The sequence below is a fragment of the Manacus candei genome, unplaced genomic scaffold, assembly GCF_025592945.1.
Source record: "Manacus candei isolate 608988 ecotype Guabito, Panama unplaced genomic scaffold, ASM2559294v1 h1tg000050l, whole genome shotgun sequence".
Classification (NCBI taxonomy): Eukaryota; Metazoa; Chordata; class Aves; order Passeriformes; family Pipridae; genus Manacus; species Manacus candei.
The window spans coordinates 28078068-28220899 of record NW_026138098.1 but is presented as its reverse complement, the minus strand read 5'-3'; the positions used below and the strand labels follow the sequence as shown (position 1 = coordinate 28220899).

At 40.5% G+C, this 142832-nt stretch overlaps 6 protein-coding genes and 1 long non-coding RNA gene across 20 annotated transcripts in view; 5 read left to right on the top strand and 2 right to left on the bottom strand.

The window, feature by feature from the left end:
* SNCG (synuclein gamma) overlaps nucleotides 1-8972 on the top strand; it is a 16565-nt gene extending 7593 nt beyond the window's left edge. The window contains exons 4-5 of one of the 2 annotated variants that reach the window (XM_051799854.1): nucleotides 7434-7495; nucleotides 8590-8972. In XM_051799854.1, the coding sequence (XP_051655814.1) occupies nucleotides 7434-7495; nucleotides 8590-8619 (92 nt within the window). In that variant the 3' untranslated portion in view covers nucleotides 8620-8972. Of the gene's footprint in view, nucleotides 1-7420; nucleotides 7496-8589 lie in introns of both variants that reach the window. The other variant, XM_051799855.1, reaches the window with a different exon arrangement.
* Nucleotides 8973-11508: 2536 nt separating this feature from the next.
* Nucleotides 11509-12875, top strand: LOC127476684 (uncharacterized). The gene is made up of 3 exons (XR_007906710.1): nucleotides 11509-11613; nucleotides 12313-12440; nucleotides 12754-12875. It is a non-coding gene; the product is annotated as an uncharacterized LOC127476684 (long non-coding RNA).
* A 2641-nt stretch (nucleotides 12876-15516) lies between these two features.
* ADIRF (adipogenesis regulatory factor) lies at nucleotides 15517-18767 on the top strand. The gene is made up of 3 exons (XM_051799856.1): nucleotides 15517-15687; nucleotides 17301-17363; nucleotides 18210-18767. The coding sequence occupies exons 1-3, from the start codon at nucleotides 15627-15629 to the stop codon at nucleotides 18314-18316; spliced, it is 231 nt and encodes a 76-aa protein (XP_051655816.1). The 5' UTR covers nucleotides 15517-15626; the 3' UTR covers nucleotides 18317-18767.
* A 13168-nt stretch (nucleotides 18768-31935) lies between these two features.
* GLUD1 (glutamate dehydrogenase 1) lies at nucleotides 31936-61335 on the bottom strand. Of its 2 annotated transcripts, XM_051799842.1 has the most exons (13): nucleotides 60854-61335; nucleotides 49250-49330; nucleotides 48364-48419; nucleotides 47420-47483; nucleotides 45668-45762; nucleotides 41292-41471; nucleotides 39403-39540; nucleotides 38262-38399; nucleotides 38055-38135; nucleotides 37248-37371; nucleotides 35929-36020; nucleotides 33933-33995; nucleotides 31936-33297 (listed from the first exon to the last, which is right to left on the bottom strand). In XM_051799842.1, the coding sequence occupies exons 1-13, from the start codon at nucleotides 61284-61286 to the stop codon at nucleotides 33178-33180; spliced, it is 1665 nt and encodes a 554-aa protein (XP_051655802.1). In that variant the 5' UTR covers nucleotides 61287-61335; the 3' UTR covers nucleotides 31936-33177. The 2 variants fall into 2 exon arrangements, with proteins under 2 accessions (XP_051655802.1, XP_051655803.1); XM_051799843.1 differs by lacking the exons at nucleotides 47420-47483; nucleotides 48364-48419.
* On the top strand, nucleotides 60445-96639 carry SHLD2 (shieldin complex subunit 2). 9 transcript variants are annotated; one of them, XM_051799812.1, is made up of 11 exons: nucleotides 61451-61748; nucleotides 63286-63429; nucleotides 77341-77409; nucleotides 83203-85696; nucleotides 86854-86961; nucleotides 87754-87948; nucleotides 88800-88934; nucleotides 91048-91254; nucleotides 92128-92362; nucleotides 94079-94194; nucleotides 94779-96639. In XM_051799812.1, the coding sequence occupies exons 4-11, from the start codon at nucleotides 84184-84186 to the stop codon at nucleotides 94949-94951; spliced, it is 2682 nt and encodes an 893-aa protein (XP_051655772.1). In that variant the 5' UTR covers nucleotides 61451-61748; nucleotides 63286-63429; nucleotides 77341-77409; nucleotides 83203-84183; the 3' UTR covers nucleotides 94952-96639. The 9 variants fall into 9 exon arrangements, with proteins under 9 accessions (XP_051655777.1, XP_051655772.1, XP_051655771.1 ...); XM_051799811.1 differs by lacking the exon at nucleotides 77341-77409 and adding an exon at nucleotides 69575-69692; XM_051799817.1 differs by lacking the exons at nucleotides 61451-61748; nucleotides 77341-77409 and adding an exon at nucleotides 60445-60690 and having other exon boundaries at nucleotides 63335-63429.
* Nucleotides 96640-96768: 129 nt separating this feature from the next.
* Nucleotides 96769-108493, bottom strand: SYT15 (synaptotagmin 15). Its single transcript, XM_051799848.1, has 8 exons — nucleotides 108116-108493; nucleotides 104692-104890; nucleotides 103856-103998; nucleotides 102977-103272; nucleotides 102002-102172; nucleotides 101357-101477; nucleotides 99910-100089; nucleotides 96769-98680 (listed from the first exon to the last, which is right to left on the bottom strand). The coding sequence occupies exons 1-8, from the start codon at nucleotides 108120-108122 to the stop codon at nucleotides 98544-98546; spliced, it is 1254 nt and encodes a 417-aa protein (XP_051655808.1). The 5' UTR covers nucleotides 108123-108493; the 3' UTR covers nucleotides 96769-98543.
* Nucleotides 103940-141907, top strand: GPRIN2 (G protein regulated inducer of neurite outgrowth 2). Of its 4 annotated transcripts, XM_051799832.1 has the most exons (6): nucleotides 103940-104056; nucleotides 105001-105114; nucleotides 107514-107607; nucleotides 109426-109511; nucleotides 110510-111234; nucleotides 137456-141907. In XM_051799832.1, the coding sequence occupies exons 5-6, from the start codon at nucleotides 111218-111220 to the stop codon at nucleotides 139269-139271; spliced, it is 1833 nt and encodes a 610-aa protein (XP_051655792.1). In that variant the 5' UTR covers nucleotides 103940-104056; nucleotides 105001-105114; nucleotides 107514-107607; nucleotides 109426-109511; nucleotides 110510-111217; the 3' UTR covers nucleotides 139272-141907. The 4 variants fall into 4 exon arrangements, 2 of the variants coding, with proteins under 2 accessions (XP_051655792.1, XP_051655794.1); XR_007906705.1 differs by lacking the exons at nucleotides 110510-111234; nucleotides 137456-141907 and adding an exon at nucleotides 110426-110509; XM_051799834.1 differs by lacking the exon at nucleotides 107514-107607.
* The last annotated feature ends 925 nt before the right edge of the window (nucleotides 141908-142832 follow it).

Here is a 142832-nt window from a genome sequence, read left to right as displayed (position 1 = left end):
ACGAGGCTAATACTTGGCAGCTCTTTGGTAAGCCCAGCTCTTTCCCCTCTTCGGAGGGCTGTGATCACTGCTGTTGACAGCCACATGAGCTAGATGAGTCACAACAAACCCAAACCCTGAATCAAAGCAAAGCCAGGCTGGCCAAAATTGTTTTAATTGTTCAGATAGTCGGCTGATTAATTTCCTGACCTGCACGTAAACACATTGTGATGTGAAACAAAACTTCTACACAGCATATAAATCCTGGGAGAATAGCCTAACAAAAGAGGGGAACAGCAGCTACGAGTGACGCAAAATGTCCTCCTGCAAGCATGTGAAAAGGGCAGATACAGGAGTTCTGCTAAGCCCTTGGGATAAGATTAATCTCTATTCCCACAGCATTTGGGCTGTAGGAGCAAACAGTGATTCCTAATTCCATGGGGCCAGAATACCCCCTTCAACCTTTCAGCTGACCTGGTGCGGGGTGATTGACCCAGGAGAGTGAGGAATGTGCTGACTGTAGGAATCCATCCTGCAGGTGTTGGACTGTCTTCCCTCTAGCAAGGACTGAGCAGCAGCAATCTTGTTCCTCTTTCCTCCGAAGTGAGAGCCCCACCTCAAAGACTGACAACTACAGTTTACAGCTGATTTCAGAGCTCAAATCAGTCAATGTTATCTGTTTCCATCTTTGTGAACATAGTCCCTCAGAAAATCAGTGATTCCTTCACCCTAGTAGAGGTTCTGGCTTATGCAGACTGCAGGCAATATGCAGAGCTGTGAGGTTTGGGAGGGTTAAAGCATTAAGCATCTGAACTGTCATTTTGGCATCTTCCATTGATTGGAGTGCTGATCTGACTGCTTAGAGTTAAAATGGAGATCATTCAAGAAATAAAAAGTTAGGATGTGTCACATGCCAAAGGGCAGACTAAATGGAACCAGGAGACTGTTTTGGACACAGCATCGGGGTGTCATGCCAAACAGCAGAGGTGGGCAGCAGAATGAAAACAGGAGGAGAAAAACAAGACAAAGTCACAGGAGAAAGGAATTCAGGAAAAAATGTTTGTTTCTGTGAAAGAGGGGTCATCTATTCTGCTGGTTTAGCTCAGCTTAGTAGTGCAAATCTTTTATTCATGCTCGCTCACCATACTTTATCATAGAGCTAGACACGGAAGATTGAGCTCCATGAGCAGACCGAGCACCTCCCAACTGCTAATGGTTGATTGCCTTGGAGCCAAAGCTGCTCCTGAGGGAGGGTCCTGAAAGGAATATAAGGAGTTGTGCTGGGCTTTTGTGCACCAACTGCTTTTTCTCCAGATCTGCTCCTATTGTGCTGCAGAGTTTGCTAATGGAAATACATCCAGAGTCTGCCAAGAGCAGCACCAGGCACTATAATGCCTGTGGGAGACCCATTGAAGATACACTAAGAGTGATAAGTTAAAGCTTTTAGATATTTAAGCAGTGAATAGCTACTGTTATCATCTTGCAATCCTGGATACACAAGGCTTTCAGCCCCTGAAGTTTGAGGGAGGTGTTATATCCAGTGCTGAGACTTGTTTGTGTTCCATCCTGTCCTCCTCCTTTCTAATTGCACAGAGCAGTTGCTAATGCCTTATTTTGGTTTTCAGCTGTCTCCAGTGCTGTTCCCTGCTGACTTTATAGAGGGGTTGTTCAAAGTACCAGGGATCTGTGTGAATGCCTGGCACTGAGCAGTGCAGGAGAGTGACTTGGGTCTGGAGGAGGCAAGTGGCCTAGGAGGCATGTCTCCAGCTGAGCTTTCCCACTATTAATATCAATTATGGAGAGCTTGTTGACATTTAATCTGTGCATTTGACAGCTGGCATGGGTGGCAGGAGAGGGGAACTCTGAGGATTCTGAGTTAAGTTTTGCTCATGACAGCAGCCATGGGTTGGTTCAGTTCTGTGGGTGTATCACATGGTCACTTGGGTCATGGGAAAGAATTCAGCCTGCTATTGGATCATGGCAGGCACTGAAATGTGCACACCCATGGGGCAGTTGGCAACCTGCTGCTCCTTGCTGTCCTTGGTGGGAGCACTCAGAGCCATGCAGAAGGAAATGAGGCTGGAGTAACTCTGTGCCTGTGAGGGGGTGCCAAGTACCAGATGAGAACAACCTTACGTAGTGTTGGCATCGCCTGATAGGGCTTTGGCAGTGGCCTGGTCACTGCTCACTGAGTACAGGAAAGTATCGACTGATTTGGGGGAGTTTTTAGGTATTAACTAAAAAATGTGTAAATTAAGAGATTATAAACTTGCCACAATTTTTCTGATCCACAAAGGAATGAAACCCATCAGTGATATGTTCTGTCTGTGGCTCTGCACCCATCCCCATCCCTGGGGTGGACATCAAGAGATTCCAGTGAGATAACCACCCACTACATATCCCTGTCTTAGGAGAGGATTAATTCTTCGTCTGCATGACGCAGCACAGAGCTTGCTGCAATGCAGACACCACGTGGCTGGGAACGAGGGCACGTACATACACTCACAAAATGTCCTTCAGGCAGTGGAACAACTTCCCCAGTATGATGCTTCCCTGCACCCTCCACCTAGATCTTCCCCTTAGATCTATTTGTCCTGTCAGTTTTCATGATTTAGCTGCCAGCTCATGACTCTGTCACTTTGAATTGGGTTTGATCCCTTTTTTGTTTCGCTCCATTAATTATTGGAGCAGTTGTCAGTTATGTGCATCCGCTGGGCGCGTTCGCTGTGTGCCTGATCTCGTGTGCCTGAGCCGCACCCAGGCCGGGGCTCATCGCTTTCATAACAGCTGCACACTCTGGAGGTGAACATTTGTGGTCTTGATTCTGCTCACTCACACCCTGCAACACCACCGAGGCCAAGGCAGTCGCACCGAAGGAATCGGAAGCAGAAACTGAGTGACCTCCGTGTTCAAGTTAGTCTGGGCAGGGCAACCAAGGGCATTTGAGAGGCCAAGGAGGGCAGAGCTGCTGAGCAAGAGGAGCAGGGAAATCAGCAGCTAGACTGCCTTACAACTAAGTAGAATAAATAGTTGCAACTCTTCCTCTTGGCATTCAAGCTTCTCTGTACGTGGTTGATGCAGTGGTGCACCCCAGTAGTATCCGTCCACATCTGATGGAGCAGGAGAGACTACAAAAGCAGTGTGGAACAGGGTATTCTGCCTACAGGCACTTTTTTTATGCTTCCTTCTCAGTCTCATTAGTGCATCCAGGCATAGATTTTCTCATGAAAAATAGCTGAGTTAGTGGCACTGGTGAAGCCTTAAAGTCTGCAAGACCATGTGTTTGCTTCATGGCTCAAAGCTGTGCCGCAACAATCCTGTAGGATACATTGTTAAATATGTATTATTTCTATAAGCAGTCTCAGGAAAGTGAGAGAGTCTGGCTGTGGGCTGGATGAAAACAAAGCCACCCCAGGAGTCCATCTGGATTTGCAGGGTAAGACGGGGCTCCTGTGTGCCCATCTGTCTGTCCTGTTGGTAGGTCCATTCACTTTAGGCACGAGTTGACCTCTTAGAGCTGTCAGCATCACTCCAAGCACGTTCAGCCTGAAACATATACAGCACAGCCTGTCCATAGGACCTGTCAGGTTGCCTGAGGATTTACGAGGGAGTGGAGTGGGGATACTGCCAAGTACTGTTGTGTTTGCTCCAACGCCCAAGGTCAAGAGCACTACAGGAGGCTGAACCTCTCTGCCTTATGCAATTGATGTCCCATTGAGGGCTGTTAAATTTGTAGCAGATGAGGCTGCCAGTGAACCTCTCTGGCTTTACAGCCTAATAATAATAATAATAATAATAATAACAACAATAACAATAATAATAATGAACTCTTGCTCGCCACTGAATTTTTTGAGATTCTGGTGAGTCATATGCCAGCATCCAATATTGGATTGCTTTCTCTGTTATATAAGGAAGATAATACCAATAAGGTTATTTTTGTCTGAATTTTTGGGAAAAGCAAAAAAGCCCTACGGGCTTATAACATAATATAGATAAAAACATAAATTCCATTTTGTATATGGACTCAGAACATACAACTCAGTTGGTAAGCTGGAAAAGGGAATTTCATAGAACCTGAGGGGAAAAAAGAAGTCTGAGAAATGAAATTATAATTAATTATTTTTCAATATTTCTGGGGTTTCAAATCAGTTTAAAAAAATATTAAAATATCTGAACCCAGGAGCCTATAGTATGGTCTATTTAAGATCTCAACATTACACAGGAATATCTTTATAAATGGCAGATCCTAATTTGTCAAGTTCTTCATTTTTGATAGCTGAACATGTACCTATGTTTCATAACCTTAGTTAAATATTGTTTTTTATATATATAAATCTTCTATAGTGTATATATTTTATATGGGAATGTATTTTTTATTCATAAAATATTTAAAAACTTGTATGGTATTCCTTTAAGAAATTCTAAGGTCTTGTGTTTCACTTAACTATTATGTTAAAGTCCTTAATTCTCTCTTCATTAGCAAAAAAAGATTCAGCTTCTCCCCCAAAAATAGAAGAAAATAGCCCATAGCAAACTGATTTTTTTTTTCATTTAAAATACTTATTCTAAGGCAATGCATGACTTCTGAGGGGACAAAATCTTGTTTCACTTCAAGAGCAGGAGGACCATTACTAATTGCTTCGTGGTTTCAACATGCCTCTCCCTTAGAAAATCTTGTCCCTTTTAATGAGCAGATGAACAGTGAAAGGAATGGCAGAACTCTTGCTGTCCCCCAGAGAAGCTGGATTTTCACCTTTGCTTTCTTGCCCAGCGTTGTGCTGTGGGTCAGTGCTACAGCTGGAGCTCGTACCTGGGGGTCTCTGGCTCTTCATCCAAAGTGAAGACCCTTCCATCACGTGGTCCTGCTCTGTTTTCCTGAGCAGTTACTGCAATCCTCAGCCAGCTAACACCCAGCTGAAGAATGCAGCCCTTCCTCATCTCGGGATCACTATTCTGGGCAGGGTGGGAAGCGCGTGAGAAAAAGGCTGTGAGGCGACATCCCTAACACAGCCTGACACCTCTTCATCCTGCAATTGTGCTGTTCCTCCACCAAAGTTTAGAAATACTATCCAGAAACACGGTTGCTTCCCTTTCTAAAAATAGATGGTTGATTTTTATCCTTCTGGAGCAGAGTCTTGGCAAGGAGAGCACGATTTAAGGGATCTAACAGGCAGCACAATAGCTGAACAGGGATTCTTCAGCCCATCTGTTGCTCTGGGATGCAGTGTCCTGAGGGTGGTCCTGAGGAAGGTATCCCTTTTCCATGATTCTTTCCACATCAACCACAGCTGAGCTCCCTGCCCACAGGAGCAGGAGGTGGTTGTACGCTGCAGAAGGACAGAGTGCACCTCACCTCTCCTCGTGTTCCTGTGAGCTGTCTGCAGGTTCCCAGTGCAGCTCAGCACCTTCGGCAGTCGCCTTTGATTGACCTTCACCATTTCACACAGCAGCTGGGATCTCCACCTGCAAAACACCTACGAGACACCTGCTGTTGCAGCTACTGTGAGCAGCTTGCACTGCAGATTTCTTTCCACCTAACAGCCGAAAAACCTGCTTGTAAAGCTTGAAAATACAATTTGAGGCTATTTTTACCCGCTTTGGCCTAGCTCGTGCTGTTGAGTTATAAGGCGTAGTCCTTTTTATATGCATCTGAAGTCTTTTCAAGCCACAGGCTGGATCCTGAGGCTGGATCCTGAGGCTGGATGAGCCTCCATAAATTCAGAGCAGTGAGCTGTTTGCTGCCTGCAGGGGAGTTGCCTTTCTGAAAGGCTGTGGCTGAGTGGCTCCATCAGAGCAGTGGCCTCTCCACAACAGCCGCGATCCCTGCTGTGCTGGGAGAAACTGTCTTCCATGATGTGCACAATTTGATGTCATTAAGTTACTTGGGCTTACTTAAAACGGCTCAGGCCAACAATGCAGTGCAAATTAAGGGCGTGTTCCTTGGGAAAAGGTGGTCACACTGTGCTTCTCATCTGGAGACACCCCAGTGCGTGGTGCTCTCCATAAACAAACTAATCAACTCTAGTCTCAGCAGGGAGACGAAGGGAATGCCTGCAGCTGTGACAGACATCAGTACTGGGCTGCAGCTCATATTTTGGCTGTTTTCTGGTTTTGGTGGATTGATCCCTTGGTAGCTTATATGGAGAGCAGAAAGCCTATAGGTAGGACAGGCAGGTTACAGTGCTTCCATCTCCTGGCTCCCCTTCCTGCCACAAAAGGACCTGAAGTCCAATTTTCAACTTAAATTTTCATGGGCTCCACCTTATATCTATATAACTCTGTGTATTTTTCCCTTTTTATTTTGTATCCCCTCTTCTTCCATGATTCAGTCCCAAAAGCAGCAGGAGTGCTCTCCTACTGATAAGAACACTTATGACTGAACAGGAAAATAAAGACACGTGTCAAAATTAAGAGTGGAGTTCCCCAAACACAAGGGAGCATGAAGTTCTGTTTACAGGAGGCTTGGCAGGGACATTTGATCTGTACTGCATCAACAGCAGCACCAGGGAAAGTGGTGACCCTGTGTTTCAAAATGTTAAAATTCAAATGATAACTCTGTCCTCCATGCAAAATTGACTTTCCCTTTACATAATATGTGTGTCTCTGGTTCCCTCTGTGTTAGCCCTGACTTCACCTGGGAAAAGAGTAATTCAGGGAAACTGCTGGGCATGTGTGCTCAAAGGAGACAGAGAAGCTTAGTAATTTTGAGTTGCCTGGTTATTTGGGGCTGGGCTATAGAAGTCCCGCTATTTCTGCTTCCTCCTGCTCTCACTGACTGATTCCACACAGGGGTATTTGTTCTTTCTGTCCAGTACAGTGAGGGTTTTGTCTTCTCTGGCTAAATTGTGCTTAAAGTAACTGCCTGGTAATACAACCTTTTCTCTTCCTTTTGGGCTAGAAAGGAAGCTGAAAGATGCAGGCAGGTAGCTAAAAGAGCCAAAAATGCTTATGTAAATACTTGGACTCAAACACAAAACCTTTGATAATGACACTTTATCTGAAGCATGACATTAACACCACCACAGTACTGCTGTATCGTAAATTAGTTTTAGTCTATGCAATAAGTGCTTAGGGTAAGTAAGATAATGTGGGGAAAGGCTTGGTGTAGTCTTATTGTAGGTAACTTTATTTGTTCCTCCCAAATTTCTTCACGCTGAAAGAGTCAAAACTCTGGTCTCAGTAACAGAAAAAGAACTGATTTTCTGTATGAAAAAGACCCTAAAGCAGGTGGTAGGAAAATGAATTGCTTTTTCACAGATATCTGCTCCAACGAGCTGCACAACAAAAGTGGATCTCAAGCAATATTAAAGCTGGTGTTTTATTTGGGTGCGTAATGCTCAGTCACTGTCGCGCAGTCTGCTCGAATGGTCTGTCTAAGATTAGGGCGATGACTCTGCATGTGGCAGCAAGGACAAACATTTTGCACATTGTGCCTTGGCAGGAGGACCTGGCAGCGCCGGAGCAGCCGCGGGTGGCCGGAGAGGGGGCCCCAGCGCCGGGCCCGGGCGGGGCAGAGGTAAGGGGGTGCCGGGGCCCTGGGGCCACACACGGGCTCTTTTGGGTTACTGCTTCCCCCCCTCCCCGGGAGAATGCCCCTTTGCACCCTGCGGTTGTGGATCTGCCCTGTGAGGTTCCCATCAGTATTCCCACCTTCCTGAGTTATTTGACAAAAACCTGAGCTCGTCAGTTCTCGCTTTTGCCACTTCCTTTTTTTGGGGGGACCAACAATTTTCTAGTAGAGACAGACTGGACAGAGTGTAAACTGCTGCCCGGTGTGGGCTGATTTTGTGGGTGCACATATAATAGTTAATGCTTTCTTTTGGTTTTGTCACCACATGAAACAGCTCTTTCCTGGTTGCAGCCATGCTTTAGAAGAGCTTTAGATAAAAAGTTAGATTTTTCTATAGATTTTTCTACATTTAAATTAGCTCTTTTAATTTTTGATCTGTTCTACCTGCAATGTCCTTTTGAAGCCCTGGGTCAGATGTCAGTCTTTGGGCCACTTTCAGCTCTTGAACAAGAATAACTTATTGTCCAACAAGGATGCTTTAAAGGGGCAAATGCTTCTCACACGGTATTTCCTTTATGGTTTCAGTCCTAAGGCCTTTGTCTACCCACTCCACAGGTACTGCATGTACCCAAACCCCACATTTTTCAGCTTTTCCAAAGCTCAGACTGTTTTTGTGGTCTCAGCTTGCACCTACCACTCTCTGCCAGCCATCACCCCCGCTGCCAGTCCCCGAAATGAGCCCCACTAATGTGACTGACTCCGTGGCTGCCCCAGTGCTCATGTCAGGCTGCAGGAGCAGACCCAGCAGCAGAAAGCAGGACACTCCTGCTGGTGGCAGCCCGGCCCCACATTAGCTCAACTTCCACCATCTGTGAACTCACACCCTCATTTTCCCTGGAGGTCAGTGGGAGTGTGTCTGGTTTCCAGAAGAAATGGATATTTCATTTATTTTCTCTGCCACTTATGGTCCTCATTGTTTTGTAGCTGTTTATGATTTTTTTTATGTGGTGACTATTAACATTGATTTTTCTCTTAATTTTATTTACATATGTTTTCCACTGGAAATATTTAACTGTTTTCCTGTCTCTCTCCTCTCACAGGGTGAAACTGAAGGCGATCCATCAAGTTAGGGAATCCTAGGTCGAAAGAGACCATTCCAAGAGCATACATGGAAATATTAGCTGACACTACAACGGGAAAATCCCACTGTCCATAGACTAACTACATTCAGCTCTGTAGTCTTTCACTTGCCTCAAAAAGAGTTGTACAATACATGTAAGCCAGACTCCTCTGATTGTAAGTAAAGTTCAGGTGTGTACCAGGGGGTCTGTCCTTCCCCACCTCCCTCCTGGCTTCCCAACCCACTTGCTTTGCATCTTTTGGTTGGACTCACTGGTCTGTGTGTCGCCTCCATCTGCACTGGCACTTGGGATCTCTAGGTATTGTGGAAATATTTTTTTTTTAACTAATAAAAAAGTGTTTGAACACATTTTTTGTTTTGTCAGTTTTATTTGCACGTTTTAGATGTGGATGCTTCCAAACTGATGCACTCTTCCTGTAAAAGTGCAGTATCAAGCTACAAGGATCTCAAAACTGTAAGGGCCTTAAAAAGATGGAGAATTGTGAAAAATTGTATTGCTGAAGTCAGTACTGTAGGTAGGCCAACTTCCAGTCTGTCAGGGCTGAGAAGCAGATATTTCACTATTTAAATACTTGCCATGTTTAAGGTGCAGGGGGGAATACTGGACAAGAGGAGGCTTTTTAAAGGAATGTGAAAGTGATGTTGAGCTCAATTTATTCTGCTTACTACAGAGCTTGAAAACTCTATGCTGACATCTGGGTGCAACAAGCTGCTAGAAGGTAATTACCAAAATGTGATGGGTACCAGCTGACCTGTGAGATCAGAACTGCATTGCTGCTGGCAGGGGCAGGGAGGCTGTGCAATGCATCAGTGTGAGAGCAGCTGCCAAAGGAGAATTTACTGGTGCACCACAAACACAGGGCTGGTATCTGTTACAGCAGTCTGCAGGTTAAGCTACAGAGTGAGAGCAGCAGAGACTTTCCACGTTAAAGACGTAGAGAACAGGAAAATGTTGCTACAAAGCTCATTGCTGTAAATCATGAGGATGAGTTTAAAGCACATCAGTAGGTATGGGTCTAAAAGTGGGTTCTTTTATTTACCTACAGATAGAACACCCACAAATCCAGGAGAAGACAGTGTAAACTGCTGAGATTTCAACTGCTTCAAAATCAGACCATTACTCCTCCTTAAGCTGCATAATGATGATGACTGTGGAAGATATTACAGGAGAGACTTGCTGTAGTATGGAAGGATCTGGCAGGTGTGCTAGCAGCCTCTCTCATGCATTAATACATGTAAGGCATTGCATTGCAGAGAACACAGGATTTCCATCCAAGAGGCTGTTTGATCTCAACACTGAAAGGGAACAGAAGAGCCCTAGCAGAGGTAACAAGACCCCTCAAAGGAAACTACATCTGATATGTGTATGCTCTTTTCTGGTGTCCTGCAAAACATCTGCCAATTAAACAGAATAACCAAAACTGAGGCCAAGGTAAGAGGGCTTAAAGAGATGCTCATGCCCAGCAGAGGAGGCTGGAGTCTGTTGTTAGTGCTCGCTAGAGAGAGACAGAAAAAGGAAAAACCCTTTGTTCCAAAGCTTTGCTTTATGGAGGTACAAAAAAAAAAAGTGTTTTGCCAACCAGGGGGAAAAAGGAGGTGAGTGCCTTCACCAGCTCCAGCATGTGTGGGGAGCAGGAGTGGGTAGCAGCTGGGCTGGGCTGTAGCTCAAAGGAGGAGTAAGCTGCTCCCCAAATGCCCATCTCTCAAGCAGGCTCCACCTCTGTTCCAAGGGCTTAAACCAGGAGAGACCAATAATTGCTGAGTTTAGAGGGCTGGGACACTGCTCTGCCATACTGAGCTCCCTAGCTGCTTGGGAGTGTGTGAGCACTGCCCTGAGCCTGGGCTGGACAGGCACTTCCCTGCAGTAGCCCCTGCCCAGGCCTGGTCTAGTCCTTTTGCAGAGCCCAGAGGAGTGTTTGTGCACCTTGCACAGGCAATCACAAGTCTTGAAGACAGAGACCAGGACATGCAGTTTCCTCCCACGAGTACCCTGCAACAGTGAGTGGGAACAGAGTAGTGCTGTGCCCATGCAATGGCTCAGTGAGCCTCTGTTCCCTTCCCCAGACCAGCTGTCACCCAGCCAAGGGGAGCAGATGTACCAGTCTGAGCCACCTTTGTCAGAGGTGAAACAAAGGTGAACACTTGTTTGTTCTGAGGCAGAAGAGTCTGTGATAAAAGAGACAAAAGATTATCTACTAATTATTCAACTAAACTTTGCTGTATATCTGTTTGTTTGGCTGCATGGAAAAGAAGTCTGTGCTTTTAAGGAATATTCCAGCAAATGTAATGAGAGGTGATGGAAAGAAAGTGAAAGGTGAAAGAATGGAGGAGATGCATCAGAAAACATCCCACGGGAGAAGCTGCTTTCACTGAGGAAGTGCTGGGAATCCTCTTGCCCCAGATAAAAGCTGAGGGAGGCAGATACTAGCAAAATAATTTTTTGCTGACAGATCATGATCTAGGCAATCAAGAGTTTCTCTTACTCATCTCACCCTGTGAATTATTTAAGTGGACTTTGTCCATGTGACACCGCTCTCCCACAAGCTGTTGACTCTATCCCTCTGTGCCCAGACAGCTCTTGGTGCCAGGCACGGTGGGGCCACAGTCTGTCCCCAGTGACGTGACTCTGGGTGCTCACACTCCCACCTCTCTGGTGATCCAACCAGCCAGGAACAGTCCCTGCCAAGTGTTGCGTCAACTTCACCATACGAGTGACCAACAAAGTGCTGAAAACCACTTTTTTTCCCCCTTGTAACAGCAAAACTTACTTACCATGTAAAACTGCAGCTAAGCTTTATTAAGTGATTTGTTCTGATGGAGTTCACAGCCTCTGAGTGCTCCCCCCAGTTATGTTGTAGCCGAGGGCTGAAGGGCGTTGCAGGGCCTGAGTTCTCGAAGGTGTCTGTCTGGGGTGCAGAAGAGGAAGCAGTGGCTCTCTATAGAATATCCCAAGCAGCGTTCCACTAATTTAAATGCAAATCAGGTAATAATACACTTAAAACTCCACTTTATCTGAAAGTCCTGGTTTCGTGTCTGCATAATGCGTGTCCTAAAACTGAACTCAAAGAGCACCTGATTAAAATATTGAAGGGCTGTTTTTTTAATACTGTTCTCTATAAAATTCACACATTCTCACCTCTTTGGCACTTTTTTTCTATATTGAAACACAGCTTCACTGTCTCATAAAAGCATCAAAACCCTACCCAATCACAAGAAGATGCTCCATACTGTTAATAGCACATCAGAAAAAGCTCCGATTAAAACTGAGCTTTCTGAATATCAGACAAACCCCTGCCCAGATGAGCTTGCAGCAGTGCAAAGTTTCTCTGTCAGTCTTTGGCACTGCTTTTTTTTTGTGTGGATCCCAGCATGGGAGCCAGGCAAGCTTGGCAGCTCTGCTTCTCCACTTTTCCTCTCCCCCTGGGCCCCTGGGCACAGCCATGTGCCAGAAGGGCAGAGCCACAGGGCTCCTTCGTCTCAGTGTGCCTAGAGAAATATGTACAGCTCTCCTGTAGACTTTACATCCCAGCTTGCATCCTCAGCTTTCCTAGCCAGCTGCTCCTGAGACAGGACCAGTTATTTAATTCCCCAGTCCCCTGCCAGATCTTAGGGTGGCAGTCAAGCCTTTCTCACCTTTCCCCTTCTAAGTTAAAGACCAGACAATTTTTTTTGCCTTTCCTAGTCCTGAAGCTGAGGGATATCATGAGACTCCACAACAATCCCTGTATTTAAGCATGGTTTCAGGTGCTCCAGAAGGAGGTAGAAACATGACACCACCTGGATGCTGCCTCAAGATTGAGAAAGCAGAAGGTAAAGAACTCCATGTGCACTGCCCTTATGTTGATCTCATGTTTTGAAGCAGAGCTGACTAATGGTTCCTGGAGGATGTTTAAAGGGAGAATAAATTAGACCACTTTTCTCCCAGAACTCTATATCAGTATCTGCACTGAAAGGCAAATTTAGCTTAATTAGAGCAACTTTAGTTTGATCCTTTAAATGACTAACATATGACTTAAATAATTATATCTTTCTATGAGCAAACCATTCTATTTCTGATAACAATTCTGTTTCATTGACATAAACACCACCTCCCTTCCACACTAATGTCAGTCTCTTTTCACAGCTGCAGGTGCTGAACACGGCACACTTTGTTAACTTCTGGAGTGATCTGTGTAAAACTTTCAGCCCTGACACGTGGTTGCATTTGCCTTGCTGATGGAAACCATACCTGTCTGTAAATCCCAACCCTGGTAAAATTAAAATTTAAGAGAACCCAAATAAATGTCAACACTTCTCATTAATTAGCCTCATTTGCCTATTTTCATGTGTAAAACATAAGCTCTAGCTCTGATCAATTACTTCTCACCTCCATCAGGCAGTAAAAGAGAAGGGTTCATGTTACTGATGTATGAGAGGGTGGTGCTCAAAGATGCCACAGAAGATGTGTGAAAGGAAACCAGAACAATTTCTAATTTCCCTGTGGTGTCTTAGATTCAACTCAGAGATACTTGGACTGCATGTTTGAAGTTACCCACTATTTCCAGTGCCCAATGAACCTGTTTGTATCTGAGCACTCTAATCGATATCTAACATCAGTTCAAAGGGTTTATCATTATTTTTAGGCAAGTAATGCTAACTCACAGAGTGAATAAATATTATGCAATATATTCCATTAATTTTCTATTGTGGTTTTGTAACTCTGCAAGCCACCTGATGCACAGACTATTTGTCCCATCATATGGAAATAAGTACTTACTGTACCAAAGGTCCCTCTTCCCTCTGCTCTGGGCTGCATTATAATGATCACACCATGTCATTACCAGGCAAGGGTAATTTGCTTTCTTTTCCCTTTTTAGTGTTTGGAATCAGGATAATATTAATGCTAACACTACCTTAGATAAGGAATTCATTCTGCTATGCTGTCAGCAGTGTAGGTTTTACTCAGAAATTTGTGCTTCCTAATGTTTTGAGCAGGACATAAAGCAGGCAGCAGCACAGATCAAACATCCATATTGAGTCTGAAACGCTGAGATTTACACTTGGAAGAATAGTTGTTGGAGCTGGGGAAATCTAGGGAGGTGTCAGAGGAGAATTGGAGAGCGATATTTACCTGAACTCGTTAGGAGTCTTTAAAATATTGCTGTAATGTGGTGCATGTTTAACACTTGATGTAAACATACACCAGCTGTAAATGCTCTCCCAAACTCCTGTTGTCCCTTTCAGACAGTCCACCCCAGCCAGCACCTGCAGGGCCCTTGCACTGAAAATCCAGCAGTTTGGAAAAGAGCTGGGAGGGCAGCTGGAAGGTATTTGCTGCTGGAGCCTGGGCATGTCCTCTCTTGAGCTGTGACAAGCTGCCTGATGGATACCAGAGAGCCTCCTCCTTCCTTCACTAACACTCCACACAGAGTAACTCTAGGCAGCAGTGACCTGACAGAGGGGCTGAGAACAGCTGAAATCCTCCCATTTGGTGTGGGCTGTGCTGTGGCTGCCTTCTCAGCTTTGGGTGAGAAAGGTAAGTAGGTCCATGTTAGTGGCTTTGTTAAAAAAATGCCAGAGCCCCACAGTACTGGGTGTCTTTTATCTGAGTTTTTGAAAATCCAAGTGAGAAAATCATTCCAAAAAAGAAATCAGCAAGGAATTGAAAAAGATACCTGATGTGCATATATAATTAGAATTCTAATTGACCCGTCGAGGGGGAAAGAGGACTGCTGTTTGAAATAACAAAGGAGTGGTGCCAAAGTTGAGAGGAGCTCTCTGAAATGACAGGCGGAGCAGGAGCGGCAGAGGAATGCAGGGAACCTTGTTTTCTGCCGCTCTTCCTCACTTGGGTACTAATGAAGTACTAAACTTATGAGAACTGTCAGTGCCCACACTGGTTTATCCATGGCATCTTGTTCTCATGCCTATTTCCCAACACAGATCTTTACTCAGGAAGACAAATATGTGGCCATCTGAACAGAGACACTTTGTACGCCGGAAAATGGCAACGAGGAACCCAAACCCCTCAAAACCAGCGAGCCATTTGGCTCCCAACTCTGCCAATAGTTCACTTGTACAAAGCACCTTTGTACTGGGGATTGATGGCAGGAAATATTAATTCCAAAGGCTAGAGGAAACCTGGGAAGTGCCAGAGGTTAAAGCCAGAAACTTTTATTCATGTGGTGATGCTAGGAAAGGAAGTGATTTTAAGCATAATTTCTGTACTAACAAAGTCAGTACCACAAAGCCATATTAGGAAAAGGTAGGTTTGCTAATTTGGCTTCTTTTTTTTTCCCTTCCCCTGAGAACTGCTAGTGCTGGCACTGGTTACCTGCCTCACCCAGGCAAGGCCTTCAATGGTGATGGGATTTGCAATCCACCTTGAGCAGCCAACTGGAAAGATGACCAGATTAGCATTTCCTTATAAAAGTACACATAAGTGACAACCCTCACCATCTAAGAGTATCCCACCTGACAAGAAAAGGGGATTATGATTAAAACTGCTAGAAACTACAACAAGTTTGGGCTGGTTTCTGTTCTCATGAGGTTCTTCTCAGGAAGGAAAGAGAAGGAAATCAGCCTGGCGGGGACGAAAGTTGGCCATGCCCAGGCACTACCACTTCAGTAGTATTCCAGCATTCTTTATAAAGCTCAGTTCAGTGGCTTTTCTCTGTCTTGTGATGGTGGAACAGGTTTTTTTCAGTTTTGATTAAAAAAAAAACCCAAACAACCACAATTTAACAAACAAAGACAGTGCTATGAAGCAGAAGTCTCTATCTGGGCACACCCTCTCATCAGGGAGGGTAAATAAACAACTTTTCTCTATTTTCAGCTCTCATTCCTCAGATTCGAACTCCACCCATTGTACCAATCACCCCCAAAAGAATCAGCAGGTCTGGTAGCAGACGTATAAAAACCAGGACAAGTCAGGACACTATCACATAGTGTGCTATACATCACCTGGTGCTTAGTTTTACCAAAGCAGAGGACTTTTAACAGGCATCAGAAGCCACAATGTCGGGAAGAAGCTTTCAGGGACTGAAGGAACAGGCTGAATCTGCAGCAAAAGATGCTGGTAAGAAAGATAAAATATTATTGTATGTTTGGATAGGGTTTAGTTGCTACTTTCGCTCAGAAAACCCACGATCTGAAGTGACACTATTAGCTGCATCAATGCTAGCAGGACACAGCTTCCTCTTTTTCCTTCCCTTCTCGGGAAGCAAGTCTTGGCCATCACCTAGGGAAGAGCCCAGGCTGGCCATGGCTCTCCAATTGCTGTGGGCAGCTGCTTTCACCTGCCCACCCACTGCTCCCTCTGTGGCTGCTGAGCGTTGTCCAACATCTATCACTCCTCAAAACATTCATGTTTTTAGGGCAGTGAAGCAGCTTTTGGTAATAATAACCTTCTGTATTTAGCTTTTGCATTATGCAGGGTGGTCTTTTCTCATGCTCTGTAGTGGTTTTTAACCTGCTCTCCTTCTAATAAGTTGCAGTTAACTTTTGATTAATGTTTGCCCCTTGGCCTGTCAGTGCCTTCTGGTTATAACTACATTGATTGCAATGCACAGTTAGTAATATGTAGTACAAGTATGTTTTTGTTGTGTTCTTCAGCAGTAATCACCAGGCTGTGCAGGGTTTAAAAAACCCCATATGAACATTTCTGTAATAGTTATGCCCATGTTGTAGGGCCAAGTTTTTATCATTAGTGCTGTGCATTGGAAATCAACTTTTCAATGCAAAGCATAATAGCCTGTCCTTTAAATGAAAGATTGAAAAATGTGTATAGCTTACTCCAGCATTTTATAGTGTATTTCCTACAGTATTTGTGTGCAGCATATTCCTAGCAGTGTGTAATTTTATCAGGTATGGTCCTGGACTCTCATCCTGCAAACACTGTGTTGTATAGCTGAAATATGTGAGAAACCTTACTAGTTTCTTCAAAGTTAGAGCAAGTTTCCATACATCTGGGGACAAGTGTACAGTAGATCCACAAACATGATAGTATCCCTTTCTGAAGAATAAAATAGTCTTTGCCATTTGCCATGGTATGAATATATTCATGCCACTGAGAGGGCACCTTGCTCTTTCATAAACTATCAGATATCTTACAACTGCATCTCAATTTTTTAATGCTTTATATTCTGGAGTTGATCTGTTATGTTTCTAGCTTCTTCTCCTCTTCTTCTATTTATATCTTGTTTATAAAATCTCCCTTCTCCTGTCTTGCATTTGATGCATTTGCTTCCATTTTGGAAGAGGCCCTATTCCCAAATGGCCCACAGAGAAAATGCATGCTACATGGCCAACCTTCCCCAAGCACAATAAGCTAGAAATCAATAAAAGCAAGTGTAGTGTAAAATAAGCAGCTTGCAGCTAAATGTCATCATTCCAACTCACCGCTAATCTTTGCTTCTTTATCTCCTGCTTATCTGTCATTGGTTTGCTCAGCTGACCATAGGTGCTAGGTGAACACTAATCTCATAGCAAGCTGCTCTGGCAACACACAGTTCCCAGGGTGCCCACAGACAAAGGGCACAGCCTCAGCCTGCTCTGTACCAGCCTGGTCACTCATGGGGGGCATAGCCTGCTGTGGGCGTGCAGAAAAGGGAACTGACTCTGGGAATTGCTGTAACCATAAAGGGGAACAGCTGGAAATGTTTTTTTTTTTCTTTTTTACCTTAATTACAGCAAACAGCCTGGGACAGGCCACTCAGGATTCAGTCAACCAGATTACAGATGCAAGCCAGAAAGGTAGGAGCAATGATCAAATCAAGAAGTGACGGAGCAGCTCGACACAAGGTGGCAGTGGGCAGTGCTCATTCTCCACTGCCCCACGGGTGTTCTCAGCATGAAAGGCCTTGGTTTCAGTGACAATTTGGGGCTTTTAGAAATCTCATGGGGAAGGGTTTCAGGATCTGTTGCTTAGTACATCCACAGGTACTGGCAGGCAGTAGCTGACGCCCCCTGGACACTGAGTCTCCTGCACAGCGTTCAGACATTGACTTCCTCTTTAGAAAACTTGTGGGAACAACATGAACAAAACTTTGCTCTTCTTTCTTGAGCATTAGGTAGCCCTGTGTCACATCTTGCTCCCACCCCCCTCTCAGCCCTGAGTGCAGGGCTCCATCCAGGTCCAGCCAGCACCTGCTGAGGCAGCAGCTGGGGTTGATCCAAGCTGATCCTGCAGCTGGAAAGGTGCCGTCAGGAAAATGTTGGCATCTTGTTGCTGGGGATGGGGAACAAGTCAAACTAAAAACTAAGCTCAATTTTCTTTTTTTTTCAAACAATTTAATAACTTTCTAAGAATGAGGGGAGGCTTATCAATTTCAGGCTCTAAAATGCTTGATGAAACTAAAATGCATTGGCAGTATCTCCTTAGAGCTGACACCCTCTACGGCCCCATGGGTGTGATGAGAAGGGTGGGCTTGGGCACTTGGTGACATTAGGTGGGAAGGCAGCAAAATTGCCAAAATCTTTTTTAAAGATGTATCTCTACATTTCTGTAGTCTAATCATCCTTGCACCTCTCTTCCATCATAAATATTAAACAACATTGCATTTTCCCAACTTCCTGCTTCTCTTTTTCCCTCTCTTGCAGCTATTGACAAGGCTGCCAAGATGGCACAAGATGGAGTGGAAAAAGCGACTGGACAAGCTGCAGAAGCAATGTCTGGCTTTGGGAAAAAATGTGGCTTTAAAAAATGATGCTAATTTAAGTTAACAGTATTGTATGTATAAATCTCTCTTTGGTTTGCAATTCCCTCCTCCTTTGTGTAGAAAAATGAAAGCTGTTTGATATCTGGATAATTTTTCTCTCTTCAAATACAAAATTCTAAGATGGAAGGTCCCCCTCATCCTTCACACAGAAAAAATGTATCTTTTAGCACATCTGCTCACGATCATCAACATGGCTCAAAGGGATTCAGCAATGTTGTTGCCCTGCTCTTACAACAGCACGATTATTGCCACATTTGCTGAGTGTATGTACAAAGCCAGTGAAACTGTTCATACTTCAGGACAACAGAACATTCATATGATGAAACTGAGTTTTCTTCCAGTAATCAAAAGTTAAGCTGGGGTTGTATTTCTTGTCAGCTGTTTGTTTGTTCCCATCTTCTGTATTTTTAGATTAAGATAAATAAAGAGTACTGTAAGATTTTCACCACTCAGAAATACATTGCCTTGTTATTTAATCTCGTTATTTTACCCCGGCTTTCAGTGAAGGATCAGACAACGACTTGCAAATCTGTTTGATCCCAGTGCGGTCAGTGACCATCCTGCAAGGATGCAGAGGAGCCCTGTGGTGCCTGTGAGTGAATGGGAGTTGTGATGTCCACCCCATTGTCCCTTCTCCTACCCATCTGTTGCCCATCTAAATTTCTTGTTACCATTGTCCACAACGCATCTCCTGTTAAATCTCCTGGGGACAAAACCCAGCCCCTTTATCCCAGCGCTCGCTCGCAGCTCTAAGGACGGCTGGCAGCTCTGAGCGAGGGAGCCCCCGAGGGGTGCTCGGCTCGGCTCCTCCAAGGCATCCCCGGCGGGCTGCGCTGCACAGAGGGGCCTGCTCAGGGACGGAGAGCCGCCAGAGAGGCAAGGGGGCAATCTTCTTGCCTGGGAGATGGAAATATTTATTTTAGATTGCTGGGCAATCAGAGGCTGCTGCAGCCAGACAGGATGCCCACTTAGTGCTGCCTCTGTCAACAGAAGGCACTAATACCCACTTATTCACAGTAAGTGCTCTTACCTCGGCCTCTGGGAGTTTCTCATTGCTAGGCAGTATTTCCTCTGGGAATTTTTTTTCCTTTTTTTTTTTTTCCTCCCGGTTTGAAGCCTTACCAGCCTGATTTCAGTAAAAATCTAATTTATGTCTTACAAAAAAATCCAAAGCAAGACCAAAGCCATCTGGCTGCAATGAAATAGGGCAATCCAGGCCTGTTTGAGGTATTGCTGCCTCGCCTCTCTTGACCAAAGGCTGTGGTTGACCAGGGCTTTTTGGAAGCTGGTCTTTGTGAATGCAGTCCTAGGAGAGACTGGCTCATCCCCGAACCCAAAGACCACCCCTGTCTGCAATCTGCACAAGGATGCACAGACCAAAAGGCCTTTACAGGACCCTATAAATAACAGACCATCTGTGAGTAAACATAGTCCAGGTCTTTGCACCAAGTGTCCTTATGCAATGTCTCCTGTCATTTAAAGCTTTAAAAGCCTAAATATTTACCCAAGTACAAGCTCACAGAAAAAGCATTAGACTATTGCACTCTCAGTTACTGGGCAACCCTCAATAGTACTTTATTATTTAGTACTTTTCATGGTTGCCTCCCTGATGGTGAAATCTTGGGAGACTGAGCTCTTTAGGCTCAGCATTTCAGACACCAGTGCTGTGTTTGTGGGTGACAGTGGCCCATACACCATTTTCCACTGCACCTTTCTTTTGCTGCAAACCACTTCTTAGCTAATATTACAAAAAGAAACCTTGAAACAGAGCATTTTCACCAGTAAAACCAGTTATCCCCTCACACTACTGGCCCTATTCCTGCTGCTTTGTTCATGGAGACCACAGCCCTGACTCCTGGTGTGCAGCTTAATATGCCCTCATTCCAGTTGCCTTCAGTGTAACTAACAGTTTGTCACTTCCCGCTGCTCTGGCCCAGTGTTGGCAGCAGCTCTGGCAGGGTAGAGACTGGACTGCCTGGCTGGAGGGACCACTGGAGGTCACCTACTGACTCGAGAGAGAAGACACTTCTTCCATCCAGCCAACAAGCACCTGGAGGCAGCTCCTGACTCCTGGTCTCCAGCACAGGGATGTCTTTGCTTCATCGGGAGCCTGATCAGAGTATTTCACATCTCTTTTGTTCCAAGAGTGAATGCTGTGCCACAGGCACCCATGAGTCTGAGTCACTTGCTGGCAAGTGTTTCTAGGTCTAAACTTAAGCACTTTGCTCCACAAATAAGGTCCCTGCCTTAGTCACAGTATTTGGGGCTCTCTGTTCCTTGTGCATCACACAAGGACCCATGTCCCAACACAGGACTGTGCCTTCCCATCCCACCTGAAGGCTCCAGATGTTGTGTAAAAGCGAAGCAGACATCCCTAAAGCTCCTACCAGCTCCTGTACCATCAACACTGTGCTTGTGAAGTTGTCTAACACCTGAGTTCTCAAATTTCCCAAAATTTGCTTCTGGGTGTGCCTGCAGCTGCCCGAGCTATGAAATGCTGAGCAAAGGGGATTCATGTTTCAGCCTGGCTAGGCTGCCCAGTGTGAGCACCTCCTGCTCTGTGCCCCACTCCAATGCTCCAGAGAAGTTCCCAGGACACTGGAGGGCATGCAGTCCCTGCCATCCCTCCTTCACAGATCAGCAGGGCAGGGGAACAAGGGGCACAGATTTTACCAGACTGCTCAAAATCCACCTTCAGCTCTTTCCTTTGCCCAAGAAAACAGGAATACTCATCTCAGGTGAATGCTTTGATTGATGTTCCAAGGGTTAACAAGAATCCAAGCTCTCTGAAATCTGTCTTTGCAGCCATAGTTTCCTGCCATGTGGCAAAACGTAAAGGTGATTTTTTTTTTTTTAATCCCTGTCCTCTCCCCCCAACCCTGGTGCCTTTTTGAGGTTACTGTGCACATTTCAGCCACAGCAGATAGCCCAACCTGTGTCCCTGTGGAGCACTGCTGGGGTTCTGGCTGGGTTGGAATCCACATCCACACACCCCTGGGGCCAAGACCCTCAAAAGATACGTACATAAGCCATTTTCACTGTGCTCCTAAGCCTTGCTTCATAGATGCTTCTCCTGCTTCATATCAGCCCCTCAGCTGCTGTTGGTAGTGCACAGTACTAGTGTACACACACACACACACACGTGGTGCTTGCTCAGTCTCTCTTTTGCCTTCACGTAGGAAATCACCAGGAATTTCATGCAAATAAACCCTTTTTATGCATAGCTCTTTCTTCCTATTTAGTAACACTTCTGGGTTTTTTCCTTTCTTTACAGCTCCCAGCCCAGGCACCTTGTGAGGGCCCTTTGAGCATTTCTTGCCCTCGTGGTTAATTGTAAAGCTGGGAGAACAGAGCAGATGTAAAAGCTGGACCATAGGGAGCGCAGCTGTTGAGCACAGCAGCTGACTCACTGCCTGTGCAGGGAGATGTGCTGTGGGAAATACTAACCAAGCCCTTGGTAAGGAAGGCCCTTCTTGCTGCTTTTGTGTTGGCTTTGGCATGAGCAGCCCCCAGGGCCTGCCTGCATCACCTCACTCTGCCTCAGTTTCCCTGATCCCGCTCTCAAATCTCGCTCCCTTAGCTGCCATTTTGCTTCCCATGTCTAGCTTACAATCTCCTTTGTTTTTATGACTAACCCTCCTGCTTTTATACCTTTTCCCAAATCACCCTTTTGGCAGTTGATCAGGTTCTCACATCCCTCTGTGGCACCTCCCATGTCCCTATCCCAGACCCACAGGTCATGTGGACAAGACACAGGTGGGACATGGGGGGCTGGCTGCTATGAGAGGCTGCTTTTTTCTGCAAAGGAGCCACAGACAAAGTGGTGCTGGTGCCTGTGGGGTGTGAGTGAGGGAACAGCTTGCTGTTTTGTGAGGATATCATGGAGAAGCTGCTTGGCACAAGTTGGAATGGCAGGTCCACAAGGAGAAACTTGCCTTCCTAGGAGTCAGACGAAGAAACCTGAAGATGAATAAGCTGGTGGTGTGTTGGGTGTTGTTGCCCACATGCCATTGGCACATGCTGGAGCTGCTGTGCAGGCTGCACACTCTGCCTGTGTTATACCGTTTCACCACGACCTGAAAAAATGCCAGATGGCCACCCCCAGCAGCAGCAAACAGCAGTGATGGGACAGGTGACTTGTGGACCCCTGCAAACCGGTCCCCTCTTGGCACCACTTCCTTCATGCTCCCAAATAATCATGATTGCTGGATTAACAATGTTGGAGAACACATCCCAGCACCCCCTGGAGTCTCTGTTTATGAACAAAGTTGTCCAGCTCCTTTTTAGGCCTGCCAGCATTGTCTGCTTCCAGAGCCCATGGGAACAGCGGGGTTTGCTGTCCACAGGACAAAGGTGACCTTCCTTTCATGTTTGAAGTTCATCTCCTACCCATTGCACGCATTGACCCCTCACTCAAAACCCCACAAGGTTTGACAAATAAGGGCCCTGCTGCAGGAAGGGGCCCTTCCCAAAACCTACTGCACTTGAGCTGGGGCAGAGGGGCCCTTCCCCAAAACTTTCTGCACCTGGGCTGGGTCTGCCCAGCTGAGCCGGGCAGGGGCTGGGGAGGCTTTAAAGGGGCTGCGGGAGGGGCCCAGGAAAGCTCCTGACTGTGGACGTGGTGGGCAGGTATGAGCCGGGCATGCGAGGTGTCGGTGCGGGCGGGGTGAGGGCGGGCGGGTGCGTGTTGGTGCTGTGATTTCTGCCTCCGGGTGCTGTGATTTCTGCCTCCGGGTGCTGTGATTTCTGCTTCTGGGTGCTGTGATTTCTGCCTCCGGGTGCTGTGGCTGCGCTGTGGTGGGATGTGACCCTGTGGGAGAGGCTGAGATGGCTCCAGGCGGGGGGTGCTGGCAGTGCTGGTGCCCAGCCAGCCTGGGGGACGCGCGTCCCGCAGCCCGTGGTCGTGGCAAAGGGGGACGGGTTTTGCCTCTGCTCTCCAGCTCGGTGTGTTCGCCCGTGCTGGCTGGTGGCTGAGCCCAGGGAGCCTCTGTGTTTGTGCCTTGGCAGCTCTGCCCCGTGCTCTCAGCAGGCTGCCCTGGCTCTGCTCACTCTGGGCGCTGTCCTGGGCTTTGTCTGTGTGTTCGGGAGCGGAGCCAGATCTGTGCACAGAGATGAGCCCTGCACTGAGTGCAGCCTAATGTTGGTTTAAATGCATTCCTGGTGGAAGTCCTGGTGTCTGCAAAGATCTGCACCTCTTCATAGGTCTTCTATGGCTTTATGTAGTGACATAAGGAAGGTCCTTTATATATTTGAGAACTGTGCTGTGTTTTATTGCTGTGTTTTCGCTCCTGTGATGCAAACATCACCTTCACCTGTCTGCAAGGCAGTATTGCAATGGCACCTTCTCCCATGTTACAACTCAGTATGTACCTGCAGTGCGTCGATGTAATATAATTAGGATTGGCTCTGTAATTTTATTTCTGCACTGATGTTCACTGGGAAGCCAAAGCATCAGTGCTGATGCTGTACCAATCTGCCTTCAAGGAAGTTGCTTGTGAACTAGTGATGATGTGGATTTTTAAAAAAGGAGGCGTATTTGCAGTAGTGGAGTGTGTGAGAACAGGAACTGTCATACACCTTGTAGTAAGGAAGGGATGAAGAGGGGTATTTCCAGTGTCTCGTGACAATATAAATACTTGCCTCAACAAATATACAAACCTGTTGCTGACTCTGAGTCTTGCTGTCTTCACGTATCTGTCCCTCTCAGTAACTGGAGCAGCAGCAGAGTAGGACCAGGAAATTGCAGTTTCCGTGAACAAGGCCAGCCATGAGCTATTGAGGATGTCACAGGGAACAACGTGTGCATTCTACTTCTTGGCTGCTGTGCCAAGAATTTCCATTGGTCAGATGCTGGTCTGAGTTATCTGAAATATTTCAGAAGGTTTTTTTCCTGCGTTGTAGGTCTGTTTTGAACTTGGTTAACAACCCTTGACCTGATGACACAACCCTTGACTTCTTTTTTATTGTGAGCATTTTCTGATAGAATTTACGTTTAGATATGGTGAGCAATCCCTTCCTTGCCATTAGAAGATAAAATGGAGAAGCTCCTCCCTAGAAACCCCTCCCCAGAAACCCCTCTACGTCACATTTAATTGACATTAAGTAGGACTTTGTGGTCTGTAATAAACTGTGATGGTGGTAATAAAACAGAACTTTTGCTGTAATGCTGGAAGGGACATTGCAGAGGAACAGTTGTTCATGAAGTGCCATGCCTGGGATCAAGATTTCTAAAACCTGCTGTGGTAGAAGATCAGTTTGATGAATAAACCCTTGTTCTAAGGTAGGTTAGGCTTTTTCCCCTGCCATTTCCAGCAACAATTATTTGATCAACAGAGTGAAACCTCCTGTCCCGTGTGAAAGGGCATAAAAGCAGTTTTGCCAGAGGGCAGGTGATCCCAGAAAAAACTAAGCCTAGTCTTTTGGTGTGAGATCAGCTCCTGGGTGGCTGGTGTCCTGTGAGATGAACCAAGATGCTGTGGGTATGTATGTATGTATCTCCCACTGCCCCCCTGCCACATCCCATCTCATTGGCTCCGTCTCAGGGAACAAGGTTGGGCAGCTCAACTTTTTGTCACCTGGGTGGGTGATGTGAGCCTGGTGAGGGCAGGCTGAGGTTGTGGGACTGCACCCCACTGACCTTTGCTGATGCCCAAGGCCCTGGAGCCCGTGCTAGGTCCTGCAAAGTACTTGCTGTGGGGAAGGACACAAACCTATTCTGCTGAGCCAGACCTCGGAAATAAGAGGTTAAAGTATTAATTATGACACACCACAAAATTATGAGCTTTGTGCAACGCAATAAAGATTTCATCAGATGCTTTAAAAAGCAGGGTTGGCTCCTCCCATTCCTTTTTATAACCATGAATTTGAAGTCCTACTGAGAGGCAAAGGAACGCAGGCAAGAATCATCCGAAACTGGATACTTTTCTATGTAAGGTTTTGAAACGCCGAAGCTGATTTAAGCAATCCTCCAGCTGAGTGTTCTGCAATGCCATGTTTTTCTGCCCGGTTCACCACGGGCTGTGCCAGCCTGTGTATCCCCCTGCGGCACTGGCTCGGGAGCCTTTGCTTGGGACAGCTGTGGCATGCCTGCTGTTTACCAACTCCTCGACATGGAAAAACAAAGCTTTCATTCCTGGGCTATGGAAAACTTCTGCTGATGAATCCACGCCCTCTCCCCGGGGAGGAAAACATAACAAGCATAAATGTCCCTTCACCCTTTTATGCCTGATATATTAATCACCCAGCAAGGGCTCATGACTTTTCCCTGTTCCAGTTTGCATTTGCCCTCTAACTACTGGGAGGAGTCCTGCTTTGTCTATAAAAAGCTGCACTTTGCCAAACAGTGTAACAGAACCGAACTTAGGGATAAACTCGCCCATCTCATCCGGGGAGAGAGGACTGAGCAGCCATGTTCGGGATTGGGAAGAAGCTTGCCGAGGAAGCTGTGCAACAAGCTGAAAGTGCTGCACAGGCAGCAGGTAAATACAAATTGCTGCTTTCCCTCCTCCTTTGCCTTGGGTGTTAAACTATCTGCCCGCTCCTGCCCCTGCTGCTGGGAGCAAATCTGCCCCTGGGGCATGAACTCTCTAGATGTTGCCCTGAAGGGTGGGGTCAGCACAGCCTGTAATCTCCAAACCCCCTAACACTATAGTAAATGTAGGTCCCATATTAACTATTGGTTTTCCAACAACTTGTCCCATGCTGGCTCACACTGCAGGGGTGACTCGATGACGCACTGTTGACAGGACTGCAAAAAGCTGAGAGGGGAGGCAAGGCTGCTTATTTAGGACTTTGCTTCCTGGCAGGAACAGCCACGATAAATACAAGCTGCGTAGTAGCACAGTGTATTATTTTCCTGAACTCTGAGGGCTCTGATCTGCTTGGTGCTGCACAGATAGGCACAGTTAAGTCATCTGCTGTCAGTGTTGCAGTCACACAGCCCACCAAAGCACAAGTGCAGTTGCAGGGGTTCAGGCAGGGCACCCAAGACAAGTTCACTCCTGCAGAGAGGTTTGCTGAACTGGCCCCAAAGTGAAATGTGCCACTTAAATAAGCCATTGTTAGTGGAGCCTTAACACAGACCTGCACTGCTGAGATTCCTGAAATGTTTGTCTTCAGTACATGAGCAGTGGAAACTGTTTCATATTTCTTTACATGACGTTTTGGGTAAACTCCTGAAACCAGTTATTTTGTCTGTGACTTCAAATGCAGTGGAGATACCACTTGCAGGGGTATGTGCTCAAAGAAGCAAGTGGGAAGCCCGTGTCTTACTTACCAATACTTAGTTTTAGTTTGCTAAGGAGATGCAAATCCCACACCCACTGCCCCCTTTTCCAGAAAATGTTTACGCTTAATTCAGATATTTTTATGCTGAAGCATGAAAGAAAAACATGAGGATGTGGGCAATTGGAGAGTAACCATGAGTTTTTCAAATGAAGATATCTTTCTGATTTTGCAGTACAGTAGCCCTAGAAAAGCATGTTCCTGTGGGGTTTTTTGATATTCCTAACTTCTATAACATCGGGGAAACATCTATGGTTTCCTATGCTGGAAGATAAGAAGGATATTTTAGGAATGATATTTGTCATCTTGAAGAAGCTGAGTAGTAATCTCAATCAGCTGATGGAATTAAGTGTTTAGGAGTCGACAAACTCCAAGAGCAAAGTTTTTGAACAGTAGCTGCAGTCCTTTCCCCTCTGTCCCAACTACTTGAAGCTGAACCAGTTCTTCGGACATCTTCAGTCAGAAGCCCTTTGCCTGAACCCTGCACAAATCTTCCCAGCAAGTCCTGTGCTGCAGATGGCTCTTCCAGCTGGAGTTGGATCCTGGAACAACAGTGGGAGGTTCCAGGCACTGGCCTGACTTTGGCCACTTCTGTGCAATCTGCATGTACCTTGATGACAGGCAGTAAATACACAGCAGGTGATGCTGAATTTGCCAGTACTGTACCAACTCCTGGAAGTATTCTAGAGGAACCCTCTAAATCCCCATTTAAATGAAAATACAGGGGGGTTAATGCCAGATTTCAGCTAAAACAAGTCTGTCCAACTGCTGGTTCTGCAACTATTAATTACCTTGTCTCTGAACTACTTCTGCTGTCCCTGTGTGTGCCCTGAAGGAACAGTCCCATGAGCTATTGCCAAGTGCAGAGTGGCACAACTGGGCTTTGCAAGTATCTAAAATTAGCTCCTATCCTGTAGGTCCTGAAAGGAGTCATGAACTCTGCTATGACCCAAGATTGCTGTGGGAAGCATTTTCCTTTAGCTGCACCTTATGAGCCATGAACAGCATCCACGCTAGGAAACTGCAGCAAAAGTTGATGTGTGATGATAATTAGCATGTCTTTTGAGCAGTAGAAAATGTCTTACAAGCTCAAGGTGAAATAGGCCACTGGGTTTTACGAGATACTTAAAACAACCACTGTTGAGGAGCCATTCAGTGCAAGCCTGGAGACCTTTGAAGTTTTTAGGCACTCCCAGTCCACTTAAATGTTCTTATTCACCTCAGTATTTCTCCCTTCTCCCGTGTCCATGAGGAATCTGGCTTGCTCAGTCAGCCCCCACTTCAGTATATGTTGTGCAGAGTGTGTCTAGTGTTTTTAAAGAGGTAGTATTTGAAGCCAGGGTAATAAAACAAATACAGGTTCAACTGAAGGCCATTTGCCCCAAACTTCTGACTCAAGAGCAAGACTTTCCTCATCATAGATACTGGAGGCTGATCATCCAAACATTTACTACTAGTTTTTAGGCTGTAGGCCTTTAAGACAATATCTTCTCTTGCTCTTCATGTCACAGTATGTCTCTTCTATTGAACATTTCCATGCCTTTAGTCTGGTCTCTTACAGAATACATTTTTTTTTCCTAGCTACAAGAGAAAGTGTTAGACTATTCACTACATCTTTGAGGTGCTGCTCTTACAGCAGTTAAGACAATGAGCATCAGGCTTTATGTAGTTAGTGAGAGAATCTTTACCAACCAAACTGCCCCAGCCTGTTCTCAGCAGATCTGAGCCAGGCTCAGTTAAAGGAAGGTTTCATCACACCCAATTCTCTACTAGGGTTTATTTCTTGACACTGTAGGTAACACACATTAACATCTATAATTTTCATCTATACCTAGACACATGGATACTGCGGGGAGATAGGGACAGAGTTCTAATAGCACCACTACTGGATCAGAGTGCCCATCCTTATGGAGTAATTCTTCATCCTCTAGCCCTGAAACATTTAGGGGAACCCTTTTAAAACATGATTACTGAACTAAGGGTAAGGACTGCTTAATTGACACTTTTTTCCTCCTACTTCCAGTGGACACGGTGAGCCAGACCGTGCAGCAAGCAGCAGAACAGGCTAAGGATGCTGGTCAGAAAGGTACGGGAATGTTTGTGTTTACTTTGGTAATATCAAGGCAGTGAAACCCCACATAGAGCCCCCAACCCTTCCTTGCTCCTTGTCCCACACCTGGTGGGAAAGGGAAAGCTACTGCAGTGATGCTACAGTTACCTTTGTTCTTCTCTTTGAAAAGCACTGGATGAAGTCTACAAAGTTGCTGAAACCGGTGAAAAAGCTGTAAAAAATGTAGCAAACCAAGCAACTTCGTGGGGGAAAAGCTTTGGACAATGAAGATAAAAATGTATCACCACTGAAATTTTTGTAAACAACTTTCTACTACCTGTACTCTTAAATAAAGAAAATACTTATACTCTGCCTGGCTTGTGTGTATTCCTTTGGTTACATACGTTAAAAAAAAGATTTAAAATCACTGGTCTAGAAAGACTGGATTATTTCACAGAGCAGACAGCTAGAGTTGTGCTGTGCTACTAATGCAAACACTTTTATTTTTTTTTGGGTGGGGTTTAAATGATGGCTCAGAGTGGGCACCATGTAAAGTCAAGCACTTGAGAGCTGGTCTCTGCCATTCTGTCTCTGAGCCTAAATCACTTGTGTGTGTACAAGTCTCACCAGCTGAGCACCCAACAGCCCCCTCCAGACACGGTAAGCACCTGTCTGCTTCCATGACTGTGTTAGTGCTTCTGGTCTTATCAGTAAAATCACAATTAGCTACTGTGTTGAGGAAGACTCAAGTGTGCTTAAGGTATATGTAACCACTGTACAACTGCACTCTGATACTCAAAGTAATGCCAGCAGCAGAATGCTGCCTTGCTGGCAGCAGAGTGCTCAGCTCCACTACGTCCTTAGTGCTGTCTGAGCCTGGTCATTGGTACAACTCCAACAACTCTGGAAAAGGGAAGGGAAGGATGAGCAATGCAGATCACACAGCGGGGCACTGGAGGCATTCACAACATTCTGTCAAACACTGATGGACAGTAATCATACAGCAGCTGAAAGAATCAAAACTGAGCAGGTATGTTTAAAAGATAACATGAACAAACCTAACTCATCAACAACCCAAAAAGCCCCCAAATAACAGAAACAATTTGTGTGCACATGAACTTAGAATCTGAAACTACAAACTTGTCAATTACTAACAGAGTAATTCAGAGGTTACTTACTTGGCATCTTGGAAACACAGCAAGAATTTCCATTGCTCTGATTTCTGATGGCGACAGTTGCCATCAATGAAAAGAGGTGTAGCACTGAGTTCTTTTCTGGGATAGAACAATGATTGTTCTGCTTGCTCTTCTGCATAATAGAAATATTTTGCTTTTAGTAGTTTGCAAGGTGGCATGTCACCCTGAACACTGTAGTTGTCATCCTTCTGCAATTCACTGGCAGCTTCAGAGTACTTGCTGTGATGCTGTAACACAAATTACTTACCTGTGCTGTACTAAGTGTGAATGAGAGCTTACAAACACCTGCTGTGGTGAGGATGTGCTTTGTTCTCTGCTCAGAGCAGTTTCAAATCTGTGCTCAAACCTAACTTCAGGTACTGACTGGCTCCCTGCCAAACAACCTGGCAAGTTTGTTGGTGAATGTCAGGTGGCATGTAGGTGGTATTGCTTGTATTCAATTTTGTTAGCTGGCAGTTGACTTGCATGTGTGGGTGCACATATATATAAGGAGGGTCTAACACCTAACTGAAGTAACAGTTCTAGTAAAAAAAACCCCCAAAATTTATAACATACATCCCAGAAAGTGATTGCTTTTTTTTCAGCTGTGGCTAGGGCCTGGCAAATGGCTAGAGTTGCTTTGCTTTTAAGCCTCTAAACCCACATTAACTCATAGCAACTGTAGCAAATTTTACCACTTTCTTCTTTCTTTTGTTGTTGTTGGTTCTGCAGAGGTCTGTGCTACAAAATGTGATAAGGAACATGTGACTCTTTTCTTAACTGTCTGATCACGTTAGGATTGAGGTCAACAATGTTCAGAACCAGCATAGCCCTAATGTACAAGAACACTTCACAGCAGGCCATCACAAGAAGTCTGGAATCAATGAGTTTGATTCTTGTGCTTAGCTTCAAGCAAAGGGCAAATCAGCAAATGTGTGGTAATCTTTGGTCAGACTCCAAGTATTGTCTCCTTGAGAATCTCAACTCTTTGATTAAAAGTACCCCAAGCTGTCCTTATACCAGTCCCTGGCTATGCTAAGATTCATGTCTCTTGTGTCTCCAACGCCTGTTGGAGGTCAGGAACCACTGCAACCAAGTTGGCTGAGGAGAGATTCAGTCAACCTTCAGGGCTCCTCTTTGGGATTGGGAAAATCATGCTAGGTGGGAGGTCTGCTTTTTTTCACCTGGGAAAAGAAGTGTTAGTGTGTGTGTATACAAGACCAGAAGATGCAAATGAATTGGGGAATACAGGCATTGTGCAGGTTTTGGCTTTTTTTCCCTTCCAAGTTGGTAGGAGGTAGAAGATACCCCAGTTAGCTATCTATGCCAACTTTCTGTGTGCTCCAGCACTGAAAAGGTCTGCACATCCAAACTAGTGGTGCTTTACTATCTGTAGAGGAAATGAAGCAGGAGAGGGAGAACAACAGTACACATTTTCCTTTTAACAAATTTTCTGTCAGGTAATGCAATGCTGCTTTTAAGATTATTTCTCTTTTTAATAATACAACTGTTTATTTGTGAGGTTTTGGTTACAGTTTGTCAGAGTTGAATTGCTAAAATACTTCTTCTGTTTTACTATATAATCAATGTTTATGTAAAAACTGCACTGAAAAATATGATCTAGGATATAGATCTTGTATTTAGAGATCCACACCTCGATCACAATAATTCTCTTAAGCTCAAAGGGTTCTCATTTTTTAAATGATGTCAGTATATGTGTGTGTATATATATATATGCTGCACTTAGGTGATCTGTAGTACTTTTATAAAACTAGACATTGGTATATATGATGGAGCAAGCCACTAATTAAATGCACCACGCAGGTTTATTGCTCCATGCTAACTACCAGAATAGTTCTTCACACAAATTTGAGAAGACACAGTAAAAAGATCTGAAATGATTTACCAAATATATCCAATTTTAAAAGTCTTGCTGACAGGCAAGTTCAAGAGAAGTATTAGTGAGCCCCTTAAGAAAACTTGGGGCAGCATTTTAGCAGTGAGCATGTGATAGACAAGTGTTCTGTGAAGATTTTCAGATTGATTGTAACTATAGAAAGCTACTGCATGAAATAGAAAACAGTAATACACCAGCATAGTAGGTTTGGAAAGGTCAACTTTTTTTAATAACTGCTCTCTCTCCAGGTTATGTCATGCAGTTACAAAGTAGTTAGGAAAAAAGCATGAGTTTCTGGGAGGGACTAGTTGTCTTTTTAAAAAAAACATTCATATTCATTACATAAATAACATCTGGCACTTCAAGGGGACTCCACGGGACAAAAGCCTTACACTTCAAAACCTGTGCTTGATCCACAATATTTGGTTGAGGTCCATTTTGTTGAACTCCAAGATGTTCAAAATTTTCAAGACCTCCTTATGACCAAAAAAAAAAAAGGCCATGTGTGTTAAGACAGTGGATTAAGTTTATAGCAGCATCTTAGCTCCTCTGTGGTTTGGCCAATGATTTCTGGGTTCAGTTTCACTTCAGTTGTTCATTGAGGCAGTATCCAATTTTCAGAAAGCCTCTGAAAGGAAAGACTGAAAAAGAATTCCAAAAAACCTAAGTATGATTGCTTACCAAATCCAGAATATCCCTTTTTTTAAAAAAAGGAAATGACCTATAGTCAGAATTATGTAGATACTTGATTAAAAACATAACTAGAGTTGCTTGATAGTTTCAGCTTATAAAAATATTAGTCTGTCGGCGCTACATACGTCATGATGACAGTCAAACTAGCTTGAACAAGCGATAAAAGGCAGTCCTGTAACAGCAGCACAGTTAAAGAAAAAATATTGCCTAAAGAGAATCAGGCCTGAAGCTTTACTACAAACAAAAACTAGACTCCTATCAAAGTTAATCCCTGCTGGAGGCCCGTTCTTCCTTTGACAATGCCACAGCATTGATCATACAAGGCCTTACTGAAAGTGCTGAAGCCAAAATTACGTCATTAAACAAAAGTGCATGAAGTAATAATGAGCTAAGTGCTCATATAGTACAGTATCTGATCTGAAGTCTGAGAAGTGGCTCAGGTGGCAAGACCACTCTTCCATATATAAAATGTACCATTTTGTTTTGTAGGCGAAATACCCAGAATGGCCCCCACAAGTGCAGATGAACTGTTATCTTCAGATACATACTTGTATACAATTTCCTAATCCATGGATTTTTATTGTAAAAAAGACTAGTTCGGAACTGAAACTAATTGAGAATAGAATCCACTATAATGTCAGAAGAAAAGAAAATTTTGTGGTTACATGTAAACTTGTGATAAGCTTTCTCAAGAAGAGGGTACATTAACAGCGAGAGGGGTGGGATACAACAAGGAGCGGTCATGGCCTGTTTATGTAAAGGTCAAACCAGCCTCATTGTACACTTTGAAGACTTTCTCAATTGCATTGACATAGGCAGCTGTTCTCAGGTCCAGACCCAGGTTGTATGTCATGGCAGTACGCATGATTTGCTGAAACAGAAAAGGTTATATGTTACTTCTGTGAGTTTCTCCCTAGGAGCTGAACAATTTTGCTTGCAGGATCCCAGTTAGGAGTAAAAGGAGCTGCTAGATTGGTATCAGAGCTCTGATTCTTTGTGGATCAATCATAAAATGTCTTGATTCCCCTTATAACTGATAACTGAAAGGGAAGAAAATCTTTCCCATCTTACTATATTAGCCCTTTTCAAGTCTTAGACTAACATGTACCTCACATACTTGAAACATCTTGTCTCTCGCTGTAGGTTTTGTCCCATTAATTAAAAACACAGCATAGAGGGGTTAATCTAAAACTGCTAATGGTAAAGTAAAGCACTCTTATGTATGTGTTCCAGTTTAGCCAGGTACAGGAAGACAACTGAAAATTTCTTAATTACTATAGTTTCTACTAGAAAATACTTCTTCATTTCCTGTATTAATCTCTAATGTTTACTATAACCAGTTAATGGTGGCCATAATGGCAGAGAGCAGAAGTACTTCATACTCGTGGTAACTCCCATTATCTATTCCTTTAATTGCAGAGAAATTCTGTACAACCTATTCAAAAGCTGTCCCAAAGTCATGTGAGTTTTCTCTCATATAAGTCTGTAGAGTAATGCAATATTTACCCGGGCAGAACGCTCCATTGTATAAGCCAACCCAGAGTGGACAATGTCTTTCTCAGATGCACCCTGCAACAACAGAGAATAAAATCAGGGTTTAATCCAAAACATAAAGGGATTAGGGACAATGACAGAACACAAAGGTGCATTAGGGACAATGACATGTTGGATTCCCTTAATTACTGAAGCTTTCTCACTCCTTCTAAAGAATCTAAATCACTTTTACTGTGTTACTTGAAGAGCTAGTTATGGCCAATTCAATTCTAAAACCTCAAATGCAAGCACTGAAGTCTTTTATAGCTTCTAGATGCATGATGCATTTTTTTATTGATGTTGTAACTACTGTTTCAGCCTTCAGAATGCACAGTAAATATTAAACAAAAAAGCTCCCAAGAGTCAATAACCTTTACAAACTTCTTGCAATTGCTTTGAAGACAGGTTTTAGGAAGGGCATGAATCCCAAATTCGTATTGTCCACATTGTATTAGCCCTGAGCAACTCCAAAACAACTTTGTTCCCATTAAAATTTAAATACACAGAGCAGTAAGTAGTTGTAGACTGCCTGAATTAGGATGACTCAGTATCAGCTTCAATGTTGCATTGTCCTGATTGCTGTTATTTACTAATGATTTGACAGGTACATATACAAAATATACACTTTCCCTCAAATATCTATTCGGGCTGGAAGTAGAAAGCACTAGGCCAGTTTCTATAGCTTGTGTTTGAGATCCAGCAATTGCTTTAAGCCACAGAACCATCAGGAATGCTATCCATAAAACCTAATGTGTATGAAAATGCTAGCATCATACTGGATCAGGCTAAAATCTATTTCTATCACTTGACAGTAGTCCAAGTCCACATGCATTTCCCCTGATTTCCTCCCAAGGAAGCATGGTTTAATGTTCTTCACAACTCACTGGACTTCAACACCCCATCATTTGCTCCATCTCCTCCTGAACTTGTGTTTGAAAACAAGCTGACTGATGCTTTCAGTCTCCATGTATCTCTTGGCAGAACAGTCTGCTGTGCTAGGAACCATCCCCTTATTCTTCATTCTGTGCCTCACTGTGCTGGTTCTGTTTGAACCATTCCAGATGGTGAACTATATACCCTCACCTGCCTATTTTCACACCACTCATCCTAGAGATGACTGTCTCCACCCCCTGACCAGTTCAGGCCAGTAAGACCAAGGTTAGCTCATTGTTCCATGTAGGAGAAGCTTCCATACTTTTGGTTATTCCTGTGATCTTGCTCTGAACTTTTCTCACATCTATAATGTTTGAAGATGCAGAGACTCAACCTGCACACAGTATTTAGAAGGCAGACACAGTGGATTCATATGGTGGCATCACTAATCAGTCTTGTATTTTCACTTCAGAATAATTTCTAATGCTGGATTTGCTTTTTGATTGCTATGGATTTCTAAGCTTATATTTTGTCATCACCTCCAAAACTTCCATTTGAATGCAAATGGATGAACTCACAACCCATCATTTTTTATGGAAATTTCCCCACCATGTATTGCTACACATTAGATAACAATGAATTTTACCTGACATTTCTTTGCCTGTTAATTCAGTCTTAGAGGAACATTCTACAACTTTTCACCCAGCTCTTAATCTGGAGTGACAGAAAAAACCATATCAAACTGTCTGTGGTGTGGGATCTTGTTGAAAGTTTTTTGGAAATCCGGGCAAATTATATCAACAAGATCTCCAAAATACAAAATGCATCTGTGTTAAAACTGTAGCTTTTTTACAATATTAGAGGCATTTTGCACAGGCTCAAGTAAAAGAAAGCAAAAATGGCTTATTTCCAGTATTCTTAAGCAGGTCAGATTATTTGCTTGCTTTATTTATTTGACCATCAGCCTAACTATGTGTTAATGCCTTGTTTGAGGAAAAATGCTCCGTGGTAGCTACAATGGTAAAATTTAGATTGCAGTTATAATATCAGGATACACCTACCTTGACAGTAAAAAAAACCAGCAGCAGCTACTTACCGATATCCTATCCTGAAATTCTGCTGTAGGCACAACTGGAATAGTTCCCCCATGTTTCCCGAATTTTCTTTCCAAGCTTTCCTGGACAGACACTAGAAAGGAAAAAAAAATAGATGCAAGGTAACAGACAAGGAGAGGAATGTGCTCCCTAACAAAGGTGGCAAGGCCAAGACTTCCAGCACGCAGTGGCATGAAATGCAGGCTATAGGGGCTGTGGGTAAAGGAGTCATCTTATTTTGTTTTCTAAAAAAAGAGAAAGATACTGATTTTTTTCTGGTTTTATATGTGAATGACTCCAGTATTACTATAGTACAGTCATAAGGCAATGAACTCAATTTACTGATTTTACTAATCTTATCAAACTGATAGAGTAATCTGGATTAGTTTTCCTAACTTGATAGGTAGTATTAGACAAACTATTTTTTGAAGTTAAAGCAATCAATCATCCCATATTGCACTTGGAATATACAGCAATTGCTAAGAAAAAAGCCCATGTGGAATTTTAGGTTTTTTCCCTTAGGACATGAGCAGTGCTTTGGTATTTTCATTGATATTTATTTCATCTTAATTCCTGAAATCCCTAAACCAACATCACAGAGTATTCGAGATAAGACAATCTGGAAGCTAAGGAAGGGATTTAAAGGAGAATTTCTGTAACTCTCAAATACTTTAGAAACACCTTGAAAAGTATGATTTAAGAGAAAAGGTTATATTTAAAATCATGCATGCATGTTTTGTGAAGTCCTCTGTTTCAAGATTTTCACATTTCTACAGAATATTGCTTAAAATGGAGCAACATCCACCAGTACTTCTCCATTAAGCTTCCTCTCTCTGTGCAATTGGTATTCTTTCCCAGAAACTAGGTAGCACAGAATGACCATAAGTGGAGTTGTAGGCCATAAGCAGATTTTTACAGTGCTTGTACCAATTATACCACTGTCCTTTACAGAAATCCTCTATTGTTGTATGTGCAGAACAATGTTACCCACTCAAACTGAATACTTCTCAAACACCAAGTGTACAGCTGAAGGATGTTTATTAAGAAGTAATAAATATTTCACATAAGTAGCTTGACTTCAGTATTTTCACAAAACTGAGGGAAGAATGAAAAGATAACTGAAAAACTATGCATTTAACTTGGGCCATCAGAGTCAGTAAACCCATAAAACCTTCTCTATTCTTTAGTATGAAGTAGTTATAGACTTGTGGGGAAACTGTGGTGAATTTTAATTAGTTCTGTATTTATTTGTCCCACATTTGGTGTTTGCTAGTCCAATCTATTGATTAAACAGTGTGTGGGAGTGGAACTGAGCACTTACTGAGCAAGTGGTAGTTTGAATCCCGTTCATATTTGAAAGTCAAACGGCCATAACTGACGTGGTTCAAGTTTTTCAGCCATTCAAAATAGGATACTGTTACACCACCAGCGTTCAGGTAAAGATCCTGCACAGAAATAGCAAATATTTTGAGTTGTGACCATGTGACAAAGGCAGCTCTATGGTATTATGCAAAAGTAAGCAGAACTATTATGTACAAAGCACTACTTTAAACTGCAGTACAGAAGACAATTCAGTTCTTACTCTTATAGGACAACACTTATCCTCTTCTGCAGTCCAGGCATTACTTCTACTGATTTAAAGAGGACTTGACTTAAGAACACATGAAGTTCAGGTGTGCTTGACTGACTACCTCTATTTTAGCAAAAGTGTTAAATCAAAAAAATTAGGGCATCCTTAGGCCATCTCAGTGAGTAAAGGCTGAAGATCAGCCACTCTGTCTAGCAATATCACTTGATCAGGACACCCTTTCTTTAAGAAAAAAATGTCATTATACCTGGCTAGGTCTTATTCTTTCAAATACTCACAACATTTACTCTGTACAATCTACAGTATCACCCAGATACACAATGTCTACAAACAAACTGGCCAGTATATTGCAGTGAGATCTTTAATAAATACTGCCTTTCTTAAGCAACACTGACACCCATTTCCTAGACATCTGTTATTAAAAAAGCACTCTTAGAGAATGAATGGCTATTCATAAAAACCTTCAATAAATAATGTCTTCCTACAGTTCACAAAAATGTTATTTTTGTAATGAAATCAAAGGTCATAATAAAACCTTACAGGGATAACCATAATATTCCGCTCCAAGAAGATTTTGTCAGCTTCAGGAGTCGTAGGCCCATTGGCACCTTCAGCAATAATCTGAAAGAAATCACAGCAGAGTAGCTCAGAGGTATATGTTTGGTTTTGTCCATGCTAATTATCAAATAATAGCATTTAGACAGACCTCCCCTATTTTTCATTTACATTTGAACTCTTTTCACTTACTTTTGCTTTAACCTTGTGAGCATTGGCCTTAGTCAACTGTTTCTCACTGGCAGCAGGGATGAGAATGTCACAGTCTGTTTCCAGAATACTGCCCTCGAGTGGCTTTGCTTTAGGGAAGCCCATGATTGTCCCGTGTTGCTGTGCAAAGAAAACAAACCAGGGTGTTTTGAGTGTGTAAGTACTTGTATGAATTCCTTCCCTTCCTCTGGCTTCCATAATAGAAATAAAAAAAAAGGCAACAGTACCAGACAGACAGTACATAACATAATTCCTATCTTTACTTAGATTACATACAAAAAGCAAGATACAAAGCTCAAATAACAGTCAAAGTTCCCAAGATGGGGATTGAGGCATAACTGCTCTCTGGCCAAAGACACTGATAAGCATTTGGGCTCTGGAGTATTAAAAAAAAAGGTCCCTCTCAGCCCTTAAAATAGTTTTCAAACAACTGAAATGACTCACTAGAGTGCTACACATAGGCTAAGTTGCATCACATAAGATTCAAAAGTACTATTTTAAAGTACTATAATGATAGCTTTTGCTTAGTGACAAAGCTTTTCATTCTTCTGAGAAAGGGAGTGATAAAAACATTTGAATACTCCCTATCTAAAAGAAAAAACATCAAATAAGGCTCTTAGAAACTTCAAGTAGAAGACTGCACTTTAGTGCCTGTCCCCTCAAGTCTGCTTCACTTGGAAATAAAAAGACCATATCCACTTGTCATTATAAACCACACATTCAAGTCACACTGCAAGACAGGTTTTCATTCTTTCAGAAACATTCAATAATTAAGAAGCAGCAAAAGCGCAGGTCTTTAAATGACCACATGCTTGTGACTCTCAGTCAGGAACCCTTCAGGAATCTCCCTGCCCTGGTTCCTTAAGACATCTTTCCTAGTTTAGGCATAAGAAAAGCAAAATAATACTGAAGTAATTAGCCTGCACACTTGCAGGCATTCTTCTGAGTCAGGTCAAAGCGTAAATAAGGAGAAAGGTCAGAAGAGTCAACATTTCTAAGCCATTTTGTAAGGACTAATTGCAGCATGATTTAAATATCAAATTAACACCAGTCTGCAGTGTCATCCTATGTACTTGCAAAGCTGACAAAAATAAAACACTTTCTGCTTAGTTAAGCTTCATACCAATTTGAAATCTTCTAGTTCCTTTGGGTCAATCCCATCAGGATTCCAGATAGAACCGTTAAACTCCCCGACAGCGACACATTTTGCTCCATAACGATGCAAGTACCTCATAGAATGCAAGCCCACGTTACCAAATCCCTGAGGGTGGAAAGGGGAAAGCAGTTAACCCTTCAGCTAAAATGATGATGATTATTGTTCAGGTTTATACAGTTTTGAATAGTTTTAAATAGTCCTTAATCTACCGGCACATCTTGGCATTAGATGATAGGTATAAGAATGATGGAAGAAAGTTACATGCATTCCATTCTTGTCTGAATACCACTGTAGAAATTATGCATTGCAGCCAGCAATATACAGTTGTGCTAAGTTTTTTATACTGGAAATATAGAAAGAACTAATGCTACTATGGAAGTGTCAAAACTGATATTTATCAATATTGGATCACTATGTGTATTTTATAACTGGCACTGTCTTAAAGGGATTAGTAGATTTTTGTATGGCTATTCACAGGTTTGACTAACATTTGTGGGACAAGAAATATTCTCATTTAATTTGGGTAAAGAAGGCTTACAAGTGTAAAACCATCCCACAGTGGAAAGTATTAAACAAAAGAATATAATTAGTTCTTCACACTGAACTTGCAAACTAGTAGGAAGCTATGTAATTTCTAACACATTCTGAAGTGACCCTGTACAAAACAGACTCTCTAAATTTAAATTTAGATAATCTTGTATTTCATTATCATGCTTTACATCCTTACATGTGTAGAAAACGTAATTCCAGGCCATTATGTTCCTTTACTTCCAGAATGCTGACATTCTGGAAGCAAAGGAACACACACAGCAGACCAAAGAGTTACATGACCAATGCCAAAAGTTTGTAGTACAATTCTGTGCTGAAAAAATAAGCTGAAAACTAAAGTCCTGTCTAATGTAGCTCCAATTGTATTTAGGATTTTTGTTTATGCGTTAGAAGCAAACTTTGATACAACAGTCTGTCCTGCATTAGGTCTCTTCAAAACACTTTATGCCTGTTTTCCTACAAGAATTTTCAGCTATTCTTATGGTCATGTTTTCAGCCTAAGTTGTGCTGAAGTGCCTGTTGGTTAGTCCTCTGCCAGGCATGAAAATGCCAAAGTGCAGGGAGATGAGTGTGCTGCAGGGTCCACGCAGGGCAGGGATGTTTGTTCCAGCCTACGGGTTAACTAGAGGACAACCTGGAGGTTACAATTACTCTGCTATTTCTAACAACCAAGCAAATCAGTGCCTCAAATCCTCCATTTAACATACTGTTTAAAGCTGAACAAGTTATTTCTTTGAAATTTTAGGAATGATAAGACATATTACCGACTATCAAACCCCTTAAATTCAGCTACCTAAATCCTCAAGTCTTATGAACACCAAAAATGTGCATTCAACCTACAAATTTAGGATAAGGTATTGGTTTCCTATTTTTCCAACTGCCCATTCTATAGTGAAACAAGAACACAACCATCAATTCCTTCTCTCCCTGAATTTTTTATCATAAAACATTGCAACGAATTTTGTATAGGCAGAAACAGTGTCATAGCTCACTGAAAAGTGTGCAATGCCTTAAAGAACTCCTGTAATAGTATTTAATTTTGGTGTTTGCAGACTGTGTTTGTAAAGAGTAGAGATATGGCTTTGAGCCTGTAGGGTGCAATTGAAAGTTCAGTTTTTTTTAAAAAACAGTCCAAAATAAAGGGCACCTCTGTTGCCTGAAAAGTGTTTCTGAAGTTTGAGAGTAAAGGTGAACTTGGAAGTTTTAAAACCCTAACAGGTTTTAAGGGCTACAGCTCTTTTTAAAAGCAGCTCTACTGAAAGTCTGTTTACTACTTTTTCCCTACGGTCAAAGGAAAAAAAAATTACCTGAACAGCAAATGTTTTATCTCCAAATCCAGGAGTCATTCCTAATAAACTCATATATGATGCTTCATTGATGAAATTTTCAATTCCATGGAAGACACCACGACCAGTTGCAGATATACGTCCATGGATCCCACCCTGGCTGATGGGTTTACCAGTTACACATGCGTGGGCATTAATATCCTGTAAAACAGTGAAGGACTTGTGAGATAGGGAATTAATCAATCAAACAGCAGCTGGACCAAGAAGTTCTAGCTAGAGATAAGAGAAAACTGAAATCGTAAGGGTCAGAATCTGATACAGCTTATATACATTTATTTGTAAAGATTATTTCCTTCCTCACTGTGTGTGAACACCTTGGAAGTACTCCAGTAAATGTCAGGGAAGTTGTGTAATGCAGTACTGGATATGGCCTGTAATTTTTTATTGTCTTTAAGTGTGTATGTTAACTTCACTCTGTGTTTAGGTAATCACAGTGACATCCACGTTGTACTGTTAGCAACGAGCATGCTTTTGACAAATCAAAAAGCTGTGAGTGATGTTTCTCAAAATCAGCTCCTATTACAGTCACAATTTTCATCATTATTCTTGAAGTGTTAATCTTTTTAAGGGCTCAGACATATCCCTGGACTGGTTTTTAATCACCTTTAAACAGTGTTTAGTGTTCCTTTATATCAAATTCAGTTATTCTGAAAGGACAGGACAGGCCTAATACGTTCTTGCTGTCAGAATACAGGGTTGTTTGATCTCAGAGAAAAATCTGCAGTATGAAGGTCATATGGCAAAAGTTAGATAAGTAGATTACTTTTATTCAGAAAAGCAATATATACAATCAAGCCTCTATTCTTAATTTGGAGGCAATAAAGTTTTCCATATGCCAGATAGTTAGCCAAGATAAAATCACTACTTAAAACCAGAATTAATTCTTCCAACTGAAATTAATAATTTGAAAAAAACGCTTCCAAACCAGACACTGGACCTCCCTCTTCTGTCAGCACTGGTTCTCATGCTCCCACACCCTGGGAGCACAGTCACACGGTGGCTTGGCTTCCAACACAAGTGAAAGAGTAGGGATGAAAGAGAATCCACTGAAATGAGTCTGCCAGCAGCCGGATGGGTTTCCATTCCACCAGCCACATATTCCCTGGGAGGCTCCCTCCTCTCTGTCACTGTGCCAAAAGCATTTGCATGCCTGTGGCGAGTGCAAGATGCTTGGTGAGAGGAAGGAAAGGAGCAGACAAAAGTAAGTGGAGACAGAATGGCTGGCGATGACTAGAGCCATAATAAAAACTAAAACTTTTCGTTTGAAAACGATAGTGAGCTAACCTATAAAGGCAAAGGTAACTCTTCTTTAAGAATAAAAGTGATCCTGGGCTTGCCACAAAATTCCTAATTCGGTTTCCCAAAATACAGTTGTGCTGCTGTCCATAAGCTGTCTGCTCCCTCTGGTGGCATATCAACCGTAACCAAGATCAGCAGGGGTGTTTTGCTAGGAACAACTTGGCCTGGCATTTTGATGGACTTTTAGGGTTTTATTCTGTTTCAGATTGAAACTATGTCTTAGGTTTTGTGCATTCACAAAGGCAGATGTCTGTTTTATAAATACTTGAAGAAATACAGCCTCCCATCATATATAAGAATGTATTTATTAAAGTCCCTTTGTGTGTCCCAAAAGTCAGTTGATTGTGTCAGGCAGTACAGAAGAGCAGAAAAGACTAATTTAACCAAAAACTTTAGCCATATATAATTCAGTGATCCAGCAACTTCAGATGGATTTTCTGGAACAGTTAACATGGTAGTTATTAACGACTTGCATGGTTTAGCAAGAAAATAGAGCACGAGATGAGCACAGGTCCAGATCTTCTTAAAGTCACATATACAAACCACAGTTGACGTCAAAGTCCTAAAAACTTTGATTTTAGGTCAATAAGCAAACACATTTAATGCGTCTTGGGCCAAAAAGAAAGGGCATGGCTTTTAACGAGAACCTTGGAAAATGGTCTATGGCTAGCATTAAAGACTTCTATATCAGCACTAGTAGTTTATGAACTTAGTTGGCAATGTCCAGACACTAATTTTTGTTCCTTTCTTAACCCCTTTCTCCTTGTCTCTCCAGCTTGCTGGTTCTCTTGCTGGGTTTCAAGCAGACTTTCCCTATCTGTTTTGTATCTGTTGACTTATCCTTTCCACTTCAACCTCCCTGAACACAGCTGTGTGCAACCACACTGACTCATCAGCTCTGTAGATTTCTCAGACAGATTCCTCTCTCCAAAGTAATCTTTCCACTCAACTCTTAGTAGTCTCTTGCATAGCTTTCATCTCTCTTCAGAATTATGGCTAGTTACACTTTTGTTCATTGCTCATTTTCTGCTCTTAGTTCTCTTCCCTTCTTCCCCCATGGCCACTTTTTTATCTCTTTAGTATTCCTTAATCACCTTTATTTGTGCTCTTGGTGTCTCAAGCAGATAGTTATGTGTTTCCTCTACAAACTGGTTTTGATGGATTATTCCCCTTGTCAGAACTGTCACTTTCCTTCTCCACACCTGGTCATTCTCCACAATAGCTCTGAAGTTCCACTATGGCTACCATTCTTTCTTGCATGTACAAACAACCAACCCAACAAAATTAAGTTTCAATTCTTTAATTAGCTACTCAGAAAAATGTTCCTAAATAATCTCAGGTTTTTTTATTTTTCAATAAGATACTGCCATGCAGAGAGCCTAGGAATAAAAGAAGCTGTTGTAGCATAATGCAAATTCTATTTTTATCCTCAGTAGTTGTTATTTTATTTTGTCACTGAATCATGAGTATGTGTGGGACTACACAACAAGGTGAGATGACAAAGTGGAAAGAGTAAGAAATTCAGCCATTTGAAAACCTCTCCTCTATCAGTGTTTAGTTTTCCAACTATCAAAAAAAATGAAGCTTTTGTATAAAACTGTGAGAACTCAACTAATACAGCAGATCTTAAAACAGGTCATATGCTGTGAGCCTTCTGCATCAGTTGTAATAATACAATGCTGTTGTATCACAGTGAAATATGCATTTTAGTGCAATGAGTTAAATGTTAAAATGCTTTGAGGTAGTAGCTTTGGTAAATGTTGGAATTTTAAGTTATGACTGAGGGAACTAGTTGCCACTCCACATGTTGAAGTCCTTTTGAAGTCATAATTTTGGGGTTTTATCAGGTTTCAAGTTTTAATTAAAAAATTTACATATGTGAATAGCAAAAAGCAAGTAATGTTTTACAGTGGCATCCCTATCTAACAGGCAGCTCTGTGTAAAAGTGATTTAACTCAATCCCTAGGCCACAGCTGATTCCTCAAGCATTCCTTTTTTCCTCCCATAAGATACCTTAGATTGTGTTTTAGATGTAGAATAACCTGTGCCACTCCATCCTCCTATTGTTAAAGGATCAGACAAGTATTCTGCCTAGAGACTGTTTCAGGGAAGCTGGGCACGTCTTGAACAGCCACACCAGAGGGAAATACATGTTGAGTGGCTCTAATGCCTTACCACTGGAGGCAGACACCCTGCTGTATTTAGGGAAAACTGTTGGAAGGGACTGCAGAATGTACAAAGAATGAGTCTTTTCATTTCAAAAGGAGCTGGGATAGGCAAACATGCAATAGATTAGCATATCAATACACAGCTACTAAGAAATAAGCTGTTCATAATACGTTTTTCTCTCATCCAACCTGTCAAAAGTATACAAGTGTTTGGTCAGCAGTCAGGTGCAAATAACCCCCCCAACATAAGGGCAAACGGCAAAGTAAGGGCTAAGATTAAAAACTAATTTTTAAAAACTTGAATTCATGTTATTGCCTCCTGGGCAACATGTTCTATCAGTGGAGAATTTGCTGAAGTCTACATTGATTACTTGTTACCTCTAGGGGGACTGCAGAGAACCTTACAACAATAGTGTGAACTTAATTTACACGGTCTCCTGAACAACAAAAACACAAGCATTTATGTCATAAAACTTGTAAATTCTGTTATCTGAAAGATTTCAATTCTGCAGACTATACAAGCTATTATGAACAAATTGTTTAACAATTTTAATAATTATAGTACTAGTGAAAAATAGAGGGAAATGGTAGAAATAGAAACCTGTTTTAGACCTACTGTACCTTTAAAAACTGTATTTTTTTTTGCTGAACACTTGCAGTCAGTATTGTATCAATTGTATCAAACAAACTTTTTTGAAGGCCAGTGTAAAAACATTAACCTTAAAGCTATTTTTCCTTAACAGTAGTACCCTAAAAACCTCACACCAATTATGTTGTCACAGTTTGCAAGAATATATTTAGATTCCATAATGAAACAAAATCACATGATTAAGCATTTTTTCTACTTCAAAGTCTCTGCTCAAAACTTACATAGTGTCCTATGGTACTGGCATAAGTGTCGGCAATCCAGGACATCTCCCTTTCCCCTGTGCTCATATCAGGAGCAGGCACATCCACACCAGGTCCTGTTGGCAACAGTGCAAACAGCTTTTGAGGGTCCAACATGAATAGTTATCTTCAGCCATTATTCCCCTGGGAACTGTGCAGGCCTTGGCAGAGAAGAACTGTTTTCCTGTTTAATCCTCAGTTTATTATGCAAGCAACATATTCTTCTGGATTCAGTTCAGGTTTAGATACTGCATCACACATTTCTACAATGCTGTCAAAGCCTCCAACCTTCCACATAAGCCACTCGATAAAATGAAGGTCAGTTTGTCAATAAAAAGTCAGAGCAAGACAGTGCATTAAAAGCTTTTTTTTTTTTTGGTAATCACTGCTGTAACAGGGAGGGTGCTGTCTAGGTATGATTTCTATGTACTGTGACATTGATTGGGTTCTTTGGCCTTAGAATTTCTTTTTTGTTCCTGGGTGAGTTTAAAAATCAGAGATAGGCTGTTCCTAGTCATTGCACTGCAGCACGTGCGTTTGATTTTAGCATTTACTTCAAGAAAGAGAAATTAAACTTTTCTTGATGAACTAAACTTTTGAAAGAACTTCCACACATCTGTTGAAATAATAACAAATTCACTCCGTTTTTTCTAGCTAACTAAACCCAGTATTTGCCCATACTATTTAAGATCAGATGGACTTGCTCAGCAAGATTTTAAACACAGCTCTGCCTCTATAATTTTTTCCTAAGTATTTTTAAAAGGTTTGTGAAAGTTGTGTAGCCCCAACCATAGAGCCAAAAAAGAAGAGAAATTTAATCAAACCATTTTAATTGTCACTGAACTAGCAATCAGTATAGCTGGCATAGTGTATAGCATTACCTTAGTCACATCAGTAAGTATGTTTATAAAGAAGCTTAATTTTAATGATAAGCACTCTGGCTGGAAAAGCAAATGACAAACACTCTAGCTGAAGAGTAAGAAAAAGCAGATAAATGGATATACATTCCTGGGGCAGTTAGACATCAGGAGTACATGGCAGACTAGTTACATGCCTCATTGTTTATTTGAGTAAGAACCTCCTTCATGTAAAGCTCCGCCCTTTAATTACAAGTCGAGCTAGTAACATTCAGCTTTCCCTAGAGACTTCCAGCTAGCAGCTCCAGACAGCAAGGTATCAGAACAGCTCAGGGCTGAGAGTCTGAATGAAGCACCTACTAACATTACAGAAGCTGAGGTTCTGTTACAACAGGCTCCCATGCTGCTTGCCTACGCTCCCCTTGCAGCCTGTGGTTGCCATGGGTGAAGCCATCAACTTTTGCTGGGGTGGATCTTCTATTTCCTTCCTCTCTTTCCTCAGATATCTGCCAAAAGCCTCAACTGAGACTACAGGAAACAGTAACAGTAAAGAGTTTGCTATTAGAGATTAAAATTGCCACAAACATGGTCACAATTTCATAATTTAAGAGAAATGTGTATCATTTTGGATACTGTGACCTCAGCTTTTGTGGCCTCTCGTAGCAGAACAGCCACTAGGAAAAAAGTTAAGACAGTTCTCTTTAAAATGCACTAAGATGCAATGTCTCAATTCTTTGTGGCTCTTTGCTGGAAGTTCTGTGCCCAAATTGTTTCCAGCTCTCAAAAACACTGTTCTTTAAGGACACTACCTAGTGGACACTGACAGTGCAAAATAAATCAGGTTCCTAAATTTGCATAGTAAAGCTGCCCAACATACCAATAAATCCCTTTTTTGCCAGCTCCATGGTAAACCTTCTCGTGATCTTTTCCAATTCATTGTCCTATAGAGAAAATGCAATAAACATCAGAGGAAAATATTAGTGTTTACGAGTACGTGCTAGAACTCAGCCCAAGCACAAACAGACACCCTCTTCCTCTAGAAGAAAGAATGATTCATAATTTCTATAATTTATATGCCACTCCCTAACAGACTGTTGGTATTCAGGCAGCCCAAGAAACACAGCTTTCTTTCTGTACATTCTGATCCATGACAGGTCGGGAGCGTGGCACGGGAAGAGCCACCTGGGCTTGCAGTGGAGGTTTCCAGCAAACAGATCCGATCTCCTGTGTGAGCAATTTACAGCCAGCAGCAGCAGTAGCTGGGCTGCCAGCTGTGTAATCAACACAGCTGAATGACTTCACCCAAACCCTTACAGGAGCGCTGAGCTTAGAATATCTGTTACGTGTTCTAGTGTCCCTCTCTCTACGAGTTATTTTAATTAGGGCAAGAAGGCAAGCCTGCAGTAAACCTTTCATAAGCCAAGTTAGTTATTATTCACACTGGAACACTGCATACGATGGTTTAATGGAGCATAAAACTATTTATCAAAATAAACGAAAACATTAACTTTTTTCCTAAGAGTAATTTAATTTAAGCTTTTATTAACAGTATCGACTTCAAAAAAATTTCAGGTTCAAAATTATTTGTAGTTTCCTGACGTTCAGGAAAAAATTTAGAAATTAAATAATTGAAGTATTCCACCTCTGAAACACAGACATTTTAAAAATTCTTTTCCTACCTATTGCATGCACGGGCTAAATTCAGCATAGGCAGAAGTGGTAGGAAGTTTTAAGTGGTCAATAATGCCCTTAGAAGAGCTTTTTTAACTGGCTGGCTTCAGTACTGCAGATAACCAAATTTTTATCTATGATTAGGCTTACTGTGTAGTTCTTGGGATTGATCTTGACACCAGCCTTTGCCCCACCAAATGGCACATCTACAAGAATGCAAAGGAAAATCATTTTATTTTTTCAACAATAAAGGCAGAACACATGAGTAATATGTGTAATTCTATCTTTGATTTTGGCAGTGATTTTGGTTTTGCCACATTTAAGGCTTCTCAAGTGTAAACTAAAATCTGATCTAGGTACTCTTGTAAAAATGGGAGATATTTCAAGGCAGCTTGAAAATGGTCTCTGAAACTCTAAAGTTCATGATTTAAATTTTCTGTGCTTCAATCTCTTGTCCCTGGCACTTGTAGAAACAGTAAGTTTTATGATTTATATTTTACTGGATTAGCTCAAACACTTTACTCTGGAAGTCCTATGTGTCTTTATATACATTAAGAAAGTATTTTCTTTCTTACACATAATGTGCAGATTCTCTCCAAACTCCTCTACAATTTAGTAGCTGTGTATGAACTGTACTTCTTCATAACCCGTAAAGGAATTTTATCCTTCTTTCTCCACAGCTCCCCTGCCTGAATCCTTTACAGCCTCCATCTGTTCCCCCTAAAATTAGTCCCCTATTAATCCAAGTTTGTCATACTTGGATTTGAGTTCAAGATTCAGTACTTTTATGGGAGAGGGTAGCTGGCACAATTTGGACTCTCCAAATGAAAATGCAACTTTATTTAAGTATCTACAGTAACAGCAGAGGGAATATGTATTATTATTTTGGTAACTGTATGTTTTTCCCACCTTGCTACAGATTTCAGTTGAAGATTAAAATTCAGTTTAGTCTTTTAGTTTTTTTTTTTTGCTGTAAATTACATCAGTACTGATTGAAACTGAAGACTGAAATCTTGCTTGAAAAACAAACACTTACCAACCACAGCACATTTATACGTCATGAGAGATGCTAAGGCTTTCACTTCATCCACACTGACATCCATACTGTAACGAATACCTGCAAAAGACACATGAGAAAAAACAGGAATTCACTGAGCAACTTCACAGGTATTTAAAAATCGGGAAGGATAATTCTACATCGACCATCTATAACATGCAAGTATGTAATTTATCAATTTACTTGCTTTAAGATTTGGAGAACAAGTCCCTGCTATCTTACTTAAATATCTATCTTTTACTCAGCAGAAATGCAGGATTCCAGTAATTCCCTACTGAGTAGGTTAACAGCAGCATTTAGTCTTTGGGAAAAAAGTGAATATTCCTAGTGAGGAAGACAAGTCAAGCTGACAGGAACTAGGACTAGAGTTTTCAAGAGGCTGTTAAAGCTCTTCAGCATTCCATAAGATCTTTAGCTGTGGGCTTCATTCATTGTATATACAAGATGAACTCTGTTCCTGAACATCAGCACAGGTTACAATCCAGGTCTTTTTGCTGGAGTAATACAAGCTCCTGTTATAAGGCTTGGTTTCAAGGCTCTGGCTGCTAGACACAGCCATGTAACAAAAAGCAACAAATCACTCTGCTAATTCATTTTTTTTCAAAACATTTTGAGATAACTCCAGCCCACCAAGCTTGTGTGACCAGGCCATCCATCCCACACCCACGTGGAAGCCAGCCCACACCTGCATTCCCTGCTCCATGTCATTCAGCAGAGCTGCAAGTGTGTGCTGACACATGGTGCCAAGTGCAAATTCAAATTGTTGTGGGCTGATAGCAGCCCAGATGCAAAATGGGTGATCCCAGCACTCAAGAAAATTTAAAACTGAGAGGAAAAACACAAAGGCAAGGAGATCTTTCACCTGCCCAACTCCTGGGTTGGAGTTGCCCAATAAATTGATTGAACTCAGTTAAAATTCATGTATTCTGAAGGTAGCTGCAGAGTAGAAAATACTTAACTCAACTGACCGGACACATAGACAGAACTCCAGAAGCCTAAACATGATGTTTAAGATCAACACAGTGCCCAAAGTCATGTGGCCACAGCAAAAAAGCCCCTACAGCTGTATGTTTGTTTCTATTCCAGCTTTTCCTACATAACTAAGCGTGTAACAGAGCCATGAATAATTTATTATCTCCATCTCTACTCCCCAAATCCTTGGCTGTAGGTTGTGCCAAGCTGCACGGTGGTTTGTAGTGGGCACAGAGTGTCCTTTAGATGGCACCACAAATTTCCTATTATGTAAAGAGAAGACTATATTCAGGTCCTTAGGAGTGAAAAAAGGCCAGCATACATTATCTAAACTAAAGTGCTGCTATGAAAGCCATTCCTGAATGCTCTGGAAACAATCCCAGTTTCAAAGGAACTGAGCACTGCTCAAATAAAGCTGAGGGCCAAGTGCTGCTTTCTTATGTGAGTTCAATCACTAAAAGAAAGTACCATGCCTCTGCAGAACAGAATTTAAATTTGTTGTGTATATGGGGGAAGGGTGGTCTCCAAAAGCAAAACTGCCTAACTTGGGTAGCTGCAAGGTGTTCATGTCTGGGCTTTCAATCACCTTCTCACAGGAAGTAATATTCAAAATTTAAGTGGAATCTATCAGAGCCCTACAGACCAGTCAAAGTTACAACATACATGGGGGTTTTTTTAACATGTCTTACTCTGATCCTTCAGAGGAGTAGTTATCCTTCTGTCAAGCTCCAAGCAAGAACACCACCACCTACAGCACTGACTGTCCTGCCTGAGGAAATCATTCCCTCTTGGTTGAGCAGGTACTCTGGCCACAGGTCTCATCAGAGTATTGCTCAAGCCAGCCAAGTTTGAAGTCATGGCCCGTGCTGGCCAGAAATGAACTCTGCCCCTCCACCCCCAGCTGAACTAGATCACTGTGTATTTATTCAACCCATATACTTATTTAAATTTCCAAGGTGTGTATACAAAGCAGTTTTGCTATAAATGTACTCCTGCAGGCACGCAAAATGTTGTTTATTGATATATGGAAAGTAGCAGGGAAACCAAATAGTTAGGGATAGTCATCTTGTATAGTTCAAAGAGAGAAGAAAATTAAAAAAGGAGAGGGAAGCCTCTTCTGCACATCATATGGAAGATAGCATCTGAAGAGGTAAACAAGCAGCAGTTTAACCAGAACACTCAAACACATGTAAACAGTTAGATCTCTGGTTTCCTTTTATTACAGTCAAGGATTACTATTAACTTTAATGTAATAATTGTAACTTTCATACCAAGGGAAATAGGGAAAAAGCCCCAGGACTAACTAAGTACTGATAGGCTTTTAACTGAGCTGCCTATTTGTCAGCCACACCAGAATAAGGCAAACTTTTATACTTGAGGCTGAAACTGTCCTTTTCTGGACAACTTGACATTTCTGAGCAAGATTTAACTTCTTTTCCAGGCTTTTAAACAGTTGTAATTGAAGTGATTTGACTGGTGGCTTTATCTTGGTAAGTGGGAGACTAGTCAATTCTGAGAGTTGTGCTGACTTCACTGGTTACTCTTCTCTAGTTTATTTGGTAGAATTGTTCACTACAGTGTCAGGTGAAGTTCATGGTGTAGATCCCAGGTCCCCAACAGGCATGATGAGTTTTTCCCTTTGGTGGCAGGAGCACAGAACCCTTCAGATGCACTCACATTCAGCCATTTACTGTTTTCCAGGAATTGTAATTACTCTACAGGAGGCCCACCTCTTGACAGGGAAGTTATTTGTGCTAAGCTGTTAAGACTGATGAAAAGCAGGCATCTGAGAATGCTGTACATTCCATCTGCAAGCGGATGCACAAAGATAAAAGACTTACTTAATTTCTATTCTATTTGGACATCATTGAAATTTAGTTTGACAGCTTCCTAATTTGGCAAGAGGAGAGTATTGCCGTGCATTTTTATGGCTCTTTTGGCAGGGTTACTATGCATTCAATAGCCTGAGTCTAAAAATGGACCATATACAGAGATAAAATACTGGGTTTGGTTTTTTTTAAGGTTCTTACTACATAAAAGCAAATGAAAGTTACTGTTAGGCAGCAAGATAATTTTTTTAAACCCTGGCAAGTCCCACACAGTAAGCCTCGGGAAACTTGTGGCTTTTACAGCAAACCAGCTACAGAAAAAATAGTTTGAAGAAAGCCTCAAGTTACAATATGACTCACTGCCATGGAAAATACTTTTCACTGGAAAACATACAAATTCTTGTTCTAGTTGAGAATTCTCTTTCCTTGCCACACCCCAAGAAGTTAAACAGCATGCTAAGAGAGACTTTGTTTTTCTATGCACAAAGGTTTCTAGATGAGGAAATGTTTTCATTTTAATTTTTCTTTAGTATTGGTCAGTCTAAAGAGAAGGATTTATTATCACATTGTTGTGCTTATACTTTTAAAACTTCTTTATGATCTGTATTTTGGAAGATACTATACTTCACTCAGTTACCTCTTGCACTGAGTCCAATAATTGTTTCCTCATGATTTAAGCTTAGATTCTTAGATAATGCTACAGATTAATTTTCACTTTTCCAAATGGAGGTAGAAAGCACTTGAAAGACAGTGTTCTTTTTAAATATATGGAAAGTAGTAACTATCAGTAAGACTGTATTTTGGATTCTGTCATAACAGCAGTTGGTTATCATTTGGATCAGCAGGTTTATAGTAAGGATTTTACCAACATCCACATAACAAAGACCTTGATTTCCAAGAAAACTGGTTACACATCCTACTACATTTTACATTGTACAGATTTCAGTGTGTTCTGTGATGTTCAGTGTGATTATTATGCTTTCTTAGAAAACCTGATGTACAGAACTACCAACCTTTTAAGGATGACTACTGCCTTTTTAGTATGCCTACAAATCTACATTTAGGGAAGTTAGTTCTCTATTTCCTGATCTTCTAGTGCAGTGATCTTAAATGGTACTACCTACGTATGCCCTGACCACTAATGAGCATGAAGTATTCAAAGTCTCAAAACTGAAGAGTTGCCATAGTAACAGTTCAGAGCAAAACCCTTGGTAAACTACTCCTCCTGCACTAAATTATCTTGCAAATCTTAGCAAGTCTCTCAAGTCCCCCAGAACCTTGAACACCTTTGCACCTCAGCCTAAATTATTAATATCTAACCAGGGTTTCGTCCTGCTTTGACTTCAGTGTTTTCTTCTAGCTGTGATGATCTTGTGAACTTTGGAACTAATTTGGGTCCTCTACAGATGACAGTTCTTGTTAGGATGGTGCATTTGTTCAGCTCATGTTTATTTGCAAAGGGCTTGCTCATCAAAAGCAGCCCTCCAGAGCAGCAGCTATCCTACACCACCCATACAGCACTCAGCAAAACAGATTTCATGATCTCCTTCGAAAGTTTTTAGGACTGATTAAAGCCATATTCATCTCCCAATTAGTAAAACTGGATTCTGTGGTGGCTCTGTGCATTAACAGCTTGCCTGACCCTGTCCAAAGGCTGCAGTATAAGTCTGGAGCACAAGGAGCTTCAGTAAAGATGCTCGCCTCGTTCAAACTACTTCACAAAATCCACAAATCAGCCCCAGCATTTACTGCAGTGCCTTAGTTACTTAATGTTTTACCACTGGATTATGTATAACATTTTCATGTTTGGTAAGTAAACAAGTGCAATTGTGGTTGTACTGCTATCAAACTCTAAGTAATCACTGATACCTAACTCAGTAGGAACAGATCTTCCAAGCAATCCTTAGACTCTTTCAGAACAAGCACATTTTTCTAGATTCAGAAAAACAATCCAGCCTTCCCTAGAAGAAAACTGCTTAACCTTATTTAACAACTTAGAAATTGTGGTACACAGCACAGTGACAAATTTGTCATTATTGAAGACAAAGAAATTCTAGATATCTCTAACAAAGCAAGATGAGTAATTCAGTGCTGGACAACAAGAACACTGTACACCAATCAGCAACAAGAACTACTAATTCCTAAATTCAATTCACTAACTGCCAAGAGAGGAGATAAAAACATTTATCTCTTCCCACACAGCACTAGCCAGCTATAACTGGGGGCAGGAAAGAGATTCCCCCATGGAGACACTCCACCATTCTGATTTAAGCAGCAGTATGTATAAAGTGACCATAAGGTACTCAACTAGACAGAATACTGCAGCATACCACTTCTTGTATGCTTTTACTAAGCTCACTTATACTTGAAATATACTTAAACATATACACATATGTTTATTGTGCTCCATTCTGAGAATGCTGTGTTTTAAATGTGAATATGGCAAATTCAGTATACCACCAGGCAAACACACAGTACCTGAATTTATGCACTTAGAATATGGCTATGAAGTAAAGTCTCTCACCTATAGAAGAACCTCAGCCCTACCTAAAGGACTAGGTGGCTCACTGAACTGCACTCAACACTGTAATAACAGGGACTGAAACAGAGAGATGCAGTGAACAGCTTCCACATCAACACTGACACCACGCACACGGGGAGGGATGGTGTGTGTGCAGAGGGCAGAAATAACACACAGGTCGGCCCTGGCGGGTCCAAATGCCACAGGAGCCACAAAACAATAAGCCACCACAGTGCTGACATGAAGCAGGCAAATTCTATGCCCTTCCCAAGAGGCTAATTCCTGACAAGGCGGAGCTGTTGCAATGCATGCAACAAAGAATACCTGCTAGGATCAGCCAGAGAACAGGAGGGAGACTATCACACAGGAGATTCCTCTCCTCACCACCCCCAACACATGTTTATCCAGAAAGCCCAATGCTGAGAGAGGTATGATCTCTCTATAAATAGACAAGGAGCCAACAGTAGCAAGTGAAAACAACTATTTAAGATCAAGGACAAAGCTGGCTACCCCACCAATGGTATGAGCTGATTATATGAAAAAGCTGAGACTAAAAAGATTCATAGCCAGAAGAGCAAGGCAAAGCTTCCTACAAGAGGATCTGAGGTAAAAACATAAACCTGATATGGTTCACTGAGCATTGCAACTAGTTTAATAAAGTATAGCAAAAGCACAGGATACTCACTCCTTTCCTTTTTTTTTTTCCAATTTGCAACTTAAATGTATATCCACTGTTGCACTAATTGTAAAGTTAGTTAAGCTACAATAAGAGATCAGAAACCTATGAAAATTGGTCAAAGGTTGGACTCAATATTAGAGGTCTTTTCCAGTCTTAATGATTTTATGAAAATAAAGCATTTGTATAAGCTTTAGCTATAACACTGCGTTATCACAATCAGGCTAATTACCTTTTTTGTCTTTTAAGCTCTCACACTCCTTTGAAGTTAGATCAGTTTTCATCTTTTATTTCAAGTTACTGATGGTCTGTGTTATAGTTCCACCTGTGGTATGGTCCATAGGGTATGTTTCCATGTCTTACTCTGAAAGACTCCTGGGCCAAAGACATGACCTGGTAACTTTTACCCATTCATCACTTTGAAAAGCAAAGCCATCAATACAACCCCAGGATAAACAGCTTTGCTGAAGCAAAGAAACCTTAGAGCTTCTTACTACTTCTTACTTATCCCTCTTACAAATGGAACAAACAATGTCATTATAGCCAAAACAGCACACGGGGTTGTACTGGTCCAACTCCTGCACATACAGGTTTTTCTTCTGAAAGTAAGGCTACCATCATCATGTATGAAACAAGATAATGTGTACAAGAGAGGATATCTGGGCACTGAGAGTAGTTAGTGACAGCCTTAGACCTCTGCAATTGGAAATCTGCGGCAAGGGTAACATGAACAAAAGTCCCCTTCTGCAGTAAAACTCATTAACAGGAACTTATAAGTCAAGTGAGAAGGATAAATCTTGAGAGGTAGAAAAGCCAGAAGATAGCAAAGTTTTGCAGTAAAGAACATTTCCTCCACTAACTAGCCAAGGCAGCACCACACAGCAAATCAGATTCATTCAAGTCAACTGACCAAATAAAGTAAGACTCATTTGCCTTTATATAAAAGAGTGAACTTTAAAGTAACGTATGAAAAAGCTTTTCAAAATTCCTGTGTAAGTGAAAGTTAGACTAAATCTAGTCTAGAACTAAAGATGGTTGCAAAGCCTTTCTGCAATGAGGAAGCAGCTGAGACTTGGTTACGGCAACTGTGAGCACAAACAAAAGTTAGGCTGTTTCCCAGCTCTGATTCATTTGGTTTCATTTATAACAGACCTTTTGGACAGTTGGTCAACATGAAAAGCCTTTAAAAAGTTTTAAAACTATTTAATAGCTTTATCCCTGCAGTAAGTGCTGCCTAACAAACATGAAGTCATTTTCATGCTACTAAGCAGGTAGGAATTCAGTAAGTTTATTCTCTTTTCTTAAACTGACCCATGAATGATAAATGGCCATCAGCAACCACATAAAAAAGCTGCTTAACCAGTTTCACACCTATAGAACCCGATGAAATTATTTAGAAAGATTCATTATTTTAAGTAGGAACTGCCAGACTACTTTCCAACAAAGTCATCTGTATTCAGACATCTCATTTCCTGTACCCTATTTGTTTTAGTTCTTTAGGCAGCTGTCAGTGCAGTGAACAAGAGCAGCTGTGGTTTCCTGTTAGTGCTGGCCACTGGCATGCAAGTCACTGCACAAGCAAAGGAAAGAGTGATCTGACCCACAGCATTACTTCAGCTACCAGGCAGCATCACTCCAAGTTGTACAGTTCCAACACAAGAAAACTGCTTATCCCATGTTCTCAATGGGATGAGGAGGCATCTGACTGATTTTTCTCTTCCAGAGAACAGTTGCATTGCAGAAAATGGAGTCTTTAAAATGTGAATATACTGTGAGACCTACCACTTAAATGGGGATATTCATGACTGTTCTGTAAAGATTCCTAAACCACAAAAGAGAAGCACACAAAAGGAAAAAGAATTACCACTTTCTCGAGTTGCAAAGGTTTGCAACCCCAAAGTAGAATTAAGGATTGACTTCTACATTAATAGGTAAGTGCCACATTATTCAATAAGAAATGTTATTTCTGGGTTCACTGAGGAAGGTGAAAAGCCCCCACAAGTTATATCTTGAAAAGAAAGCATGTTTCAGTACCTAGTGCCTCTTTTCTGGAAAAGAACTTCTCTTGACCCAAAGCAGAATCACCTGCACTATCGCGTAGTGACAACTATATCCAACACAGCTAAGCTGACTTGTGTTCTTACACCTGCTCTGGGGGAAGAGAAGAAAGTAGGATAAGCCATTAAACAACCTCCTATTTTCATGAACAATGCTTTAGATTGTTAGAACTAGGGTACTAAGAGCATTGTAGTTCTTGAATAGAAATGTGACGGTCAAGTATCCCACCAAAGTGTAGAAATTTGCCAATCCAAAAACCATAAGACTGATCCTGAATTTGCCCTCATCTGGCTGTGTCAGAGAAGCCAGCAGAGAAGGAGGTGCAGAAAGGCTACTAGTCAAGGAACTGATGATGTCTACCAGCAGATATCATCTGCACACACATGAGAGATTTATAAAGATCAACTTTGCATTTAAAAGTTTGGCCCTTTCCATATTTGGGCTGGACCACTAAGCAGGGATTGAGGTTTCACTGAAAAAGCGAATGAGCAGCCAAAGAATTTAAAGATGATATCCATGACAGAAGGAACATAATCTAAATGCTATACTGTTAGCTACAAACAATTAGTAGAAACAGAAGATGATGCTAAAGTGCAGATAATTAAAATGTTCATCTAGATTCTGTTTCCTTAAGTAATTCAGCTGACCTCAAGTTTAGAGCATTTAAATCAAGGTTTTAAAATTTGATTTACAGTATAAACTCTTCATTAGTTCATGGTTAAATCTGTAAACGTTCTTATGAACAAAAAGGTATTCAGAAGTAACATACAATCACTAATGCAGTATTTTGGTATGGATGTACAAAAAGAAATTAGGAACAACTAATGGAAGGCAGCCCATAAAGGCCTAGAAGTATTTGTTTTCCTACATTCCATACTTGAATCTTAAAGTGTACTTTGATAATTTGTCTAATCTGCATACAGAACAGTATTTTAGTGTTCTCTAAACAGCGTCTCTTATCCTTCAGTTTATGTAAACCTCAAGAAATACAAGAAATGAGCTTTTAAAGCACAATGCTCCTTAAAAGAGTGTCAGACATGACAAAGCACCCCGATTTGCTAGTGATTACCTAGCAGTAACTAAACACTATCTTACAAAATACACATCCTAAAAACAAGGCAAAAAAAAAAAAAAACAGAATGGGGAACCTCACTTTACCAAATTTTACTTCTCAGGAAGCGCAAAGTTAAAGGTCACAATTCTGCATCTGAAAAGATCTGGAAGCTGTGTTCCTCCTCCTATTCTCCAAGCCTCCTGCTTGCCAACTCACCCCTTCTTTTAAAGGGTGGCCTTATGTCCCTTGCTGTTTCTTCACGGTGAGAATCACTTACACTGGACTCTGGAGTCCACAGTGTGTGGGACACTCACTTCAGCATGTTTTCCCATTTCATACTATTGTATGAATTTCGGGTTGTATTTCATTGCATTTGTGCTTTTATTCCTGCAGAATCTACTAGGATTCTAGTTTAAAAATCCCTTTTAGACAAAAGCTCAAGTTGTTGGTGCATTTTGGGTGGATCAAATGTACTCTAAATGCTGAAATATGTTTACCACTCCTTTGCAGTTTAAGTAGAAATGTTCTACTTCCTCACACTTTTTTTTTCATAGCAGGTTTCAAGCAGTTGATCAACTCTTAACATGCATCCCATTTAAATTTAGTGGGCATCCAAGATCTGTCATCTGATAGTGGGTAAATTCCTAGAGAGCATTAGAAGGTGAAATCTATTAAAGATCTGAAATCTATTAAAGATGCTGAAGAATAGAAATATCATTTGCAATTCCTTCCCTAAATCCACAGGGGGTAGGGAGCAGCAGAAGAAGAAAGGGACAGTCTATTGAGACTTCCTCTTTCCTTTAGCTGTCATTTTCAATTGCCTTGAAATTTACAGTTGTAACTTTCCATAAGTGCTCCACAGTTTGTTGCAGTGTCAGTGCAGACAGGTATAACAAATGCCACCAAAAATCAAGAATTCTGTTGAGGATTTAGAAGTGTAGGTATCAGAACAGAGGATGTCCAATCACCCACCTGGTGGGTTTTGTTAATGTACAGTGTTATAAAACATTGTATAATTGTTTTGTTGTGAAAACACTAATTCCTTCAGTCCTGAGCAATAACAATGTGAAATATTAGAAGCCATCATATATTATCTCATTACTTTGTTTGCCACTGAACTGTATTTTGTTATACAAGCAGGGATCTTAAGAGTAACACAGGCTGTACAGCAAAGGACTTTTTCTAAGCAGCAGCAAAGAGTAACTTAACTTCAGCAGTGACAAAACAGCAGCGTAATAACCATCAGTATTTTAAAAGAAATTATAGTAATGGCAGAGAAACAGCAGCTCCACAGAGTAAGCTTCAGCCACGCCCAAGCTGAGACTCTGATGCTGGTCATTCTTTTATCAAGTAAACACCCCAAGTTGAGTTAGCCTCTTTTGGGTAAGAATTAAACATGTCACAGGACACTCACTACATATTTGATTTTGGAATGTTAGGAATGACATTAATAGGACAGACTATTTGTGCTGCAAAGAGACAAATCCCCATGTCACATATACACACCAACTGAACTGTCACAAACAGTTACCTAAGAACACCTTTCCTACCCTAGTCCTGAAGTTAGAGGTCTTCATTGATAAGAAATCATTTGCTTTCTGTAACCATCATTATCTACCACAAAGCTGGTCTCCATTGAAGAAAAATAAATGTGTTTACAGACTATAGAAGCTCTGGTTTGAGCCACAGTCCTGAAATGGTTTCCAATACCTAACTGTCCATCCACATAGATCAGAGATCTTAAATTATGCTGGAGGACATCTGTACTTGTTTTTCAAGGAAATGCCATCTATCCCAGACTAAAAGGGAGTTTGATTCCTCTGAGATCACAGCCGATCCCACGAGAGCCCAGCGGGATTCACCCTCCCGGTCCCTTGGCATGTGCTGGTGTCACCTATGCCGAGCTAGGCACTCCTAGAAAAATCACTTTTGTCTTCCTGTGTATCCAGCCGGTATCTGGCTACACAGTTAACTTGTTATCAAAACTTGTTATTTCTCCCTACGGATGTTTGCTGTGTGAGCATTCGGATTTGGCCAACACAGCAGGTAGAGCGCTAAGGGACAGCGGCTCCTCCAGCTCCCGACTCAAGAGCGGGCACTCCCAGCGTGCTGTTCTCACGTTTCCCAACACACACTACCGAGGTCTGAGTCACACCGAGTTAAAATCCGGCGGGCGCTGCCCTCGCACCGCTCTCCTCGCCCCGGGCCAGCCCGGCGGTGGCTGCGGCCAAGGCCCGGCCGTGACACCGGCCCGGGTCACCCGCGGGGCCGGGGCAGCGCGGGGACCGCTCTGCCCCTGCCTTCCCCCGGGTATGGATCCCGCGGCTGGCACAGGGAGCGCCGCCTGCCCTGTCCGGAGGGGCAGCGGGACAGGCCGGCGGGGCAGGCAGGGCTGGCGGGGCACGGCGGGGCGGGGCGGCCGCGGGCCCGTCGGCCCGGCCCTCCGCGGGCCCGGGAAGGCGGCGGGGCTCACCTCCCTTGCAGGGCGTGCGGTGCTGGCTGTGCTGCGCCCGGTAGCCCTCGATCACCTCCCACTCGCCGTTGTCGCGCTTGATGGGGAAGGTGACGCTGAGCACATGGTTGCAGGGCTTGATGATGCGGAGGATGCCGCGGACGCGGTGGCGCCGCTCCTCCATGCTCTCGCGGGTGCGCAGCCCCTCCACCAGCTTGTCCTCCACGATGCTGGCGCCGCGATCGAAGAACCCCTCCACCATCTTGAAGAAGTTGGGGTCGTCCTCTTTCTTCGCCGCCTCGCAGTAGTGCCGCCGCGGGCACCGGCCCCCGCCCCACGCCGCCGCCGCCGCTCCCCCGGCCGCCGCCGCCGCCGGCCCGCCGGGCTCCGCGCCCGCCAGCACCGAGCCGGCGGCCAGGCGGGACGCCAGCAGCTCGCCCAAGTAGCGGTACATGGCGGCGGCCGCCAGAGGAGGATCGGAGCGGCGCTCCGCTGTCACAGGAGGCGCCGGGCGCCACCGCCGCCGCCTTTAAACGGGCCGGGGGGGGCGGCGCGGGGAACGCTCCGCGCCTCAGAGCGCGCGTGCGCCCCGCGGGCCGCGCCGCCCCCGGCGGGATTCGCGGGCCGGGAGGGGGCGCGGAGGGGCCGGGCCGCGCTCCCGCCCCGCGCAGGCCCCGCTCGGGCCCGGCCCGGCCCCTTCCCCCTTCCCTCCCCTCATTCCCTTCCCCTTCCTCCGGCACGGCCCTGCCTCCCCGCGCCGGGCGAGCCGCGCCGCTGCCCCGGGGCCGGGAGCGCTGCGGCCCGTGCGGAACCCAGCGCAGGTGGCTGTCACACGCTGCCCTTCAGCCGGGTGGAAAACGGGACCTGTCCGGGCGAGAGTGCAGCTGCGAGCGGGGCTGTGTCCACACCGAGCAGGGTACAGCGCTCGCAGGGAAAGCTGCCGGGATAGCCCGGCTTACCCACGTGTGTTTAGGTGCCCCCAGGCAAGAGGGGACAGAGGCTGCAGGGGGAGCTGTTGGCATGGCAGCTTTCTGGGAAACACCGAGGCACTGGGGCTGAAAGAGACCTCTGAGTTTTACCTGCTTTGTGTTGTCAGCTGTTGGCCTTTTGTTGGGTGTTGGTCTATTAAAATCCGTGGTTTTTATGTAGTTCGGGTATTTACATCTCTAAGACTATTGCTTTAAACTGTGCAAGGTCTGCTTTCAGAGCGTGGGCGACAGTGTGTTGTACTATTGAACCACGTTCGTTTTATAAGTATGGGTCATTTTCTGTAGGTTTGGGCCGCTAATTGGAAAATACAGTGGGGTGTTTCTCTTTTTAGGCTTGTGGGAGGCCCATGCCCTTAGGGCAGGAATAGCCAGGAAGTTGGTTTATCTCTATGAGAATCTCTCTAACCACTGTGGACATCCAAGGGCTGTGCTACAAGGCTTGTGGGCAAGTAGTTTAATGTGTATTTGTCAGCAGGAAGCTTAGTCATAGAATTTTTGAGCATACATAAACTCTTTGGGCAATTGATATTCAGTTTTTATCTTGATATAATGTGGTTGTCTGTCCCAAGATTCAAAAGAATTTGTCCTAAGGTCCACTAATAAGACTACTTCTTATCTGTAATGAGGATGGTTTATAACCAGCCTAAAGAACAGAGATCCTTGATAGTAAGCGATATGGAAAATAAAACAAGAAAGGAGTTTGTTCTTAGCCCGGTTTGTTCTTTGGATGTTCCCACAGGGCTTCAGAAACAAACTACTGATTTGCTTTTCTGTCAGTACTCTAGGTGGTTCATGGAAAAGTTCTATTTTGGTGTTAATTTTGAGGTCACGGGGTTGCAGTGTTCTCAGTGGTTGTATCAGCTTTGAGGTACTGTTTGATTTCAGTCATCTGCAGGTTCTCATTAGTTAAATCTCAATTTCTCTACAAGTTCTTGAATTTTTCTTAGGAAAGGTCTTGTGGCAATTAGTCCTTATAAGCTAATTGGTTAGAATACCATTTCACATACACAAAGGTTAAATGAAAAATATGATTAGCCAGTTTGGTCAAGCATGTAGAGGTATATCTTAAGGTTAATGTGCTTAGCTCTTATCCTGCTTTCAGCTGTGGTCTCTCTGATTTACGAGCTTCACTTAATTATCAGCTGCTTGCAGTATCAGGCTGTGTTTGCAGTACACATTTGGGGATGTATTTGAGACTAAGTAGGGAACATGATAGTAAAGAGAACCAAGTGGATCTCTACAGAGGTTCAGTCACACAACTGTATTTGGAGCAATGCAAATACACCAAAGCCACCCTCCCTCCTGAACAGGACTGGATTTTTGACTAAATATTCAACAAGCTCTGTGCTGAATGCTGAGAATAATTAAATCAGGATGTTAATTTTCTTAGCCTTTAAATGTTAAGATAGAAGATAACTAGGGATTTTTGTTTGCACATTTTTATGACTGAAATAATGTGTACAGTTTACAGGCAGTTTACCAAACTCCATACCATATTTCTGTTTGATTCAAGTCCCTTCTGGAGACAAGAGGAATGACACTGCCTGAGGCTATCCAAGAAGAGCAACAGAAGTCATGTCATATACCCCATTCCAGTATTGTTATGTGGTAAGTGGTGAGCAGATGAATATTGATCAGAGAAAATTAAAAATAGCATGCTTTAAAATGAGTTAAAGCAAGTATGAAAGTGGTAATTGAAATAATGAAAGAGGAACTATGTCATCTTTGCTCTTGTATAGCATGTGAGATGCCATCAGAAGATTCACATTTGAGTAGCATCAGTAAAAAACCACTGACTTCAATAATTTCATACTGGATGTTTGTCTTAGGCCTCCATCTGAAGAGAGAGATATGTAGAGAAAACTCAATACCTGTGTGGTAGGAGCTGTCTGTATGATTCATGGACTTTGCAGCAAGGTCATATTCAACTGTGTGTACTTGATAGGTATCTGTTTCTATTTAAAATCTGTGAAGTATAGTTAAGGGACACAAACAAATTGATTTAATTTCCTAAGCTTCCTCTAAAATATCTTATATAGAAATGTTAACAGATTATGTTTATTATAGATAAGAGCAATAATAAACACTGCATCGTGCCTTCCTAAAGCAATCTACAGTTTCAAGATGTAAATTATCAATTTCATAGCAAGTGGAGTCATTTTCTATGTGCCAGATTTTAAAGTTTTATTGAAAAACTAGAGCCCAATACTTTCTGCTTTAATTAATTATATTATTTGAAGTATTAGCTATTTGAGATTATGTAGATGACTAGCATAATCTTTTTCCTGTGTCTAACATCATTAATAATGGTATCATAAATGGAAGATGTGCTATTATTAAAATTAAAAGGTAATTTAGGTTCACCTTGGTGTTACCTATGAAAGTTTGGCAAAAACAGTCCCAGGATGGACTGATGCTGAATACTCTCAGAAGCTAGGATAGCTACTCCCAGCTTGCACCCCAGTCTTCTTACCAGCTGACCAAAAAAAAATGAGAATAAGCAGAGAAGTGGCAAATGGGGGATTCTCACAGGGCTCTGAATAACTCTGTCTGACCTTCAAATCCAGGGGAATGATGGGGTTGCCTCCTGTCAGAGACTCCAGAGTTTGAATCCATTAGACAACATGCTCAGGAGAAAGTTGAACTGTACAGTGGGCAGAGAACAAGTTCCTCTCTGTGGTAAACTGTCTTCTGGGAAGAGGAATTGTTTTTCAAATAATCTACAAATGGAATTAAAATTGTTTCAGCAAGCTTCATTTTAAGCTGTCAGCCACATCAATCACCTAAAGCATTTGACGGTTCTTACTTACCCTTTCTTTAAAGAATTGATTGAGATAAATTCTAAATACTGGTAACACTTACATACAAAGACTTATTTTTCCCTATTGATTCCAGAAATAATGGGGCAAGTTGTAAATCTGAGGTTCTAGCCCAGTGGGATGATTTAGAATATTGTATGAGTTGAAGCAGGGTCTTGTTCACCTTGGAATTGCTGATGTGAGCAACTAGGTTTCCCTTTCTCATTTCACCCGAAATTGCAAAAAAATGCTTATTTTTTTTGGACACAAGTGTTATGCTGTATAGCTTCATGTAGACCTTGGCAGTGTAACTAAATAGGTGAGAGCTGGGGTTGTTGTCTTATCCCAAACTCTGCTGCAGAAACTGTTCATTCTCTGAGTCAACAGATCTCTGGACAGTTGCATAATAGTTCCTGTGAGAATGGCAGGATATGATCTGACAGGAATATTAACTGTAGTGCTGTTCACACATCTCTTGGCTGAGATCCTGTGAGTGTTTCTGTTAAATAGAGGGCATGCAGGTAAGCAGCAAGGATGTAGAACTTCACAGAAATCCTCTTGCATTGGACCTGACTGCATATTGTGGGAAAGTGTACTAAAATACTACCAAAGAGCAATCTGATTATTTTCCAGATCTTTAGCTTGAGATATTCTCGAGTTTCCTGGGCTTTATTTTCTGCCTTCACAATGCTTTAGAGTCAAACTTTGTGTATAATTGGTTTTGGCATGGCATGTGAAAACAGAGATGGCAGTTTCTTCATCTGCAGGAAAATGTACCAGCATTCAGTCTTCAGAGTAATGGTGGGTAATGTTGGTACAGCATTTGTTCTTTTAAAGATGTGTTGTTTTATAAAGCAAATATACTACGGCCTAAAGAGTCTAATGAATTATTAATGTAATCTGAGCTTAATTTAAATTCCAAATTTGTGAATAAGCTGTTATACTCTTAAGTGCCACATTTCTTGGTAATATTCTTCCCTTTTTATGCCAAGCCAGCACAGGAGTGAAATGAGGTGTGTGGAACAGTTCAGTTGTCTGGTTTCTGTGTTGCTAGAGGGCTGGCTCTGTAAGATGCTCTTAGAGGCAGCACATGAATTAGGTGAATCCCAGCAAATTCCTTTAATCTGTGACTGTCTACATAAGCACTTGTACCAAATGGACACTTGACTAGAAATCTTCATTTCCATCACCTGTTTACAACCAGTTAGGTACTAAAGCTTATTAAAAAAGCCTTTTTACTGGTAGCATAACTTATCAATACTTAGATCTATGGGTTTAGAGACTTTTCTTTCCTCTATAAATAGCTTCAGCTGCATTCAGCCACATCAAAACTGGAGAGCAGTCTTGCAGGTTTTCTTCATTTGCTCCCTTTGCCTTGAGAAAAAAAAAAAAACAAATTTGGTGGTTTTCCAGGCAGGCTGCAGAAGTTGGATTTGCACATGCTGCAAATCTGAGATGTGCTTTCTGTAATACTGGGAAATTGGAGATTACTTCCTGTTGAGATAAAGACTTTAAACCTTTCAATATTTTGTGTTATTTATGAGACGTTTAGGTACCTGTCATCTGATTATTTAACATTTTTATGTATTATTTTCATTAAATTGATCAAATATAAGCTGTTAACATCATATGTAAATAGTAACTTTTTTGCTGGTCTGTAGCACTGTAAAAGTAGGGAGTGAAACTCATAATTGTACAAGTAAAGTAGGAAGCTCTTAGGTTTAGCCTAGTAGGGACTAGGCTAAAGTGAGTGTTTTTTTTACTAGAGGTATTGCTACAAAAATAATCTGTAACTGAGCAAAATAATATTTAGATTTATTATTTAATCAATCATAAGATTTTTTTACTTTTCCAATACTTCTGCAACAAGATATTATTCTTATTTCAGAATTGTGGCAGTAGATTTATTAGACTATTAGCCAGAATGTGAATGTGACAGGGATTCCTAATTTTCTTAGTGAAAGGTAATTGAAAAACCCTCAGTAAGTGGACTAGTCTACCAATGGTTCAGAGCAAGTGTCAGAGAGCAGTTTTCTGAGCTTTTAACATGTTAATAATTCTGCTGCATGCATCAAAATATTGAATAAATTCTGCTACCTCCCTCATGAGTAAATATTTTTGATTACCATGAAAAGTGGTGATGCTTATGTTTATTACTTTTAAAGACCTTCTGTCTCCATCTGTTTATATAGTTGCTGTGCATGATGACTGATGTTGCCAACTGGTGACTTCAGCTCTGTGACAGAGCAGATATAAAAAGCTCTTCATGTATACAGAGATAACGTCCTCATCTCCTGCTCAGACAGTCTATAGATATGCAGAAATTCACAGTGCCATATTTCAGTTCTGGTACTGTGAATATATGGCTAATAACTATAGCCAGATAATAAATATTAAATATGCTTTTTAATAATACATATTTCCTGTAGCCACCTGTGGTTTTCAGATAGGTAGGACAAAAAGTAACTTTCTGTGGGGGCTGTGGGTCTGACCTGAAGCTTACTGAAGTCAGTAACCAGTTAATCTGATTTCAGTGACCTTTCCATCAACATGGCCCTTCATGAAGTGGTAGAGGCTTTTGTAGGTCAGTGTGAAGTCTTTTCCTTTCTCAGTTGCTGTATCAGTGAGAATGTGTTAAGGTAGCTGCTTTTGGCGTTGTGGAATCATCTTTAGCTTTTGCTTGGTGTTTCCTCATTTCTAATCTAAAAGACAAAAGAGGGCATGATACCAAACCCCTATATATTTGAGATTTCCATCTAGCTGTTAAATGGGTTTGAAATTAGCTGATGAAAAAGCTAGTAATGGGAAAACTGACACATATACAGGCACAAAAACTTCCCCAGGTGCACTGTGAGCATGCCAGCTTTGTTCCCTTGGATCAGGTTAGGAGGGGAAAAAAGTACTTTATCTGCTTATTTCCTGGAAATTATGTCTTTTAGAGAATTGCTGTCTATTAGACTCAACACAGCAAACAACAGAGAGTGTAAAGTGGTTTGCCAGGAGTGAACAAAGAAATAACATTTACAATTGAAATAGAGGGGTTTTTGCAACTCTTGGTGTCCTTGGCGGTCTGGCTGAAAATTATACCTGAGATCTTACCAGCCTGCAATCACAGCATCAGAGACTGCAAACCAGTTTTTTCTTGCTTTAATACTCAATTGACAATCAGAAGTTGTTGACATAAATGTAGTGTGTATTGTTTAAATAACAAACATTAAAGTTCTTAGGAACTAGAGGATACTAGTCCCCTGTAGTGCTTTTGCTTGCGTTTCTATTAGCAAAATCAACTTTAGCCTCTGTCACTTTGGAACTGTGGTTATGGAAATCAGTATTGTTAAAATATGTTTGAATGCTTAATCCTTTGTAAAATGTGTTGGTGGGTAAGCTCTGATACAAAGAATTAAGAACTGCCACTTAAGTTTGTTAGTACAGTAGAAATTGGCTGATATTTTTCAACACGTTTGGATTTCCTAAAAAAAAAAACAAGAAAAAAAATCCCTGGTTATGCTGGATGTAAAAATGTATATCTGTTATCTTTTCTTAGTTATCTTTCACAGACACCAAGATTGTTCATGGTGCCCACTGGATGTTGAGATCAGCATAAAATGTCACTGTTGTATAGCTCATCCCAGAGGAATCTCAGAATGGGAAAATAGGTCAGAATAAGAAATAATTTCTGTTTTAATTAAATTGTCCTATCTTGAGCACACTTGAACAGTTTTTTGGAAGCGCTGTATTTAAAAGAAGGTAAACATTTTTCTGTCCTTTTGTTCTGTCTTCTAGATAAATGGCTTGGTTTATTAATAATATCCTATGTAAATTGAGTTACATATGGTCCTGTTAGATGTATAGCCGTGCAGTGCCAGACATCAGTGCCAGTTTATGGAGTTGTGGAAAACCTGCACAGACAAGATCTGTGCATCCTGGAATGTTTTCTAGAGGGATTGCTGCTGTCATTGTTTCCTGGTGCTGGTGTGGGAGCAGTGGGCACCTTAAGGAGTAAGGCTGGGATGGGCCACGTGTTGTCCAGTGCCAACATCCAGAGATGACATGAGAACAGTTTGAAATTCCTGCTCTAAACCCTCAGTACCACCTTAGAATCTGACTTAGATAAACATTTCTTTTAGCTAACAAGCTGAAGATTTTGTGCTGCTCAAGTTTTTCTTGATTATTATTTATTGTCTAATCTTGTCAGTGTTGGCAAGATAATGTCTACTTTATCTGTTCTGTTTAGGCTCTTTTGTTCTTTCCTTTGGAAATCAGTGTGTTGAAGTTAAGTTTATTTTGAAATACCGGTAAGGTAGAGTCTCTGCGTATAGTTGGTAACAGATTTTCTGATTTCAGAAGGACTAATTTATTGTGGTCTTCTGAATAAGTGAGTTAAAATCACCATGGAATTTGTAAAAGCTTATCCTGATTTCTTTTGTCTTATCAGTTTTCAGATAAGCCATGTGTTTTTCTTTAGTTTAGTAAAGGAACATTAACTGGCAGTCTAAATAATGCATGCTTTTAGATTGTTCAGTTACCATTAGAGATCAATTTTCTTGACTAGAGGATGCTTTGTGTTCATCCCAGGTTTATAGGCTACATTATCACCGTGTCAGTTACATAAATAAATGTAACATTGGGCTATATAAGCGGAAACTGAGCTTCTTCCTCATGTGACAAAAACCTCATGAAAGTAATAGAGGCGAAGGAGGAAGAAAGAAACCAGTCTCCTTCACTGTTCTGTTCTCCCAATAGACTTAACGCCTCACCTACCAGTGAACCCAGACCTGCAGAGCAAGTCCATTAATGTTATTTAGTTATAGGTGTAATTTATTCTTGTTTATTACACTGCTAATTCTTTGAAGGTTATTTTAAGTCAAAGAAATTAATGGACCTGTTAACTAAAAGAAAAAAAAAAAAAGGTCTGTTATTTGGCAAAACACTGTACTCATCTTTTTTTCCCCAAGGTGAGTTCTGACGTCACAGCAGAATATACCTCACTGCCTCAGGACTTAAAGTAACTCGTAACATTTTTGAAAACTAAGGCTTAGCCATGTGGGTATGTTCTACAGAACACTATATAAGGTAAGAGAGAACCTCTTTCAAATAGTGTATGAGGTTCAAGAACTAAATTGTGTTAATCCCAACTTTGAAGCATTTGATTATTTTGTGCTGATGTAGGTCAGCACATGATACCTCAAGTAGGGAACAAAAGCAGAGGAGGACAATAAATCTGGTGTTGTGGGTAGAGGGAGAAAGTTGCAGATATAGAAATGGGATGACCAAGGATGGTACAGGTTAGAATCTCAGTAGCTAAGCTGAAAAGCTGAGGTGAAAAGGATAGTTTTGTGACAATGCAATGTTTAAGGTGTGAGTATGTGATTCACTGAGTAAGTTCTCCATTTGTTTCAATTTACTGTGCAAGCCAAAGTAAATTACTTAACCTTTCATTCCCTCAGTTCCCATGAGAAAAACAGATGATCATAATTTTCCCCCACTTCTTAAAAGTATGGGGAGGACAAATGCATAAAGTATTGTTTGGAATCGAGCTGGTTGTGCAAACTTGCACGATCCACACATCTGAATGAATATAGGCCAGAAATTACAGAGCACAGGCAGTATTTATTTTTAAGGAGAAACTTCTGGAATTTGCTTTTCTAATAAACTAATACAGTTTTTCTTTCCTGTCCCACTTGGGTTTTCTCAAGAAATACAGGAAAGTCTTAGATTATTTTCCAAAGTGATAAGTAAATTTCTTCTTGTCTTGAATGTCTATTCTTTATATTAATTTTACTCATTTTTCTCCTTCTTAGGAACAGAAACAGTGAGCTCTAATGGAACTACAGGTCATTAATTTTATGTTGAAGATGATGAAAAATAGAAGTTATATAGGCTTTTCCAGGTTCTGTTGGATTAAAAGAATCCATAGAAATTAGTGTTAGAGAAACAGGCAGCAGTTCTCTTGGAATGACAATATCTGTAGCTGCATCCATAGCTACTTTAATGTGTCTGTTTGAATAAAAAGAATGATTGTCAAATATATTATTTACGTGTTTTGCCAGCAGATTTAATTTCAATTATTTTCATACTGTATGCTTCACGTGTCTGGAAAGAAATCAGACTTTCAGCAAGTCTTTATCCAGCAAATTGGATAATGACAGGTGAAGAGTAGGTGATATAACTTGACCTGTGGCTATATTTGGTTATAAAAATTTCTAAAATGCCAAGTAAGGTGGAATTACTCTGCAAACAAAGGAAATAAATACTGGGGTTGGCACAAGTTCTTTGGGAATGTGCCAGTCTAGATATGATTGTGCTTTTTTGCTGAGAATGTCAGATCAGCTTGTTTAAAGCAGTGTAGTTTTTTGAGCTTTGTCTACACTTGGTTTTGTTCTTGGTCGTGGTGCTTTTTTTTCTATTTTGCCACCCTAGACCATAAAAGAATACAAAATTGAGATAAGATGGACAAAGGTGACTTTATCTAATCTGTAACTGCATGGACTGCTAACTCTAATTGACTCCTTGAGACTGTAGACATTGCAGTTGGGCTGTTCCACAGCTTCCTACAGATCAGTCAAGATCAAACCTCTCACTGCATCAATTCTTGTAAAGCACTGTGAGTTCTAAAGATCAATGACAAGCCTTCCTCTAATAGTTCAGCTCTTGACATTTAGTTCTTGACCTGAGAAGTCAGTATTTCCTTTTTAGGATAATAGGATAGGACTACCCTTGAAGTATCCTGAGTACTGTTATTAATGCAAAGCGTGGTGGCAAATTTTTGTCATGGAGCCTGGAATGACACTGGAAATCTAATGTAATGTGCAAAACCCTAAGTAACTTTTAAATTAGAATGACTTCAGTCCACACTAAACTGTATTTTGATTTATATAAGATGAGCAATTGAGAATTTGAAAGAATGGGGTTTGAATAACTATTGAATAACTATTCAAGTTGGGTTTCCCCACCTCTTTCTAAAATACTTATCTTGGCTGCAAGAGTGTGGTTTTCCATACTTTAAAATTACCTGGATATAAAATGTAAGTACTTATTTTTTAAACACTGTGCTTCCCAAGTTAAAGGGATAAGCATAGGTAAAGGGACTTGACAGTTGGTTCCCATTTGGGATTAGAATTTAAACTTCCTTTTGGGCTGGAAAAGTAACACTTATTTGTTTGCCATATTGAGAATGGATCATCAAGTAACATCATAATGTGTAAAGGAGTTAAAAACTACACAATATTGTTACACAGTTCTTAATTCTTATTATGTTACCTCTTCCCTCTTCTATATTTGGCTTTTTTAATGAAGAATGCAATTTAAATGGACATTGCTTTGGATCCAGCTTCATCAAATCAAATTCTTGCACTTGCTTCTTTTGAAACTTTCCATCCATGCCCTTATTAATTTTTTCTCACTGTGATCAGACTGTTCAGTTTTCTGCATGTTTTTTCCCTTGGCAGCTGCAGTTCATAATATATTGTATAATATTGTAATGTCATACAAGTGACATGAGAAAAACACGTCAATATTTTGATTCTCACTTGTGTCTGAATACCTTGTATTTACTGAATGAATACTAACTTTGAGGAATATACCTTCAATTATTTTTTAATCTGATTTCAGTAATATAAACTGAATCGCCATTTGTTGCTTTTTAGATTTGTCCTGACAAATATGATATCTTAGCAGTTTGGTTTTATGTGTTTTATTTATCTCAAATTTTTCTTCTGCTCCAGTGTTTCATAAAAAAAGTTAACATGAAATATTGCCATATTTCACTTAATGCTTGCTGTGTGTGCATGGCTTCTAAGCTGCCATTCTTTTGGATGATATATTAGTTTTACCTGCAAGATAAAGATTGTATATATATGTGGTGTTAACATCAGTATAGTTCTTGCAATGCAATGTCAGGTAACTCAGAACATTACCTAAGACAGAACAAACTGTACTGCTTGTTGAAATTCTTTCTGCTCTGTTGTAAAGGTTGCTAATCTCTGGAGAAAGATAATAGATCACATGTTTTTTGCTTTTTCTGCTTTGTCTGCTATTTTAAAAATCTTTTAAAGTTAAGCTCATATAAACAGGTTTTACTGCGAAATTTATGGGAAGGACAAAACCCATATGTACTTACTCATTTCCTGTCATATATCCAATACTACAATAGCTGATTATTTATATTCTGTGTACTTCCTGACACAAGCAAGTAAAATCTGGAGTTACTCAAATCATTAGCTGAATACAATGAGTACTTTGATATGGAATGGATACCAAGTTCCCTGTGTTTCTTCACCTCTCTGCATTAATCATAGTTTATTTTACCCCTGATTTTCCTCTTTTATGCTTTCACAGTGTAAAGTTCACATGTGTGTGCATGGCACTGAAGTCACAAGTCACACATAGTAATTTTGTGTAGAGTGTGTCAGTTGACATCCAATAAGGGCAGGTTACAAGGCTGTTCAGAGCTACTTCAGTACCAAACTCATTTGTGTGTTGGGGCATTAAAAAGAGCTGTTCAGAAAAAGATAGATTCCTGACATTGACACTGCCACTTCTGTTCTATATGAAACTTTCTCCCTTGTGTTTTTTTAAATATTTTTAGAAGGCTGCTGTGATGTCAGCTTTGTTTGACAGTTCACATGGATGTGGTAAAAATTATGCTAGTGTACTAGTAGCCACATTGGCCTTGTGTACACTATCAGTCCTGTTGTTTCTCTTCTATAAAGATCAAGTATAGAATTTGCAACATGTGTCAGACAGGAAAAAAATTGGATTTGCAAACAGGATTACAGTTCCAGCACACAAAGTATTAAGTAAACTATGAGGTGACCATGTCTTAATTCTCTACTCTTTCGGCGTTATATTGCAGAAAGAGGCAATTTATAGTTTTACTTCAGCTTGGAGCAGCTTCTGGAGGAACACAAATGGGTGAATAGATAAAAGTTTTTAGTTTCCATCCTTGCCTCTTCATACTTCAGGAGCTTTGAAAGTTACACAACTTGAAATTTCGTGGTTCTTGCACGTATTTGTGGGGTTGGTTCTCTCAGCATAGTTGGGTGGTGAGACTGATCATCTGGAGTACCAGCTTCTCTCCAAGGAAGGTGCTTTCCTCCAGGTGGGTTGCTGGTGTGTGTGAACATGTGAAGACTGCACATACTTGGCTGGACTTTCTCCCCCAGCACAGGATGGAAGAGTTAGGGTGGGCAGGATTGTGTAGTACTGCAAGTGATAAAAACACTTGTAAAAGTTATTGAATTAAAGGCATCTGAGTGAAGGTACTCAGCAATAGTCGTAATAGCACAGAACAGATAATAATTGAGTTATTGCCTCTGAAAAAACAGTGAGGAAAATGATGCACCTTTGCTGAGAATACATGTACAAGAAGGTGTTTATCAGGGGTTACACTGTTGTGCACTGCTGTTACACTCTGTGACTTAGAACAGTAGAGGGAGACCCAAGATGACTTGTTACACTGTACCTTGAGTTTTTTTAAATCTACTTGAGGTGTTTTTAGACAGCTCAATTACCATGGAAAAGGGTACAGGCCATATAGATGAATGCTTCTGGTAATTAATTAATGCACTTTATTCACATTTTGTTCGATTGTGATGATTAACTTTTCTGGGCATAGTAGGATAGAAATTGTAATCTACAGTTTTTTGAGATATAATCAATCAAATTACTTTTAATAACTAGTCTAAGTGCATTGCTACCTTCAAGTGTGAGAGAAAGTTACCTCTTTCAAATAAGGAAATTTGCATCTAAAAGGCACCTTTGGCTCAGTCAGCTGTGTTGATAGTTACTCAGTGTTACCTGTTCCCTATTAAAGCTTAACCAGTTTGCTAAACCAACATCTATCTAAACCATTGAAATGTAAAGGCTTATATATTAAAAAGCTAATGCTAATTTCCTGTATGTCTCATATCTTATTTTTTTCCTAGGTAAATGCCAAAAGACTTGAAAATGTTCTTTTTGTTTCCAGAAGATTCACTGTAGTTCTCTCTCTCTTAAAATATTCAGAATTTTTTCTCTTGGTTTCCTGCAGTGCCCTAGTAAATTAACAACTTTACTCCTTAGCTGTAATACCTGTGAAAGAGCATTTGCTTGGCTGACATTCATACAGTTCTATGAAGGGGTTGGTGACTGTTGCTTCTGTAGCCACAATAAGGAGCAAGTGTGCAGTGAGCCATCTGTGATCTTTGTAATGCTGTTGACCAGTGTACAGAGACAGTTTGGCCCAAGTCTGAAGGTTATAGTTCCTTAAGGGAGCTTGATCTCTTAAAAAATCTTAAACCTCTCAACTTCTATATAGAAAAGCATATCTTTTACAGTTAAGGCTGAAATGTATTCTTGGGGTGTGTGCAATAGGGAAATACTAAAATAATCTTGAACTTGCTTTGCCTTTTCAAGACTGGAGATTCTAGATTTGAATATGAAAGTCGTATTGTCATGTAGTTAACATCAATCAAGGCTTTTGCTTAAATTACAATACTCACATCAGAAGCCTTTGTTACAAACCTTCTTTTTGAGACTTCAGATTTATAGAAGTGTTGTGTAAAGCCAGCTTTCATCTTCCTGAGATTTGAACTTATTGAGATCAGCTATTTAGTATATGAGATTGCTTTGAACCTCACAAAAATACACTAATGATACCACAGAAGGGATGTAGCTGCATGCTACAGGAACAGATAAAATGTCCATGTGTGGCTTAGGGTGGGAAGAGAATAGGTCAGGTCTGGTGCCATAGGTTTGGTCCTGACAAAAAGTGCTTGCTGCTGTTTCTGTTTGGAGGAAGGTGATATGTTTGCTCTTCTGGAGCAATCCTGTATAAACAGTGATGAGTTAAATGAAGTCCTAATTGAGCTATTGGTCTAGAGGTGTCTTGTGGGCTTGTATGCCATCCAGCTTCTTCTGGACCTCCCTGTGTAGTCTGTAGTTTTGAACAGCCTTGGAACATGTCTTGATGTAGTGATGACTCCTTTGAGTGGGTGGCTGGTTTTGTTTTTTTTTTTTTTTTAGTTAACAGCAAACTTGAATTGTTTAGTGTTGCTGACAAATGAAAAATATGCCACTTGTATTAAATGCAAGAGGAAGTGCAGCTTCTGTTAAAGTCTACTGCTAACATATCCACTTGTGGTGGGAAAGGCATTTTCCTAGCACTTGTAGATTACTTATATGGGATAGATCAGTAAACTTATGAATGATACCTTCCCAGCACCCTGTCTCCCACAGTACAAAAGCACAAGCACAGTCCTACCTACAGGTGTTGTCCAAAACACTGACAATATCCCATTTTTGTCCAAGTAGTCAGCATCCGTTTTTTTGTTATGGAACTTCATCTTTTTTGAGTGAGGCTTTTGTAAAGATGAGGAAAATATTAGTGGTATCTTAGTATTTTAAATATTTTTTTCCGCCATAGTATGGAAGCCACATAAAATATGGAGGAATAAATTCTCTTTCCCAAACCACTGAAGCAACTGCAGTTGAGAGAGCAGCTTTTGGTTATGGCTCTAACCATGTGCTTTAACCAAACAATCCCAGTGATCTATGTAATTGTTGTGGAAGATGGATTCCAAAAACATCCATAATAGGAAATACCAGCTCACGTCATTTGAACCTAAATAAGAATCCTTTTGTTTCAAATAGACTGGATTTGTGCAGGAAGATATTCTTGGTTGTTATTATTACAATGCCTGTTGCCCAGTATCGTAGTGATATTTTGGCATTTGTGTTACTAAGTCAAGCTGAAAGATACTTGCAGTTCTGGAAGTAGATTTTACAGAAAGCCATTCAATCAAAGCCCAGTGAATGGTTACTCAGTTTACATAAAAGTTCTGTTTTTCTCATTGGTCAAAAAATTCAATTTAAGAAAACAAAAAGACTTTTACAAGATGAAAATAGAAGGTGATGCTAGCCTGATATATTTTTATCTTCTGATACTAATAAATCAAATCTGCAGAAGTTAATCAGGTGGAAGTAGGGCTATAATGATAATGTTAATTTGGCCAGTTGCCTTGCTTTCATCTTAGGTCCTATATTGTTTTATCGACCTCTGTTTATCAGAAGGATTCAGTTCTAACATAGATTTTCATCAGTAATGATACCTGTGGATAATTTTCTGCAAACTTAATTGTTTTTCAAAAAAAAGCCACAATGATACCATTCTGATATTGTGAGGTTTTTTAATATGCTGAAATACCATGAAGACTGTCTTTCTTAAGAGAAGATATAGCAGTTTAGTGTTTTAAACAGTTATCACAGGTAAGGCTTTGGGGAAGGAATGTTCTGCAATAAAACGTGCACGACACGTCTGTGTATCTTTGGCCTTTTACCTTTATCTTTCTTTCCGATTCTAAAGGTCACTGTTCTTTAGAACTTTTAACTTCTTTTGTTTTTGTAACAGCCACTGTATGTTCATATCTCCTTAATGATATGTTTTTATGTATTGCAAAACAAAAATCAATAAATAGCATTTACTTAAAAGGACATCTCGAAAGCCACAAAGGTAGTGGGGAAAGAATTATCAAGTCAATCACAAAAGCCTACTACCTTTACTCCTATTTTCAAACACACTGATGACCATCTCAGTGGCTGAATTGAAAATGTATTATTAGTGTTCAGATTTTTACATCATTTGGTTCCAAAAAATAATCCTTAAAATGGCTGATGCAACTGCTCAGTAGATGCCTCTGTATGATATAAACTTGTATTTACAGAAGAAATGTCTTTGTTTCAGACCAAGGGAAGTATTTTCCTTTTAGAGCACAACTTTAGAAACTCAGGTCTTGATCCTGCAGGCAAGTAGGTACGTATTAAATGTTAGCAATAGCAATACCATTTGATTGCTTGCCTTCTTTTTTTATTTTAATAGTTCAGTAATAGTTATGAAGAACAACTTGGTATTTCTTGCCTCTTATTCAGTATTTTGATTTAACTTTTCTAACAGTGTCAACTTCTCAGAACACTGATTTTTGGTTGAAATTATCTCCCTGCTGCTGCAGGAGTATTTAGGAGGATTTCTATTGCAATGCCTGAGTCATAGGTGTTTCATATTCTGAAAAGCATTTTGTTACTGAAAGCACTGCAGATAAGGCAAAAAGTTTTGATACCTCTTGTTTTTTGACTACATATTGCTGAGTACAGGTTTTATGTGTTATAAACCAGCTGTACCTGTCTTGAGGCCAAATGGTATTGCAGTCCTCTGGTAATAGCCAGTGAGAAGAACTAAATAGTGAACGGATTAATATTGCTGCTATTTAACATATATAGTAACTACTAATAGAAATTATTTTATGGTCAGTAATAACCCAAGTACCTCATTTAGAACTAACTTTATACTAATTACAGATACTTCTGTAGACAAATGAAGGTTTATGATTTTCATACCTGTTGACATTGACTAGCAGGATTCTTGCTCTACCACCATGTCTGGTTGGCAGCTGTCTCTGTGCAGTGTTCCAGAAACATGATGTTATTAAACCAAATAACCATCTTGGTGTAAAATTACTTTTGGTTAAACCTGTCGGTTATAGATAGGACTACACTCTTTGCCTGAAACCTTGTACTAAAATTTAGATAAAAAGTTTTTGGTGATTGTTACAATCACCAAACAAAGGATGACAAATAAGACCTTTAATTATGTATCCTGTTCATTTCCCCACTTGCCCACATGTCCATGTACTTTCTCCCACGTGCATGTTCTCTTGGCTTCTTGTTAGGTCCCACTAGTCTGGTCTCATGCAATCCACTTGGATCTCCTTGAGCTGCCATTCACTTGCACATATAATTTTCTTTTAAGCCCATATGATACATTCCTTACTCTTATGTAGAATATAAATTTGCTTCAGCTACAAGTTGCTTAGCTCGATTTCTTCCATCATTTTTTATTTTCCATTGGGTTCCTTTTAATACATATGCATTTGGACCAAGCTGCCTGTTGATTTGGTGGATGGGTGCTGTTGCTGGTGTATTGATTCACTTGCAGTGCCAGCAGGAGTTGTTGGCATGAGGATCATCCTTCTTGTTCTTGCACAAGTTGCAAGCAAATATGGAATGAGTTCATCACTTCGTCCCAGAGTTGTTTCAGTTTCTAAGTGTGTGAAACTGTTACTACACTGCTTGCTGTTCTTCTACTCTGAAGATGGCTATGAATAATTCAGTTTCTTCTGTTGTAAGGTTGATGAATCAATCCTTTAATTTTGTATACTATGTGTAGGAGGAGTGTAAAATCAAATATACAAATAATGGAGGGGAAAGCTTACAGTAGAAGTTAAAATTTATAATTTAAAGAATATCCTAATTTATGTATTTCTTACTGGGCCACCTTTTCAGCAGGTAAAGGACAATATGATTGCATTTTACATATTTTAGGCATCAAGTTATTAACTACTTGCTATTTAGGATGTTGATCATCAAGCAGTACCAAATCAAAGCTGCGAAGTTAAAAGAATACACTTTGTCTCCTAAAACTTTAATGTTGGGGATATATGAAAATTCTGGCAGGTAAAGTAAGTTACACTTTTGCATTATATTGCTATAATCCTTTGTCTTCTGATACATTGCTATCTGTTATTTCTGTAATTTTGTTTGTAGCTTGAAGCTGTAGTATGGGACAGATATAAAGAAACTTAACTAGAGGTGGAATTAGTGTGATTTACTTTGGGTGTATAGGGCTTAAGTAAAGACTTGATGGAACTATTTGGATGTAATTTTCAAAACAGGGATTTAGGCTACCATTAATATTCAGGAATGATAGGAAGCTGAAGCTATGTCACCCTCTTAAGTTACCTTGGCCTAATGCTTGGTGATTATCATGGTGAGTGAATACTATTAATGAATAGTGAAATATGGAATAAAAGTAATGAATATTTCTGAGTTATTTTAGGGGTACTTTAAGGTCATGTATGTAGCATCACACAACGTTTCTAGAGTAACTATTGGAAGAGGATTTTTAAAGCTGTTTTTAGTTTTGTTCCATGTGTAGCAAATCACTACAAATTAACAATCTATTAATAATGGTTCATTTAAAAAAACTTTAAATTTAGAATTCCTGCCTTAGTGTTTAGATTGGAGGAAATACTTTATGTAGCATATTGTATTTCTTGTAATAGGTATATTAAACTTCAGTTGCAGTGTCTTGCAAATGTCAACCCTGCTGATGTAGTTACTGCTTTTTAATAGATCATTGACCCGTCAATCAGACTCTGACCATTTCAGAGATAAAAAACTAGGCTTTCATTGGCTTTTAGGAATAGAGCACCTTTCCACAAATTAGGAAATGGTGTAATAATTAACAGGTATAATGGATATGTGCATTCAGGTTTCAGTTGTATCTTTATGAGCTTTAGCTCCTGTTATCTGTGGTGTAGTTAACCCCCTGTCTGCCCACAGATAATTTAATTACAGTGTAAAATGCTAATAGGATTGATAGATTTTTTTTTTGCTTATTAAGATCTATGATGAATTGTTCTTTCAGACTTTTTATTTAAAACAAGGCCCAGAACTTCATTAACAAAACTCATTAAGATTGTATCATAACAAAGGTTCTGTACACAGTTTTGCATGCAGAGAATTTAGGTAAACTTTAATTTATTTTTCTTTCTGATTTACAGACTTGAATGATTTTAGGTACTGATGTTTCCTAGTATAGGAAGGAGTTTAGTATCTTTGATTTAAAAAGTCACTTGAAAATTGCCAATGGAGATGATTTGGTAGTCGACTTATTATGTGAACCAGAAAGTAGGCAGAGGTCACTTACCATTCCTAAGCTCTAAGTGTTGTAAGAAAAATGTAAATTTTAGGTTTTGAAAATATAAATTATATTTTAGTTGAAAAAATTCATAATTAACATAAAGATTTAATTGCTTTGGTGTAATCATAGAAAGGCTTGGGTTGGAAGGGATCTTAGAGATCATCCAGTTTCAACTCCCCTGCCTTGGACAGGTACACCTTTCACTAGACCAGGTTGCTCAGGGCCGTTCAGAGAAGTTACAGAACTGGAAAGTTAAGGAAAACTTTCTGAATCTATATGTAACTTACTAATCTTTAAACATGACAAGAACCAAAAGAGCAGTGATACTTAAAATGAGAGGCTGATTAATTACTGTATAACTGGACTTTTACCAAGATAGAGAAATTATTTTTGTTTTAGAAAGTGTTTTCCTATTAAAGTATTGTTGACTTCTCAATTAGCAAACATTTCACATTTTATATGCAATACTGTTACAGATGTGTTCTTATTTACCAGATATTTGTTGAGAACACATTTGTATGGAGGCTCACATCTTAAATTCATCAGTCTACTGGAAGACTGGCATAGACATCCTTCTATTATAAAGTCAGTTTAATCCATCTCAGGGAAATGCAGTTGCCTAATGATACCAGTTGCCCCTATATGTTTATGGTAGTAGATTTTGGCAGTGTTCAGTTTATTTTGTTTTAGTACTGTAGCAAGACATCACTTACTATTCATACATCTTTTTCATGTCAATGCTGCCAAAGTATAAGGTGTGTTTATAAAAGGAAATACTTGGATACTCATCTAAAAAGAAAAGTATTTTCAAAGGACCCCTTTAATATTAGTCACAGATGTGTGTTTATAAATGTAAATGTAAAAAGATGAGGCTTTTTGGGAGAAAAAGCAGAATTTTTTCAGTTATATTTGGCAGTGTCATGCCTGCCGTAACTTGAGTCCTAATTACTGCAGCTGGCATAGGAATTAGCTGGTTTAGACTATGCTGTGAGACTGTGCCAAAATCTTCCAGGTCCTCAAAATGAAATCCTCAAGGGAGGGAGAAAGGTGTAAGGGGCACAGCAGTTGTCTTTTTCAAGTATGCCAAAATAACAGCTTTGTTCAATTCAGACTCTGCATAAAGACTTTGAGTGTAATGTGTGTGTATATATATATATATAGAGAGAGAGAGAGAGAGAGAGAAGAAAATCTGGGGCTGTTAGGATATGTTTACATTTACACCTTGTTGTTTTCATAAATTGGTAATGCTTTTGGTTAAAAATAGTATAGTAGTACTTGGGAATTAAAAAACAGATCTAATTTTCCATGAGCTTAATATGGGGAGTAGACAGAATTACAAACAAAAAACTCAGTGTTTATTATTCGATTCTTCAGTGATGGTTCTCCTTCAGGTCTTAACTGGTTAATTAATTGTTCAACCCTGATTATAGGAAGAATACACTTGAAATATGATACAGGATATCTCTGGAAGTAGAGTGAAGTATAGCTGCCTTTCTAGGATCTTCCTTTATACTGAACTTCAAGTATTGAAATGGTACATTTAGCCCATGAAATATATAATTGTCTAAAAGCTTTCCTTTGTCACTCTTTTCTGGCTTTAAGCTATGAAGTGCAGAAATTTTCTCCAGTACAGTATGTGAAGTCCTGCATTTTATATACAAAGTAATCTGGGACACTTGGCAGTTTTTTTTATTTTAATTCTGAGTACTTTACACTATGGCATCTTAAGCACTAACTTTTCTATGACTACAAATCTCTGAAAGGTCTTGCAACTCCAGGTTGTAAGATTGCCTCTAAACATATTGTTCTAATTATCTTAACTATTTAGCAGCTAAATTAGCATTCCAGTGTGCACAGAACTCAAGAATTGAAGTATTGAATGGACTCATTTAAAATGTGCTATGGAACAAAAGAGGTTGAAATGGCATAGGCTTGTGTCAGAATTCTACAGTTCAACATCTTTTGTTCTATAGAACATATGTGCACTAAATATTTTGGAATCCATTTGAACCTTTTATTCATTTGAACCTCCTTATTAAGAGAAATTCATATTGTTATACTTTAGTGTACCTAATTAAGAAAGATATCCATTTGTAAAGGCTGTAACCAAGGTAATCACAAATGAAAAAGTTACCAGTAGACTTTGATATTTTAAAATGGAAGAAATTATTTGATCTCATCACTTAGGTTGCACTTCTGAAGTTCATTTAAACTAATCAAAACATTTTCTGTTTGTCACAGATTTGTTACTGAACTTGTTTTTATGTCATGTATTGAGTAGACTTTTATCTGCAGAACTTACTAACATCACTTACTTATGGGTTCAACCTCACTATCACTTTGCTTTGTCTTTCCCTTATCTGATCCATTATTTTAGTGTTGAACTGTAAATTCTGTCTTTCTGCTTATTTGTATATTGCCATTCTTTACATAACTGAAAGCTTTCACAGGTTTGAGAATTATCCTTTAAAAGTTACATTCTTATGAGACTAAATTTAGATGTATAACTACAGAAGTTTGGATACTCTGTTTTAAGCATTCATTTTTTAATGAGTATAAAACTGAATGCAGGCAGTTACTGTGTTTTGTACCTTCTTTGAATTTTGCCATATCTAATTTTAGTGGTTGTGTATTGCTTTTCCAGTGACACCAATAATATACCAGAGATCAGTGTTTCAGGATGTTTATAGTTTTTCCATGTTAAGTGATCTTTAGAAATATGCAGATTTATCGACCCCTAGTGGGGTTGTGGGGAAAATGGTTGCTAATTTAATAAGTGCTAAATGAAAAATTTGCATATTTTTCGATGCTGTATTTGTTTCAATGCTCTTTTCCTTCTCTTCACAGCTGGATTAGCTCTTGAATTTTTTCTGGCATTCTCTACATCTGCAGAAGTACCTATTGCAGCAACTTCTGTTAGCAATAACACTCCCAAAACATGTAGCTAGACATCAGCATTTTAATGAACACTCGTAGCTGTAGCTGCATATTTTAAAATTATATTTGTAATTATATAGCAGAAATTTAAAAAAATAGAAGGTCTTTTGTGCTATGTAAGGTGGGCTTATTTTAAAGTAGCTAGAAAAGCTACTTCTTGAGTCGTTGGATACTGCTTAAATGAATTAAAGCAAATTCTAAATCACCTGCTCAAGTTTCACTGACCTCTTAGTGCTTATTAAATAATTATAATTTATTAGTAGTAGCCCAAACACTTCAGTTTCTTAGACCAATCACTTAATATAGTGGTTGTAAAACAGCATGTAAAATATTGCATTACTAGCAAACTTTAATGTTAAATGGCTCTAGTGTTTTTAATCATTTAGTTGAAACTCTAATTTTCTGGGAGATGAAATTATCTTCTAACTGTGCTGTGAAAGTTTCTTACAGGCATTTATTTCACATGAATTAAAATCAAAGTCCTGAATAATGAATTCACATATGACTGTTTAATTAGCAATAATAAATGAAGATAAATAGCTTGATAATTAAACTTAATTTTAACTTCACTATAATGTGTTTCCGAATATCAGAATCAGAAACTAGGGAGTACTGTAATTTATTTTTCTATGCAAGTTTGACACAAGAAATAAATATTAAATATTTTTAAAATAACTTCCATTTTTTTAGATATTGTACATTTATTTTTATAGGCTTTAAGTAGTAAAGTAGTGTTTTTACCAGTTAAACTGTGAAATGCTCCTTTGAATTTTATGTATTTTTAAAGTTGTTAAGAGAAAGTAAAATATTTTTTTGCATTTGCTAATATTTATTATTGTGCTTATTGCATAAGCCACATTATTTAAAGTCAAACTTGCACAGCAGTCAGAAATGTCAAAAAGACCTCAGATTCATGTTTTTGTGGGAGCACCCCATATTCCAGGCCCATTGGAGGTGTTAGAGCAAAGCAGTTCAGCACCTACTGCTGAAAAATGGAGAGAGCTGCACTGTTTGTGTGATGCACATGGCCTTTTCTCTGAAAAAGTCCAAGGTGCTGCTGACCCCTCAGTGTTCCAGGCAGGAAACTCCGTAGTCAGAGCAGTTCCTACAAGGGATGGCAGCACTCAGCAGCCTGAACAGGGAAGGGCAGTGGCAGCAAAAGAATGTTTGACATCTCTTGTACCCGTGGCAGTAAGTTGTGCCAGCACACCTACAGAGACCAAAAGTTTAACTTATTCTGATTGTCAGATATCTGAGGATAGATACACACCTGCAAATGTAAATCAGGCTGCAGATCAGCACCTTCCCCAGAACTTTGCAGAATCAGCTGGACAAGACAAACCATGGCGTGGCTGCTGCTCAGACCTCACGGAGAGCAAAGCCGGTCGCTCGGAAGCGAACGGCGCCGACATTTCCGATTTGGTTGCCAGTACGAAGCAGATCAGCATAAATCTGTCTGTGGGACTGCAGTCAGGTGACAGAAGTGATCATCATGAACATCTGGGTCAATATCTGGATATGGTTTTCCGAAAAAGTCAAGGGTCAGAACCAGAAGCACCGAACGGTTGTTCAAACTGTGCAGTGTCAGCAGACACTGAGTTTCGCAGTGTAGTGACATCAAGTCAGATGGCTGTTCTTGCACAGGAGCAGAGTGAGATGCTGGAAAGAATCATAGAACTGTCAGAAACAGAGACAGGCAAAAAACATGAAGAAAGGCAGTATGATCACTTCCAATTTGATTCTGGTGTTGGAACGTGTACTAATGTGGCTGAAAATGAATATAAGGAAGACTATACAAATTCTCTTGATCTTTTCAGTTCTGAGGATGATGGGAAAAATGTTTGTTTTGAAGCTACGAAACAAGAAGGAAGTGCTCAGGAAAACATAGGGAAATTACAAGAAATTGAAGTTCCTGCTGAGCCCTTGGTAAATGAAATCCATATTGAACCACTGAGCTCTGGAATATTGTGCTCTCAAGTAGACAGTTCTCATAAGAACTCTTCTAAAAGACCCCGCAAGTGTGAAGATTCCTTTCATCTTTTTCACTCAGCATTTAAAAGGCAGCTGGTATCCAAGAGAGCTAAATTGCATTCTTCTCCACCTGGTCCTGGTACTAGAGTGGATCAAGAGAGGATGACAGAGTTCAAGAAACTTCAGAAGAAACTATCATCACTGAAGAATTGCTGCTGCAAAAATCAAAAATACAATGTTTTGGTCACAGTAGTACATCCTTGTCATATCAAAGAAATACAAGTAAAGACTAGACCAAAATCTCCATGTAAAGTTCCTGTAGCAACAATTGTTGTTATTGACCAGTCAGAAACTGAGAGAAAGGTGGTGCTGTGGCGTGGTGCTGCATTTTGGTCCCTCACTGTGTTTCCTGGGGATGTTGTGCTGCTTACAGGTGAGAGTTCTTTTATTTGCCTTTTTAAAATGTGGATCTTTAAAAGTATTAAAGTAGAAGTTTAAACTAGCAGTAGAAGTTTTAAACTTTCATTTAAAGTAGAAGAATATGTAACAAGTAATTTGGAACTGTGGCTAAGCATTTTTGAGTATCTTTCTTGCATCACTTGCATTGTTCAGCATCACTTTGAACTCTCAGTCATGCTGCCAATGGAACACTGACTGTCCCACAGAGGTTTGCCCACAGACACAACCATACCTTGACACTACAGCAGTGCCATGGGTAGGCAGATGTATTCTGGAAGGTGTCAGTGTCTTACAACAGTTGTTCTGGAAAAGTACAAGTGCTACTGCAAACCAGGTGTGCTAGTTGTTTGACTTACAGACTTCTTTGTAACTCTGCTGTTGGACCAGCAGGTAGACCAAAAAATTGTGATGTGAAGTTCAGTCTCAAGATGGGAAATATTCTTCCTCCTATGAAGGACTTTGTAATGTAGCAGTAGCATCTTGAGATGGATCATGTTGTGAATTGGTAACTAACATAGACTGCAGAAATACAAAATGCTATTTGTAGTTTACCTCTTTCATTACATGTCAACTAATAATGTAGATTCCTCTTGATAATTCCTTTGTACTCTTTAGTACCTAACAGGAGCAAAACCCTCTCTTCAAGAGAACACATCTTGTGAGCAAATGCAATACTTCAAAAACAGTATTGCACCTAATTTGGGGCCGGAGTGGCCCAGAACTTGTTAGTGATCCAGCCATTTAGGTTTGGCAATATGCAAAAAGTTAAACAATATCAAATTGTCTGAATACTTCCACAGTTTAAGGTGCCTATTGCTCCTTGTTAAGAGTTCTTTAAGTGCTCAAAGGTAAATATTTCAAAGAAATTGAAGACAAGTTATCCTTTTTCTTTTCTGCTTAGACATTCTTATTTCAAAATATATTAAAAGTGTTTCTAGGTAAGCCTAGTACTGTACTACTCATTTTGAAGTTTTGTACAATAATAATTTATCCAATATGGTCACCCACTTCACTTAAACATTGCCTGCCAGGAGGCTAATGAATTTAAGAATTACATCAAACTAATGAGAAAATATGATACACTTCAATGTTGTTGATACATGAGCTGATAAGGTTGCTTTTTTGTTGCAGATATAATAATGTATGAGAATCTTTGGTGTGGAGAAGTCATGCTTCAATCTACATTTACCAGCCAGTTACTGAATCTGGGGAACTGCTCAACTCTCAATCCAGAAGAATGTAAGATCATAGTGCATAAGTTTCCATGAAAATCACAGTAAAATAGCTATTTAAAGTATTCTGTTTTGCTCACAGAATACTTTGCAATGCCTCACACATGGAATAAAATGGAAATATGTGCAACTGAGAGGTACAAAACACTGTAGAAAAGTATGACAGGAACACCTGTGGACAACAAGTGGACATAATGACATCAGATAGGCATGTGGAGTTTATGGTAAAGTTTGGTGGTTACTGCTCAAAACTCTGAAAAATTGAGTTCTGTGAGTTCAGTTTAAGAAAGAGCAGTTATCCCAGGACTCGACCATTTGATGTCTGAAATTGCACAAGGATTAAACTTTTTGCAAAAACTTCAGAGGCTTAAAGAGTAAATAGATCCATCCAGGGAAAGTAATTCATTACAGGAGACTAAGGAAAAAATACAGTGGAAGTACCACCATGATTGCATTGTTCTTACTGTCTTTGTGATGTCCATTATTGCCAGCTGTTTGAGGCAGATTCTGATGTAAATGGTCAAGAACAGCTATTCTTCTTACCAAGCTATGAGACAAGATTTCTTTGCTATGTTTAGTGTAATTTAAAGTATTGTTCTTAGCTTAGCTTCAGGATGTTATCAAGAGGAGGCAAATGAAGTACAGTTTAATTTCAGATCGTGTTACACATGTCAAGGTTTTCTTGCCTTAAAATTGAAACAGTTTTGATTTTGTGAGTGTAAATATGTTCCAAGCAGTAAGTTTTATACTTCTAAGCATGAAGAATAGTATGTAATTTTGACTTTTTTTTTCCTATAAGTTTATCCTTTAGGGGATTGTGGTGTTCTCCGTGGCTTATTGGCATACATATCATCAGAATTTCCACACTTCAGAGACATTCCACGAAGACAAGTTCAGAGACTGGATGGTGTTCAGTACATGCAGCTAGATCAGCTCCAGCCAAACACATTGGTGCACTCAATCCTGAAAATTATCGACATTGCTGTATTAACAGGTGAGTTCATGCACTGGACTTCAGCTTCTGTGTTAGATGAAACTTAAATAGTAATTTTGCAAGGCAAAATGTTCTCAGTGCTTGACTTCAAGCTTTGCACATGAATTTGATCATATTGCACTATCAACTTGTATTAGTAAGATTCAAACTTTTACCCACACTGTCAATATCATATTTATTCATTATAAGTGGAGAATTTTGAAGATAGAAATCTTCGTAATTTGCTATAGTATGTAAATCTCAGAACTGTTAGATATTTAGTGCAAGAGGTCTTGTTGAAAAATTATTTTTTTATTAAGGATACTGTAGTTTTAGTGTGGAACTAAGATAGGCAGTATGCTGGGTAAGAGTCATGAAGAGATCTTAATTGTTTCAATTTATATGTACTGTTCCTAATACTTGTAGTGTGCCTTGTACATGACTGTGGTTTTCTTTTATGTGAAGACTTCTCGAGAAGTGTTTTTTTCAGTGTATTCCACAGAAGTTACAGGAACTTTAACTTTCAGTTATGACAATCAGTTGCTGAGAGGTTGAGTAAAATTTGTTTCTACTCAATACAAGCCAGGATGAGTGGGAGCTGAAAGATGCTCACATAACTGTTTTTTCAGAGGGGGGTGTCCAGTTGCTGAGTATTTAGGTGTATAAAAGTAACTTAATCTACTTTATGCACTCCTTCAAACTAGATTCATGTTGCTGAAGAAATCAGATGGTTTCCTGTCCTGAAGAAATTGTAGGTGTATTCTTCTCTCCTTGTAATTGCACTGTAAAATATGATAGCAACATGATTTCACCTTAATACTGGGGTTACATACTTTTTACTGTAGAAGTAATGTAATTTCAATTTTTTTCAGAATCTGTGTATAGCTACAAAGGTGGCAGGCAAAGAAAAATTATTTTAACAGTAGAACAGAACAGAGATCAACGCTATAGGATGGTTCTGTGGGGAGCAGGGGCTGCCTGGTGCCCTCAGCTTCAAAGGAAAAAAGGTAAAGTCCTTGTACCTGCTGGTTGCTGTAGAAGGATTTTTGTGATGCTGTTAATATCTTTAAAATGTTCTGCTGGTAACATTTGCTATTCAACCTTTAAATACTTCCCTTGCAAGGGTAACATATCTGATAGCATGTCTACTCTGTTTAGGAGCAATGCCATCATCATCAGAATTTGAATGCACTTACCTTAGAAGACCGAGAAGACATAAATATTTAAAAATTTGAATCTAGAGACAAGATGCACCAGTGCCTGGTTATCTAACTATTAAAACCCATGAGTGTTAACTATTACCAGTTTTGCTGGGTCTTCCTTATCGATGTCAAGTTCAGCATGAATTGCTGGTTTTTTCTGCTTCTGATGTTCATTCTCTGCTTTCCACCTTGCTGCAGTGTCAGGCTTTATATCTGAATGGTCTTGCAATCTAGTCTGGCTGTAACTGCCTAGAACCATCTCTTGCATTAATTACATAGCTTGTGTTTCAGCAGTGACTGGCTGTTACCAAATTCTGACTTTTTCCTGGCTTTGTTCTTTAAAAATAAGTGAAAGTAGGTTTTTGTTAAATTGATAACTTCAGTTTCTGCTTCTGATCAATGAATACACTTAGGAAGTAAATGGTGTATTACTTGAAATGCTGAATATGCCTGCCTAAAAAGCCAGTTTTCATACAGTACAAGATAAAATCCATAAAGGTTAAACAACTTCATAGTGAATCTTTACCTGTTAAATTCTGACACTCCGAATTCTGCCAGTTCTACTTCAATTTATAAGTAATCTCCATCCCTGGAAATCATTTTAACTGCAAGACCTAACCTTTTAAACTACTTGAAGAAAATGGTCCAATTCAAGCAATAACTTTTCTATGTAATGCCTACATGGCTCTTATTTTTGTGCATACTTGAGTGTTAGCAGGTGTATACTGTTTGTTAGATGCTTAGAAATCTTACAGAATTCAGTCATCTACAATATTACTTTTAAAAATATAGAGTTTGATTTTTTTTGGTAGCTGCAAAAAGAGGATACCAAAGGTAATTTATTAGACACAACAATATACCATTCTCTGATGCTTAGAATGGAAAAGTATAACATGTAGATCTCTGTAGTATTGTGTTTGTAAACCTTGTGTCTTATTCTCTAGCTAGTGTTCTGTGCATCTGGCAGTTGGCATTTTTATGATTAAATGATTATTTGAAATTCAAGATGAGGGATTGTTCAAATACTTAATTGTGTACAAACCATGAACATTTGATTCCAGTAAGATGGCCAAAAAGATAAATTCACAGGATACTAGAGCATACACAGTACAGCAGCTAAATAGTGTGAGTGGGCTACAGGAGAACCACGATGTCCACAAAGTCCTTGGCAGGAGTTGTACCACAGCTCTGCTATGTCTTTACTGGTTGTATGAGCAGATTAGAAACTCCTCAGTCTTGTAGAGGAAGGTATGGAGACATCTAAATATCATTTATTTTTCATCTCTTGCTAAAAATCAGTTTGGACTTCCAGTACACAGTCATCAGACATTCAGTTCATGATTTACACTCACCTGGTTTAGATTGCCAAAAAATAAAGATGTATTTCATTAAATACATTTCTGTAAACTTGATTACTTATTGTTTACTCAAGTTTCTGATAGATTTTTAGTCAACAGGGGAATGTTGAAGATCTCAGTAATAGTTTAATTCAGGTGTCAGCCAAATCTTGTTCCCTAGTTAGACTCTGTCCCTTATTTCCATAAATCCCCTCTTGCCAAGTGTCTGTTTGTTTCCTCCTGTTTAGATTTCCCCTTGGTGTTGCTGTAGTGTTACTGCCTGAAACACTCCTTTGGACTGAAGTGTACTCAGTTCTGGGGGGGCTGCAAGATCTCTAGTCAGTTATGAGCTGCATGAAACTAGATGAATGCTCAGACAATTTTTTGGAAGTATTTCACTGTAAAACAGTGCATCTGACAGCGCATTTTTCATGGGCTTGAAGTTGTAGCATGTTACCACCAAAAATCAGGCTCTAATCCAAAACAGGAAAATGCTAAAACTTGTAAGTGACCTTGGCTTGCTTTAAATTAGCCGCAGTATAAGAAAATAAACTCTTCTGTTTGCTTTTTTTGTTCAATAGATCACATATGGGACTTCAAATACCTTCTGGTCCAACGTAGTTCTGTCTCAGGTGACTTGGAACTGCACACAACTCCATGGTCATCCTGTGAGTGCTTGTTTGATGATGACAAAAGGGCAATTGAATTTAAAGAGAAGTTTCAGAAAAGCCAAACATCCCTCATGCAGTTGACAAAGCTCTCTGCACACTTGGAGGAAAAATGCTCAGGTAACTGTTATCCGTAGTTCTGTAGTCTCCTGTGCAATGCTTAACTAACCAGAATAGATGCTCTGTTGGTGAAGTAAAATGCTTGTTTTAAGGTAGCACAGGTCTGGGAGTCTGAATTTATTCTGGAGGCTGCTGCTCACTACTCAACCAAACTGATGCAGCCTTTATCTCATGAGCCCAGTGGTGAGATGGGTGGGGTGTGTGGTACCATACTAAGACAGCTTTGGAACATAGGGAGAAATGCTGACTTTAGTTATCCACACCAACCAGCCTTGTAATTAAATGATTAATCACTGAAAGCTTGTCAAATAGTATTTCTCCAAAACTAGAACTCTCTAAATCAAGCGTAAAATAGCTACTGCTATTGAAAACTTCTTACAAAAGAACAAAGAAAACATTTTACACAGTCACCCCCTCCCAGATAAACCTAAAAGATTGCTTGGTGTTATATTCTAGGAAGTAACTAAAGTTGGTGTTGTAGCATTTAACTGTGGTTTATGTTAAAATAATGGAAAGCTAAGTTTTAAAGCTGTGATTTTCAGTGTCTCTCAATTAGTGGAAAGAAAATCACTTGGAAATTATCTGCACAATTTTGTTGTCTTATTCAGGCACTTCTGTAGAGGCATCTACAACAATACTACCTGAAAATGTAGTATTAAAATGTACCTTTATACATTTTAAAATAGTATTTAACCACAGTGATTTTTCCTTACATAAAATATCTCTAAAAATATGAGCATGTCTTACTAAAGGGAAAAAAAGGCAGAAAGTTTTATTGATAGTGATGTTGGTTTTGAATCAGCTGCAGCTCTTGCTTTTGCTTTCAGTTATAAATAAAACTGAATTCATATTTGATTGGACTTGTTTTTGTAGGAGTGATTCAAGTGAAAGCCCATATCTTAGAATTGAAGTTTACCATTTCAACTGGTCAGTACAAGCAACTCATCTTCTCTGCTGACACTTCACTGGAGTGTGTTTTGGCTTCTCTGCCTATGATTACATATTCAGGTTGTGCCAAATGTGGGTTGGAACTGCAGGCAGATAAGAACATGATCTACAAGCAATGTATTAGATGTTTGCCATACAACAAAGTAAAAACATTCTACAGGTAAACGAAATAAAGCCAAAATACTTTTTACTATTAGGGAAGTAAACTGCAACTTTCTCCATTTTAAGTTCCCCTATATATAAAATTCTTTATTTAAGGTGTGGTAAGCAGTCCTTGTCTTTCTAAGTGAACTTGAATGTTCAAAGAGTTTTTCCTGAATTGCTGTATTATACTGTCGTTATTTGTGTGTGATATTCTTAGTTTAAATTGTAACTTTTTAATTTCTTTGAGTACTATGTCATACAGAAATGATGTTTACCCAGTACTGTGTGAGATGAAGCTAAGATGGAGTAGAAGCTTGAGGACCGAAGGAAAACTTAAAGAGTCTTGTTCAGCCTGAGTTTGAAATCGTGTGAATGCAGAACCATATTTTTAAACTGAATAATCAGTTTTAGCCTTGCAGAAATAACATTGATAAATGTTTTCAATCAACATTCTCAGAGAGCAGAAATACTGAGTTATCACCAGATGGCACTGTGAGACACATACATTCACACTTAGAGAAAATAAACTAAGCCTATCCAGTTGATGTAGGAACATTGTTATTAACTAATTGTTCAATTTTTAAATTTATCTTGGGCTTTCAAAATGTATCACAGTGACTTAAAAGATGTGTAGCTAGAGAATGTTAATTGAGACAGTCACGGATGCAATAGAATTGTAGAATATGTAAATTTTCTATCTAAATTCTTTCTCAAATTCTTTCTAAACTCTTTCATAGTGAGTTTAATGAATCACTGACTTAAATACTAATATCCTCTTTATCTAACAAGGTATGGAATTAGTATTTTTCCTCTAAGCAAAATGGTCTTGCATCTTTAAGTTTATATGCTGTTTGTTTTCCTGTCAGGGAGGATTAAGTGTGCAGAGGTTTTTTTTTCCTTAACTGGAAAGGTTCCCACACTCTTTCATAGGATTATAGACTCTCAGTGGGCCTGAAGGACCTCAATTTGCTTCTTCACAAAAGGTGGTAGAAAAATGCTAGATTTGTGATGTTTGTACTCTCAGCATGTGAACACAGCTGGTGGAACTTCCATGCCCAACTTTTTCAGAGAAAAGCCTGTCGTTTTTACACTGAAATTTTGCTCCCATTAGATTAATAAGAATGCATCACCTTAGTAATATTTCCAGTGAAGGATTTTTTTGTTTGTTTAGTGGTTTGTGAAATCATTTGGTATTTGTCATGGTACAAGTGATGTACCTTGGTATTATGTGGCTATAAAGTGATGTATTAAGACAGATTATATTGGGTGATGTTGACAGAGATGATACAATTCCAAATGATCCACCTAAGCTCATCTCCCTACTTTGCATTTCAATATGTTATGTACGAATTGTATGTTTGTAGGTACATATACTTAGATATAAACATTTATACTTAAAGTTCAGAGCCATAAGTAACACTTACAACAGTGCATTTCTCATTGTCTTCCCAGGAAGACAAGTCATAAAGCATTTTTTTCAGCAGTTGTCTTAAAGTAAGGCTTACTTTAGAAGTTACTTTAACATTGAGTAGTAAATTCAGTATATACACTTCAAACTGATTCCAGTGCTACAGATTTGACAGATGAGCCCATAGAGATTTTCTTGTTTTTCGAGTTCTTGGTGTTATGTTGCAGAGTAATATTAAATTGTCTTACTTTCAGAAATTTTGCTTCAATAAAAAACCCAAAATGTAGCAGCTGTCTTTCAAGAGACTTTTGTTTTGTGATCTAGACCTGCTCTGATGACAGTAGAAGATGAAGGATATGAAATTTATGTTCATGTCGTGTCTGAGTTGATGGAAAAAATCTTCCTCAATATTCCTGCAGACTGGCTGAACAGATTACTAGGTACTGTTTCATGAATTATTTATGATAGAAACGGGCAGCAAATTGACATCAGAATCAAAATTTTTAGTTACTGACAGTTTAAAAGAAAAAACAACCCAACAACCAACATCAGAGAATATTTCAGTTGCTGTCTGAGAAAGAAGTTCAGAGTACAGCTATGTGGCAGCTACAAGAGGCAAGATGCTGTGAACATTTACTATATAAGTAAATAGGTGTAACTATATAGCTAAATATTCAATAGCTAAATGGATTCCTTATAGGCAAAATAGAGTCTTTTAGCAGTTTTTATAAATAGCTGACATGCTTTCAAGATGTGAAACACTGAGAAGTGGTTCAGACAAGCTTCACTTGATACATCCTATTTGACCTGAGAGGCATTTTATGTGATTCACAGATGTTAACAGTTTGATGAGAAACAGGCTCAGCTCGTTGTTTTTAAAACAGAATTAAAAATAAAAGCTAATTTTCTACTCAGATGTTGAACTGCATTTCCAGTGATTCAGTGGAGCTTTTATGGAGGTAGAACTTGAATGCTAGGTGCTACTGTGAAAATCAAGTGTAAATTGAATTGTTGTCTTTTGCAGTGCCCTCCTCAGATATAACCTACAGCACAGTAGTAGCAGATCTGTGTCATTCACTGCTAACAGATACAGAAGCATCCTATTTGTTGGAAATCAGGAGCCATTTTGTGCTAGATGAGAACAGCTACCCTTTGCAAAAGGATTTCCATCTGCTGAATTTTCATCCTGATCTTTGAAGTATTGACCTCTGCGGTAACTGAGTAACAAAGACCGTAAGAACACACAGATGGCAATCAGAAGAAAAACGAGTTAGGTGAAGGAAGCAAATATCTTAAAAAAAATTACAATAAAGGACTTTAATCTTAACTTATGAAAAAAGCAAAACCACCTAAAGGCCTGATATGGAATATGTGCTAATAGTATATACTGCTGTTGTAATTCTGGTGAATTATCATAAAGTATATTTTTATACCTGTATTTTTATCTTAATAAACTCTTCCTGGATATGTGTTTGCCTTTTTCTCCTCAGAAAAGTTCACTACAATTGAGAGACTGAATTTTCCTCAGATCTGGAAGATTAGAGGAAGGCAGACAGAATTCAGTAATATTTTAGTTATAAGATTTTTGTTTGTCTGATTCTATATGCTATCTGTGACTTAGTTATGTCTTTTGGTTTGATGTTGTGGTTGTTTGCTTGAGCATTTTGAGTTTAGTAAGACTGGTGAGAAGCAGTCATCAATTGCATTAGAGAAGCCCTAAAGATTGTTTTATATCCTGTCAATGTGTAGTCTCAGCTGGTTGATTTGATGCCTTGGAGCAGAAGTCATGCCCTCTGGATTGCCGAGCTCTGTGTGGGTAACCACCAAGTTCCATCTACTGGGCTCAGGTCTCTCCAGCTACCAGGGACCCAACTGCCTCATTCTCTTCTCAGGGTTTTGCAGATCACCCCTCTGACTCGTGTTTAACAGCATTCCTTCTTGAAATCCAAGCTGCAAACATGAGGCCATAGTTTGGTTCCTGTCTTCATTTTAATAATTCTGTGTAAAAGTTATTGTGTGTGCCTTGTGTTTACTACTCCAGACTTTTCTCCCTACCTTTCAAAGAGGAAGTCACTTTACTTTCTGTGCCTGGCACAGGTATTTCTTCTGAAGGAGCCCTCTGATGCTTTATCAACTGCGGTGCATCTTTCTCCCCTTCAGTTCCATCAAGCTGCTGCCTTTAGAATGTTTAGGAGCAAGTGATTTTCAAATCTGGTCTCTCATTTCCTTAGAGGAAGGATAGATGAGTGCAGATGGCAGTGATCATTAGGCTTTCTAAAAGAATAGTACAGATATAACTTTAATTGGGAGAAAGAGGTAAGAGTGATCCAAAAAGGATTATAAATAAATACTCTGCTTGAGTAGTGGTAGGGCTTGTCCAGGATCCTGTTCTCTAGAACAAGAGTGTCACCATTATTTGTGTTTATTCTACAGTGGTGGTTAATTGCTGCTCACTGTCATCAGATGGGGCTGTACTTTCATGAAGTTACGTGCTAGGTTTATTGCAGAGCTTGAGAAATTCCTGTACTTGTCAATAGTAATGGGAAGCATTGAGGAAGCTGTCACACTTTCTATGATCTTGCATTTATTTGTTGTATGTTTCCTGGGGTTTTCTGTGCTATGCATATTTGTAAAAATTTAACATTTCTTAGAGGAAAGGGACTTCTGGTGGGCACTGAGCAGTCTTTGATGAGGAAGCATTCCTCTTCCTTCATCTCAATTTAAGTCTCAAGCACAGGATCAGATAAAAGGTATATAAAAGGCAGTAGTTAAAAATAATTGCTACATCGTTTTACAATAATACTGTATTGTAGCTCCTTGTAATGTCTCTTGCTTTACTCAAATAGCTCTTGTTCAGGAAGAGTCAAAAAGGGTCTTTCTCATTTACTTCACTTGGATGGCTGGTGAGTGCATTTAAATATGTTTCCTCATTATTTTAGCTGGAATTATTGAACATACAAGCTGGAAGCATTGTTACTTTAATATGTAAGAAGCACAAAGGAAAGAGAATCACGTTAGTACAGTGCATTTTTTAATTACATGGACGATACTGTACATCAAGTCAGATGACCTGTTAATAGGGACTGTACCTTATGTGCATATTCCTGCACAAACTAGTAAACCAGCTGTCTGAAACGTTACTAACAGGTTGCTTTTAAGATCTTTATTGATATTATTTAAGTAATGAAGGAAAAAATTTCTTCCATAAAATTGTTTTTATTATATTAATATGTAAAATGTATAACTGTATGGTTTTTCTTCCCAGATCAAACATGTTGCTTATCAGATTGGTTTATGGTAGTTTTGTAGGACTAAAATTTGAAAACAGCTCATTGGGGTTGAGGGTGCTGGTGTTACTCATTTAGCCAAGATATAATTAGGGTTGAGCACTTTGTATAATTCAGTTTTAATGTAATGCATCTAGGCTCATCTTGTATCCAGGGGTGCAGTTAGCAAGACAGACTGAGGGTACCATGTAACATTTCAGATGGTGGGTCAGGGAAGTCTGTTATCTTACAATTACTCTGTGATATCTTCTCATTCATAATATTTCCTTTAGATAATAAGAATATTATTGAAATGGGAAAGCATTCTCATCTCTCCAAAGAAGTCTCATCTTTTTAATATATTTAATTAATTACTATTGTATCCTGTTTGAAAGGAAGTTGGTTTTATTTCAGCTGTAGAGATTATGGTCCTCTTGGAACACAATTGTACAAAATATTTTGTTGCAGTAGTCAGTCTGGCTGGCTTATGACTGTACAGTGTGAAAGGCACAGAGTTCAGGTCCCCAGTGAACAATCAAGAAGAGAAGAATGTTCTATTTTATTTTGATTAAGAATGATTGCTCCAAATTACTTTATGGAAGAGTAATTTACTTAACAAAGATAACTCTACTGCTAAAACAGATATATGCCTTGGGGGCTTAAGCTAATTGGATTTTCAATGTTAGAATGGTCATACCAGGTCAAACCCAAAATTCTTTAAATCAGTGCGCTGTCTCCAGCAGAGACATGTTTAGAGGGAAATATATAAGGGCAGGACAGGTCCTTTTCTTATGTTCTCAGAGTATTCCAATACTCATGGAAACCCCCAGTCACTTGTGACTTCATGACTTCTATGCTTGTCCCTTCTATGCTTGTGCCAACACAGAGGGTTGTATGTTGGGGTCAGGTGAAAACATTGAACTGCAAGAAATACACTGTGCTGAGGGAAACAGGTGCTTCTGGGGTTTTGACCCATAAACAGTTCCTTCCACCCTTCCTAATCAAAAGAGGTTTTAAATATAATGCTGCTATTTTGAATAAACTGTAAATTTATTAGTTGGGTTTGTCAGTTTTGGCATCTTACTGGGCTCCCACCTTTTTTGGTGAAGCCACTCTGCCTGTGTTGATGCAATGTATGGGCAGTTAGGCCTGGTGTCATCACTGAAAATTTTTAGGTCATTTTGGATTCTATCCACATGATGGGTGATCATTTGTGCACAGAACTCATGACCAAGAAGTGGAATTTACTAATCAAAACAACTAATACTGGGAGATCATGTTTGGCTTTGTGTTTTGTTTACTCTGCTGTGTGTTATATAAAGTGAACATACATTTTGAAAAGGGGAGAGTTCCAGCCTACCAGGGACCAAATCTTTTATTTTTGTTTGGTTAAGGAAATAATTCAATTCTTTTATTATTGTCTGCTTAGAATACAAAATCTTAGCAAATATTTTTGTACCCTCTAGATAAGAAAGATAGTAAGAGCTTTTCCAATTTGAGGTTGGTTTTTTTATCAGTACTGCCTACATGCTGTGGCAGAGAGCATGCCATCGTTTAACCAGCTCCTTGGGCTTGCTGATCATTTCATTCCAGTGTTCAAGTTCTTTGCCACGTGTGTACATGAAAGGCCCAACTACTACTCGTCCTAGCAGAAGTGTTTCTAGGAAAAAAAATAAGCAGTTAGTAAGGAAATCCTTGCCTAAATTTGCATATTAACTTATATTTCTCTGGGTTATGCGTATTCTGAAAGTTACTAAACCAAAATATTCGTCAAGGAATTCATGCTGGATTTCAGGTTCTGTAGTTTCTACCTGCTGAGACTCAGGTACTGCAGTAAGTGTGTACTTAGTCAATGCAGGCCTGCACTTAAACTAGACTGTGTTCAAGGCACAAAGATCTCTATCTGCCCAGCTCCTCTACCTGAAGTTTACTGTGGAAGTTTGCCCTAGTTTTGGGCATCAGCAACCTCAGTAGGATTCATATGGTGCTCTGGCTTGGGAATGAATAAATGTAGTTACTGAGACAGCTTGGAGGCACAGTATGTGGACTGCCTCTGACCACCCTCTGCCAAGGAGCAAATTGTTTCTTCACACCTGGACTTTTCAGCTGTGAATGGGGAAAATGATTCGAACTTGTCTGGCATGAACTTCAGAATAGTTTGTAAAGCATCTAGCTGTCTGTGAGTGAAAATTATGAAAGACTCGAGTGCTGATTCTAGTTCTCATCAATCCTCAAAGCCAAAGTACCTCCCCAAAATCTCACCTAAAGGAATTTTCTTTAGGAGTGTGTGAATCTAAATGAGGGTATTAATGTTACATTATCAAGATCATATTTGCACTGCAGGGAAGATGTTCTTGTGAGCAGTGGAAATATTGAATTCTGATTTACTCCTCCAAGTGGAACTCCTTAGAGAATCCTTAATGGATTCTCATAACAATTAGTAAGAGGTGGTTCTTTCTCACTGCATGAACTGCTGAGATAGTTAAAATTCCTATTCCACTTTCAAATTTGGTTAGCTAGAGTGAATGGCCTCAAAATTTTGTAGGTTGAGGATTACCCACAAATGTTCACAGAATAATTGTGTAAGCTTGTTTTAATAGGATACTGAAATAATACAAAAAAAAGTTCAGCACCTTGTACTGACAATGACTAGTCTGTGGTTATTTTATGCACCCTCTGTTAAATTTATCTTTAGCCTCTGAAGGAGACATATGCTTAACTGCAAATAAGTTGTTCTGCTTTTTGAAGAAACAGCCTGTGAAATACCCCAAAAATCTTATATGTTTTATGATTATTGCTGAAAAGGAATTAGTTCCTCCCAGGTTTAAGCATGTCTCCAGTTCGTAAGAGATTTATGACAACTTGACTGTAATAATTTATGTAGCTTACTTTCTCCCTTGATACTCTGGAGCACAGATAGACTCAGGCTTGCTGTATCCAGCTCTGTCTGATCTGCCTTGAAACTGAAGGTTTCATTGTACACTGGATTGGGAGTTCCCAGAACAGCTGCTGTCTTTTTACTTTTGATGAATTTATTATGGTTCATCAGTGAGACTTTGACATACACACCTTGGAGAAAAAGAAATTCAAGAAGAAAAATACGTGAGAAGCAGTTGGGAGACGGCCTAAGGAATTTCTTCCCTTCAGGATTCAATATGAGGTATCAAATCAGATCATGAGGGATTCGTGGAATACACATGACAGCCTGGCAATGCATAACATCTGAGCAGGGAGCACACAAAGCACTGAGGGTGCAGTTCCGCAGTGCACTTTCCAATTCAAGAGCTGTTAAAATGAGCAGTCACATCCTTACCTTGCGCCCTTGATCTTATATTTCTATGCCTTCCCTTCATCTGGTGGAGACTTTTTTTGCAGGCTTAGTTTGTTGAGTCAGCAGTTATTTTGGGGTGTGTGATCACGGGGCTGTTTGAGCCAACACAAGGGAGGCCGTGAGGGAGGAGCCCCATCCCAGAGATGCGGCCTGTGCTCGCACTGGGTGTGCTGCAGCTGAACAGATTCTCACAGTCACCTGGACCTGTGGTGAGGGGTTCTGTAGAAAATCTGAGGAAGAGATCAATGATCTCTCCTCTTTCTTTTAAAGAATACTACAAAAATCGTGGGGGACACGTGCCAAGAACAACAGAATTTTGCCTTGCTTCCTGAGGGGGACCGGTATTGCATTATGGTCTTATTCAGTAGATCTTTGACAATGAAATCCAAAGCAACCTGAAATTTTCTGCTGCCTGTTTTTGTTTTGAGTGTTTAGATTTTAAAGAGCGTTTTGAGGTAATCTCAGAGACCAAGGACATGAGTATGACATATCAGAAAAACCCCCACTGCAGAAAGGGAGGAAAATGCGACTCGGTGCCATGGTCCTTTGAACAGCCAGGCTGTCCTAAAATGGGAATTTCTTCTCACTTCAGTTCTTCCCAGGGCAGCTGTTTAGCATCAGGAGTTGTCCTGCAGCTGTTACCTCTGGGAATTTGACCTGAGGCAAATCTTTTCATGTCAGTATCCCCTGCAATGCTGCTTTCTCTACCTTGGAGTGCAGCAAAAGGATATTGCTCTCTGTACTAAAACAGGAGAAAAAAATTGCCACTGATGACACGAGACAAACCATTTATTATGAAACAAATCCCAAACATCGCAGAACTAAGCTATCAAAATCCAATTACCCCAGTAGCAAAATATGGCTTGTTTCCACTCATATTAAATCACTGAGAGGTTTATTTGTTCTTTCCAGAGTCACTCAACACAAGCCTGGGTGGACAGATGAGGAAGGAGCAAATTAAAACAGGAATTCTGGAGCTGATAGCAGAGGGGAAATCACACTTACCAACAGCATGGCTCTCCTCCTGGAGTTTTAATCCCCTTGCCCTCAGAACCACTACAGTGAGACGGCCCAGGTAGTCATTGTAGCTCAGGGAGAACTGGATATCACCATACTCTGAAGGAGGCTTGGGAAACAGAACACCACTTGTCAGATATATCTGAAAAACTGTGGTTGCATGGACAAATGGGGAGAAAAAGCCTTTTTCATAGTAATGGTTTCTGTCACATTAAGGGATGTGAGGGAACTGTAATGGCTTTATTTATGCCATTGTGGCATTTGATGGAATCAATTAATCAGCCTTCCTAAACCTTTGAAGTACGCTCTCTTCTGGGTTCTGCCTATTTCCTTGCCTCTCCTGCTTTTTTTCTTTCTGCTCTTAGTAATTCAAAACAGAAGCAAATAGGAAAAGGTGCTTTCCTATGTAACTACCTCCTAACTCATGTGACTGTTTCTGAGAAATTGGGTAATCCCTTTATAGCAGTTGTGGATCTGCAGGTTGGTAAGATGGGGATTCTGATTCCAAAATGTTTATCAAATACTTTTTCATTTGATGTCCTTGATAGAACATGCTTCTACTTCAGCTGTATCCCTCCAACACTTGCAAGATGACAGAAGTTCCACAATGCCAAGCAGCATGGTACCACATACCTCCAAGTTTTCTTTCTCCAGATCTCTCCATATGACTAGTTTGTTGTCATCAGTTAATACTTCATTTTTTAGTGGGAAGATAACTTGTCCTAGGAGATGATGCTTCTTGTGTTTATCAACATGATAAACCAAAAATTTCAGAGTCCTTTGGAGCAACATTTTACTGGAAACCTGTACAGGAAAAGGAAGAATTTATTAATAATTATAAAATATCTGGCACTTTTCTATTCTAGCATGACTTCAAAGGAAGAATTTTTCAAAGTATGTTGAAGGTAGGTGGAGATTTCCTTTAATTATTTGAAGTTCACTTTCTTAATATGCCTGAAGTTTTAGCTATGCAGAAGTCAAGATGCAAGCTAAAATAGAATGAGTTTATTTGAAAAATATGAAGTTAGTTGGTGGTTTTTCAGCTCATACAGATCCAGTGTTATATGATGCATTCACTTTCAGACACAAATGTCTACAAATCTGTAAGCATTTATTTTTTCAGTTGTCTGAAACACAAACTTTTTCTGGTTTTAAAGCTTTTGTCTTGTGACATCTGCTGAAAGCCTCTTAGCATGGGGGGAGCCACTCTTTACAACACTGTACAAATAGCATACCAGATAAGTTCTAGTGTCTACCCCACTTCCACAGCAAAGAAACTAAAAGCTATGAAAGCATTAGATCAGTATTGGCTGCTTCTGGACTTCCAGAGCTGCTGGGCTGAACTGCTCAGCCATTCAAACTGGATTTTTCATCATTCCCAGGGCAAGTCCTGGAATCCTTAACTTTGGTGCAGAGCACAAGTAAGATCAGTTCTGGAGCCACACACTTCTGTAGCTCAGGATCTCCAAAAGCCTCAGTAAAATATCCCATCTCTGGTGGAAGCAACTTCTATCTTGTCAGAAGTGTTGTGAACGTTAATTTTCCACAAACTACTGTAGTTTGACAGGTTAATATTTGCTAACAAAAATCTGCTTCATTAAAAAGTACCTGAAAAACAAAGTTTTCATCAAACTGCGGGTTAAGTGTTTTACGTTTTGTTTTGGACTGCAAGTAGCTTCTTTCATCAGGTAGCAAGTAGATTTTCACAAATGGGCTGCAGGAATCAGCAGGAGGCTGCAGCTTTCTGACTTTGATCAAGGAGACCAGGAGCCTCTCTGACTCTTGCTCGTATTCTATGGAGAACCAGAGGCGGCCGATGTTGCCGTCAGGAAAATCCGTCTCACTTTTGTCTTCAGGAAACTTGTACAGCTCTGGGTTAATGGTCCCTACAACGTAAGCTCCAGCTTCATGAAATAAAAAACAAGCACCTTGTAAAAAACAAGATTAGTCTCAAGACCATAGCAGGCATTTTTATAATCAATGTTGTATTAGGGGAAATCACATTAGTCTCTTAATTAACAATAATTTTTGGTGTAATTTCATATTTTATTTCTCTTTTCCTCAAATTTGGAGGAGTAGTTGTAAAGCTGCACCACTTTTCTTTCTTTTATTCCTGTGACTCTATGTAGATAGTTTTAGGTATTTGTTGTTTCAGTCTGCAACTGGTCACTGCTGTTTCTGGGAACAACAATTAAGACACTTGCTGAGCTACACTCATGTTGGGCCTTTACAAAACATGGGAGGAGAGATTGCTTTGTCTGCCATATGTGCAAGGTACCACAGCACTGGGACCAGAATGGCTCTGTTCTTGCTCAATTCCTATATATATATATATATATGTACACACACACACACACATATAGTGTTTAGGGCTTGTACTGTGTAACACTATGTCTAATGTGCCCCCAATAAATATGACTCATAATAATCAAGTTAACCCATTAAAGGAATACCGTTAAGGAGAGTCCCATTTTTTCAGTGCCGTACCCAAAGAATGAAATGATGACCGCGGCCCAGACTGAGGGATCATATAGGGGTCACTGTCTTCCTGAACTTGTTCTTCATTTGTCAGGTTAATCCAGTCTCTCCCATGCAGTGTTGGTGGAATGATAAATGGAACACTCCTGGATCTGCTCAAGACAACAGCAGCTATTGACTCTTCTGGTTTAAATATGGAAACCAAACTTGGTAATAGCAATAACTTTACTGTTCTTTTCACACAATTTTGTAAAAATTCTACAGAGATGCATAGGTAAAAATTATAAATATCCATTGTTTTGCAATTGATTTTATTGATTTAATGCATAAATATCCAGTGAGGCACATTAGGTCTCAGTTCTTCAGACAGATTCCTCTCTATCCCTCTTTCTTTTCCTTTAGAATTTATCTTTCAAAGGAGAAGAAGAATTAACTTCAGCTTCTTGTTTTAGAGCCCAAAAGCCCTGGTAACTAACTTTCTAAGGGAGTCTCCCTCCCTCCTGAAGTCCTGTTGTTCGGTTCTTGGATGCTTCATTATGAGACCACCAGGAATGACTCTGGAAGATAGGTGAATTTGTCTAGGTAACAAAAGAACCTAGCCATGCACCAATTACATTTGAATGTAGGATTTCTTTTACATAAATCAGAAATAATCCTTGCTTTCATAGTAAAATTATTCATTTTCTAAAGAAACAAAACAGAACATGACTGATGTTTTCACATAATGTAGGAGTCTTATTTATTTCTGTACATACACATATTAGGTCACCCCCTCATTTGAGATTTGACAAGTTGAAATAAAGTACCAGTAGTGTATGCTTTAAAAACAAAATGAAAATAGGTACCTTGTGCTTTTCAGTTGCATTTCAGGATTTGTCTGATCCTGAAAAAAGGCATTTGCATTTGTTGTTTTGACAGAACTGGTGAGCTTTTCATAAGAAAGGAGGCAGCAAAATTTTTTCCAGAGCAGGTATGCAGTCATTCCAATGAGAACAAATAGAAGGATGCCTCCTATTACAGCTCCAGCCACAGCAACTGCTTGCTCTATACAAACATAGAAGCACATAAAGCATCATAGGAAGATCAAAGTTATAGATGTTTTGAGGATAGGCAGGAATAATAAAGCTAACAAATTTATCTGATTTACATTCCAGAATGATTTTTAAATGAAGCCTTCAGCTCATGTGCACATTTTTGTCTTTGGAAGATGTATGACATCAGCAGTGACAGATTAGAAAGTGTTCAGATATGCTGGCAATGACTGCAAGGTAAGAGACTACAGACAGGGAAAAAAAAAAACCAACCAGACCTCAAAGGATTGTTTGGGCTTTCATTTTACCTTAGCATAAGCATTTTACCTCAGCATTTCAGAAGTGCTAGAGCTTGTGTAACAAAAGAAGAAAAGCCAGGAGCACCTCATACAAAAGGTACCATTATTTTTGTTTGGTTTGTTCTTCCATTATTTTGGTTTGGTTTGTTCTTCCAACAATTCATCTATGTTGTGTTGAGACTAGGCCCTGGAACAAGGAACAAAGCAAAGCTATGGGTTGTTTTCCTTCTAAGGATGCATGTGTTTCCTGATCTGTGAAGTCAGAGTTAAGTATCCATTAAACACAATTTCCTGAATTGTGATTACTTCACATAAAACAAAATCTTGTATAATTTGGGGTTTGAGCTGTTCACACTAAAAAAACTTAATAAATGTATTTAATATGAATATGAGGAATTCTGTTGTGAGAATTTCTCATCAGACTAAGGGTAGATAATTGATAATGGGCTCAGTTCATTGCTTTTACATGTTTGCTGAGTATGCTGCACTGAAAGGCTGCAAAGACCACTTATGTTCAGTCCCCACTAGACTAGCACTGATGCATCGAGATGTGACTAGATCTCAACTGAGAACTGATCCTACCAGAATATCCTCTGTCTGAAAAAGAGCCCAGACTGCAGAATTATCTTCCACTGCAGCCGTGGGAGGCAGCTCAGGATCAGCTGAGTGCTGGGTGCTGACTGTTCTCAGGGTCTCCTCTGAAACTGAAGCAGCAAAGTGACCTGGTGTTTTCTCACAACTAGTATTGACCTTTTTCCCCTTCTCTGTGCTTAGGGAGATATAACTCTGAGTATGCTTTATTTCTTTTTCCTTTTTATCTGTCTGTGCTTGGTAGATACCTTGCAGTATCTCTCTATGATGGTACAAGTAAATAAAGACAATACAAGCACAAAATAATCAGTCAACACCAGTAACAGCTTTGAATAAGAATTCAAAACTAATTTTATGGAGCTTATTGATTAGAGCTATAAAGAGTGTGGCAAGTGAGTTGCAAATACACGTATTACTGATCTTTTTCAGTGTTGCCCTGTTGCAATAAGTGATATGAAATGTCCTTCAGCTACAGAACACTTAAGTAATTACCTTGTGCTGTAAAATTAACCTGGCCACAGTGCCTTAAAGACCTCTAGATATCCTAACTCATTTTCCTGCAGTTGGTAGTGTCATCAGAGCCAACTCAGTTCTGCAGCTCCCCTCCAGGTGTGTTGCCTTAACTGTCTGCAGGAATTGGCTGCTGCTTCCCTGTGAGTGACACAATCACTCGTGTCTCCCAGCACCACCACGGAGCAGCCACTCTGCTCATGGCTGTGCCACAGCAACGGGCACTTTGCTGTCCCTGCAGCTGGCAGGTGACCTGAACAGGTTTCAGCATTCAGCCAGACTGTTACTGCAGTACTTATTCTGAGGAACAGGAAACAAGTACCCATTTGGTATGGGTTAATATTAATACAGACACAAGTCTGATTGTGCTATGTGGGTGAATTAGTTTCCTTTGATAAGAATGCACAGTATGAGGAAATGCATATAACCATGGGAATTTGGTGTGTTTATTCCTTTTAGTTTTGTAGGGTATGCTCAAATATGTCTTCAGTCAGATTGCCATTTCATTGCAGCTTAGATGGCCAGATGCAGAAAAAAATGCACCAGTTTAATGTCTTTGAACATAACAGAAATTAGTGTTTTATTTCGTACAGATGCACTATCAACAATACAAATGTCTATATGGCTGGTACTTTTACTGCCTGACAGAGGTGTCTAAAAGGTTAACATTTCAAGCAAGCTCAACAGAACTTTGTTTAACTTGTCCTCTTCATTCACAAGTCTTTGATGCTCTCAGCAGCAGTTCTGTGTCCTCCCATAACCAGTTTGTCACCATTTACTATTAAGGACAGTAAACTTCAGTGTGTTGTAATCCAACATATAGTGCAGCACCTGTGCATTGATTTTTGGTGTAAGAGAATGAGTTTCCAATCTCTTTGTTAATGAGTTTCTATGTACTGAGTTTGTTCAGTGCGGAATGATGTGAGTTTATGACACAGCCACAGCCATTGGCTCAAATTCTTTCTTTTACTTTACACAGTGGTAGGGATAAGGTACAGTTTTACTCATTTCAGTAAGGCTACCTGTGATTTAATAAGAGTAAGGAGAATTTGGCTCACTTTTTGTCCATCTTATCTGATTAGATCAGCAACAGATCCAGTTGTGTAGGGCACAATATAGCACTAGCCACAAAATCGACCATTGAAATAAGTTGAGTCCATTGTGTGCAGGGAGAAAATCTGTATCTTTTTAAATAACTACCTGTCATCGTGAGAAATTATGTATTGTATTCTGCAGTGCTACTGGATCGTGGCAGCTGGAGATGGAAGAGACCTGTTGGACCATTTCATCTCCGCGTGGCCTGAGCTGGGGGACTGTCTACTGTTAATAGGTACCAGGTTTATCCCAGCACAGAGGAGATGTTGATGGTCATCCTCTGTCTCCTTTGGGGATTGCATCCCTTTTCGCTTACTGTCTGATGATGTGCTTTTAATAAGCTTTCCTTAAACTTTGCAGTAAGCCTTTTGGAGTTGTGACCAGCCCGTTCTCCACAAAAATTTTAATCCCCATATAAGGCACTTGGAGTATAAGCATATGTACAGTATAACCCAAATAGCAGGGGTGCGGGCTGGCCCCTGCATTGGCCGTGCCTGTCTCTGAGCCAAGCTCTCCCCTGGCCGGTGCTCCGGGCGGTGCCTCCCGGACCCGCAGGTTGCGGGCTCCGCTCCCCGAGCCGGCTCCGGAGGAGGCCGGGCAGGTGAACAGCGCCTGGAGTTCAGAGACAGGTTAGAGCCGATGTCGGGCTTTCCCGCGGGGCTGGTGCCCGGCCCGGGGCTGCGGCAGGAGCCGGGCTCCCCCTCCCTCCTTCCCTCGGTGCCCCCGCGCCCACCGGCACTCACCGGGCATGGGTGCGGTGCTCCGGTCGCGGCCCCGCTGCCATCCCCGCCGGGCCCGGGCGATGTGCGGCTGTTCCAGGGCCGGCAGCCCCTCCCCGGACCGCCCCCGCGGGGCGCACACGGGAGAGGCTGGAACGGTAGCTGAAACGGAGACACCTCTGGTCCCGGGCAGAAGAAAAGCAAGGACACCTGTTCGGGAAAGGTTCCGTGCTGTCCCAGCTCTCCGTGCCCGGCCAGCCCCGCAGCGCGGGAGGCGAGGGACGGACAGCACCGATCCTGGTGGGGAGGGAGGGCTGGAACCGGGCAGGGAAGTGGCCGCTGTGCTGCGTGAATCTTATGTCAGCCCTAAAAAACGTACCTGTGCGGCCCTGGCTGTGCGAGAGAACTTCAAAAGCTACAATTCTGCTCAGAAAAAAGAGTTTGATGTTAGTATCTTGATTCTGAATATTCGGATGGGCAAGAAAGTAGTATTAACTTCTTTCACGCTTTTAACAAAATACATAAGCACAAAGGAACACAAGAAATCCCCTCAGACAATTGCAATTTCTATATTCTCTTCCTATTTGTATTTATAAACGTAATGATCTTTGATCGCTCATGTGTGTAATAAACACAACCAAACAGATCTTTACCAACAAAATTACTCATGCATGGTTCAGAAACAAACTATTCACTGTCACTGCTTCTTGTCTGCTAATGCTTATTTCACAGTATGACAAGAATCTGTACCTTAAATTTAACAACTGTTTGTATTACATATACTTGTTCTCCTCACAGCTGTTGCATACATTTGCATAGTTCTGTTTAACCTAAAAGCCAGAGAAATACACAGAATTAAACCAGCAGGATTCTGGTGAAATATCTTCTGTGTATGTGGAATCTTAGAATACTTTTTATTACGTTTAAAATGTCCTGTTATAGATGTAGTGTGGTAAGCTTTTTTTATTAATTTTTGAGTCTTCCAGAAGTAAGAAAGTATTTAGATAATTTTTACTCTAAGAAGAAAAAGCTTCATATATTTCGAGTTTACACTTGTAAGAAAGTTAACCATTAAATAAATATTGGATAGTCGTTGCTTTTACTATTCTTATTTCTACATTGAATTAGTATTAACACTGAAGTAGAGATTTATTGCTGAGCAGTTTTACTCTTGTCAGGATAATGTCTATAAGCAAGTCTGAGACAACCAAAAGTTGTGAGTTGTGTGGCAAGACAACAACTGTCTGCTTTCTGTTACAGTGCTCTCACTTGAGCTGCTTCTGTGGCTATGTGAGGAGTGATAAAGTTGCTTTAAACATCTGATTGCTTTACAGAACGCCACTGAAGGGTTAAAATGATCTGTGCCAGACGCACTGTCTCCCGTACCGGTTGTGGTGCTTGTGAGGAGGTGTGTGAAGCTGTAAGTCTGGGAAACAATAACCAATAACCACCTGCGGACTGAGCTCTTGTTTCAGTGAGATGGGACAGTGTCAGCTGTGAGGAGCAGATCTCACCCTCTCCAAGTCCCTGTGGAAGAAATTAATGGCAAAGTTGTTAAGCAGGGAGCTTTAATTTTGATTCTCTGCTGCATCACAAAGTTCCTGTTCTCTAGTCTTTCTGTGCTGAGTTCTTGCATCAGTTGGAAATCAGAATAAATGCAGGATGTGAAACAATTATACTCTCCTTTATCTCTGATTACTTGCCTCTTTCCTAGCCTAAATCTCTGGAACAGCTGAGAGCAAGCTTAGAGTTTAATATTTTGTGGACCTAGATATTGTACTATAAATATTCTAAGTTTCTGGTGCGTATTTCATAACACATACTTCTTTTCAGTCTGCATATCCAGGTCTTGCATCTTACAGTAAAACCTTGAGCTTTAAAAGACCACTTAAAAATTTCAAATGCAAATACAAAATCATATTTTACTATACTTCAGAATAATCACTGGCAAGACATCCTACTTTAGAATGCAGGGCAAGGGATGCTATATTCTCCCCACTTTTTAATGATTACTTTTTTTTTTTTTAGTATTAGCAACAAAAGTAAGGAGTCAGGCCCCAAATAGTAATACATATTTATGAAGTATGTTTTTCTTCATGTTCTATTTTTTATTTTTTTGTCTTTAGTTCTGGTGGCACATTCCTGTCATATTTTTGAAAAAATACACTCTTATGAAGTTGCACAGCTCATCATCAGGGGAGATACCAAATACCGTAGTTTTTACTGTGTATGTCTGACAGCACTTTGCTCATAGATGATTTCCTTGCTTCGGTGCTAATTAGTTAGTCCTGTTTTGAATGCTGAAATGATGATACCATTTTTATGGTTGCTCAGGTGGAGACTTTCTTCTTGCTTTGGCAAAGCTGGAACTAATACTGAAAAGGCAACTGTGGTCACTGGAAGAGATGTGTAGAAAAGGTGAGCCTGAAAATCTTCTCTAATGTTGTTCTTAAACCTGCTGAAGAATAGAAAGACAAGTTGGAAATAGATTATGGTTTCTAAAGGAATTGATTTAAACAGTCAGAGCACTGAAGCTAAAGAATATTCCTCCACAAAATAGTTTTCTAAGGAGTGTTAATTTAAAAACAGTGATGTTGCATTGCTCACGAGACACCTAAGTATCAAGTTTGCATCATTTATCATATGATATTCTTGTAATTCCCACTAGACTGGGTGAAATTCAACGTATGTATATTTAAAATTGGATATTTTTGAAAAAACTGAATTATTTGCTTAGCACCTTTTATACCATTCTGGTGACAATCAAGTTGACTGCATGAAATTACTTAAAGCTGTTTGTTAGAAAGATCCCGTGATAGAAGATAGAGAGGTATTTAAAGAAGATAAAGCTGTAGAATCACAAGCATCAGTAGATCCTTCTAATGGTAAGTACAGTTTAGCTGACAGTTTTACTCTAAAGTCCAACCCCTACTGTAATTTTTATTAATAATCTTAAAGTTTCAACGGATAAAAGGATTTTTTAATTTTTCTTTTTTAAATCCCATTTTGCAGCCCTAGATAAATCCAGCCATTTCAAGTGAAATGTGTTCAAGTTGTTCTGCCTTCGCACCCACTTCCTTGTATTTGTGAATTTTGACCTTCAAATCGGTGGTGCCTTCAGCTGCAATGGCATCTAGAAAGAGGTAAACTTTTTTTTTCCATTTAAAATGTGAAACTGGTGAATCACTCAGGGACTTAATAGATTAGATCTACGGGGAGCATTGATGGGCACCCTGACTACAACAAACAGATTACATCGAGAAGTGTAATTTTAAATGGCAGAAATAATGAGTACTTAGAATTTCTATAGTGCCTTTCATTTCCAGCATCCTGATCTCTCCACCAGCATTAATTACTGGTAGTTAACTATCACAAAACCTTTTTGAAATAATAGTTATTGTTATGCTTATTTTATAGATTGTTTAATAACTGGAATTCCTCCAGATCCACACTTGTGTAACTGAGATAAGAAGTTCTCCCACAGTCTACTGTTGGCCTTGGACTAACACCTAGTTCTTAGCTTTAGCAGGCTACGGATAATTGACTGTTTCAGAAAAGAATATGTGAAAAAAAGACTTACTCTGTCACAGAATACCCTTTGGATTCTTTCTGGGAGCCATTTGCTAGTGTCCTTTCTAAAGAAAAGATGACAATGAGAGTGAGTGCATCCAGAAGGGAACGAATCTCCCAGAATTGTTTTCTCTGAGCTTTGCTGTTGATGGTAGTTGCCTTTAAGCAGGCTACAGTCCAGAACAGCTCTCCCAGTAAAATTACAGGTATGAAATGGGGATAAAGACAGGGCAACGTGGGCAACAGGAAAAAATCTTCAACGTGTTTGGTGCTTCTAGAAGGGCCTGAGGAGAAAGGCAGCAAAAGAATAAAAAAGAGGAAAGAAAGCATTAACCCAGTTGAGGGGGTTTGATTCCTACTTTGGTGTTTCATCTTATCCCAGTAAAACTCCAGACACTGCAGCTAACCTTGACATTGTTCAGGGAGAGGGAGGCAGAATACTCTCTGGATCTGCAAAAACTTTCCACCTGGGTGTATTTATCCCATCAGTTTCCTCATGGCACAGAACTGGTCAACAGAGCCTTGGCCACATGAGAAATTGTTACAGCTGGCACAGAACGTGCTGTGCAATACAGGGGTTTTTCCCATGCTTTGATATTCATCTTTTGCTCAGTATTTGAAACCCCTGACAGACATGAATACTTTAGGGCCTTACACAACTTTTCAACCCTGTTATAATACACCTACTGCTATGAAAGCATATGTAGGTAAGGTCTGCATACCAGCACTTCTACAGGATTCAGAATGCTTCTCTTTTTTTCTACCTTTTCCTTTTTCTTCTAGTAAGCTTTAACTGTTGGTGTTGCCTAGTAATAAAATTTTTGCAAGCTATAGCACCACCTCCTGTCCAAAGTTGGGCTTTGGTGTGAATGATAGAGCAAACCAGAAAGTTCCCTTAAGGGTGGCTTCTTAATGTATGAAACAAAATGGAGAAAATGTGAACTTTCATTCCTTTCAAATGACTTTTCCTTCCTGTGTTTTGCAGTAGGAATTTCAGAAATACCAAGTCTTCTTGGCTGCAGGGTTGTTTTTTTTTTTTTGCTAATATAATTTGCATAAGAAAGTTAGCAGCTGTTGCTGTTTTAAGAAAAAAAAAAAAACAAACCAGTACAAAATGTTCCTTTTAAATTTTTTTTATTAATAAACTCCAAGTTCACAGATTATATGCACAGGTCCTGTAGAGACTTTTGCAGTGAAAACTACTTGTGAAGCTCTGGCTTGTGTGGGTTTAAAGCTTTTTGGGGGTAAGATCTGGCTTTTTGTTCTGGTTTTGTAGCCTTGGTAATAGTAATCTAAACTTTGTAACTCTGGCAAGGCCTTGCAAGATTACCTATGTACACATGAAAAACGAGCTATTCACACAGCTGTAGTGATGAACAGAAGATGTTGCTCTAAGGCAAGACTAGTTTTTATTTTAGGCAGTATTTCCTGAGTCTCACTCAGTCTGAGTGAGGGATAATGAATTTAAACTAGACATAATGTAAATAAGGTATGTACTCTAATACAAATGGGAAGGGATTGCTGAGCAGGTAGATGAATCCATAGGGAGTAATCCATTTTAAGATTTGCAGGAAAGTACAAAATTATATATATGGTGTAGAAATTACACCACAGGTAATGGTGTAACTGGTACAGCTTCACGGGGTGCAAACTTTTAACTGAGAGAAAAATGTGATGTTTGTTGTTGGAATCAGATAGGGAAAACTGATGACTTGTCTGGTGTAACTTACAGGTGTGTTTCTGTAGGCACATGCACCTAAAACTGCCCAATGTAGAGCCACAACAGAGTTATGGATGCCATCCCAAACATATGTGTGTTAAAAAAAAAAACAAACAAGGTTGCTGAAAAACCTGGTCAAGACCATAGTGAGTCTCGAGGGTCAAAAAAAAAAAAAATTCAAAATCCTGAATGTAGGTGAAAAGAGTAAACTTTTCATGTACTTAAGTCCCTGTTTCACGTGGGCAGGTGATGCCTTTCTCTTTGCTCGGTGCCGGGAGGCGTCATCCCGGGGCTGTCTCTGCCGGCTGCACAGGGCAGTGCTGAAACCTGAGCCGTCCCTCTCGGAGACAGCTTCTGGCTCTGCAGAATACAGTTCAGTGTGATCAAGAATCCACTAGGACACCATCCAATATATAAAGGAACTTAATAGAAAAAGGCACTCTGCCTGTTCTTATACTGCTTGTGCTACAAATAATAAGGAATGACTGATCCATTTACAGAATATTTATCTAGTAATGATAGTGTCTAGTATGCATCAAAAATACATAATGACCTCTCCTAAATACACCAAATACAATGGGATTTGGCTCCAAATACTTTTTAATTACAACTGATATCAATCAGCTTTGGCCAGTGTATGAATCCTCAATACAAAGGGTTAGAAATTAAATCAGGTATAGTGCAGTTACGTGGGCAGCATTGCAGTAGCTCTGTGAACTGTTGCAGTGGCAGCAAAAAAAACCAAAACAAACAAGCAAACAAACAAAACAAAACAAAAAAACCCACACAACCCCCCCCAACCAAACACAAAAACACACCAAAAAAAAATATGAAAACCACCACCCCAAGAATTCAAAAAAGGGTTCATTCTAACTCAAATCCTTTCATAAGGATTTGTCACAGGAAGGGACAAAATAAGCTGATGTAGGCACGTTTTGTGTGGTAATCCCTAGAGTTTTGACTACTGCAGCAAGAATTCTTCACTCTGTTCCTGTTGTCAGCTCCTCACTCAAAATATATGTGAAAATGTTCTAGGAAATGCAAGCAATATAGGAAGGATGAAAGTACATCTTTCAAGCTAGGAAACATCAGTGTCATTCCCACAGATATGGTTGCCATGCTTTATTTAGAATAAAAAAAGTCAATGCTAGAAAGCAGTATTTTTTCTCCCTATGACCTAAGTCAACAATCTCTGTGCCTTCCCCAGCCTGGGGTTCAAATGGTACATTCTGTGGTTGGAAATGCTAACCTGAAGGACACCTGCCTGCCACTGGCCAGCTTATTATATAACTTGGGTTGTATGGAATAGTACACTGGTTCTGAGAACTTTAGTTATGCCTTTTTTCCTGCTAGCAACATAATTCTTCCTCAAAGAGAATGAGCAAGATCTCTGACAATCCACTTGTTTATGGGACAACTGGGGGTTGGAGGATGGGAGAGAGTTAAAGGAGATTTTCTTTAGATTCCTGAGACCTATGAGTCAGTATATCCATGAGCAAAGGTTACATAAACTAATAGATTAGAACAAGATTTAGTTGCATAAACACTGTTACTGCATTTCAATCTGTCACAGAGTCAGCCCTGCAGATTATTGCAGGCAGAGCTGGCCTGGCTTACAGTCCATCTCTCTGGACTGCCTCTGGCACTGGATACATTTGAAATAGCATTGTTCTCTTGCTGTGGGGCTGCTCTGAAATCTGTGTGCACTACTTCATAGTTATATGTACTTATAGGTTTTAATTCTGCAAGCATTATTGAATGTACAGTGCATTGCTCACCAGGGATCATGCCTCTTATGAGACTGGTCTAATGTAGGCAGCCACAGGGACCAGATCCAAATTCCCTTAAAGTTCCCCCAGCTTTCCTGAACCCTCTGTCCTCTGTCTCTCTTGCTCCCAACATACTCTCCCCAGCATGTCCTGGATGAAGTCAGGGAGAGCAGTATAGGTGGGCTCCTGCTGCACTGGGCAGAAATGGGGGTGGTTTGCTGCCCAGGCCTATTGTCCAGGGAAAGGGAGGCTGGATTAGGAGTGTTGAGTGGACTTGAGTTGATCCACAGGCCATGGGGCCAACAGCTACATTATGATGACTGATGTGGTCTAAATTGTTGGGGAATGTTGCAGGTCATATGGGAAAACAAAGCCTTTCTTGGGGCTGCATAGCTATGTTTTTTCAAAGTGCATCAGGGACAGAAATGGTGCTCCCAGGCTGCAGTGCTTTTCTCTTGTGCAGTGTTTTCCTTTGTGCTTTCCCCAGCTTCTCGGTGATACCATCTCCTCATTTTACATCAGAGAACTGAGGCATCAAAGTTCAAATCTTTATTTAGATGCTTAGCTCCCATCAAGTCGAGCAAACTGTCTCTACAGAGGCTTTGTTCATAGCCCTAAGCCCTGGGCACCAGTTAATTTATCAAACAGATTTCATTACTTTGTTGTCCAAAAACCAAGTAATTTTTCTGAATGACATCACTGGCAAAACTAAAGAGGTTTACATGAATGTAATTCTGAAAAGAGGTCAGATCCAAATTTTCAAGAGCGACTTGGTGGAGAACTCACGTAGGACAGGATTATTGGTGACTTCTGGAAGTGTGGGTTTTGTAGTGGTTTTTTTTTTCTGGGAGCAGGCCCTGGGAGTCCTCCCTGTTTGTGTGATCCTGGCTTGCCTCCTTTCCAGTTGAGAGTACCAGAACAGATGGAAGACTAGCAATCAAATTCAGGACGAAGCTAAACGTGATTAATTTCTCAAAAAGGCCAAAGCCCTTATTGCATGAAAGGCAGCTTAAAGCTCCCCCAAAACTGGCTTGAAAGGTTGGGGGGTTTTGTGCAATTATTTATTGCTTTTTGCTGATGGATATAATCAATTGTAGAGATCAGAGGAGTCATTCTGGTGGTTGTGCATGGGAGGAAGTGACATCAGGGAAAAGAGACATAAGAGCAGAGTGTCCTTGGATAGTCCCTTGATTTAAGAAGAGATGTAAGGTTTCATCTAATGACATCTTTGGCTTATAGCAAAGCATGCTTAAAAAAGGCACCTTGTTTGTATTCTCCATAATCAGCTTTTGTACTATTTGTTTGATAACAAAAAAAAAAAAAAAGTGCTGTGAAGAGATTTGGGAAGTCTTTGAAATATATGAGATTCTTTATATCACTGGGCTGCCTCGCTAAGTGCCAAGGCAAAATAAAGGCAAAAGAGCTGGTCTGCTTTGTTGAGAAAGCTGCTCATAAATCCAAGATGAAAAAGAAAGGAGATGACAGAGCTCAAAGGACCAGTTTTCACAGGTCTAAAAATTCTGACAGCTTTCAAAAAGATTAATTCTGCAAAGAAGAGTACTACATCTATGTTGCTCCTTGAAAAAAGTCTTGTCAGTAGTATTCCAACATTATTCCCAATGAAGATGAATGCAGATGACCCAGCAAATTTCATGGTGACTTTATGAGATAAAAACATAAAAATCATCTTCCTTTTCACAGGAAAGCAGAATTGCAGAATAGAGGCTTATTCATTGACCTCACCTGCTGTAATTGGGCTGTCTAACCAGAATGTCTCTTCTCACAGGCACAACAAGCAGAACTTGTCATGCTGCTGGTTGGATATAAACACTCTACATAGTGTTTATGTAGATCTATATATAGTGTTCATAGACAAATTAAGTCAACAGACAATTTAGAGGGATAGCCCATAGCCTGAGGGAATATTTGTGTATATATCAAAAGACAGAAAAGGTGGTGGTGATTAATTGGGATGTGTTTGACAGTGTGAGACCTGGGCTTGATGTAGATGGTATGGGATAAAGGGTGGCTATTTTCCTGGTTTCAGCTCCTGACTATGGACAGGTAGGAGCAGCCTCATATTCACAATCTCTGCTCCTTATGGGCACTTAAACACCCCAAAATCTGTTGAAGGCAGACCACAGCAGGGCATAAACAATCCACGAGGTCCTTGGTTTATGTGTTGATGATAACTTTAGTCTCCAAGTGATAGAGGAGCCAATGAGGAGAGGTGCTGTGCTGGACCTTGTTCTCACCTACAAGGAGGAGCTGTTGAGGAACATGTAGCTCCAGGGCAGCCTTGGCTGCAGTGACCATGAAATGGTGGAGTTCAAGATCCTTGGGGCAGTGAAAAGGGTGCACAGCAAACTCACTACCCCGGACTTCAGGAGAGCAGACTTTGGCCTCATCAGGGATCTGCTTGGTAGAGTGCCATGGGATAAAGCCCTGGAGGGAAGAGAGTCCCAAGAAAGCTGGTTAATATTCAAGGATCACCTCCTCCAAGCTCAGAAGTGATGCATCCCAACAAAGAGGAAGTTGGGCAAAAATGCCATGAGGCCTTGCATGTATGAACAAATTGATCCTGGACAAACTCAAACACAGAAAGGAAACCTAGAGTTATCCTGAGAGGAAATTATCCAGCCATCCAGGGATCACTTTAGGAAAGCTAAAGCCCTGATAGAATTTAACCTGGCCAGGGATGTCAAATGCAACAAGGAAAGCTTATAAAGGTACATGAGAGATAAAAGAAAGATTAGGAAAAATATGGACCGTCTTCAGGAGGAAATGGGAGACCTGGTTACCCAGGATATAGCTATTTAGGATGTTACAGATATACAGGATATTATCTAGGATATGGGGTAGGGTGAGGCACTCTATGACCTTTTTGCCTCAGTCTCCACTGGAAAGTACTGCCTAAGTCACTGAGGGCAACACACACACACACAACCTCTCACATATTCACACTCTGCCTTGGCACTAGTGCTCATCTAACCCTGCAGTGTAAGGTTTTCACTCTGGGAAGTGTACTGGGAAGTCTGAGAATTTGAGAAGAGCTCATTTACTGAAATAACTCCTGTACAGGGGAAGATAACCTAGAGTTGCAGATATTTTTAAGAAGTTAAGCATTTATATATGTGGCATTGCTTTCTTAGGTAGAACGTTAACATGTGATGAAGTGGATTCTATCTGTAAATTATCTTTGAATTACATGCTCTTGTGTGTTTATCTAAAATTTTAATGTGAAGTGATTTTGATATTGCTTATCTGACAATTGCTTTCTTTATAAAATTCTATGTTAGAAATAATTGTGTTTTTCATGTCAAATGGAAGGTGATGGTCAATTTTATGTTTCTGAACAATCTCAGATGCATTTCGCTTACCTCAAGTGGTATGTGAAAACACTTGCTATGCCAGCTCCTGTACTGGACTGATACTTTAGGTATCTGAGCATGAGCAAAACCTGAAAAGCTGGCACTGCAAACAGAATGCCAATTTCAATAGAGGGCAAGCAGTATCTAGAGTGGAGAGCTTCTGAGTGGTTACAGGCATAGTAAAAGTTAAATTTGCCTATGGTGCATTAGTTATTATCTTGAAGGCTCTCTCAGATTGTGCTAAAGGGCTGTTATTCTTCAGAAACACTCAAAAATACTTTACAATGGAGATATCCAAGACCTGATCCAAATTGGCTGTGGCAGATGACATTCAGGCAAATGAGCAATGTTACCCACAAGACAGCATATTGGTCCTGGAGGGCTGTGCTGTTGTTGTAGGCTGGAGCATATTCCAGAAGTGCATTAAGCTAAAATCTGCCGGGTTACAGGTGCAGTTTCACTGGTTTAAGTGGCTTTGAATCAACAAGCAGCAAATATCAGCCTTCAGGGATTGCTTGCAGAGGCCCCAGACAGAGATACAAACAAATTGCAAGCAGTGTTTGTGTGAGCTGCAGCGCAGAAAGGCACTTCCAGCAGGACACTCTGCCACCCCAGGCACTTGAACTGCCTCCCCAAAGAGAGTTCTGCCAGGAGCAGAGCTCAGGAGGTTCAAGGCTGATGCAGGAATTCAGCAAGCACGGTCTGGGCAGGTCCCAATCACCCACCTGGCATGGAAAAGTTACTACAAATGACAGCAGATCAGACAGTGTAAGAAAAGACTGTGGGGTTATAGATGGGGAGGGGTGAGAGAAGGGTTTCAGTACAAGCTTTTAGGTCTCATGGAGGAACCAAGCAATGAAGATGGTTTTCCTGCCCTGAAGAGGGGTATCTGGCCAAAGTGTGGTTAGTGAATTTTAGGTTAGACAAAGGGCTTCTGGCTTAGGACTGGGCTTCTCCTCTCTTGAATGTGGAAGCCCTGGCTGCCTGGGTGGAGGCTGGGGTGACAAAAGCTGGCCTGCAGGTCCAACAGCTCTGCCCAGCGGTGTCCTCCTTCGGCAGGCAAGCAGAGCTGACTGCCATTCCTCACATGAGGTAACTCAAAGTCATGGGGCTGGTGGCTTGCTTTCTGCCAGTCTTCAAGCACCCAAATCAGTAAACAGTAGTTTTGAAAGCTCTTCTTCATGCCTGGGGACAGGACTTTGTTTCATGCACTTAAACACATTCTCACGTCTAAACCTTGGGTGGAGTTCTCAGGGAAACATGAATGCTAGTCAGGATGAGCCACAGTGGCAGAACTCTTCTGCAAACATCCTCTTTAAAAACTATGTTTTTCTTTTCCCCAGAAGAAATTCGTCAGCATTGTCTGGATTTAGCCTAATGGATCTGTAGGCTACTGGCTTCTCAGTTTTGTTTAACTGTCTTTTTTTTTTTTTTTAAAGAAAGAGAATAAATTCTCAAAATTGGAATTTGAGGAATAAGAAAGGAAGCAAATGCCATAGAGTTGTGCTCTCCCTGCAGCACCGCTGCAGTCCCAGGCCATGGGGTGGGGAGAGTCACCTTGGCGTGATCCTGGGCCACCAGGAATGCTGGTAAGAGTGTGCTGGAAGGGAAAGGTTCAAGGAACTTCTGTTTCCAGCCTGGCAGGAAGGATGTCAAGGTCAGCACAAACAGCTGACTTGTAGTGCCTGCTGTGCTTCATTGCTGTAGTAAACATGGCAGGCAGAGAGCTGCTGCTGACCCGTGCATGGCTCTTAACCCCTGGAATGTTTCCTGACCTGTAGCCCGAGGGAGTAATTGCTCGGTGAGGCTGTGGGGATGTGCATCTTAGGAACAAAGCCTGGAAGCACATAGGAAATTACTGTTTTTGCAGCCCATTCTGAAGACTCAGGGAGCAATATTACATTCCTAGAAGCATCAGAGAGGGGGTCTTGATCCCCCTCTCTCAGCTGAGGTAGGCCTGATAGACGGGTACTGGGTGAAGGCTTAGGAACAGAGTCAGAACTGCTGTACGTGGTTTACAAGAAAGGTATTAACTCCTTCCCGAACAGAAAGAAAGAGGACTTGAAATGGTTATTTTCTGATATTTTGACGTCCTTCTCCTTAACCCATTAGAGATCCAAGCAGCCTGCCTTGTGTGAAGCTTTAAATGGAGGGGAATAGGCCAGAAAGAAATTAAAACAGCTCGCAATGCAGAGACAAGGAGTGGTGCTTGGGAAAGGACTGAGTGTAGCATTTCGTAAAGGTGGGGGAAAGAGGAGATTCTCTACAAAAACACAGGCCACCATGGCTGGGGACAAGGCTCCTCTGTTCATATCTGCCCTTGAGTTCCCTGATGTACCACAGGCCACACCTGTCAACTGTGTCCTAGAGGCAGGATATTCCTGCTGGGGTAGGATGTTCCTCCTGGGGCAGGATAGGCCAGGGGATGCTTCATAGCAGCACCCTGGGGACCCTGCTGGTGCCCTGGAACGAGCCCCTCTGTCAGGCCAAGTGTGAGGACAAGGTGCTGCCTTCATGTTTGTGTGCAGGGAGGGCCAGACTGACCTCAGCCTCCTGCAGGCTGGGGATCCCCCTGGACTGCACTAGCACGGTGGTGCAGGTGGCCATAGGTGGGTAAGTGGGCAGCTGTGAGCCCAGAAATTCCTGCACCAGGCAGGGAAGGAGGGAGGGCACGACTGGGAGCGCAGCTGCCAAAACAGGAGACTTGCAGGAGGGCAGCCGAGGGCACAGCTGCAAACACCCTGGTGTGTGTGCTGACACATGCTTTTTTAAAAAGTCACTTTGGTTCAACTAAGATTCGTTTTAGTAAGTGGAAACAGGTTCTGGAAAATGACTTGCAACAGAAAATGTGTTCTAAATTGTGTCCCGTGCGTGACAAACTAGATAACTATCTGTAGCATACTGGTTTTTTCCATTTCCCCCTGCTCAGCACAAACAGTCTCACTCTTTTCAATCCATTGGTACATCCTTGTTCCCAGTCCATGCCTACACAACTGATGCATTCTGGGCTTAGGGTTTGATTTAGTTTTTTTTCCAATTGCCCCATATTACCAGAAGCAGTGGGTGTTTCCTACTGGTGATTTCACCTTTACTTGAAGGTAGAAATTGTAGGCATACAGGATGCCTTGGCCCTGGAGCCAGTTCCTTTGTATATCTTTTATAATTTTCCTTTACCCTTCGAATTTTATTCCTCCCCCACTGCTCCTCCTCTTCCTGCCCCTTTTTGCCTCCCCTCCCTGTGCTTCCCTGGCGGCACTGCCGGCTCTGCACAGGCCCAGTTTCTCTAATCAGATGAAGCAGCAGGATTATCTCTCTCCCTCCCTCCTAGGCTCCATTTTATTTCCTCTCCAGCCAAGGGGGGAGCCAGGAAGGGATGCCACATCTAGGCAGAGGGAACCCCATCTCCCAGTCTCCTGCATTTGAAGCTCTCTGACAATCCCACCTCCTTCCCCTTGTCATATGCTCACCTTAGTGTCAACAGCATCAGGCGGATCAAGGAAAGGAAATCTGAACTCTTTTGGCTTTTGTTCTCCTCAGATTTCTGAGCATCTATTTTTAAATACCCTCCAAGTAACTTGGACAGGGAAGCTGGATGTGCAGTCTGTGATTAGGGGGAAGGTAAGGACCACAGAAGTCATGTATTGCCCGTTCTCTCGTCTCCTGTAAGGACACTGAGTCCTCCCTGATTTGCCAGCAGGTCTTTGAGAGTAACAAAGCAGATGAGGGGAAGGCAGAGGAGCTGCACAGAGACAGACCCAGGCTTCTGTAAGTGCTGTGTTGGCAGCAGGGGGTTGAGAGCTGGACTGAAAAGCCCAGAAAATGGTAGTTTCTCTTTTTCTAAGATGATGGGAGCTATGGCTCTGAGCTTTAATTGAATTTAATATATTTCTGCAGAAGGGTTTTTTTTGGTGCTGGTGTCTTTCACTTACATGTGTATGTGTTTGTCTTTTAGTAAGTGTTTCTAGAATATGCTTGTCACTGTTTCTCTGGGGGAGAAAAAACCCCATAATCTTGTTCATCTTATTCCTCTGCACATCTGCAAGTTTATCAAGATGCTGTTTGATTATCCTTTGTGTGTATGTCAGGGGTTTGATACTAAAAATAAGAGAAAAGAGTAAATTGTATTATTTTAAATTACTACCTTTTAGTACTAATCTACCAGAGAATTGTTTACCTTGTTTTTTTATACCATGTGTACCACATGTTTTTTTAAATTCCTAAGAAGTTAATATCCAACACTAGAGAAAACCTGAGGAATATTTCAGTGCTTTCTGCATGTCAGCTCTGTTTTACAGTCTTGCTTCCTAGATAAATGTTCAACTGCTGTTTAGAATGACAAAGAAAAATTTTCTCTTAAACCAAAACATGTCTCTTCCATTGTGAAAGATTTGATTTGGTTTGGCCTTTTATTGTCTCTAGAGGAAATGTTTTAAATCAGAATCCTTAGTAGAAGGGTGTTTTGTGCATATATTGTGGTTTACAACCTCCCGTGATTAAAAGCAAGAATCTGTGCTGATGCACTTCTAGTTTTTAGGGCAAGATGTTTAAAAAAGGGAGGAGGAACAAGCAGTTATTTCTGTTTAGAGAACTCAAAACATGAAGGGTGACTGGAAAGACAGCCATGAGATAAATATATTTTGTAAGATGTCGATCTTGTGCGTAGATAAGATGGACCACACAGAGATCAAAATCTACCTCTCTTCCATTGACTCAAGCTTCAAAGTCATCATCTCGTACAAAAATATCAGTGATTTCCTTGCACCAAGACATGGATTAAAGTTTGCAGGTGGTTGTTTGCATGTTTAAGGTCAAGCATGTGTCTGAATGCTTGCAGGATGTAGATTGTAGTAAGATCCGAGTTCAAAGAGCTCGGCATGGAGTCTCTGTGTATGAGAATTAGATTTAGGGAAGGTTTCATTTATGAGGGTGGATTAGATGAGGACTTTTTGTTTTCATATTGTGACTCAGTAACTCTGTAAAACATTTCTCCAGTTATAGGGTTTTGTTGATTTTTACGATCCAGACCTTTTATCTTAACTGCACTCTAGAGAAGGCTGCAATTGCCATTTAATTGCTCAGACAGTTATCTAAGACTGCATAAACAAGAGCAGTAAACTGCATATGGCCTTGTGGTATCTGAGCTGGTTTATAATACCAAATATCATAAATTCCCATTAGATAACCATATCAAATCCATATTTTTCCTGCCATAGTAGACTATGTGTATTCACTTTGCACTTGAAAAATCAAAGTGTCTGAGGGAGGGTAGAATAGGTGAAAGCTGTTATTGATGATCATTATAGTTTTGAAGTTTAATTTTCTTTCTGTTAAGGGTAATAAGAAAGGGTAAATTGGAGGTAGCGTTAAAACACTCCGGGAGCAGAGGAATTTGCTGTGACAGTGAGATAATGTTACATCTCAGTGCAGGTGAGTTAGTTCTGAGCAGAACAGCAATAAAATCCTGTTTCTTCTTCAGCATCTCTTCTGGAGATTAAAGAGCCTGCATTGTCCATTGCTTTCCCTTGGAGTTAATGTTTTTTTAAATGAGGATGGAGTGTACTTCACTGGTCCCTTGTATTTGGATATTGCAAGCTGTTATCCAATTTGCAGGAGAATGAAGCCTGGGAATGATGCTTTTAAAGGCTAAGGACTAGACAGAGAGCTGTTAATTGAATTTTTTTGTATAAGTACTTTTTCCAGTTAATTAGGGGAAAATATAGCTTCTTTTTGTTACTGTATGCCATAGTTTTACTGTTGCAAGTGACCCTCAAGTCACTGGGCAATTCTCTTACTTCCTAAAGGAAGCAAAGGTTTGTATCTTTGGCAGGTGTGTGTGATATTTCATTACTTGTAGCCCCAAACCATTCTGGCCCAAGAGCAACAATCATAGGCCACAAATGATGTTACACTTTACTGTCTTTGTCAGCCATGAACTCTGGGGTTTTTTTTTGGTTTGTTTGTTTGTGTTTGGGGGTTGTTTCTTTGTCTTTGCCATTTCCCATAGCAATGAGCCACAGCATAGGGCCCTTTGGTTAATTCTTGCACCCTCATTGCGCAGAAATAAGAGGTTTTTAACTGGTGTAAACTGTTAAGCTGTATTAGTGAAAATGCTTCTCTCTGGGCTGTTAAAATTCTGGAAGATCTGAATTATCCAAACTCTGAATAGTCTTGTTTGTTTTTTTCTTGGCAAGAGAGTGGGGGATGTTTCAGTGATGTGAGAGAAACCTTTTCTGTAAAAGCAAAATGAGGGGGAGAAGGAAAATAAATGTTGGAGTACAGTGGTCAGGATTATCTGCATGAGGGATACAATGAGAAGGTAGAGAACTGAAAAATACTGCATGAACTATTCTGTGGTTAAGATAATTTGATGCAATATTTCTTATGGATGCCTTATAACTATTGAATTAATCTATAGCCATGCAGCTGTTAGTTCATATATGTCTTAAGAGCTGTCCCTTAAGGAGTGTCCTCTGATTCCTTGGTGGTTTGTGGGCAAGAAGGTGGTCTCTTCCATTTAGAGAAGCTGTTAAAGTTTTGAGAATAGAGTTGCAGTCAGAGAAATTATCTGTAGCAACAGAACCAGAAAAAAAAAAATCTCTTTGATGCTGCTTAGGTGTATATGCTCTGAGCATGGGAATTGGGTCAGGCCAGCTAAATGAAGTTGACATCAGCCAGGTCTTTGCTGGCTTGGTGTTGAGTGTGAGCATTAAGCATGTGAGTTATAGCCAAGCATCATTCTGCACAAAGAAAGATCATCTTTAAACTGGCCTGGCCCTGTGTGCATCTTTAAAGGTCTGTGTCTTCCAAAATTATGGCTTAACTCTTGCACACTGTGGATTTAATACAAAACAGAGAAAGGAGCAGGAGTATTTCTCCATCTGCAGAGTATTTGCTAATGAAGCTTTAGCAAGGGCACACCTGAGTGTGCAAATGAAGGTTAATGGGATTGAGCAGTTGTAAGACCTTCATTTGACTTGCAGAGCTGCACTGTGGTCGACAGTGCAGAAAACAGGATCCAGTTCATCAGAGCTGAGTTGGAAGATCCAGCTTCCTTTTCAGCTCAAACTAGGCAAACCTGACATGGAAATTGGAGGGATGATGAATTCACAAAGCCACCCTGTTTCATTTGGTTTGGGGTGTTTTTTAGACTTGTAAAATTATTTGGTTCTCAATGGCCTCCAAACTGTGGAAGGGGTGGAGTGTTTTTGTTGAGAGGTGCTAACGGATTGGAAAACTTTTGGAGTCACTGCCTCCTTCATATGTATCCCCTTGCCTGCAGAATACAGGAATCACTTTTGTGATCCTTTCTAAAGTCATTCCTTTTTCAACTTGTTTCAGTAAAAGGTGCAGGTTCCACTAATCAATTAAAAAATGGTTTAGTATTGCAAAGTGGCTGCACATTTCAGCTTCTCTTGAGGCTCAGGATGAGAAGCTACATGAAAACTTCTCATTGGCAAGGACAGATAAAAGCACAAAATTATGAAAACAATAAAAAAAATACCATTGTATCATTCATTTTTGAAGGGACCTTAGGAACCCATCTATTCCAATCTCCTGCTCAAAGCAGAGACAGCTGTGAGATCAGATCAGATTTCTTAGGGTTATGTCTGCTTGGGCCTTGATTATGGTCAAACCAATGTTTGAAAAGCAAAGAATTCCTGTCACAGGGGCTTTATTTATTATAATCAGTATCTTGTTGCTAGCAGCTAACACCAGATGCTTAAAGAGTTATCCTCTAGCTGTCCTCGGGATCTTCCTCTATCCGAGTGATGACAGGAGCTGAACTGTCTTGCAGCTCTTGAGTTGTTTCAAATTTATACCTCAAAATTTTGTGTTCCTGACATTATTAAATGATAAATAAGCTCATTTTGTGATTGAGATTAACCAAAGAGAGGGGAAATTTGCTTCATTACGTAGAGCAGGGTGTAAATGTTAGTTCTAGAGGAAGTTCTTCTCATACTTGGATTTGACAAATATTTGCAAGCTTTAGTCTGCTGCTTTGGTCTGCTACTTTACTCTGTCTTGGTTTTTCTCAAGGTCTCTGGTGGTAAATCAGCCTTGGATAGCATGGATTTTCTTCTAGCCAAGCTCTGATGTTTTTCTTCTTTCCTGAGATGCTCCCTTTCATCCCTTTCAGGCATTTTCTGAAAAATATAGATAATAGTTTCCCACATAGGACTGATCAGATCACAGAGGAATTGGTACAGTTGCTTTTTTGAGAGACAGACAATGCACTTTGACATAATACCACTTTTTTAATGACAAAATAACAATTTTGAAATGAAAACTTCTTCTTCCTAGTTCCTCCCATGTTCTTTGTGTGTACTTTTCAAAGCTAGCTCATACTACAATGGCAGCTTTTAGCAGTGCTATGAAATACGATTAGATAGTCCTCTTTTTAGTCCTTTTCAATACTCACTTATCCCTTTGGATAGAGATTGCCAGTTCTTTTCCAGCTTAAGGATATACAAAAGACAGCTTGCAGTGTGAACTGACAGCTTAAATTTCTGAGAGAATCTCTTTTTCATGAGAAGTCCATCGTAGTAAATAAAAGCTTGCAAGTGAATGTGGCACTGCAGGACAACATGGTCTGCAGTTGTGACAGCGTTGCTTATAAAGGTTTAATGAAGCTGCTTATAATAACACATTGCTATTTAATATACCATGCATATTATATAGAGAGTATATACGCACAACACCTAATTTGAGAAACTCTGGTAATACTGGGTTTGTGTATTTGAAATCCTTAAGATAACTCATCCTCACTTGATGCTTGAAAGCTGGAGGGGGGAGGGTGCTTCTGAGGCTTGATTAGTGTCTCTACTGGTAAAGTGAGCTTTCTGCAGGTACAACAAGAATTTCCTGTAGAGATGCTCTGTTTATTTCTTCCAAACCAAGTATTACAAAAGAAGGGCCAGAATACATTATTTTCAATCTCTTATATTTAATATCTTTCATTCTGGGATTTGAAAGCACTCTGCAATCATGAATTAAGCCTTTAAATACCTACATCAGGGACTTCTGCATCTAATCCCTGAGTCACAGTGAGTAAACTGAGTCACAAAGGGAATGACTTCCTCAAGGTCATACAGTATGTCAGTGGGCACAGACAGAATTAGAAGGCAATTGTTTCCTCTTTCTAATTACTGAGCAATTGTTATTTATAATCTGGAAGTCAGTTTTCTGTGGGTCTACAATGTAAAAGTCAGTCTTTTCCCTGCCACCACTGAGAGCGGCTTCTGGAGTTAGATAGATTGTCGTTTTGAATCTTTCTTTTCTGCAAGGTTTTGTGTATAGTTCACAAACACTCATTTAGATAAAGAACTAAAGGGGCTTTTGAGGCCCTTTGTGTGGTGTTCAATCACAGGAAAAAACCAGGGAACAAGAAATGAAGGTAAATTACTGGGTCTCACTAGATGAGTTGTCAGATTTCTCTAGGTAGGAAAGAGATTCAGCTATTACGTGTTCAAGAAGAATGAACCGTCTTTGATTGTTTTGATGGGGCATCTTTCAGTCTAAAATACTGTTTTCCTTTACTCTAATGGAGATGTTTTTGCTATTATTATTACTTTTGCTTATTTCCCCATTCTTCCTGTTTGATGCCACTATAGGAACTGCCATCCTTCAATTAATGTTGATATGTGAACATGAAAAGCCACTGTACCTGAGGCTATATCCAGGCAGTATCTTTAAGGCAGATTTGAGCTAATAACTAGTTATAAAGCTTTTATCTCTGTTGGCACAACACTGGACCAAGTGAGGGAGCTTTTTGGAAAGGCTGGGCATGTTAGACAGAGGCTCAGCTCTGTGCTTTTGGCCACCGCCTTCCAGCCAGCACTGAGCACACACACACTGACTGTGTCCACTCACACAGGCTCTGTGACAGAGCTTTAGGTGTCAGAGGTGTGTTCACTTGTCAGGGCAGAGTATTTCACTGCCCTCATGTTCAAAGGTAACTAACTACAGTGCTGAATCCCGTTATTAAAGCCAGGGTATCCATAGGGCAGGGTGGCTTGGCTGAGTTCGTATCTTCCCTCTGACTGTTGCTGTTAAGCTTTCAAGCAAATAGCAAAAATGATTATTTGAACATTTTCTACTAAAACACATGAATTTACAAGTAAATGTTCTAATCTTGGAACGCTTAGCCAGGTTGGGTGGAGTTTGTTGGACGTGGAAACTGCTGGCCTCTTGTAAAGGTTGCATTAATATCCAACTGTATTCCCTTGCTCTGAGATTGGAAGCAGGCTGTAAATGAGCTGCTGGTTTTCTGCAGGATTTCTAAGTTCAAGCTGCTTCACAGGCAGCTGTGATTCACACAGTTTGCAGGCTTGGGCCTCTGACAGGCAGAGGCTTGCTGAGCAAGCAATGGCCATGTGTTTTTGCAGAGTTCCAGATCAGTGGGTTTGCTTTGGGAGTGGTCTGCTCAGGACTGAGGAGTAGACACAGAAAGAGAGCTTTGAGGAGCACAGGTCTTTCTATACCAGACTCACCCTGTCTCCTCCAAGCTGGTACATGTGATGGAATACAATTTGATCCTCTGCTGTGAAGAGGAAAAGGTTCACTAGTGTCTGTCACTCTGAAATATATCCAAATGTTCATAGATCACTGCAAACATTTTCTGCATTAAAGATTAATTCCTAAAGAAATTGTGAAATGTTTTTCCCACAGGACTTCTGTACTACCAGTGGATACCAGTAGCCAGCAATTCTTAGCAGCATAAACCTGGCAGCTGAATTAACAGTTTCATTTTGCTTAATTCTGATCTGCTTAAGCCAGAAAGACAATTATATTAATATACCACTTCTGTAGGCACGCACTATTCACTGCAAGCATGATTCTAGGTCAGTGTTGCCTGCTGTCATAATATTTGATTTTTCTAAAGCCCCAGCTGCTGAAAACAGCTGATCACATGAGCACATCAGCATATTTCAGTTGTAATTAAAATGTTTTAAGTCCTCTGACTTATAACTGTACAATATCTCATATTTTAGCTCTGTTGGGTGTATTGTAGGGTAATTGTATGCTGAGGCAGATCTGTGTGCACATTGAGTGGGAGTAATGTTTTGCTTGTAAAATTCTTCTAAAAAAAGATCAAAATCCAAGAGATTTTTGAAATTGTTTCTGGGACAGATGATTAGATAACGGTGGTGAAGAGGATGCGTAGTTGCACAGTAATCATGCAGTGGTGTCAGGACTACATCCCAACACATGCTTCCCTTGTGACAGAGTGTGCCTCTGGTTTCCCAATGATTTATTTACAGCCCCATGTGAATTGTCCTTCCTGGGAATTCAGCTACAGATGTCACTGAAATAGTCTCTTTGGGTTCATCCATATCAGGCTCCTCTCTTGTAGCACTCTCACTTTAACCTTTCTTATTCTTAGAATTCAGAGTTCTCAGCTCTGCTTTCCTGGCTCAGTCTGTACCAGAGCTGTGGGCTGTCCCTGCTGGTTCTTAAAAGAGAATGTTCACCCTCTTGCATGGTGAACTTTTCTTGCACTGTTGGGGTAATTGTGGACACAATGGCCCTGTCCCTCTGCACTGAGGTGAATATATTGGAAAATGTTGGAATCTATTAATTTTCTGGTGTGCCAACTCATTTATTATCCCCTGGTGAGGTCACTGGTAACCAGGCTACCCATAGTCCCTTCAGCATTTGGGGGAGGAGGTCTCTGCTTCACTCCTCAGTACAGAGATGGAAAAAGGGGACTCAGGAAAAAGGGGACTCTTTCCTTCTCATCTTGTTACCAATCCATGCAGAGAGATGTCTGTCCAGTGTGCCTTTGCAGTCCTGTGCACTGAGGGTCAGAACTCTTCTGCTCTCGTGTTTTCTAGCCTGTCAAATGTACTCCTCTTCCTCTTCCTACAGGGAATTATGGTCCCAGTGACACGAACCACTGTCACTGGTGCTTCTCGTGGTGCAGAACTGAAAAATGATCCCATTCATTGCCATCAGTGTGCACTTATCTGCTGTGTCCATCTGATGGCTTTTGTAAGTGCCCAGACCAGTCTGTCCTGTGGATCTGTCTGAAGCTTGAAAATATTTAAGATGACCCGAAATATTCACAAAAGGACATTAGCAGATTGAACTGAATAAGTCATAGTACATTTATAATGCTATTCCAAAATGGAAAGCCTACAGGAAGATGATGGATTAAAGGTTAAGTGATTGGGGTCTCAACCTAAGTCTTTATTAATCTAGTTGCATTGAAACAGTTGTATTGACAGAATTTAGAGAAATTCTTTTATGTTCCGTGACAAGGGATACCTTTTACCCTATTGTAACTCCTCTATTTCTTCCTTTCACTTATAATTCACCAAAATAAAATAACAATTAAAAACAACAACAAAACTCCTAATCCCAGACACTTGAACCTCTAAGCTTTTTACCAAGGCTAATCCTGTTTTGCCAGTGTCTTTCAAGTGGTTTGACTCCCCCCACCCAATATAAATGTTAGTGATTACTGCTAATGAACTGTTTCTTTCAGTAGTAGTAATTAGGGAGAGGCCATCAGAACTCATCATACTAACATGTCAATCTTTTTCTGAGTGCAGAACAGATCTTTCTTATCTTGTGGAAATGACTGGTAATTCTCAGTGCGGGCAAGCAGGGACACATTTTTAGACATAACCTTGCTCTTATTTTTTTTTTATTTTGGTGGTATAAGTCTCTTCCAAATTAGTACTGCTCTAAAAGAAATCAATGTCATATTAGATGATGTTCCTTTTTATGTCATTTTACCACTGTAAACATGTATCTTAGAAGTTCAGTCGCAGATTCCAATAAGGAAGACACATTGCTTAAATTCCAGGCCTGAAGAGAACACAGTGTAAATATGCTGTACTGCTTCTGGCATCTGAGGTAATTTGGCTGTTCAGGCAGAAATTCAGGTTTTCCTGTGTGTGTTGTCTTGTGTCCCAGGCAGGTGTCAGCCGTGTTTATGGCTACATGACAGCTGCCCCTTAGGTTGTAGTTCTGTCATTTTAACCATAAACTATTCTTGCCTTTTCAAATGTATAACCATGGTGTTTGTAATAAGATTAAATAGAGTTAAGAACCTACATATAGCAGCCTTCTATTCAAGTAAATCTCCTAAGTTAATTAAAATCACACTACTCTCCTTGTATAAAACATATATGTGTTTGTCTTGGAGTTTGGTGCTATTGCAGAAATTCTGTGTTTGCCTTATGAAGCTGATTATTGCACAGGTTACTGAGGCACGGTGGGGCCAGAATGATGCAAATAAAGGAGCAAATTCAGGGCAAGGACCCAAAATTTACAATTATCATCCAAAAATGTTGGTGTGGATCAAATTGCCAAATGTTTTTCCAAATTCCACATTTGCATATTATTGCTCTCACCTCTGAAACTGGCTCTGATCACCATTTTGCTGTCAGATGCTGGTTTTGAAAGCATAAAATGAATCGTTATGAGGAAATTTTTATTTTTTTTAATTGTATGATCAGCAAAGTGAGAACAAGTGAAACAGCCTGCAGTCACTATTATAAGTGTAGTTGACTTGTGGGTTGACCATCACAGTTATATAAAGCAAAAATAAACTGTGAAACTCTTAGAGAAATAAGTCTCTGGCACTGCATGCATGTTTTTAGTAAATAGCATTAAATTTCTCTGACTCTTCCCAAATTCTGCAACTAACTTGTATTGTTTAATGTGTTAGGTGATTAATACTGCCTCACTGTCTATTGTTGCTGTTGTTAACAGAGTACTAAACAGGGGTTTATAAAAAAGAGGGAAAATTGCTCTTTACATGGGCAGATAGTGATAGGACAAGGTGGAAAGATTTTAAACTAAGAGATGGGAGATTAAAATTAGATTTTAGGAAGAAATTCTTTATTGTGAGGGTGATGAAGCACTGGAACAGTGAAGTTATGGATGCCCTATCCCTAGAAGTGTTCAAGGCCAGGTTGGATGGAGCCCTGAGCAACCTGATCCAGTGAGTGGCATCTCTGCCATGGCAGGGAGTTGGAACTAGGTAATCTTTAAGGTCCCTTCCAAAGCAAACCATTCTGGGATGATTCTGTCAAAGAGCATAGTCGCTCTTGCCAAGTTGCAGTGCAGATTTTTTCTTGAATTCTCAAAATCAAGCATCCTAGAAGGATCCAGCAGCTGAGTTACTTTTATGGCATTTTGTAGTTTCTCTCTTTGCTTGTTGGAGGAAATGCAAGCATGGCTGGATTTCTTTTGTTATTAACACATCATCTCATGTCAGTATCCCGTGCTACTATCCTCTTTATGACATCTATGATCTGTTTTGTGGATGTCTCATTTGTCATAGCACTATTTTGAAGCCTGCCAATGCGGGGAAGAAAGCAATCACTAACGGATACATAACACAGGAGCTAAATATGATCATACTGGAATACATGGAGTATTATTATTTTATATATTGACATGCGTGGAACATAAAAATACTGAAGAATTTTACAATCATCATTAATTTACCAGTGTATGTCTTTCGATTCATAACATACATTATATTTAATATTTTGAGACTAAATTTACTGGTGCATTAAATAGGTCACAACTTTAATCATAAGTCATAGCAAAATACACATTTGTTGCTTTAAAGCAGTTCAGTGGAATTAGTGAAAGCAGCCTAGATCCTCTCATAAGCTATCTGAAGCTAAGCCAAAAATAGTGGATGTTAATTCCATTTCTATCCTAATCCTTTCTCTGCTTGTCTAACAATTTTCTATATATTCACAGCAGAGTATCTGCCTCAAAGTTACTGCTTTCTTGTTTGTCTATTCAGGTGTGGATTTCCTTTGAACTTCAAAATTAGAATATTTCAGACAAACTCAGAACCTACAATAGGTATTTTTGAATTAAATTCCTTTCCTATAAATTATATATTTACTTTTTAAGAAGCAAAGCTAAGCAAAGCAATCTTCTCTACCCAGCATGCACAGAGAAAGCTGGTTTGGGTCTCTAAGTACCCAGTAAATCAGCTGTGTCTCTGTGTTTCACATGCTAATCCATTTCTAATTAGCTGATTCACAGAATACAGTGGTGGTGTGTGACTGTGACATTAGAGACGTCCCATGTTTTGGGGGTGGATTTTGTTGTTTTTTTTAAAAGTTTGTCACACAATTCTGGGTGCCTGATCCATCCCCTTGCTGGTAGGTGTGTCAGTATGACCATCCAGACACTTCTGCTTCCCTCCTACTCCTTCTCCACGGCTGGATGAGCCGCCCAGGCCCACGGGGACGTGTGGCACTGGGCCCCTCCTGGGGGGGGTGGACCTACACAGGAGAATTTCTGTGCACCCTGAGCAGCCAGTGCCAGCACTGCTCGTGTGAAATGTGGTTTGGGAAGTAGGAAGTAGGAAGATTCCATGCCATTTCCAAAGACTTGGGAAGAAGAGCGCTGCATGTACAGCTTTGCTGTGGGTTTGTGCCATGTGTGAGTTTGTGTTTCTCCAGAGGGGCACAGCCTTCTTTTCCCTCCCCGTGCTGACGTTAGTGATTGGTGTGGTTGGATTGATGAATTGATGTCAAGAGAGCTAAGCCACTGAAAAAAAAAAAAAAAGTCAAGGGGATCAGCAAGCTGGTGCTGTTTGTGGCACACCTGCAGGCTCACTTGTGCTGCTGTGAAATGCTGAGGCAACATTTGGCTGCAGCAGAGGGGAGGAAAGGCCAGGGCTGCCACAGGTCTGCTCTGCAGCTGTCACTCCCCGTGCAGAGCTCCACGTGCACAAGTCCGGCTCAGGGCCCTGCCTCTGCCAGGTGGACACAATGTGCTGGTTGTGTAAGAGCTCCAGAGTGGGCCAAAGGAGCAGGGAATGGAGGGGGGAAGCAGTAGGTGGCCTATAAAAGGAGAAATGTTCAGGCTGTCTGGGAAAAGTAACTCCAGATTTCAACATGACAGGAAAGTGCATTATTCTCAAGGAAGCTGTTTCATCTTGCTTGAATGGGGCTTTGTTTCCTTTTTTTCCCCATCCTTAACTGTGTCATAAAGTCTCAGGTGAGAAGGTGAGATGTGGTTTTAGTTAACTGGTAATCATTCCTATTGTTTTCAAGGCCCAAATCATAGGATAATTGTTACAGTTGTGCTAGCCTGGAACACTGGTCTATCTGAGCAAGGATGTTTGGATGCTGAGGGTAGTTGCTGGTTTTAATGTCATACATGTGCATATGTAATATATGTTGCATTGGCCCACATTCGGTCTTGATTTCACCTGCAGTGGGGCAAAAATAAATTTCTTCAGAGTTCTCTTGGAGGTTTTGTTGCCAGCATCACACTGGATGTTGTTTTCAGTAATGTCACTATATTTGGACTGTTTCATTTGTCTGAATCTGTTTTGTGTGGGGTGATGAATCAAATTGCATCACTTCTTTCAGTTACAGAGGTTTCTGCAGTAGTGCTACACATAGAAAGTAAATAGAGGCCTTGGTCTTTGTGTATATTTACGTATTTGAACCTTGTAAACTTTGTGAGAGAACCCTTCAAAGTTCACAGAGCCGTGTATCATCTGTAAGAGGATATGTTTGAGCCTTCCCTTCACCCGAGTTTCAATATGTGTGGCTAAGGATTCCCACGAGTCAGTGTTGTTTCATCCCGGTGTGTGTGAGAGCCTTTGCAGGTGTTATCTGTTAAAGAGATTAAGTGTAAGGTTCTCACCTTGCAGACAGCTATGCTGTGGTGTTTAATCCTATTGACTCCTCTGAGCTCTGTGTGGCAGACTATCCCCACGTGTGTAAGTCGCTGCAGGACAGGTAACGTGCTGGAGGAGGTGAAGCATGTATGAAGGACAGGAAAGTGCCTTTTTTCTGCATACAGTCCAAATTTGAGCAAGCCCTTTGCTAGACCATGTTGCTGCCAATCACAAGTCCCTGCTACACAACCAGCAGTTAGAAGCTTCCCAAGGAAGTGATTGCAAATATTATTATTTTTTAATGTTGTCGTGCTCAATTTAATTTCATTATGGAAAATAGGCAACACAGCTGGATTTCAGGTGATGGGAAAATTGCAACCTGTTAGCCTGCCAAAGTTACCAGTAAAAATGGAATTACAAGCACTGATAGCTGCCTGGATCAGCAGTAGAGCTCTTGGTTTGTGGATGGAGCAAAAGGCATGCTCTTTATCAGTTGTGCTGTTTGGTAGATGACTCTTTGAGCCTGTAAATATCACATTAGAAGGATCACATATTAGAAGCTTCTCACTGAGAGGGTCAAATGTGAGCCCTTGCAGCCACCATGTTCTTGGTGTAATGAGTGAATTTTCCTGTTACATTTGCAGAATGCTTTTGTTCACCACGGGTATGTACCTTTTTTGTTCCGCACATTCATTTTTATTTTAGTGATACAGTGCACAGTTGTGCAGGTTTCTGTAGGAGACCTGCTTGGGAGGCAGAGTGTATAGAGAACATCTGGGGGAAAGTTGTCTTAAATGAGAAACTGGGGCTTCCACTATACATCTGCACGACAAAATATCCAGTAGTACTTGACCTCGAAGAAATGCAAAAATGCTCTAGATTTTCCTGTTCAACAGAATGAGTTCCTGTAGAAAAGAAATACACCTATGTGTGTAGTTATAGATACATGAGCATATTAAAATATCCTAGTTATGGAAATATTGCAACACCTCTGTGACACCGAGGGAATGTGCACAGTCAGTCAGTGGAAGATCTGATTGAATCAGCAAAAATAAGCCACTAAATCTGGTTAGATTCAAAATCTTCCATCACAGCTTTTCTTAGTTGTGGCAATGCTAACGTAAGTGTTAACAATATATAGCTACATCCACCAGTAGGAGCAAGAAGTGACTGAAAAAAGGGCAGGAGAACCACAACACTTTGGTTAAAGATTTTCTTGTTTTGTTTTTACCCTGCTTTCAGTGCAGTGAGTGTGCACTTTCCACAGCCAGCATGAACTTGTGGATTCCCAAAGGTGATCAGCCCAAGCAGCCCAAAGCATGTACCCTTAACAGTCTGTGCTGAGGTGCAGACTCTCCTTGGGCCTTTATGGTTCCTAGAGGAGTTTCCTCTCCCACCTTTCACTGGATCCCTCTTTGCTGCCACCTCCTATGGTGCCAGTGGTCAGCACAAGCTAGAAAGCCCCCTGAGCTGTCACAGTCCAGCTGGGCATCAGTGCCCTGTGCTGCCCAGCACTATTTGTTCTGGGAACACTGGCACTGACTCCACACAGGCCTGGGAGAGCTCATTTCTTTGGGTTTCATGTCACGTCTCCTGTGCCACAGGTAGCCAAACCAGTTTTGTTCATATCTACAGTTCACTTGTGTGGAGTCTGGGAAAACAGTTGACTAAAATAGTGATCTTCTTGTGAAATGAAATATGAAGAAGCTTGAGTATGGGGAAAAGGGAGAACTTGTTCAGCTGTTAATGGCTTTGGTAATGTTTGAAAGCTCCAGCAATAGCTGGATAAGTTCTGAAATTATGATGTCAAGAGACTAAAAACTGAACGTTTCTTTGTTTTGACAATCAGTTAACATTGTTGGCTTAATGAGCACTGTGGCAAAGAGTTATCCTGTTTGAAAATACATCTGTCTTTGCTTAAGTTACATGACATCTCTGCATGTCCCAAAAACAGCTCCAGTGAATTCAGGGGAGATGATAGTTGGGATTGTTTTTGTTAAAAGGTAGAAACCAAAAAAATTTTTTCCCTTTGTGTTTTGTGAAATGGAAAAAAACCAACCAACCAAAAAAAAGAAAAACAAACCAAACCAAAAAATCCTCACCAGAATTTCAATAAAACCAGAATCTGATTTAGGGAAAAACCCTTTGTGGAAACTGACTGGCCTGAGTACACATAGACTAGAATACTGCGCTTTTTCAAAGGTATTTGTGAACTGTGAGTAGCAAGAAGCCCAGGCAGAAGGCAATAGAGATTATAGTTTCTGGTACATTTATTTCCTTCTTAAATTGCTTCTTTTTCTTCTCCACCATTTTCTGCAGATCTCTCTTTTTTGCCATGTCAGCTGACAGCCACCAGCTCCACACTCATTCCTACCAGGACTCGCTGAGTTCTACTTGTCACAGACTCTTGAATGTCAACAGTCACCCCCTGTCCAAGAGCTCCTCAAATCTGACCTGTATTGGGCAATCAAGTCTAGAGGAAAGGCTAAACAACAAACAGGAGCTGAAGAAAAGCTACAGTAGCACCATCTGCCATACCCTGGAAAACAAGAGTGATGCAAGGAGTGTGCAGAGTCCTGGGTGGTCCTCCTCACAGCCTGGGAGGATGGGACTTGGATCAGAGGTCCAGATAAGTGACCCGTCAGCAAATGACCGTTCAGAGAGCAGAACTAAGACTATGAACCATTTCCTTATCACAGAACAGCCTTCAGCATCCTGGGAAGTGGGGGATGCTAAGATGTGTGTAAAGAGCAGCACCACTGAGAATGTTTCTTCAGCCTGTGCTGCTCACCAGCAAAGCATGTGTGAAATGCAAGAATCAAGAACTGCCCTTCAGAGAAGCCACTCAGACCTAACCTGCAGCTGCAAACAGCAGACTTATGTCACTCACATAGAAACCAGTGCCACCCACTCCAGCCTGAGCTCTTCTAGCTGCAGACATGGCCCACCAGGGGCTAGGATGTCCTTCCCAACACAGAGGTTTGGATCAGAAACGAATGAAAACACATCTCACTATCAAAACCTTGTGACTCATCTTCCAGTCCTGCCTAGAGACCAACAAGTACCCACAAACACCTTTGACAGTGGCACTATTCCACGTAACACTACTGTTTACACAGATCCTGGCACGTTTCACGCTGCTGTTCTAGGACACCACATGCCTGGAAATGGTTTCCCAAACAGGACAATGTTCAATCAAGCCACTGGGATTATCCATGGCGGTCTGACTTATGGTAATATTCCAAACTCTGCATACTCCCCCATGGTGATGGCAGTTCATAACAACTCTGCAGGGCCCTGCAGTATAAGGCAGGATGCCTTGAAGGCAGATGCCACCATCCCTGCCTACTGCCACTCCTTGCCCATCCCGTCCATACAGCTCGTTCCACGGTTGGTGTGCTCCGTAAGTGAGACAGGAAGAGAGCCAGCAGCACCTGGCTATTTTCATTCCTTTTCTGCTTCAGACATTCTGACCTATCCTAAGCTGGTGTCTTCAGTAAGTGAATCGGGCCTGGATGCCAAGAGAGTCCTGAAGTGCTGTAATGTTCCTGGAGAACAACTGCAGCACGCTCAGCACTGTGCTCATCAGGAGAGAGCTCCTCCAGAAACCAAGGCTGCCTGCATTGCCCTCAGCAGCCAGCAAGGTGCAGACATGGTAGTGACAACTAAGGATATGTGGACTATGACCTCTATGAATGATTTAACCAGAGGACTGAAACCACCTCTTGAGCGCAGAGATGCCGAGGTACAAACTCTTCCGACCATGGAATGCAAATCTGTGGCTACAAGCCCAGCAGCTGCAGCAGAAGGTCACCCACATGTGTTCCCAGAGGTGAACCTGGAGCAAGACTTGGAGGCCCCCAAAACTCCAGTACGTGAAGTGAGGTGGGATGATGAAGGAATGACGTGGGAAGTGTATGGGGCATCCGTGGATCCAGAAGTTCTCGGGGTAGCCATTCAAAAACATCTCGAGTTTCAGATAGAACAATTCCAGACAGAGCCTGCTGAGGTGGCTGAGAAAAGTAATGAGGAGCCACCTCCTGAAAAACCAGCAAAAAAAAGGCCTTTCAGGACAGTGATGCATTCCCTGAGATATCCAAGCTGTTGTGCTCGTTCCAGCACTGCAGTGGAGTGAGCACAGCTGTAGGATGCAGGATAGCTGTGCTGCTTTTAAATTGTAAATAAATGCTGACTCTTAACTGATAACACAGTCCACATCAGGATAAGTGGGAGAAGTTCAGTGATCATCGAATATACATCAGAGCAAGGAAAAACCTGTGGTTGGGCCATATAACAGAGAATATAAGCTGGTATCTACATCCTGTCGTCCGAATGCTCTTGACTGTTGTAATGTAGCACTGTTTTCTTCTGTGTTATTTTAAACTGTATTGTAAGGAATGAAACTTCTTTTCTAAATGATGGATCTTTTTAAAATAATGATGATTTTTTCTGTATTTTAATAATTTAGGGCTAGAAAACAAAGTTAGAAAATGACGCTTTCATCAAAGTTCTTAGCTTTCAATCCTACTCCCTTAAATCGTTTTGGGAGCTTTTGCTGTTAATTTATACAAATGCTGGCTATAAGCCCACTTTAACTGTAGAATGACAAACTAGTGTAATGCTCTATGACAAAGAATTGTAACTTTTTCTACGTAACTGTAATTTCAGTATTGCTAGTCTGAACTCTTCCCTCTGCAAGCTCACGTACATTGGATGCTCCTCCAGCTTTCCAATTAGTTTGTAGTTATGATGAATTACACTATAAATATCCAGAACTGATGTTTACCAAGTGATTGACACAAATGTACAGTATTACCAAAGATGACTCATGTAATGTGAATTACTTACTGAATGCTTGTTTTAGAGACATAAACAAGAAGGTGTTCAGATTAGTCTGTCACACATCATACCCTACAACTCGTAAGCAGTTTTGTTTTGCTTATATTAAAAGTAATTTCCAGTGAGTTCTTTTTATGTGCATCTATGCTGATCAGTGGTTATTTGGCTGTTGCATAAGCCACAGGGGACAGTTTGCATGTAACCTTTGCTCGTCTTGTGTTTCTCCTCTGGTCTGACGTCAAGCGCCTGCTGAAAGTCAGACCTTGTGTCTTCCCCAAAGTACAGCTCTAAGGTTATTTGTTCCGAGTGCCTTGGTCATTTGGGCAGCTTAAAGATTTATTTTCTCCTAAAAACAACTTTGCAAACCATTTCTCAGTGAGAAACCTTTTATGATAGTGTAATGCAGCCATGGTGCAGGGCCTGCTTGAAGTGAAAGGTTTGTCAAGGAAGCTGAGAATACCATTCCCAGTGTCATACGTGGCCTTTGGTCAATGAGCTGTGATGCATTCATTTAATAATATAGAGTGGCTGAAGATCAAATTTTCACTCCTGGACAAAGTGGAATTAAGCAGAGCTGGCTGCTGTGAAATTCACTTTGAGTTCAGGAGGCTTCATTCAGGCCCTGGGACTTTGGCCTCAGTGAAGTCTGAGCTCAAAATGGGTTTTATACAAACCAAGTCTGAAACCACTGGAATATGATGCCTTACTCAGGATGCTTCTATAGCTCTGAGCATCCAAGTTTTGATAATGATCCTGGATGTTAAAATTCCTTTTCTTTAAGCTTTAATAGAAGTAAAGAAGTAATGAGTAGCTAAATAAAATCACTCTGCTGTTATTTAGAGTTTAGCTAAACAGTTTCTATATGAACTTATTTTATGGCCCAGAGTATCAAACGCTGATTTCTCCCTTTCTTCAAATATTACACTTTGAGAATTTCAAGCACTATGGTGGTCTAAAACCTTATGTTGTCTATTAGCTTGTCATTGGGTGTGCAGGAGAATTAAAGATTTGAAGAGTCAAACTAAACCTTTAAAATAGCAAGTGTACCTTGTTCCCATGGCCATCATAATCCATACTTTTAAGCTATTTGACGTGTGGAATAACCTGTATTCTCTTTCCCACCCCTGCCAATCCAAGAACCCCTCTAAAATAAAGCCCCCCTGCTCTAGGAAGGTGATAAAATAGGACCAGTATCAAACTTGTCAGAAAGAGATAGTTTGCAGAAGGGATTGGAACAACATGGCCAGGTCCCTGGAATCCTTTGGCTGTTGTACTATAAAAACTGGAACAACTCTTGGATTTCATACGGCTCTGGTGGCAGTTATTTGTGGTTTGTGCATTGCTGCCACAGTCCTAAATACTGATTATCATTCCTGAATGAGAAAAATAACAAGTAAGGAGAGAGGATACCAATGATTTGCAAGTCCAGAAAAACAGATGCTCACTTATTACAGTCTTTAGGATGACAATTGGAGTTGTTGTTGTTTATAAAAATAGTGTTTATGTTTGAGGATTTCCTATGCTTTTGCAAAGGTTTAAAGTACAATGTATATTAATGGAGATTTAAGGAAAAAAATACCAACTGAAACACTAATCTGAATATCAGCTGCATGGATAAAATAAGTCTTTTCTCTTGTATGATAGATGCCTCCAAAAAAAGGCAATTTGGATTCACTTTGCATTTGGGTTCAATTTAAAAAAAAAATTAAATGCAACCACATTGTGTATTAAGTATTCTCTGTTTAAGTGTTGCTCTTATAAATGTGAGAACTCTGATTCTGTTTTTTAATGTTTTCTAACTTAGGAAAATCCAAATCCATTACATTCTATTTTCAAATATGAATAAAGTAGCAGAAAAGCTCATACTGGATTTATAACTGAGTGGGTCAATGCTGAACACAGATGCTTATCAAGCCAAGGTGAAATCAGGGCGTATTATTTTCTTGAGCCCATTTGAAAACCAGTTTGCACTGCATCATGTTGCCTCTGCTCCCCAGCCTGAATGCTGAGGTACCAGCTACAGCTGAGGAAATTGGGATTGCCTTTCCCTGGAATCCTCAGTGAGGGCTGCACTGACACACTGGATGCTCTAACCATTTTGCCTCAGTGCTCCTTGTTTCCCTTAACATATGGGAACAGCCACAGCTAATGCAGCGTTTTGGATGTGTTATGTTGTCCATACACACTAACTAATGTCTCTAGAAGGATTTCATTGGATATGATACTTGAGGCTGAGATTGATAGTGGGCTGAGATGCTTAGCTCAGTGGCTCTGCACAGGTTAAAGGGAATTGATACTAATATCAGTATGCTGAAGAAAGGGCTCTGAAAAGGGGTTAGAATAATTCATTTCACTCTGAATTATTATTTACTGTTACCATTCCTAGAGGAGAGACCAAAACCTGTCAGACATTTGACACTGACTATTATCATTGCACAGTTGCTATTTGAGATAACCTTTGACTGTGGGGTTAAATACTGAAATAGAAAATATTCTCTCAATGTTTTAAATAAAAACCTCCCACAGTTAAATCGATTTTTAAAAAACAACAAGCTACTAAAAAGTTGCTTTGTCATTGTCGTATCGGTCACTTTTAAAATCACTGTCCTTATTGTTTGGTCCTCTCCTGACAATGTCCGTTTGTTCTGAGGAGCAGCTTTCTAGGGTTGTGTGTGTGACAGGTTGCTTAATGTCTGGGAATCGAGTGGAAAGGCCACCTAATCAAATTCACTCCAGGCCCAGTAACGTGGCTGCCCCCATAACAAACCCCCCAGCATTCCTGCTGCCCCGGGGCGATGAGGAGGCAGCAGCTGGATGGGGATGCGCTGCTGAGGGGCTCTCTGAAGGCTGGCAGCCT

Bases quoted from the DNA above. Each gene is read 5' to 3' on its own strand.
- ADIRF (XM_051799856.1), top strand. From the start codon at position 15,627: ATGTCGGGAAGAAGCTTTCAGGGACTGAAGGAACAGGCTGAATCTGCA. The intron at 15,688-17,300 runs GTAAGAAAGATA...CCTTAATTACAG, and splicing joins ATCTGCAGCAAAAGATGCTG to CAAACAGCCTGGGACAGGCC. The intron at 17,364-18,209 runs GTAGGAGCAATG...CCTCTCTTGCAG, and splicing joins TACAGATGCAAGCCAGAAAG to CTATTGACAAGGCTGCCAAG.
- GLUD1 (XM_051799842.1), bottom strand. From the start codon at position 61,286: ATGTACCGCTACTTGGGCGAGCTGCTGGCGTCCCGCCTGGCCGCCGGC. The intron at 47,484-48,363 runs GTAAGCCTAATC...TTTTCTCTATAG, and splicing joins TCAATCCCAAGAACTACACA to GACAATGAATTGGAAAAGAT. The intron at 38,400-39,402 runs GTATGAAGCTTA...TTCTTTGCACAG, and splicing joins AACTAGAAGATTTCAAATTG to CAACACGGGACAATCATGGG.
- SHLD2 (XM_051799817.1), top strand. From the start codon at position 84,184: ATGTCAAAAAGACCTCAGATTCATGTTTTTGTGGGAGCACCCCATATT. The intron at 88,935-91,047 runs GTAAAGTCCTTG...TTTGTTCAATAG, and splicing joins TCAGCTTCAAAGGAAAAAAG to ATCACATATGGGACTTCAAA. The intron at 94,195-94,778 runs GTACTGTTTCAT...TGTCTTTTGCAG, and splicing joins CTGGCTGAACAGATTACTAG to TGCCCTCCTCAGATATAACC.
- SYT15 (XM_051799848.1), bottom strand. The intron at 103,273-103,855 runs GTACGGCACTGA...TATTTCATGAAG, and splicing joins GTCATCATTTCATTCTTTGG to CTGGAGCTTACGTTGTAGGG. The intron at 102,173-102,976 runs GTACTTTTTAAT...TTTCCTGTACAG, and splicing joins ATGAAAACTTTGTTTTTCAG to GTTTCCAGTAAAATGTTGCT.